Below are 144,179 nucleotides of genomic sequence, written 5' to 3'. Positions count from 1 at the left end.
GGTTTTCCGTAACTTTCCTAAATAGCACCAGGCAAATGCCAGCATGGCTCCTTTGAAAGGGCACGGCCGATTTCCTTCGTCATCCTTAACATAATCCGAGTTTGTGCTCCGTCTCAAATGACCTCGATATCGATTGGACGTCAAACGCAATCTTCCTATCTTCCTTACTAGTCCAGTGTTGCAGCGTTCTGGTTCTGAAGTGACTGTTCGTTTTTCAGTAGTTTTAATTCGTTGAAGTTAAGGCAAAGAGTCTTGTACAAATACTTTCAGCCTTTTCACTATCAATGGTGACCATTTGAAGACGAATTTAGTCTAGTTTGCTTAGCTGAATAATCACATGGAGACATTATGGCTGCTCTTGGTGAAAGTGTGTTGCATATTGCTGTGCAGTGGTGCATAGTATGGCATCTGTACTGGAGGTGGATAAAAAACTTATGTTCTCTCGCTTATCCAACTATCTTATAATGAAATGTGTAGGGTACAACGGTCCTTTATTGCTGTCAATTGAAATGGCTCACAGCTTTGTTCTCAATATGCCGCCGACGGTGAAATTGGTGGAGATGGATTGGACAGAACCTGCGGAATCCCCTTTCATGTTGATGTTATTACTACAATCTAACTGGGCAAATTATTTTCTAAGGCAGACAGGACGCAACAAAATGGATACATTCCTCATGTACATGAAAAGGAGGTATGCTATATAGACTGCTGAAACGCTTTATTGGCATGTTAGGGATCAGAATACAGATTACATGTGTGCAACAACTAGGGAAAACACACATGTGCAGAGCGTACCAGATTACGAAACGATGCTTTGCTACATAAAACATTCAAAATGCCATTTTTCTTACTGTGAGGTACCTTTGCGTTTCTTGCTTTTATGTTTTCGTTTTCTTCAAAGGCAAAGAGAAAAAGTAAGGTGGCAGCCTAGTGTAGGGCCTGCTCCTGCCATCATGTATTTTTGATTTGCAGGTGTTAAAAAAAACATAACATGTTTTTTCTGTTCCTCAGTAAGAGGAAGGACTCGATCTCTGTTAATGAACGAGGGTAGACGCATGTTATTTTAGAACATAAACAGTAGTAGCCATTTTGGGTTGAGAGAATGAGTAAAAAGTCTGTAATTTTGATGTGTATAGAAGAAATAATACAGTCGTATTTCATCAGTGAAAAATTGGGTTATTATTCCAAGTAGTACTGTAATATATAAAAATCCAATAAACCCACCTGTGTACTTCAGAGTTAACACGAAGATCTGAATACAATATCATGGATACAGTCAAGATTTTGCAGGTGGACACGGCAATCAGACGTAGAATTATTAATTGGTAAGCATAGATCTACAACAAGAGGGAGACTGTTTTCTCCATGTAGAACTAATATGAAAAGATTCTTTGCGCATTTACAGGCATAGCCCAGCATTTTGTGCTTGTCCAACACTCCGAAACATCTCATTATCTCCATATATCTAAATATTTTTTATTATATTATAAAGTGGCGACCGTTACAAGTTTTTATTAGAATCTTTATCATTAGCACCTCTTTTTCTTCTGTATTTCTTGGATTTTCTTCTGGTTCTTCAAACGTGCCAATTCACGCTGGTTTCCAGGGGCCTATTTACTTGGTCTCCGACTATCAAGCAGTAATGAAAAAAATCCAAATTAATGGCTGGAGGCCACTGAAGTCAAATGAAATAACTCCCTTTATTTATGGAGACAGTATATTACGTCAGGTGGACTCTAAGGCAACAAGCAGTGCTTTTTAATGTTGACGTGCCACTCATATATTGCTTGTTTTCATGTGATACTCACTTCATTGCCTTACTAACACAAAACATTGATACATAAACACCAAGGATTCAGAAAATATCGTTTTGCGAACAAACACAACTGTCCTTTAAATCACAGGAAGTAATGAATGCTACAGACAGGGCATCCTAAGTTGATTCCATATTTTTAGATTTCCAGAAGCTGGTTGATACCATTCCTCAAGTGGCTTCCAATTAAATTTCTTGCCTATGGATTGTTATCTCATTTACGCGACTGGATTCGTATTTTCCTGTCTTAAAGAACACAGTTACTTATTAACTGATGGGAAATCATCGAGTAAAACAGGTGATATCTGGCGTTCCCGAAGGAAGGACTACAGGCCCTCTGCTGCTGCTAATCCATACAAACGATTTGGCAGACAATGGCAGCAGTTTTGAACCATGCTCTCTTTTGCCGTCTAGTACAGTCATCAGAAGATGAATACGAATTGCATGATGATTTAGACAAGATATCTGTATGGTGCAAAAACTGACTGTTGACCCTGAACATCTAAATATATTAACTCCTCCGTATGAGTACTAAATAGAATCCATTAAGTTTAGGTAACGCAATTAATAACTCACATTTAAAGAGTGTCACTTATAATGAGCCTAGTGTTTTTAAAGCCTTCCAAACTTAGTGTGGAAAGTATGCATGGGTGACTGATATACAAATTCTTATCACTGTTATTAATTTTTAAAACTATACAATAGTCACCCACACCATCAGCTCATTTTTTATCATTTTATTATTATTTTCAGCAAACAGACCATGGAGAAAATTAGATTCAAGGAAAGTAAACTAAGTTTAAACTTTAATGTTTATTTTAAAATTCATCAGCGTTCAATAGATCGGATAACAAGTGCTAAGTCTGTCTCAAAGCTGGTGCCTTGTTTACTATTGTAACTTAATTAAGAAAATTGTTACTCAGAGGTGATTAACCATCACCAATTCTTTCTATTTAGGCAAAGAAATTCCACTCTTCGCGCGGTCGTGTTCCCAATGGATAGCCACAGAATGGTATTGAATGTTTAGACAAAGATCATGTGGTTCGATATAACCACAATCTTACCAAAATGCAGTATAAAAATGTTCCCAGAAATCGTGAAGTAGGGAAAACTGCTCGCGATAACGTTTAATTAAATTTAAATATGCTAAATATTATGCAAAAGAGTGTTTGAGGGCTAGTTTCATTACTACACCACATGTTCCACGAGCACATGAAGATTTATAGAAAATATGTAATTCCTCAACGATTTTAATGAAGAAATCAAATCCAAACACATTAGTTACAAAAGGAACTTCCGAACTGCGTTAGTAACGGCATAGTATTGACCCGATGGCTCAAAAAAATTTTACAAGCACATGCTACTACAAAGCACCCACCACGTAGGTTGAACACAAAGAGAAATTATTAATTTGAAGAATTTCAACAAGAGAAAACACTTATACGCACATTCACACTAAAAACCGATGACTTTAATCAGAATTACGCCTCATGATAACGTGCTTCCACTTCATTGGAGTAGAAACAAAGCAACTACCGCAATACACTCTGAAACCAACACTGAAATCGCACTGAACCCCGATTTAATATAATATATAACACATTTTCAATGTAGATCTGTGAAAAAAGTAATTATTATTTCAGTTAGGCTGAAAACTTAAGAATTTCATAGTCCTACCAACCACGTGCTTACCCGGAGATGTAACCACTTAAGAAACTGCCTGCAGATTGACTTGCGGGGGCCTCGTCCGAGGGTGTCCCACAGATACAATAGGAAGTGGCCAGAGAGGTAGCTTCTTTTACCAACCTGACAAGGGACGGACAGAACCACGCCAAGGAGACAAACTCTTTGTCTTAGAAATCGTATCTACCTACTCAGACGTTGGTCCTACTGTTATCTAGCAGACAGAACTACTCTGCTATCACCGAGTATGCAATACAAATACTCTCACTCATTCATCCTTTCACACCAGAAGGGAAGGAGATGACAATATCTTAAGACATCATGTACACTACGTAAAGGAGGAAAATGTGGGTTTCATAGGAAACTGTATGACAAGAGTTACACATAAAAATGTGTTTGAAAATGTTGTATGACAAATTGTTCGTGTTTGTATGTCAATATAACATATTCCACTGCTCAGTCTCCTCTGATATAAATATAGAAATACAACATAAAATTTAGAGGAGAAAATGTATGACGTAAACAACAATAAATCGAGGAAAATAGCATGAAAGGAATCTAACAGAGACCTTTCTTGGTTCAAATAAATGCCTTAGGCTTACTTTTACGAAAAACGTAAACTGGAACCATTGTACAGAAAACGTTATGGGGAAATCGAACCAAAGACTACGTTTTATTGGCAGAAAAGTGAGAAGATGCAACAGATCTGCTAAACAGGCTGCCTACTCTCTTCTGGCCTGTCCTCTGGTAGAGTGCTTGTGCGACGTAGATGATCCGTACCATATAGGATTGACCGAGGACATTGAAAAAGCACGAAAATGGATATCTCTTTTTGTGTTATCTGGAAATATGGGAGAGAATGTCGCGAATATGATAAGCGATCTGGGATGGGAGGTATTAAAATAAAGCTACTTTACAAAATTTGAATCGCCATTTTTTGAAGGCAGAAACATTCGTTGACATGGATTTACATAGGGAGAAATGACCATCGTAATAAAATAAGGGAAATCGGAGCTCCCACGGAATGATTTAGACTTGCCTTTTTCGCACGAGCTATTCCACAGTGGAACGGTCGAGAAATAGTACGAAATTAGTTATGTGAACTATATGCTACGGAACTGGATGTGAACTGGCGAAGTAGATGTAGCATCATCTGTTTGCCTCATGCCTTCGTGATAGTACTGTGGAACGGTCCGCAATCATACGCAATACTCCAAGGGTGCGTCTGGGCTTGAGGGGTTCAACACGAACGCTTGCTGACTGTGAAACGTCCCCTTAAAGAAATTTATGAATTACTGTGCTGATAAACCTCTACGTTATTTGATTTTCAAACAGCTGAGCAAAACTGAACGTGCTCAGACATTACTCTCTTTACTTATTCTGATCAACACTAAACTGACACACAACATTTTTAGCGCAACGCAATCTGACTTCCAATAATCCCTAAAAAAAAGTGGCCCTGACTAACAATAACTTATACCTTTCATGAATAAACTTACCTCACAAAAATCTTCGTTACTCGATCTACTGCAATACAACGAGCGCCAATACTGCCAGCTAGATAAAAGATTCTAACTACTGAAAGCACTAACTATTGATAGGCATAGTTAACAAATGAAAGATTCTGATGGAGAACAAAGAATGTATTTACCTTAATAAGGTTCAAAAGTCATCATATATATATATCAGTTCATGATATCCAATATTACAAATTTACTCCTTCTGATGGACACACGTCCAGATCGTCCGCTCTCAGAATTCTGCCATCTCTCTCCCCACATCCACCACTGCTGGCGGCTCACCTCCAACTGCGCAACACTATGCGCTGTTCACATCTAACCACCTAACACTAAAACAGCAAATATTTCAACAATGCCAACCAGCCACGGACTGCACACAGCACAGTCAATGATTTTAATACAAAGCGCTACGTGGCGTTACCAACATAAAAACCTAAACAGCCTACTTACATGCTCCCCACAAAAATTTTACAAATTGTTTTGGCCAGTGCCCAATACTGATTCGAAAATTTCTTTCATAGTTACAATAACAAAGATATTAAATGCACACACTTATTGATTACTGTTGATCAAAAGCAAAGATTTTCTCACTGTCCATAAAGACAGGCCTGATCGTTCATCACAGTAAAATTGCAGTGTTTTTCTCAAAGTCTGACCAGTAAAAGAAAATGCACACGTAAGTAGTGGATTTCCATGCAGTCTTGAAGAAGCAGTATTGTCCTTCCAACGGGAAGACAGTTCTGACTCTTGGCATGCAGACAGCTAATGGGCCACAACATATCAAAAGCACAGCAGAGTCAGTCGACGTTGAAGAATATTGGTAGGTAGGTCATCACAGAGCAGACCCACTGTAGTCCCGGTAGAGATTATGGCATTGGTGGGCCACCAGAGGTGCAGACCCACTGAAGTCCTTGTAGAAATAATGGTACTGGTGAGTCATCAAAGGTGTAGACCCACTGCAGTCCTTGTAGAGATGGCCAGCAGCCATCTGTTGCGACTGTGCGGGTGCACAATCACCATTAAAGAGCTTTGCACACAATCTAGCAAGTCTATAAACCACCATTTGTGCACTCACAAACTTTTTGGTATGTCCTTAGAACCAGCTGTTAACCAGTCCCTTGCTGAATTATTAACACACGTGCAAACACTAACAGTCCCTTTTTTCTCATATTGTGCATATTCTACGACCAACAGAAACGTGTGCAGCGAAATTAAACTTAATTTGAAGAACTGGTGTCTATACAGTTATAAATTTACGACATGAGAATACAATTCCAAAGGTACAAACTACATCATTAAAGAACATAACAATACTGATAACATTTGTAGTAATATGGGCTTTACAAAAGAATAGAAATAAACATATACCTCAGTGTTACGGGAATTATGACATAAGTAAATAAGTAAAATAATGAGAATAGTTTTCGAAACATTAATTTCAGACATGAGCATTAAAACAAAACAGGATAAATGACTTCTAAACATCTTTACAAAGTAAATAACATGTTAGTAGAAAAATTCTACAATATAACTCTTATCAGATAAACAAATAAAGGCAGGAAGAACACAAATAGACAAGGGTACACAAACACATAGCGGAATAACACAAAAGGAAAGGACAGGGTTTGTTTTACTGCAGTATTTTGCAAACAAAACTTTCTTTACATCTTGGCGATCTCCCTTCGTTCATCATTGTTCCCAAAAAATCCTATCTATACCTGTTTTCTGTGTTCTATTCATATCCATCTTTCAAAATAATTATTCTTCATTGTACAGTACCTTTTTTTTTTTTTACAAACATTTTTCGTATAGCTTCTCAATGCATTTCTTCCACTTCATCGCAACTCATTCTCGTATATCGCCTACACCATCTGAAGCTAACCTAAATCTACTGAGCTCACATATATATACTAAGAGACGAGGCAATGAAACAGCACAAAACAATTAACTCAAACAGCAATGACAAAAAAATGCAAATTGGCGAAGATAGCAGCAGTAAATCTAAATTAGTAGAGCAGGTGCAACATTGCAACTAATATGAGACAACGTGGAGCAACAAGAAATATAAATCAGTAGTAAAACTAGCTTAACAGAGTAATACAAAGTGAAATTCAGTAGCACTATGCCTGGCAAACAGCAGCAGCAAATGTTATAACCTATACCTAAACATGACAAAGCTCATGCAGAAAAAATATTACAGTAGAGATGGCCATGCCTAATACCTATGTCACATCTTAACACTAGAGTGATGCATCATGATAACTTACTCTAGCAGACAAGTTACCAAATTGTTAAAAAATTATTTATGCAATTACTTACAACTGATGTAGCAATGCTAGCAGATAACTTTTTTAAAACTTTTGTGGTATATAGGAGCGCTGTATGACTATGTGTTTCAGCTGAATACTGTACTGTGTAGAGTTGTATAAAATGAACATAAAAATAAAGCGAGTCTGGATTAATATCTATATAATGCAAGCTACCCAGACGAAATATGATAGTCTTAGCAACAATATCAAAATAGAAAGTGTAACTAAAAGAAGGAAAAAAATTTCTATATTCAGCCATAAACCATGGACAGCATCGACTATGCACGCTCCTAACTTTGCCGTGTGGAGGCTTTAAGCCTGCATGACTCCGACAGCAAGCCGAGGTTCTGCCATTGCGAGCTGTGTGGAGTTGACGGAGCCGATAGTTACAGTTCTCCTCATTTATAACTAAAATCAAGAGTTCATTTTAGCAATAACACGAGTTGTGCTATTGCTGTTACATATTTTGTAGTACAGTTAGCCTAATTTCTTCTAATATTAATGAGATGGCTACCGTTTTTACATGTCGCCAGATGAAACAGATTGACAGTTTTTATTAAAAACAATAGAATCACAGTCAGTAAACATCTGTTTTCATTGCACTGTGAATACTTTAGTTCACTGCTTCCACAGTAATAGAAACAAAATATCGTTTTTCTGACTATTTCACAGCAGTACATGTAAAAACTTTTGTCTCTATAATGCGCGATTTTTACACAAAACTGTTGTTTTCATTTTATGACTTTTCTGTCATCCAGTGGATTCACAGAAATAATATACGTCGTAATATACTAGAAAATTTGATTATAAATATTAACGGTCTGTCATCTTAAAATCACATCTAATCTGAAGCTTTTTTTTTGCTGACCGTAACAAAAACCATAAATGAGTACATGTATTGGGAATGAGTCAATAATTCCAAGAGCCTTAAAAGGAATTCAGCACAATTTATCGCGATCTATTCAACATTACAAGATTGCAATTCTCTTTTGGTGCATAAACACTTTATTCAATTAATGTGCTCTACCTTACAAGATAATCCAGTAGCCTCTGTTTAGCAGGATTATTATCAGTTTCATAGATCTCCACTGACTTCTTTAAGATCCATAATAGGCTGAGAAAGAAAAATGGCGTTCTACGGATCGGAGCGTGGAATGCCAGATCCCTTAATCGGGCATGTAGGTTAGAAAATTTAAAAAGGGAAATGGATAGGTTAAAGTTAGATATAGTGGGAATTAGTGAAGTTCGGTGGCAGGATGACCAAGACTTCTGGTCAGGTGACTACAGGGTTATAAACACAAAATCAAATAGGGGTAATGCAGGAGTAGGTTTAATAATGAATAGGAAAATAGGAATGCGGGTAAGCTACTGCAAACATCATAGTGAACTCATTATTGTGGCCAAGATACATACGAAGCCCACGCCTACTACAGTAGTACGAGTTTATATGCCAACTAGCTCTGCAAATGACGAAGAAATTGAAGAAATGTATAATGAAATAAAAGAAATTATTCAGATAGTGAAGGTTGACGAAAATTTAATACTCATGGGTGACTGGAATTCGGTAGTAGGAAAGGGGAGAGAAGGAAACGTAGTAGGTGAATATGGATTGGGGCTAAGGAATGAAAGAGGAAGCCACCTGGTAGAATTTTGCACAGAGTACAACTTAATCACAGCTAACACCTGGATCAAGAATCATGAAAGAAGGCTGTATACATTGTATAAGCCTGGAGATACTGACAGGTTTCAGATAGATTATATAATGGTAAGACAGAGATTTAGGAACCAGGTTTTAAATTGTAAGACATTTCCAGGGGCAGAAGTGGACTCTGACCACACTCTGTTGGTTATGACCTGTAGATTAAAACTGAAGAAACTGCAAAAAGGTGGGAATTTAAGGGGATGGGACCTGGATAAACTGAAAGAACCAGAGGTTGTATGGAGTTTCAGGAACAGCATAAGGGAACAATTGACAGGAATGGGGGGAAGAAATACAGTAAAAGAAGAATGGATAGCTCTGAGGGATGAAGTAGTGAAGGCAGCAGAGGATCAAGTAGGTAAAATGACGAGGGTTAGAAGAAATCCTTGGGTAGCAGAAGCTATATTGAATTTAATTGATGAATGGAGAAAATATAAAACTTCAGTAAATGAAGCAGGCAAAAAGGAATACAAACGTCTCAAAAATGAGATAGACAGGAAGTGCAAAATGGCTAAGCAGGGATGGCTAGAGGACAAATGTAAGGATGTAGAGGCTTATCTCACTAGGGGTAAGATAGTTACTGCCTACAGGAAAATTAAAGAGACCTTTGGAGATAAGAGAACCACTTGCATGAACATCAAGAGCTCAGATGGAAACCCAGTTCTAAGCAAAGAAGGGAAAGCAGAAAGGTGGAAGGAGTATATAGAAGGTCTATACAAGGGCGATGTACTTGAGGACAATTTTATGGAAATGGAAGAGGATGTAGATGAAGATGAAATGGGAGATACGATATTGCGTGAAGAATTTGACAGAGCACTGAAAGACCTGAGTCGAAACAAGGCTCCCGCGGTAGACAACATTCCAGTGGAATTACTGACGGCCTTGAGAGAGCCAGTCCTGACAAAACTCTACCATCTGGTGAGCAAGATGTATGAAACAGGCGAAATACCCTCAGACTTCAAGAAGAATATAATAATTCCAATCCCAAAGAAAGCAGGTGTTGACAGATGTGAAAATTACCGAACTATCAGTTTAATAAGTCACAGCTGCAAAATACTAACGCGAATTCTTTACAGAAGAATGGAACAACTAGTAGAGGCCGATCTCGGGGAAGATCAGTTTGGACTCCGTATAAATGTTGGAACACGTGAGGCAATACTGACCCTACGACTCATCTTAGAAGCTAGATTAACGAAGGACAAACCTACGTTTCTAGCATTTGTAGACTTAGAGAAAGCTTTTGACAATGTTGACAGGAATATTCTCTTTCAAATTCTGAAGGTGGCAGGGGTAAAATATAGGGAGCAAAAGACTATTTACAATTTGTACAGAATCCAGATGGCAGTTATAAGAATCGCGGGACATGAAAGGGAAGCAGTGGTTGGGAAGGGAGTGAGACAGGACTGTAGCCTATCCCCGATGTTATTCAATCTTCATATCGCGCAAGCAGTGAAGGAAACAAAAGAAAAATTCGGATTAGGTATTATGATCCATCGAGAAGAAATAAAAACTTCGAGGTTCGCCGATGACATTGTAATTCTGTCAGAGACAGCAAAGGACTTGGAAGAGCAGTTGAACGGAATGGATAGTGTCTTGAAAGGAGGATATAAGATGAACATCAACAAAAGCAAAACGAGGATAATGGAATGTAGTCGAATTAAGTCGGGTGATGCTGAGGGAATTAGGAAATGAGACACTTAAAGTAGTAAAGGAGGTTTGCTACTTGGGGAGTAAAATAACTGATGATGGTCGAAGTAGAGAGGATATAAAATGTAGACTGGCAATGGCAAGGAAAGCGTTTCTGAAGAAGAGAAATTTGTTAACATCGAGTATAGATTTAAGTGTCAGGAAGTCATTTCTGAAAGTATTTGTATGGAGTGTAGCCATGTTTGGAAGTGAAACATGGACGATAAATAATTTGGACAAGAAGAGAATGGAAGCATTTGAAATGTGGTGCTACAGAAGAAGGCTGAAGATTAGATGGGTAGATCACATAACTAATGAGGAAGTATTGAATAGGATTGGGGAAAAGAGAAGTTTGTGGCACAACTTGACCAGAAGAAGGGATCGGTTGGTAGGACATGTTCTGAGGCATCAAGGGATCACCAATTTAGTATTGGAGGGCAACGTGGAGGGTAAAAATCGTAGAGGGAGACCAAGAGATGAATACACTAAGGAGATTCAGAAGGATGTAGGTTGCGGTAGGTACTGGGAGATGAAGAGGCTTGTACAGGATGGAGTAGAATGGAGAGCTGCATCAAACCAGTCTCAGGACTGAAGACCACAACAACAACAACAACACATTATGTGTTAGAAGACAGAGGCTGCTGCCTTTCCTGGTAAATAGTGAAAGACGAAAAATATTCTCTGGCGACTGAACTTTATCAAGTAATTGTGTGGTATCAAAGAATTCAACAGATCGCATGGGTCAACAATGAACGAAGGAGAATAAAAGAACGATGGTAATAATACAAACACCTAACATTTCTGTATTGGTATCACAAGAAAACAGTGTTTATGCTAAGTTTAATGTCTTGTGCTATCAAAATTTATTAATGTCCACTTAACACAAAAAATGGTTCCAATGGCTCTGTCCACTATGGGACTTAACATCTATGGTCATTAGTTCCCTAGAACGTAGAACTACTTAAACCTAACTAACCTAAGGGCATCACACAACACCCAGTCATTACGAGGCAGAGAAAATCCCTGACCCCGCCGGGAATCGAACCCAGCAACCCCACTTAACACAAATCAGTTGGAATCAACATTATTCAACCCCATTCATTACTGCTATGGAAAGACTGTATGACGGAGAAAGGGAAAAATAAACCAGTCAACTTAAAAATTATGACAACACAATTTTAAGGTGTAGAAATCTTGGAAAGTAATAATCTGAGTCATGAAATGAAACTAATTTAAGAAATTCACCTTTCTAACTCAATAGCAGTAAAGTTTAAGAAAGGTACAAAGAAAGTTTAGAGAATGGCACTCAACTTTAGTAATTTGTTTCACACCAGCAAACACTAAAAGTATAGTCCAGGTGCAGGTGATCTGTCTTCCGCGACTTGAGGTGTCACCACTTTTTGTCACAAGGAACACGCAGTCACTGGTTTTCAAACAAAACTATTTTTCAACTGAGGACTGTGGTTATCGAAGAGAGGGCTATTTGAAACATGTTCATCAGTTAAACTGCAACATCATGTTCTGCAAAGCTGAGGTATCTAACTTCCTCAAACGATTTTTCACATTTTAAAAATTGACATTTGTCTAATAATTTGGCACAGACAAACATCATCATTGGGTATAATAGACAACCATCTCCATTTTGGAGCATTAGGACATAGGGTGATTTGGCAAAACAGACACTCCACTTTTATTTGTTTATAAGATTTTTGTTTCGTAGTCAAGTAGAAAGTGAAAGGTACTTGTTGAGGTATGTAATCCTAGTCATAAATTATTGCAATGGCAGAGCAGTGACCACTATCAGGTGTACCAACAAGAATTACTACTAAAGATGTCTTGAAAGCACCTTCAAACTATACGAGTGTGGTATTGCACTGGGACACACTTCCAGCTGATCTTGATTCAGTTTATATGTCAGTAAGGAAGTCATTCCTGGTGCAGAACGATTTTAACAGCGATGAACAAAGCTAAAGATGAATACGGACTATTGATTATATCTGTAAAACGAGGTATTTTTGTAGAGTGCACAGCTAACGCTTCCACGGCAGATTATTTGAATACAAATAGCTGCTGTTTTTCTTGTCTTACATATCAGTATCACAGTGTGCGGAAAAAGTCATAAAATATAAACCCTTATAGAAGAATAATAAAATATTTCTCACGTATTGTTGAAAAGTAGATTACCAAGTCCCTGTAAAGTGGAGCAATAAAAGCTTCAGAATGCAGCAAAAATAGCTAAGGCAGCGGGCCCAAATTTCGTCACCTTAAAGGACCTGTAAAAGTTCTAAAATGTTATGGAAAAGGCTAGAAACTGTTATACATACTCCAATTGTAGGAAGACTGCAGTCAAACTGTTGTAACATACTAAAGCCAGTATTTCAGTTAAAAATTAACTCTGCACAAACAGAAATACAAAAAAGCATTGTTAGTTTCATCACCAAAAATAGTCTCTACAGTAAACTTAATTGAATTCTATTTTTGCCTTTCCAGGTAATTTCACTACTATGAACCACTTGAATGTCATGAATGAAGAATTCTTCCAGGTTTCTTCGGCCTTCCAAAGACGTGTACCATATGAATTTGTGTGTCTTTGTAGATAAACAGTATTTGAGTGATAATAGACTAAGCATTCCATGCAAAATCCGCTTCTCTTCCCTTGAGTTTTCCCATATCGAAAATGTAAAATAATTTTTATAAACATCAAGTAACCTCAGTGATTAATGACAGTTCCAGATTTCTTCCGCAGGACGAAAATAGGAACTGTATGGGGGACGAAATTACGAACTTCCACACATTTATTATATTTGTAGCGGCACCGCTGTTTAAGATAGGGAAGAGAGATTCAGTTGAATGTTTCTGAGCACACAAGTTACAGCCAGACGCAGGCCTGTTGACAATAAGTTAGGCTGGCCAGTGGTTGCGAAGTAGAATGGAGGCCACAGGGCCATCGAGCCGCTGAAAGAGAATACGCAGCGGCTTGAATGGCGCAAGGCACAGGCAGAAGGGGCCCACTGACACAATCTGGATTTTATGAGTACGTGACTCGCAGTGGCGCATTAGCAAAACACAGGCGCACAGCCGCATATAAATAGGTGCTGGTTTTCTAACGAAGGGTATTCAAGTGTGGCAGCTCTCTTGGACACAGGGCGTGTCACACCACCGGCTACACACAACAGCAGATGGGACGCCAGCATTCCAGTCCCCGGCGGGTCGCTGGTTTGACCATCTGAGGCCAACTTGCGGTCCGTAGTCAGCAAGTGACGGGTCACTCGACAGCTCGTTACCGCAGTCAGTCTTGTTGGCTCCCAACACACGCTGGAGGCATCCCAAAGCGAGGGCCACAGATTTGGCTGTCAGATCACAGGCGCTTTTAGTCACTGTGATCTTAACCACGACGGCGAAGAAGCACGCATTGGGCCGCCCTTTGGCTCCCAACAAGCGGCGCTGAGGCAACGGGGACAAAGGCCACTGAGTTGGCTGCGCATCCTGACATCATCAAAACTCTGTGGTTGGACATGACCAGCACGCTGCAGTACGTTGCACGGGTCACTGAGGTAGCCGTTCCATGCCAAACTGTTTTGCAGACAGCGAAGTGGCGTGTTCGCCATCACAGGACCCTGTGATGTAGACAGAGAGGACCACGGCACTATAGCTGGGAATAACAAAACACTTGAAGATCACGGCCGAGTTTTAATACGGCGCATCCTGACAGTTTCCATCCACCTCCTACATTCCTCGACCGCACGCCAACATCTACATTTGGCAGTGACAGCTACATATTGGTAGCTACAGCAACACAGGCCCAACACTTGACTATAATGATTATAAACAAGAAACTACAGCACACAGCTGAAATACAGTCCAATGATAGAAGACAAATCAGTGCTCTCACTAGGAATGTTAATTTTGTTGTAGGGTTGGTGGTCGAACCCGAGACTCCAGATGGCGAGCTGAAGCCGAAACCCACCACGCCACATTTCGTCAGGAGACCGAACAAGTTCAAGAGCACTGAGGGGCAGTGCAGAGTGATACAGCAGTATTCGGTAGCATTGCTTTATTCAGCTAATTTACAGTATTCGATGGGTGCAGCATAGTGACGGCGTGCCGCCCGCAGTGCTGCTCCGTGAGTCCAGCCAGGACAGAAACTCCGAATATGCCGACCCTGCTACTGTTGTCATCAAGACTGCTCAGCTGGAAGTCGGCCAAGCTCTGCCTGGTCACCGCCCGCCGATGCATCGCGTCTTGCATCGCGTAGCTGCCTGCTATTCTGGAGTCTGCTACAGCTCCTGGTCCTTGCCACCCTCTGCCCCAATTGGCCTGCTCTATCAGAACAAAGGTGCATGTACTGGTCACCTGTGGCCCTCAGGCCGCTGCTGCTTCCAGGACAGGCCCGGACTCGAAACCACACCCTCCTGGATGCTGTGCCACAACTTGCCACTAGTAGTGCTTGCCGGATGGTAACACCCACGACCATCTATGGCACTGTTGCAGCGCAGCCGCATCTCCCGCAGCGTACGACTCGCCCGAACCCCGGTACGCCAGGTGAGAAGCGAACTTGGCCCATAGGCTGGAGTGGAACCGAGCCCCTCCTGGACCTGCTGCAGACCTCTGTCACTGCCCTCTTCCAGGCAGACTTTGCGATCTCCATGTTCCAGGTTGCCGTTCTGTCCCACTCCGGTTTTGTGTACCTGGAGGCGAAATATAGCCCACACAAATACATAGAAACAAAGTACAAGTTTATGTAGAATATTTATAACATTTCTGCCTGACTGGCCCCTATAAGCATAGACCAGCACAGGTTCGTCCTGACGCTCGACTGACCTGGCACACTCTCTGTCCCAAGTAAAAATTGCTTGTCTATTTATACTGGTTCTTCCCTCGCTTCTGACATAGTGTCAGAGAGAGACAGAAACTATGACAGGGATAAATTCCCACACGTTAGCCACCTACAAATCGCCCTCCTGGCTCTGGCCTAGTGCCCCGCCTCTTACATTGCAATAACTTCAGGCAACGCTGCGTTTTTCTGCCTTGTTGTTGCACCATTCAAAACAAATCATAAGTGCAATACCGCCTTGTTTACCTTGCCTGACCTGCTGGCTGTTGACTGGTACCACACTCTGCCAGCGGCCTCAGATTCCATCGTCCAATCTCGCCTTCATTGGCTTTTGATAAAATTTCCCTTTCCCTCGACTAGGACTGACACTGGCGCAGCAGTTTGAATGCTACACTAACTCACATCACCATAAAACTTGAATCCCTTAGTATAAGCAAGCTATACGTGCTCGATGAAACAGACTCTTTCAACAGTACAATGGACAGAGGTCACGCATGTATACACAGCTAAACATTTGTTACCAACTTTGGAAAACGAAAATTCCTAGAGGGACGAAATTAGGAGTGGGAAGACATTACGGCCCCTTGCCTCATTTGCTGAAGAACCACAATTGTGTTGCTTGTAAAAACAATCATCACTACCTTTAACCTGTTCACATGTAAAAACGATAAGCATTGCATTAATATTAGGAATTTTTGAGAATTTAGATTAATTGTATTACCTTCGTACAAGTGCACTAGCAATGTTGTAAGTCATCAAGTATACGAAAATGCAAGAAACAATAACTGTCAATAGCACTTACAGCACGTAATATCAGAAATTCCACTTGCTGCTCCCAGTAACTTGACTTAGACGTTGTTTTCAATATACTGACGTCATATGCAGTTTATGTTACCTTTGATTTAGGTGATCAGCAAACTAGACAAAGACACAGTAGTGCCGTATCACTATGAAGAACTGCAGAGAAAATATGACTCAAGTTTAAAAGAATAGTTGACCATGCCCTGGACAGATAACTGTATGCAGCCACTAAAACGACTTATGATGTTAGGGGCCCTCCGTGGTATATAGTCACCCAAAGGAATTTTCACGTAGTACTGAGACTACCACACAGTTGTAAAACAAAGCATGGGGCCATAGATAGAGACATGCGGAAGAAAAAGCATTTGGCTGCAGGATGAGTACTTCATGAAACCTGCTGTGGCTACTGCAGCAGAATATTGTTGAAAGAGCTTTCACAAAAGCCAAAGAAATTCCGGTCGTATTTAAAAGCTGATAGTGGCACCAAAGTTTGTCCAGTCACTCACGATCGAAATTGGTACTGAAATTTCATATTAGCAAAAATGCTGAAATACTTAATTCTGTTTACAAATGTTCCTTTGGGAAATAAAATCCTGAAGTAATGCTCCAATTTAATTCTCGTACCACTGTAAAAATGAGTGAAATTGATATTAGTGCTAGTGGCGCTGAGATACAGCTGAAATCAACAAAACTGAAGTCCAGCAGAGCCGGAAGAAACCCTGTCATTTATACACCTAATTTGCGATTGAGCTAGCCCTCTGTTAACTATAACAATCTATCGTATATCCCTCGAAAGCAAAACCATGCCTCCTAGTTGGAAGAAAGCACAGGTCATACTCATGTAAAAGAAGATAACAAAAGTGATCCACCAAACTATACCGTTCAGTATCCTCGACATCCATTTGTTGTGGAATCATGGGATATATTCTGAGAATGACCTCTCCAGGCCCAGTCAACAGGATTTCCGTAAACACTGGGTATGTGAAACCCCACTCGCACTTTTCTCACATGGCATACTGAAAGCCATCGATCAAGGCAGGTACATGCAATATTTTTCGATTTGTGAAAAGTATTTTACCACACCTATGCCTATCATAAAAAATAAGATCGCGCAGGGTGTCAAGAGGAATATGTGAGTAGATTGAAAGTTTTCTCATAGGAACAGCGCGGGCAAGTTACGTCGGATGGACAGCTGTGGACAGATGTAGAAGTAACTTTGTGTGTGCCTCTAGGAAGTATGTTGGCTCCTTGCTGTTCATAGTGCTAACAATTGATGTAGTAACCTTACAAGAAGAACAACTAAGAAGTTAATTAAACGCTGCAAAAAATCGTGTAGCTGTAATATCAGAAACAAATAGGAAAGTACAAGGTTCTAAGGAAAGTATTGGTTATATAATGATATACAGTGGAGTAAGTAGAACTGAACGGACAAGAGGAAGAGTTGCAGTTGGTAACGTTACGCGTATATGGGCGAGTTAGTCGTCCACTTAGTATTGGTACTGGGGAGAGCTGAATCTGCTTGCTGGGGTGTCGGCTGGACGAGGACGTCACGCGGCCGTCACGGATGTGTGCGGGTGCAGAGACAAGCAGCGTCAGCGGAAACGGGTAAATCCCAACGCTGGGAATTTGGACAGCTGTCACTCACATTGGCTTTGTGCAGGAGACAATGCTCCAAGCAGTAGTGGACTACGAGATACACTGGAAGATAGCTTCTTACAGCTCTTCAAGAGTCTATAATAATTCACATCAAATGTCCTTGCAAATCTGAACACATTGGCGAGCTCAGATAAATGAGGTGCTTCCGGTGACACAACAATATTTCAACATCTTGAAAATTACTAAAGTTAATATTTCACAGTGAATGCACATTTACACAATGAACCTCTGAATCGTCAACTTTTAATCAGTTAAAGTGATTTCAAGAATTATTATTTCCACTGATAGCACTGCTTAACAGTAATCATTTCTGAAAGCTACGTATCTGTATCTACTTTATTTCTTGCATTTATACCTGTTTCATTATGTAAATGTTTGTCAGAACATAATATTCTCCACACTTACTCAGCAAGTCAACACAGCATTAATACCACATATTCTGGCATACTTGTGTTTTTATTTACTGATCAGTTCACTATTTTGCCAGTAACTTTAGTCAAATATTCATTGCAAGGGCTATTAAAAGCTGCTAGTTTATAAGTGGTCAGCCACACGTGTTTGCAGACACCACGATTGAAAAGAGTTGAAAAGAGAACCAAACGACGCTCACGAAGGCATAAATAACTGTTGAAACAATAGTTAAGAACAATCTGTTGTCATTTATGATGAGCACACTTGTGAAAGAGAGCTGGCTTATTTATTTATGAACCAACTATTACTTATATTTATTAAGTGATCTGAGTTTAAAACCAAATGTTTATGACGTTTATTTATGTAAACATCGTTGTAATACATTAGTTTTTTGGAAAGTGGTCATCTTGAATCAAATCATGGTTGGTTGTTTTGGAAGAGGGGCCAAACAGCGAGGTCATCGGTTCCATCGGATTAGGGAAGGATGGGAAAGGAAATCGGCTGTGCCCTTTCAAAGGAACCATCCTGGCTCCCGAATGGGAGCCTAGTGATCAAATCACGTCTTCAGAGGTTAAGGGCGATGCATTCTTAGTGGTGATGACCTGCAGCCAGTGGAAAGGCAGATAGTAGCGAAATATTACGGGGACAAGTGGAGACTGCCGAGTTCAGTGGTGTGATTTGGGACAGCTTTAAGTGAGTTCTGAAAGGAGGTAGCCCTATCTGCGGTAATAAATTATATTCGATTGTGGAGGTGATTGATTCTGGGTGGTAACCAGCCACTACCACACTTTAACTTCTGAGAGGACTTATATGTCGAGGGGTTTGAATGTGCTCAAGAGTAGGAGTCTAACATTTACCACTTGATTTACAGAACTGAGAATAGACCAAGTAGGAGTTACTATTCTCCGTATTGTATGAGTTAATTTGTGAATTATCATGGTTCAAATGGCTCTAAGCACTAGGGGACTTAACATCTGTGGTCATCACTCCCCTAGACTTAGAACTACTTAAAACTAACTAACCTAAGGAGATCACACGCATCCAAGCCCGAGGCAGGATTCGAACCTGCGACCGTAGCAGCAGTGCGGTTCCGGACTGAAGCGCCTAGAACGGCTCGGCCACAACGGCCGGCCGTGAATTATCATGTTGACTTGTAAACTGTTTTGAGTTGGTGAATCTTCTGCTTATTGTGATCTCGAAATGTACTTAGTTTCCGCGGGCCTGTGATGACTAATTTGGGTATTTTGCTAACATTCTTGTGTAGCTCTCAATGTAACTTTACTGCATTTGATGAGGGTATTTTCTGTTGACATTTTAACTGAATATCATTATCATTTTTTATATCGTTTATTTGAGGTCCTTTCTTGAATGAACATTATTGAACGTAATTCTGTGTTGTCTATATCAATTAAAGACTTTGGAATAGAATCCTCATTCTTCAATTATTCATTTAATTTTTATTTTGTATTACTGTGTATTTTATTAACTCGCAATTTTAGGCACTGCATCAGTGCACAGACTATCTGACTGCGGGATCACAGCTAAAGGTTGTTATTTGAAGCTAATTAGCTGCGGATCATGAAAGCAGACTTGCTCAGCTCCCTATGATAACATCAAGCTATTCATTTTCAAACAGTCTAGCACAGCCCCTAACGTACGACCAATACCAGGTAAAGTCACGACTGGTTTGTTCGTAAGGGATGCTGCATGGAAGAGCAACTGTTCAGCAGTAACCATTAGGTAATGTCACAAGTTGTGATCAAAAATACCCATAGATAATCGTTGCAGTCATGTAAGGTCATAAATGATACATGTAAGGTTAAAGATGCTGGAGAAGCTGGTGAATATAATCGAAGTACGTGCGCTGGAGGAGGGAATGAGTGCACAGGCGCACGAAACCTATAAATGCATGCAAATGACATTAATGGAATACTTAAAGCAGAATATTTAATAATTTCTGGAGATTTCAGTACGATGATACGCACATCGAAGATGAAAGGAATAATGGGACCACATGCAAAACTTACTGAAAACTGCAATGCAGATCAGTTAAGAGATTTTCTCTCCCTCATAAAGATACTCATAAGTTTACATGGAGTGCGAAAGGTACAAGATCTGTAATAGACTATGTTATTAAAAATGTAAACGTCATCCCATTAATAGAAGTCACCAGAGTGTATAGAAGATATATGTGTGTACTGACCACTTTCTAGTTATACCAAAACTAAAGATCGAACTGTATAGCAATAAAGCACAATCAAAAATCAAACACGAGAAGTTTATAGAATGCTTTTGCTACAAGATTAAAGCATTACATAGTTATTCAGAAAACGTTTAAACGAAGTACTAAAACACGTGCAAGACAAACAGGACATTAATGGGGGTGTGGGGAGGAAACTAAGAGTAAGAACAATAAACACAGGGAAAAGGAAGAAATATAAAAACAAAAGGAGACTCTCAGTCTAGAACTTAAAACTAGCAGGCACCATAAAATGTGAAACACAAGTCTACACAAATATCTGATATAAAAGAGACAAGATGGCTATATCGAGTATAAGCGGCACACAGCAGTGCTGAGAAGAGAGACAAGAAAAATGTAACAACAAACCTGGGAACGTTTTCTGAGTGATAAGGAGCATGATGTACATAGGAAACAAACTAAAGCCTATAAGATGCTGAAGCAGCTTGATAAAGGCGAAGAAGTATGCTTCAGATAAACGCCATTTAAGCAGATGAGTGGCTGGACAGGTGTTCAGGAAAACGTGAAAACTGCAGTTAGTGACGAGCATGTTTATCTTCTGTCTATAGAATAAGTAATGGTTGCATTAAAGACTTCGAAAAACAGAAAATATCCAATAGAAGACAACCTCAGTAAAGAATTATTTTAAACATGCTTCGGAATCATTACTCATAAAACTACTGAATTTTGTAAATACTTATTTGAAATACAGCAATGTACCAGAAGATTGGCAGAGTGCAGCTGTTATCCCATTATTGAGAAAGGGGGATCGAAGAACCTGCGACAGTTGTCGAGGTATTAGTCTTTCGAGCTCTGGATACAAGATATATACGAAACTAATTAGGTACTTGAGGAAATGTATCTTAGGGAAGAACAGAATGGGTTTCGGGTGGGAAGTCTCCCAGATAATTGAAATACTCAGAGAGTATAATCATCCGGCGTACATAGCCTTTATTGACTATCAGAAAGCTTTTGATAAAGTAAACAGAGTTAAATCATGGGAAATTTCAGAAACGAATGGTTTACCCTAGCACCTAATAAGTGTAATTCAAAGTATGTGTATACAGAACAAAATCAAAATACAAAAAGCAAATCCGTTTGTGAGAAACATCTCTCAAGGAGTTCGGAAAGGGTGTCTTTATCCACCCGCCTTATTTAATATGTACATGACGTCATACAGACATGGGAGAATAACGTAGTGCACCTTTATAAACTTAATGATAAATTTGTAAAGATATTTCTCCTTGCAGATGATCAAATAATAGCCGGCCGCTGTGGCCGAGCGGCTCTAGGCGCTTCAGTCCGGAACCTCGCTGCTGCTACGGTTGCAGGTTCGAATCCTGCCTAGGGCATGGATGTGTGTGATGTCCTTAGGTTAGTTAGGTTTAAGTAGTTCTAAGTCTAGGGGACTGATGTCCTCAGATGTTAAGTCCCACAGTGCTCAGAGCCATTTGAGTCATTTGATCAAACAATCTTAGTGGACTCAGAAGATAAATTACAGAGAGCAATTTGGTCCTTGCACAAGGTATAAAACTATTGTAATATGACAATATTTAAAGATAAAACCAAGACAATGGCATCCGATGGTAAGGAGTATTTAAGTGCAGAAATAATAACTAATGATAAACCACTGGAACAAAAAAATACATTTAAATACCTGACATGTGAGATGACAATATTACAGACCATGATCAGTAAAACAAACTGCAAAAATTCGAACAGTTGATAAGTACTATAAACCATTAACTCCTAAAAAAAGTAGAAAAGAGGTAGTACTAAAAGTTTATGTGTTGACTATGTCTGTTCTAATGTATGGGTCAGTCAAATGAGAAGGGCAGAGTTAGCAGAGAGACTCCTAAGACCTGTAGCTGGTTACAAACTCAAACATCGAATAAAACATTGCGAAATACTGAATGAACTGGGTGTCAAAAGCATACATTTGAAAACAGAGGGGAACAAAAATAAATGGCATAAACACATTCAAAGTATGTCAGAAGAACGAAAGCCTAAATTAATATGCAAATATGCACATTAAGAGAAAAGGAATGTTCGGCGTGCTGAAAAGAGATGGAAAGATCAGCTCCATTCCACTTGAAAATGCAACAGGCAAGGAAAGGCGTGCTGCGGCTCGTGTTGGTGCTGTTTGTTGGTTTCCGCTTTCTGTTGGACGCCAGATCGCATCCTTTAGTTGGCATGGTTGCGGTTGTTTGTCTCCTTCTCGTCTTCACTGGCGCAACTCGTTTCGCAAGCGTTGCCTGTCCGCTAGTGACAGCAGCGGCGGTTATTGACATGTAGTAACTGTTGCCACATCTTTGGACCGACGTGGTTGTTTTTCCGTGTCGTGTGAGTGTGGCAGTTCGGTTGGGGACTCAGCAGGAGCCATGTCCGCGCAGTGGAAGAACACGCCGGGACCGCTGGTGGCACGGATGAACTGCCGGATGGAAGGGCTGTGGTCACAAGGGTGCACGATCTCGTCGTAAACCAGATATTGCAGGCTTTAAGATGAGGGAATTTCATTTCAAGTAGAGAAACCTCCACCATTATGATATCTTGCGAGTCTGCAGTGATTTGGGTTTCTGTTGCTGCTGGTAGTGCCGCCGAGGCGCAGGCGAAGAGCAGCGAGAGCAGTGCTTGGGGAAAGCGGATATGATTAGCTTACTGCGTTCAGCTTATTTCAGTTTGTTAAGTTCATCCAGCGGTATTTTTCTTGCCTGGTGGCCGCTAACGCCCCAGTTACCTGCCCTGGTGTTAGTGTATGTAACGGCAGTGTACGTTTCCTCGCCTTGCCGCTGCTATCCGGTAGGGCGTGTAGTTTTGACAGCTTTCTTGATTGTAGGCCGTTTGTGATTCTTCTGCTTTGGCGTGTTGTTCCATTCTTGCATTTGATTTATTGGACGTCAGGTAGCTTCAGCAAGATTATCATTAGTCATTCGCTAGAGTGCCACTAGTCTGAGTTACCAACTTGTGAAGTGAATGCAACTCTTGGCTGCCTATCTCATCGCTCTCGAAAGTGTTTGTTGCCATACCTTCCCAGAGGTCGATTCCTGGAGCACCGTCTGTGATTAGTCCTTGCGTTTTATTATTGTATTATTTATTACCATACCTTGTAATGCCTACATTAAAGGACATGTATGTCTAGTTAATAGTTCCGCTCGCCTTCTGGAATAAATGTAGCAGTGTAAGGGTTGTGTTACAAGTTTGCTTGTTTCTTTTAATTAACCTTTGCTTACCTTTGCTGTTTTACAGCAGGTTTCTAAAATTATTATATAATTGCCTTTCCTGGCGTGTAAGGCCTTCCCGGTGATTGAGGTCATTTGCTTCGAAAAAAAAATTCGGTATCAGTATTTTAGCAGTTAGCCTTAAAATCTTATTTACTGCCGTTCCTGGCGTCTGATACCTTCTGCAGCGTTTGTGGACACTTACGTTTTTAATATTTCAGTACCTGTAAGTTGTAATCGCAGCGAGTTCTTAAGCATTCTTAATTTATTGCCATTCTTGATGTGTAAGGCATTCAGCCGCGATCACAGTGGCTTGTTGTTTTAAACATTATCTGTATCTGTATTTTATGGTGATTTGCTAAATTGTATCGCACTGAAAACACAATTATTTACATAGTTGTTTATGGCTCTGAGCACTATGGGACTTAACATCCATGGTCATCAGTCCCCTAGAACTTAGAACTACTTAAACCTAAGTAACCTAGGAACAGCACACAACACCCAGTCATCACGAGGCAGAGAATATCCCTGACCCCGCCGGGAATCGAACCCGGGAACCCAGGCGCGGGAAGTGAGAACGCTATCGTCATAGTTCTTTATCCCTTCATTAACAACATGTGGTACTTTTTTAATTATTGTTGAGTCTGGAATTACTGTTTTAAAAATAAATGTGTGTATCTGTAAAAAGCAACCGATAGTAACTGATTACGGCCCCGTCCAGAATCGTAACCGAATTCTGCCTCCCCTTGACTACTAGGTTCCGCAAGGGTGTCTAAACCAAAACTGGATATGATGACGATGATTTTAGACTTTTCACAGATGATGCTATTAACTCCCTAATGAAGTACAATCTCAAAGAAGCTGAAGAAAGTTTCAGTCACATTTTGATAATTTCAGAAGTGGTGTAAAGATCGGCAACTTGCTTTGAAGAAGCATAAATGTAAAATTGTGTACTTTAAAAAAGGAAAAAAAATGTAGTGTTAATGTGTCACACACAGTTGGAATCTGTAAATTCATGCAAATACTTGATTGTAACATTTTTTAGGAAATCTAGAATGAAATTTTCACTCTACAGCGGAGTGTGCGCTGATATGAAACTTCCTGGCAGATTAAAACTGTATGCCGGACCGAGACTCGAACTCGGGTCCTTTGCCCGTCCACTTAAGTGTAGCATTACAGCAGCTGAGGCGGCTGCTTTACGTTCACTTAGAATGGATCCTGATATTGTTATTTTACCTGCGGACAAGGGTAACGCCACCGTTTTGTTGAACAAGCACAATTACATTCAAAAGATGCAGTGTCTACTTTCTGATTCGGCGTATCGCAAAATCGGTGCTGACCCTACTACGAGTGTTGAGAGAAAGACAAATAGCCTCCTGAAGAAAAGTTCTTTGTCTCAGGAGACTATCAAGAGTCTTAATTCTTACTGTGCTACGACCTACATTATATGGCCTCCCTAAGGTCCATAAAGAGGCTGTCCCGTTGAGGCCTATTGTTTCTAATATTGGTGCTCCAACATATCGGGTAGCTAAACATCTTGCTAGTTTGTTGAGCCCACTAGTAGGTAGGGGTGAACACCACATTAAGAACTCTGCAGATTTCTTACGTCGATTGCAGGGATTGCGTTTGAATTACTCTGATATTTTAGTCAGTTTTGATGTGGTTTCTCTTTTCACTCGCGTTCATCTCTTTGATTCGTTGCAGCTAATTGAGGTTAAGTTTGGCGTCGAATTAACAAATTTGTTTCGACATGTGCTGATTTCCACTTACTTTTTATTCAATGGTCAGTACTACGAACAGACTGATGGAGTTGCAATGGGAAGCCCGTTGTCACCTATTGTGGCCAATTTGTTTATGGAGGACTTTGAGGAATGTGCATTGGAGTCAGAGACCTTGAAACCTGCGTGTTTTTTCAGATATGTAGATGATATTTTTGTTGTGTGGCCTCATGGTAGTGAGAATTTAAACCGGTTTTTGGAACATCTGAATTCAATCCACCCGAATATTCAGTTCACTATGGAGGTGGAAAAGAATGGATGCCTTCCCTTCCTTGATGTGTTGGTCAAAAGGAAGACTGATGGTACGTTGGGACATTCTGTTTATAGGAAGCCCACCCACACCGTCTTGTATCTGCGAGCTGATAGTTGTCACCATCCAGCTCAGCGTGAAGGAGTACTTCGCACCTTGGTTCACAGGGCCCACGTTATCTCAGACCCTGAAAGTTTGGCAGCTGAGCAAGCACATCTCGAAGTCACCTTTCGTCAGAATGGTTTTAGTGAGAGGCAGATCAAACGTGCGTTGCGCCATCAGCCTTCTGTGCAACGGATGAGTGACGATAGCAACGAAGTGGCACCTAAGTCTACGGCCTTTTTGCCTTACGCAGGAAGGTATACTACAACCCCGAACGTGTCGCCCATGTAGGCGTCGTTAGGAGATTAAGTTAATTGAATCTCGCACGGTCGTAAAAAAAAAAAGTTCTTCCGTGAATGGAATAAGGAAACGCCCTAATAACTGGTACGTTGGGACGTACCCTTTGCCACACATGTCACAGTGTTTTGCAGAGCATGGGTGTGGATATGGAGAGCACTACTAAGAGAGCGCACTAGGAGCTTTAGAGCGATGTAGCTGATGCAGACACGCTGAAGTAAGTCACAGCAGAGAACACCTGGTATTGGACAGCATACCGCAAAACGCCATTTGTCAAACACTGCCAAATGCAGTGGAACCGCCGCCCCCGCAGCCATTGTATCCAGTTTCGTATCAACCAGGTACCGAGAGAAAACTGCGAAGGGAACCACAAGTAATCGGCACCAAACGGGACGGAAACCGCTGCTGTCAACGCATACAGACCACACCAGCCAAGGATGTTCGGAGATCGAACATTGTGAAGGGGACCACGTGCAACAGACATCTTGAATCGGACAATTCGCAGCAAGACACCATTTTCCACGCCCTGACAAACCCAGTCCGTTACAGACATGAGAGGAACCGCTGCCGCCAAGCAATTAACTCGCGAACTCGGGAACTACAGTAAATGGAAATCTTTAGTCTAGTGCCTCGCAACACGCCAATGTTTCAGAGCAGCACATATGCCTGTCTTCAAATGAGACAAGATGCCGAGTATGCCAAGGCTTTTAACCTGCAGTGTGTGAATGGTTAATTCCGTAGGGTGGCGGTTCAGTTACGGTTTTAGGGCTTCGTACCATGTCTTGCGCCCAGTGATTCAGGTAACCGTGAATGTGAACCAGCTTGTTTATGTCAACATTGTCGTTGACGCAGTGTTGTTGTTTCTGTGGTATCGATAGGTGCAAGTTCGTAGGTTGACACTACGACACTGCCACCGACGACAGCGCCCTCTAGCGGGCGCTGTTCAGATCTATGAGCGCCGCTGCAGATTCTACCCATTTGATTCCGAGGAGACGACCTAGCACCATTGTTTATACTTCATAGGGGGGCATTACTGACTTTGTTACTTCTATGATAGTTTGTTCTACTACTAGTGGATATTAACGTTGATGCCTATCCAGTTTCGCACCTACAGGCTCTTCCGTGCAGGGTTACGTATGTCACTGACTAATATTCTCGGTTAAATGTACTTTCACGTAAGAAGCTGTACCGAGAATCTTGCCCCACCTGCTCCTCCTAGCTTGCTACATTCGGCCTACTCTTCAGTTTTCAGGAGCAGAGACCCAAGCGCCACCTTCCAGGTGGGATACAAAATTTTCTGCTATGGCTTCGTTTACACTGCCTTGGACACTCCTAAGATGCCAACTGCCGTGGTCATAGAGATACACGAATACGTTCCTAATTTGGTGAACGCTGAACTACGCTATCGCAATTTTACTGGCCTTCTAGATCACCCGATCGTAATCCTAAGTAAAATAAGGAAAATGTGCGGGCCAACTTAGAACATCGGATGAGAAGTAGCTGTAGATGCTCCAGTCATCAATGACACGACGTACACGAAGAAAGTTGTGGCTCTCTTTCCAGCTGAACTGAGATAGCTATCAAAGCTAGAGGTGATGCTGCACGGTATTAGTCTCGTGTCTCCTGGGAGTGACAAGTTTTTTGTCCAGTATGAGAAATGTGTTTCGACAGTTTGCCTTATTACACCTTGTATAACATGGCCCTACAGTAGGAAAGTCTGACTGAAGACGGATTAAACCCTGAGAAATTAATAGTGTCGTGACAGCTGATTGTTCTCTTGATATTTATAATAACGTGACACGTTATTGATGCTAAGATAGAACTGTGGTAAAGAAGGCGAATGGTAGAGTCCTGTTTATTGGGAGAATTTTAGGAAACAGTTGCTGACCTGTAAAGGAGGCCGCACGCAGGATGCTGGTGCGACCTATTCTTGAGTACTGCTTGAGTGTTTGGGACCCGTACCAGGTCGGACTCAAGGAAGACGTCCCTGGAGGGAAGGCGACATTCTTTTCGAGAAACATTATTCAGAAAACTTAGAAAACCAGCATTTGAAGCTGAATACCGAACGATTCTACCGCCACCAACATACACTGCGCGTAAGGACCACGAAGATAAGATACGAGGAATTAGTGCTCATGCAGAGGCATATAGACAGTCGTCTATATGCGAGCGGAACAGGAAAGGAAATGACAAACAGTGATATAGGGCACCCTCCGCCACACATCGTACGATAGCTTGCGGAGCTTCTATGTAGATGTAAATTATAACAACCCTACCACAACAAAGGTCAAAAATTAATTATGATTGTAGTGTTGCTCACTCTGCTAAATATTGCATTTTCGGGCAACAACAAAGTTATATTACGTGGCAGGTGTCATTAGAGCACAGTCAATAAAGTCATTTCTTGAAATAATGGATAAACTAGGCACTCATATTTTCGTGTTTCCCACGCTGTTCTCGTAGTGAACTCATGGTTCAGTCGTCAAAAATCTAGGTAGTGATGATTCCAAGCTCGGATGAAAAAAGGCCTAGGTGTTACTCTGCGATATTCAAAAGTTTTATAGATGCGCTTCACAAACCATTTTTGAAGATTAAACTTTTGCAAGTTAGGACAATGGTGATGTGAAAAGGTAATCAGCACTCCGAATTTAAGTTACACTTCTTTTTTTTTTGTTACTTTTGTTGCAACATCACTTCACAATATAAAACATACTTGAAAATATCTTCCTCACTGTTAAAGTTCACATTTCATAAACTGACTACAATTTGCGTCTTTTCAACATGACGACCAAGACTTGACTCTCTAATAACCGCTTATGCGACCAAAAATGAGAGTTACAAGTACGACAAAGATCGTAGTGACAAAAAGAAAGAGTGCACATAAGAATAATATCATTGCAATATAAACATATCGATGTATCAAAGTACGTCTACATTAATGAAATCAAATCTGAATGTTGTCACAGAAATATGTTAACTATCTTACAGAAACGCAGTAGAATATTGCTGGTATCGAGAGGTTGAGGTGAGGTGCCGTAATGGTTACGTAATTCAAGTACCATTACAAGATGTAGATGTAAATGTAGATGTAGAAGCGAATATGTCTTTCAGAGAAACACACGTCGCCGCTGGACACAGCTGCACACAGACCACGTTGCCTTAACATTAAGCTCGGCGTCAAATCCCCAATAGGAAGCCGGTGCAGAGCGGAGTGGGCACGTGAAGCGCTCGCGCCGCAGGCAGTAGTGAAGCTCTCAGTTGTCGGATGTGGGAGTAGCGCGGCTTCAGGAGCTGCTCGGCGAAACACGCGCGGTCTGGTGTAATGGCGCGACTGCCAGCGGCCAGGCTACACTAGGCTAGTGTGGTGCGCGCGGTGTGATGTGCAGCTACCGGCCGACCGCACGGCCTGCACCTGCATCAGCCTCTCCCAGTCAGCGTCGAGCTGCGGGCAGTCCGCGAAACTAGGGCCAATAACACCCGACGGCAACCACACGTCGTTTCCGTAGTGTATGATGAATCCGTGATCGGTATACTCTCACATGCTTACGTCAGAGATCGCATGGATTATCCTTCAACTGTCCCAAACAAGATATTGAATTGTACATTTTCGAGTGTTGTAGGTCAACAGGCAACAAAAGTAACAACTACCACGACTCTGCACTTTCATACAGAGAACTCCACTGAGGATGTTACGTACCCGTTGCACCTTGTCTGTTGTTTGACGATTTTGTGAACTGTTCATTGCCTTGGTGCGGTGTTTGAACTGCTTACTGACGTATTGATTCAATATCGGAAATTTCGTAAACATCACTACCCGACAACCTACTCCTGAGGTATGTGTACCAATGTAATAACTTCCAGAAACATGCGCCTATACGACGAATGTACTCTCAGTCTGCTGCTGCCGCGCCTCAATATAAGTATCAGACATTTTGAAGACAGCTTTCCTGGAACAGCTTACTTCTGAGGTAAGAAATTCCATAACCATACACCTGTGTGATACATGCATCTAAATCGGCTACAGCCACTCCTCAATGTTAGTAACTCCGTAAATATACTACTGTAATTGGGATCACGAAATTAAGTTCATGAAAAGGAACCTACGTCGATATGCAGTTGTCTCCGACTACATAAAAAAAACGTAATTGGTATTGTCACTTGAGTTACCCACTGCCCTTTTTGATTTCATTCATTCATCGTAAACAACCGTATACTATTCTGTATTGCGCCATACTACTCATACAATAAATACATTTCGCCCCGTCTTGCGCCATGGTTTGTCAGCTCCATGCGCCGACGACGCAGAAAACTGCCTATACGCATTTACTGCATGTTTCAAAGGTCAAAAGTTCTCCCCCTCCCCTTCCCCACTTCGTCTTGGCTCCAATAGAGATGGGGAACGAGTAAGATTCGATACACTGGAGCATTGCCGATATCTGTAGCTTTACATCGTTCAAATGTGGTTCCGGCAGTCTTAACGATCTCACGGATGTGAGATGTGAAATGGCAGTGGTCAGTATGATAATACAACGAACATGACTCGTCCTATCTTCATAATAAACCACAATTAAGGCTTCATTGCTCCTAAACCAAAGTTATACATTTATCTAGTAATGTACTATTAGTCCGCAGCTCGTGGTCGTGCGGTAGCGTTCTCGCTTCCCACGCCCGGGTTCCCGGGTTCGATTCCCGGCGGGGTCAGGGATTTTCTCTGCCTCGTGATGACTGGGTGTTGTGTGCTGTCCTTAGGTTAGTTAGGTTTAAGTAGTTCTAAGTTCTAGGGGACTGATGACCATAGATGTTAAGTCCCATAGTGCTCAGAGCCATTTGAACCATTTGAATTTTGCTCAGAGCCATTTGAATCATTTTTGTACTATTACCTTGATTATTGATGTTTAGTCCTAATGAAATTCCAAAACTCTTGTGGCATGTGACAGAACGGATTAAGATTTGATTTGAACCTGTAGATGACTAGATCGTTACAGTTGGATGTCCAGCTCGAGATAAATATGAACTGGAAAGGAAATCAGCATGTGTCTTTTTCACAGGCCATAATAACAAAACCATATTCTCCTGCTTTATCTTCTTCTCCTTCAATCACTAGACCATTTGGTCTGTTCCGAGTTCTTGATCCACCCATCCATCTTTTCTTTAGTCTGTAGATGTTCTTCTTCCTTTGAGGATGGAGTGTAGCAGTTGTGACTGCTACGGTCGCAGGTTCGAATCCTGCCTCGGGCATGGATGTGTGTGATGTCCTTAGGTTAGTTAGGTTTAAGTAGTTCTAAGTTCTAGGGGACTGATGACCACAGAAGTTAAGTCCCATAGTGCTCAGAGCCATTTGAACCATTTTTTTGTAGCAGTTGTTCTGGAATACGTTCATCAGCCATTTGTTCTGTATGTTCTTTTCATCCTTTCCTGTATCACTGAATCGTTTTATTTAGTTGTAAATTCATTTAAGTTGAAATTTTTCCAAATGGTTTCATTTTTTAAATCTGTCTTTTCTCGTTACTCGCCGCACTCAAAAAACACGTCTCCGCTGCTTTGAATTTAATAAGTGCTCTAGAGTTCATAGTCCACAGTGAATCCGTATAGCTTCATAAAATTTTATAATTTTTGTGCTTTCGACCTGAATTTCATGCATCATTTTCACAAGTATCCAAAGTTTATGTCAAATACGATACTGTCTCGAATGTAAATTTCGTCTCACAGGAGTGGACACAATATGAAATGTAACGTAATGGTGTAGCTACAGTATATCCACATCTGCCTCGTCATCACTACATGCCATCTCTCTCTCTCTCTCTCTCTCTCTTTCTGTGCTTCATACTCCATTACATCTTTGTCTCATCAATAATTTCACCTCTGTCTGACTTATACACCTTAGAAAGATATTTATGTAAAATACCGTACTTCCTCAGAAAATTTCATCTTTCCCTGTCAATGATTACTTGAATGTGAAATCAACAGCATAGAATATTACAGAATGGGAATAGAAAAAGAGCAAGCAAAATTACACTAGATATAAATTTTGTTAAAAAAAGATAATATTCCACAGAAAAGTTAGATGCACTATCAGCTGTCTATACACAATTTTAGCGAGTCAGTGTATCATGCCTAGTGGCGAGAATGAGTTTATAAAATTTCCCAAATTTAGTAATAAGTCGAAGTTGCATTTTACAATTTATGCTAATGAGCGATCCATGTTAGAACATGTTAGAACATTTACAGCTGTGGTACTGAATCTGGTTCATATTCTGATCAAGGACATTTACATGCACCATCCTGTATATATAACTACACATACGGTATCTATGATGAGGGACATTCAGAGTTTAAATTCTACAATATTTTTACATTTTTACACATGCTCTAAAATCACTTACAAATGATGTGCAACGTTCTGTGTTTTTATGCGGTAATGATTCCAAGATAAGGCATTCCTTCAGTCCATTTCAACTCATGGTATTCACATCAGTTACAAATCACATTTAATGTTTTTACATCTTCAGCTATCATCAATATTACCATAATCTTTCAGGTAATAGTAACTCCAAGCTGAGATATTCTCACTTATCTGGAAGGAAACTTTTATCATCTTATGCCGAGAAACATGGCTTGTGCTGTTTAGCAGTAGAAACTGCATCGCAGTTTCATTGAATTAAATGCTGCATGGTTGTTGCAGTTTTAATGTTCAAGGAATTTTGCTGGTAATCATATAGATTTCGCTTCTTAACAGCAGACTGTTTCACACAGTTTTGTTCTATGTATTATGTGTCCTTGCTCAGTCCTTAGAGCAGAAATATTGGCTCATAGACTGACAAATATGGTAATAGGTTTAGTTACCATTCAACTCCTCTTTCACTAATCCACTATACTTTTTATTTATAAGCAATTATTTACCAGTGGAATGCTTAATTTATTATTTACAGGGAACTCTGAAGTATCAAACGATTTATATACATCTCTCTTGACATCGTCGTAAATATCTAAAGTTTTAATATGATAAATACAGCTATCGGTAAATCTATCAGATAGTTTTACAAGCTTTTCTGGAAATTTGTGTAATACGTATCCATAATGAAAGTTATAAGATGTGTCTGTGAAATATCCAAAACAGACATTCCTATTCCTATGTGTTTAGCAAACACTAAATAAAACCTCTTTAATTAAATTCCAGCAAAATTATCGTTAAAAATAGCACTACTTGAAAATTAAGATTTGTCAGCCAATGAAGCCACTCCATATCTATATTCGGAGGATGTTTCTAGTTTTGTGTCTCTTATCTTTGCACATTTATCATGGTGTTATCAGACACAATGACTCATCTGCTTGAAAAATTTTCAATGCTTGCTTTCATACATTTCTAAACTTTAATCACGATTTGTGGTTTTATGTAGGGAGCTTGCCGAAACGATAAAATTCTATAAATCTCTAGATACTAATATATTACGCAAATACTGCTTTATATTTTTGCATTAAGTAATTAAATAAGAAGAGCTACAAAAAAAAACAATAAATAAGAAGAGCTACAACATTCAAAAGAAGATTAAAGTTTTCCTTGCTATATAAAGTAGAGATTAATTTCATTTGTTTGTTACCTACAAGTAGTAAGTCCAACTTTTAAAACTGAATCCTATGTCAAAATTGTCTGTTATGTATTCCGTGGTCTATGGGTAGCGTCTATGAATGTAATCTGTCCTGGTTTCGAACTCAGCCATCATTTCAGTTTTGTGAAGCTGCCTCCATACTTCCCTGTCAACTGCCTCCCATGAGGCTCACAGGTAAGTGACGACGAATATTGTAGCTGTCGCTGCACTTATAACAACATGGAACTTTGCGTTGCACCTATTGTCGTAGTCATAACTTATTTTTACACTTGCAGTACAGCACTACCACTAATACACACTGAACAGTTATTTTTATTATGCACGTCGCACTTTAGTGTGCATCTTCACACAGCATTCGTGCTCAGTTCCTTCGTCGATAGCGTTCATTTCGAAAACAATCAATTTTGCAGGTTTCCTCCATTGGTACATAAAGTCTTAAATTCAACTCTTTAAAAAAAAGATCACTTACGATCTAATATTTACAATTAATGGTCACTCCTTTGGTTAAGTCCAGTGAACAACTGCTTTATGAATGGACTCTTTATGTCTTAACGCTTACTTGTGAACCTAAAAATATTCTTTCAAACTTTCTTTTAAGGGCTCATCTCCTCATTATGAAAACTACAGATTTCGCAACACTCGTTGCATTTATTCTTCAGTAAACCCAAGATCATGTTCTACTGCCACGCAGCATATATACTACTTAACGAATACGCATTTAACCCTGAACCCTTTTTTTGTGCTTTCCTTTGTGCTTGCCAATTTTTTTTTTTTTATATTTGAGGGCAGACTGGCTAACAATTGGTCTCCCTCTTCGCTTCATGTACTCAGCAATCGTTCTCTGTTAAAAAAATAGGGTAACGCGTGTCTACTATTTTTTGCGTGAATGGAATTACCCACATTTCACTGGGTTTACGTAACCTGTCCATAACAAACATTACCAAAGCTAGCGAAGTTCATCGCGCCACTTGTCTCTTTTCTCATAAGCACTGCTTTGCCTCGAAGCACACGTGCCTTTTACAAGTCGACCCTTGGTCTGGGTTAATGAACCAGGATCAAAAGGAACGGGTTGGTTGGTTGGTTGGTTGTTTTGGGGAAGACCAGACAGCGAGGTCATCGGTCTCGTCGGATTAGGGAAGGACAGGGAAGGAAGTCGGCCGTGCCCTTTGAAAGGAACCATCCAGGCATTTGCCTGCAGCGATTTAGGGAAATCACGGAAAACCTAAATCAGGATGGCCGGACGCGGGATTGAACCGTCGTCCTCCCGAATGCGAGTCCAGTTTCGAACCACTGCGCCACCTCGCTCGGTAAAGGAACGGGCACAAGGGAAATGGATTTCATAAGAAGAGTGTCTTAGGAGACATTTTTACAATAAAATCTGCATGTAAATAAAATTATCATTATAAACATAGGCTCATATATAAATTTCAACCTATTTCATTACAGCATGCTTTGCTACTTCTACGTCTTACTCTGGTTATAGTCAGTATTAAGTTTAAATATCACTGCATTGCTTGTTCTTTAGATTAGCCATCAATCAAGGTATTGAATAGTCGCTAGATTACACTACAAAACTTCTGAAGATCTTTACTTGGAGTTATTTATAATACAGGGGGCTTGCTGTGTGGTTATTTAGTACCTTGATTCTACTGATATTAATTCGCCAGCTAACATTCCTCATATACTCTTTAGATTGGTCTCAGATTACAAGGAAACAGTTTACTTTCATGGCAATTAATGGTCTCGTGGAGTACTTACGCTACATTATTGATGCTTCATGGTTTGCCTCTATTTGTACTGTATTTCACCTAACTTAGTTTGCTACAGCTTATTGTCTGCTTGCGTGAACGCATGTGGGTTACCACTTGTTTTCTCATTTAACAGTACGCTTTAACTGAACTTTAAGCTAAGATATTTTCTCCACTCCTGTTCACTGTCTGGACGTTTTGAACATGTATTTTTTTTTCTTTTTAGTAGGTAATTTGGGCTTTTACAACAGAACTTCAAGTACTTACATTACTAAAAATAAATCTATAAATCTTCTTGTACCTTGAGAGAAGTGCTTATTTACCCATCCTCCTCTATTTCTCGCCTTTACATATTTATATAGCTCCGGGAAATCGCCTCGCAAGCACTTTCTTTTAATACTAACTTAAAGTTAAATTGAAATTCTTGCTGCAATCCCAATTTCCTGCTTCAGCTTGTTGAAGAAATATCAGTTCAATGTCCATCACTATAAACAATATTTCTATACTTAACATTTAATACTTAAAGTTTACATGTAGTAGCCGTTACCATGTAGTCAGTGCGCTGTTCAACACAATACTTATCATTAACAGTTCACACAAGGAAATTTACAGTACGCAAGAAATAAGAAACCAAAACAGATTCTATCTGCAGTTGAAGCTGCATCTGTAAACTAACTCTTTGTTTCAGTGGACCAATTGCTCCAGATATGGAGAACCCTGAATCGGCAATGATAAAACTTTTGAACCAGAAGACGCCTGTCTGAAGAGACATGATGACATGACATTGATGTATGCTCCTGTATCAACAATGGCTGTGACAGGAATGTTGGCAATAGAAATCTTAATCGAAGTCTGGCCTGTTTATCATAAATGTCATTAATGTCTTGAGCTTCTCTGTCAGGTGCAAGGTCATCTCGTAAGTCGGTCTCATGGTCGTACCGTATAGCATTAACATACTCAGAATCAGAGTATTCGTTAGTACCCCCACTGGAACCGTCAGCGACCTCTAGGAGGCTGAAAGGCGCTGCCTCTAATTTTCCGCAGGATGTTTAGTCTGTTTGTCATTCATGGTACAAATGCCGGTGTAAAGTGGTAAAATCCACTGGGTGGATTCACTTGTGAATAGAATACTTGAGGCGGCTGCTGTCGCCCAACCTTTTGGTTGCCAGCAGAACCATTTCCCTGTGAAGGAAATTTCGCATTTGGTGCCGTTTGAAACTTGTTCCGTGGTCCTCTATCCTGTGAAAAGTTGTTCTGATGTTGTGCTGGGTGGACTCCGCTATGCCCATGCCACTTGCTATTTTTCCACCTATAACTTTGATTGTACACTTGTCCGTTTGAAAAATTACCAATCGTTTGTGGAGAATTTCCATACCGCTCAGGCGCAGAATTAAATGGTGGGTTTCCGTACTGATGTTGTACCTGGTGGTTGTAAATTGGGTGGTATCTCTGCTGATTACTGTAATTGGTTTTCTGCTTCCGTTTAAAGTTATTGCCGTTTGTGTTTTCATAATGGCTGGCATGTTGGTACTCGCGATCGCAGTAGCGCACTCTCTCCTTCGGCGCATTGTTGTCCGCGTGCGATGCATTCTGCTGGCTGCCAGGGAAAAATTTGCCGCTGCCAACCTTGGAACACACATCCTCGCTAATTAAATCTAAGGAATCCAGCACAGAAAGGCATACATCTGTGTCTTCTTCGGACACATTTACTAGTTTCTCTCTACGAGTAATAGACACCGTGAGTTTGCTTTTGAGAATCATAATTACGTTCTTGGAAGATATCGGAGAATCCCAGAATTTAATTTTTGCTAGATACTTTTCAAAGTATCGCCGGAGACTTCCGTGCTTCTCAATGAAAATTTCCGCACCATGCACCTCCTTCCTTAATCTTTGCTGTACCCCATTACTCCAAAATTTTGCCAAGAACATTTTCTCAACCTCTTCATAATTCCTACACGTGTCTACCATTTCCGTTCCCCATAATGCTGCATCACCGGAAACAAAGCCAGTGACGAACTGAATACGCTGTCTGTCTGTCCAGCTCCTGGGAAATATGCCGGAAAAATTCTTTAGGAACACGATGGGGTGTATTTCTCGCTTCTGTGGATGAAAAACAGGAAAAGTGCGATGCTTAATCAAACTTTCCTCTTGCATTAAACTCACAATTGTGAGCGGATCATTAATTTTCCCCACTCGAGGCTCAACAGAACCGTTGTTTTGCATGTAATCAGACAGTGAACCATAAGGAGTTGACTGACATTCGTCACCGTCTGTAGAGTTGTTCCCTATAGTTTGCGTATGCGTGTGCGGATTTTCTACCCAGTTTCTCAGCATTCTGACCTCGTCCACTACTTGCTGCTTCCACTCAGGAAGATCCCCTGTAAGTGTCCTCCCAATCTGTCCCAATTCAGAAACCACTGTGTCACCCGACTTACCAGGAGCAGCTAAGATTTCATATGTTACATCCTTGACAGTCTCCCTATGCTCCTCCCTGACCTTCTTTTCGATAAAAATATCTTTACCCTTTATCCATTCACCGTAGTGTTCCGACAATGCCTTCGCGTGTGCTTTCACGGTGCTCTGAACCTGTTCTTCGATATTGATTGAGTCTATCTGCCTTGACATATCCTCTACTACACCTTCAATGTCAGATACTGCATTTTTAACTGAGCTTATTTCTTTGGCAGCTGCCAAAATTTTTGTGTTTAATGTTCCAGATATTTCAGCTATTTCACTTTTCACCTGTTTCTGCATTTTCTGAATTTGATCACTGATCTTAGTTTGCACCTCACGGAAATGGGTATTTAATTCAGCCGTAATTTCTTTATGCAGATCTGTTTTGATTGTGCCTAGCTGTGTTTTTACTGATTCGCTTACAGCATCTAATCTGGCGTTAACAGCCTCATTTTGTGTTTTTATAGTTTCATTTACTGCGTCAAACTGTTGTTTCACCATTTCCATTAACGCACCGAGGTCATTTGTAGCTGCAGCGGGAAGAGTATGGACTTTAGGGTCACTTTCCCCTGTTACAGACATGGTTAGTTCAGTTTCCACACGGGAACCTACCGTTCGCGATCGTAAATGGTATGGAATACTGTTAACGTCTTCACTCCCGTCTCCTGTTGTCACCTGTCTCTGTTTACTATCTGCCATTTTCGTCAGTAAATCACGTGCTACGCAAGGCTTTCGTCGCCTGTCAGTGACGTGGTGAGTCCGCTAAGAGCACCGCTCTCGCGTGAGCAACAAATGAAATTCTATCTGGCGAGAAGACAAGATGGAACATAAACGTTTCAGACAAATGAATGAAGAGGCTCTTCACTGCAAATTTCACAAAATATTCACCATGTTGAAAATGTAATACAGCTATACTAACAATGGAAAAAAAAATTTTGTTATCAGACTACGAAGAATTTTACTTTGAAAGATAAAATAAAGCAGATTTTCTATGGCGGGAAGGAGATAGAAAGGATGTGAATCGACTTGGAAAAGCAACGTTGCTACTGAAGCACTACACTGCGTATGCAAAATTCTGACTTACTTTTTGATGGCTTGGTTACCGCTATGTTGTCTCAGCAAATTCGCATCTCTTTTCTTTTCCTTTCTCTCGATAATTAAACTGTGTTATTGACCAGCGTATTTTCCGTCATTCTCACAGAGAGATGATGTGTACATGAAACGACAGAACATTTATTAACACAAGCACATAAAAAAATTTCCAAGAATTTGAAATAATTTTTGATCAGGTCCCTGTTCGGGCGCCAAGTGTGATGTTGCAAAATAAAAGTGATGCTGTTATTCAGTGGAAAAGTTGGAAATTGAGATTTTGCTTACTGTTTTATCAATCACAATTGGCGTAAGAATCATGGATTGACCATTGTCATAAAATATTGCATTATGAAATGTGAATAGTTTTTACTTGCAGTTTCGCGTGGCTTGAGGCAGTCACAACTAGCGTGCTATTGATTAAGAAATTGCGTTATCGTCTTTCTAATTACTTCATGATCGTAGATACGATCATACCCGGCCGTGAAGTTATTGTTATGACAAAACAACTTCCTAAGGGACCAGAAAGTTCCTAAGGGCGCAAAAACAACTGTAACATCACAGCCGGCCGCGGTGGCCGTGCGGTTCTAGGCGCTCCAATCCGGAGCCGCGCTGCTGCTACGGTCGCAGGTTCGAATCCTGCCTCGGACATGGGTGTGTGTGATTTCGTTAGGTTAGTTATGTTTAAGTAGTTCTCAGTTCTAGGGGACTGATGACCACAGCAGTTGAGTCCCATAGTGCTCAGAGCCATTTGAACCATTTTTGTAACGTCACACAAAAGGGAAATTCAATATTAAAACTGATGCAAGATGACGATAAAACAGTTTTCATTTTATCAATGTAACACGCACATTGGACTGCTGATCTTGGCGTCTGTAATATTAGCAAAATGCATAATTAAAATGAAAATAATACTGAGGAGATGATAGGAATGAGCACTGCTAAATGATTCAGTATTCCCAGAACAAATATTTATTATAACTAAAACATATATCGTACCTTAAGCTTCGTACTACAATGACGGTAGATTTTTATGTCCGTATCATGTCCATTGAGCCCTCTTTTATATAGTCATTGTCCTTTTGAGCCACCCGTGCGTCGTCACGTTATGTTATAACAGTTCTTCTTACACTTCACTCAAACTTAGACGGAACACGTTTTTATTTATTTGGTAAAAAAATTAGATCAGACCGCCACAAATCTGCGTCCGTCTTACTTAAGAAAAAAACAGTACAAGTCTTTAGCGCTCAAGGCTTCATTTGTTCTCCAGCGAACAAAATAGTGAAGGATCGCATATCTATCCGTATTTTTCTGTTTATATTGCCGCCCAAAGACGACGAATTACATTACTTAGAAAATTCCACCGTCGCTATGCGACGCCTTATTATACATTAATCATTATTTATAAACAAGTATTTGGTTTCTGGCTGAAAGTATTAACTACTCGTATTTGCTGTTATAATGAAGTCAAAAATAGCGAATATCGCAAGGTACATCTCTTCGTTCAGCATGGGTAAGGGAAAGTAGCAGATGACTGAAAAATTGATTTTAAACTATTAGTTAATTTGACACACGCTGTTCCCAAAGACAAAGGACAGGCATTCAAGGAGTGTTAACATACTTGAAGTCAAACTGGTTAGCTATAGCACCTGTACATTTTCGACCCTTACAAGGTCAGTTGGATTCAATTTAACAAGCTTTGGAGAGTTTGTTCACTATTACAGACTAATATAATAATGCTTCTATGTCAGTACTTCAATAAAGAGTAGACTACGTCCGACATTTTCCGTCTACCAAGACTGAACAGTGGTCTGTAGTTTTCAACCGAAACCTTGATCACGTATTAAATGATACCTGCTGCTTTCTCTCTTCTCCTAATTGCTTGCTTATTCTGCAACGTTTTTAATGCGAGAAAGCAAGTAGTCAACAGGTGAAAGACGTAAATTTCTTAATTGCAGTGTACAACAGACTTACATTTTTTGGAGAGTTGTGCGTTTCTAATGGCTCTGAATTTTGCAAAGTTTTGGTATTTATTTTTCATAGGAGATGAGAGCCACTGCTCCCTCTCTATGCTATGGTTTGTAGGTCTTGCAACAATGAATAAAGAATCCACCCCTGAGTCACAACAAATGTTCTTTGAGTGCAAGATGTAAGCCTTTTGATAGTAAAATGTATGTCAGACTTACATTTTTGTTGAGTGTGTGCCCAAGAAGAAGAAAAGCATTCTACAACGAGTATGAAACACACTCTCAAATCAGTGTGTCACCTCTTCATCTCTAAACTGCTGGCTTTCTAGCAATAATTGTAATTTCATAGTGAAAATAACAGGGTATGACAACACTAGTGATAAGCAAGTGTTCTGAGGTGTGATAACAGGGTCATATCACCTCCCCACACGCAGCCAGGCACCCACTACCCCTGCCTGCCGAGAAAGTGCTCAGTGCACATAGAATATCCTATTTAATCGCATTCATATCTTCTTTCCGTTTCCGGTACGTTCATTGCTTCCCTATACTCGTGGACTTCGTGACTGTGTCAATACCAGCAATGTATGATTAGCTTTTCCGTGCTTCAGTGTGATGCTGCGTAGCTATAAATCACTCATCGGAGTAATTGAATTTGTGTGTGTGTGTGTGTGTGTGTGTCATCAATGACTGTGTGTTTTCCTGTTGCCTGTAGTGTCTGCAGAGTGTTATGTGTAAGATGTGCATTCTTAGCAGACTGTGTACGGTAAACTGCCATCCAAACGTTTCAAAACATCAATATTATTTGCAAACAATACTTAGAAGACAATATTTTCAACATTTTATCTCACACGTTGTGTCATTTCCATTCTAAATAATCAGTAAAAGAATTGTATTTTGTTCGTCCATTAGAGCTAATTTTTTCATTAATTTGTGATCATATTTTTGCCCAGTGTAGGGCAATCAATATCGAAGAACAGGTTCAGAGCACCGTGAAAGCACACGCTAAGGCATTATCGGAACACTACGGTGAATGGATAAAGGGTAAAGATATTTTTATCTTTCCATTTCCAGGTATTGTAAACTCTAAAACATTTTTGTCATTCAGATTTGTTTCCTCTTTTGTCGGAGAACTTTCATAGGAAACTATATGCCTGTCCTTACCGCTCGTTCGTAATGTGTTACCAAAACACAAAAACATGATATCCTTTACTACAACATGATTGAATGTGGCAAGAATAGGTCAACATTCGATGTTAGAAGACAATGCCACTTTCTCTAGTCACCCACGCACCCTTCCTTTCCACAAAGCAAACAAAGAACTATTTCCCTCAGAAACTTCGAAATTCCATGAACGCGTGAAACCGTTGTTTGAAATGCGTTTGGAAGTTTTTAACATTTCGATCCGTTCCGTTTTAATGCTATGCGCATGCCGCCACTTGAAAAGCATTGTGAAAGTTCTTTACATTCCGATCCATTCCAATCGGCGCCCTGTGGAATTTTTTTGATGTTCTGATCCCTTCCTTTTTGACAGTGTGTGTGAATACCGCCGTTCGAAATGCATTGTGGAATACGATACTTTGGCATCCAAAATAAATAATGTAGACACATTGGCAATTTTGTGACATCTATACTTTCATAAACGGGAGGTTTACAGGTCAATACTGTACAGGCAAATAAAGTACCTGAAATATATTCGAAGTTGTGAATAGGAACAACCATGAGTTATATAAGGGAACAGCGATAATAAAAACATGTGCCGGACCGGGACTCGAACATGGATTTGCCGCTTTATTGAGCTGTCGCCTTCACCTCTTTTCCAATCCATGCCCCACTCACGGTCACCCCCAGACCTCCATATGTCGTCGTCCCTGCTTCACAACTTGCACTCTTACACACATTATGTAATTCGCACACAGGGGGGAGGTAAGCTCTGTGGGATCAAACTGCTAAGGTCATCGGTCCCTAGGCTTACATACTACTTAATCTAAGTTAAACTATCTTAAAGCTAACGACAAAACACACACCCCCATGTCCAAGGCAGGACTCGAACCTCAGACGGGGAGCCGCGTGAACCGTGGTAAGGCACCCTAGACGGCACAGCTACCCCGCGCGGCACACAGAGCAGGACGCTATAATAGTAATTATTATAATATTATAATAATATATAATATATAACGCTTCCTGGTATCGGCGGATAAATCCAATTATGCATCTTTTTCTTAACACCACAGGCACTGAAATAAAATAACCCTGAAGGGTAACAGATTGCACTGCTTCAGTCGTAGACTCCATAGTAGCTAAAGTGAAAGAACAAATAAATGTGTAACTAGCATCTTACACTTGGCAACAAATCACAAAAAATTGTAAATTTCTTCAGAATACACACACAAAGGTAATAATAATGAGATTCTCTACATTCAATAAAAGAGACGTCTACTGACAAATTTCAATGATATTTTAAATTGCTTCTGATAGCTCGTGCATATCGTTTGTATCAGTATTTACCTGGAAATATGTCAACAACAACGCAGATGACGAGGATATCCAGAGGTGTCTTCCAACTGATTCCATTCCCTCGTGGTACCCCTCTTCGCCTTCAAGCTTTCATTCAGTGCCGCGCGATTCTGTAACGGGTTTGTTTTCTCAACAGTGCAGTTGGTATATTAATAGTGATGCACAGCCACTTGGATAGGTTTCCCAACGAAGAGTTGATCAACACGCATCTCGTATCCGGCTTCACTGAATGCAGAACAAAAGGAGCACAGCCGCGCTGTGTTGAGCTGTTTTCGACGCAGTGGCATGAGTTGTCATAATCGTGCAGACAGGTTTTATTTCTTTTATTCTTTCCAAACACGATGAATGTAATTTGAGGCATGTCTTCAGCGGTTGTGTTAACCCTGATATGACATTTAATGCTTTCCGTGAAATATGGAAACGAGCACACACTAAGACTGAATACAGTTTTATAGTTACTAGTGATTTCAATAACAGTCGTTATTGGAATAACAGAGTAATAGAAAGGTAAGACTGAAAATGAAATCTGGTGACATTATTGAAAACGCCAAATAGCAGCATCATACAGCAACAATCGATGTCTACAAAATTAACTAAAAGTGGCAATTCATTAGCATAAAAACTTAAAAATGTGCACAAAGTTACACTAACCCCTTGAATATAATGTATAATTAAACCCTCTTACCAAATTAGGTGTTCGTAACTTCGTTAAAATATCGGATCCCAATTTCTTTTCAAACATCGATGAATTGCTAATGACTTTCGATTTATTGCTTCCAAGAGCACAAAATTTTGGCTTGGGGGTATTTTCACAACGTAAAAACGAATCCAGAATGAAAATGATGGGACATCATAGAACGTATTTTTCAACACATGGCGGATACCTCCTCTATACAGAGGCGCTGATGACCTCGACGTTGAGCGCCCATAAGCCCCAACACACACACACACACACACACACACACACACACACTCTATACAGAGGCGCAGCAGTGTCTGTAATGCAGAAGTGGCCACGGACTTCTGTCTCACTCATCTAGCTAGCAACAGCTGTAATCAAGGTTGGATAAGTGTGCGTAATATGCTTCTCGGATGTGTGTGTGTGTGTGTGTGTGTGTGTGTGTGTGTGTGTGTTTGTGTGTGTGTGCGCGTGTGCTTAGATTTTTTTCGTGAAAATACTGTAGGTATTTTCCTTTTATGAACCATGAACCCTGCCGTTGTGTGTCACAGCGATACAGACAGCCGCACTGTAGGTGCAACCACAATGGAGGGATATCTATTGAGAGGTCAGACGAACGTGTAATTCCTGAAAAGAAGCAGCAACCTTTTCAGTAGCTGCAGAGGCAACCGTTTGGATGATTGACTGACTGGCTTTTCAATATCAATCAAAACGGATTTGCTGTGCTGGTCCTGCGAACGACTGAAACCAAAGGGAAGCTATACCTCTAATTTTTCTCGAAGGTATGCTGTTCCACTGTTCACTTTATGGTTAAATTATGATGGCGTCCTCTTGGATAAAATATTCCGGAGGTAAAATAGTACCCCATTACCATCTCCTGACGGGTACTCAGGGGGATGTCGTTATCAAGACAAACAAAACGGATCGGAGGGAGCGTGGAATGTTAGATACCATAATCGGGAGGTAGAATAGGAAACTTAAAAAGTAAGATGGATAGGTTAATGTTCGATATCGTAGGAGTTAGTGGAGTTGGTGGCAAGAGGAACAGGACTTCTAGTCAGGTTAATATAGGTATAATCCAGGAGCATGTTTTACAACTAATAAGAAAACAGGAGCGCGGGTAAGCTAATATGAACTGCGTAGTGAACGCAATATTGGAGCCAAGATAGACACTAAGCCCGCATCCACCATAGTAGTACAAGTTTATATGCTAGGTAGCTCTACAGACGATGAAGAGATTGAAGAAATGTACGATGAGATAAAAGAAACTATTCAAATAGTTAAGGGAGATGAAAATTTAATAATCATCGTGGACTGGAATGTGACAATAGCAACAAGAAGACGAGGAAAAACCGAAGGTGAATATGGACAGGGGGAAAGGAATGAAAGACGAAGCAGCCAGAAAGAATTTTGCACACAACATAATATAATCATCGCCATCACTTTGTTTAGCAATCGTGAAAGAAGATTGTATTCGTGGAAGAGACCTGGAGAAACTGGAAGTTTTCAGATTTATTATATAATAGTAAGACAGAGATTTCGGAACCTGATTTTAAATTGTAAGACTTTACCAGAGGCAGACGTGAACTCTGGACACAATTTATTGGTTATGAACTGTAGCTTAAAATTGAAGAAATTACAAAAAGGTAGAAACTGAAGGTAATGGGACCTGGACAAACTGAAAGGAACAGAGGTTGTCGAGAGTTTCAGTGGGACCATTATGACATGATTGGCAAGAACAGCAACAAGGTAAAAGTGGAATGGTTAGGTTTGAGAGAGGATATATTGAAGGCAGCAGAGAATCAAATAGTTAAAAAGACGAGGGCTAGTAGGAATCCGTAGGTAACATAAGAGATACTGAATTTAACTGATGAGAGCAGAAAATATAAAAGTGCAGTAAATGAAGCAGGAGAAAGGGAATACAAACGTCTAAAAAGTGAGACTAACAGTAAGTGCGAAATGGCCAATCAGGAATGGCTGCACGACAAATGTAAGGCTTTGGAAGCATAGATGCTGCGTGTAGGAAAATTAAAGAGACCGTTGGAGGAAAGAGAATCACCTGCACAAATATCAAGAGCTCCAACATGAAACCGATTCTAAGCCAAGAACGGAAACCAGAAAGGTGGAAGGAGTGTATAGAGGGTCTGTATAATGTAGATGTACTTGAGAGCAACGTTATGCAAGTGGAAGAAGACATAGGCGAAAATGAGATAGGAGATGAGATACTACGTGAAGAATATGACAGAGATCTGAAAGACATAAGTCGAAACAAGACCCCAGGAGTAGACAACATTCCGTTAGAACTACGGATAGCCTTTCGAGAGCCAACCACGACAAAACTCTTCCATCTGGTGAACAAGCTGTATGACAAAGGCAAAATACCCTCTGACTTCCAAAAAAAAGAAGGTGTTCACAGGTGTGATAATTACCGAAATATCAGATTAATAAGTCGTAGTTGCGAAATACTAACACGAATTCTTTACAGAAGAATGAGGAAACTGGTAGAAGCCGACCTCGGGAAGATCAGTTTGCATTTCTCCGAAATGCAGGAACACGTGCGGCAATACTGATCTTAAGGCTTCTCTTGGGAGATAAGTTAAGGAAAGGCAAATCTGTGTTCGTAGCGTTTGTAGACCTAGAGGAAGATTTCTCATTGTTAAGTAGGATACTGTTTTTTTCTATTCTGAAGGTGGCAGGGTAAAATACAGACGCCGATAGATTATTTACAACTTGTACAGAAACCAGAAGGCAGTTATGAGAGTCGATCGGTATGAAATGGAAAGAATGATTGAGAAGGGAGTGAGGGGGTTGTAGCCTATCCCTGATTTTATTCAGTTTGTACACTGAGCAAGCAGTAAAGGAAACAAAAGAAAAATTTGCAGTAGGGAGGAGAAATAAAAACTTGCCGATGACATAGTAATTCGGTCAGAGACAGAAAAGGACTACGAAGAGCAACCGAACGAATTGAACAGTGTCTTCAAAGGAGGATATAGGATGAACATCAAGAAAAGCGAAACGAAGATAATGGAATGTAGTCGAATTAAATCACGTGATGCAGAGGAAATTAGATTAGGTTCAAATGGTTCAAATGGCTCTGAGCACTATGGGACTTAACATCTATGGTCATCAGTCCCCTAGAACTTAGAACTACTTAAACCTAACTAACCTAAGGACATCACACACGTACATGCTCGAGGCAGGATTCGAATCTGCGACCGTAGCAGTCGCGCGGCTCCGGACTGAGTGCCTAGAGCCGCTAGACCACCGCGGCCGGCAATTAGATTAGGAAATGAGACAATGAATGTAGTAGATACGTTTTGCTACTTGGGCAGTAAAATAACAATGAAGGCCGAAGTAAGGAGGAGGATATAAAATGAAGACTGCCAAAGGCAAGAAAAGTTTCTCTAAAGAAGAGAAATTCGTAAACCTTGTGTATACATTTAAGTGCCATGTCTTCTGAAATTATTGTATGGAGCGTAGCCATGTATGGAAATGGAACGTGGATGATAAACAGCTTAGACGAGAAGAGAATAGAAGCTTTTGAAATGTGACACTACATAAAAGTGTTAGAGATAAGATGAGTTCATCGCTTTACTAATGAGGTGGTCCTGAAGAACATTGGGGAGAAAGAAATTTGTGGTACTACCTGATTAGAAGGAGGCTTCGTTTGGTAGAACACATTCTGACCCATCAAGGGATTACTAATTCAGTACTGGAGGGAAGCGTTTGTGTGGTGGGTGGAGGGGGGAGGTGTAAAAGTCGTAGGTGGATACCAAGAGATGAATACAGTAGGCAGATTCAGAAGGATGAAGGTTGCAGTAGTTACGCGGATATGATGAGGCTTCCACAAACAGAATAGCTTGGCGAGCTGAGTCAAACCTGTCTTCGGACTGAAGACCACAGCAACAATAACATACCAGTACACTTTTTTAAAATGGTGCAGAAAAGTCAAATCGTTCAGATACTTTTGAACACGAACCAAATGCACAGTTTCTTAGGCGAAATTTACGTATTTTGGTAAATAAAACAAGTCATTCCATTATTTGTGTGTGTGTGTGTGTGTGTGTATACTCGCGCTTGTGAGCGCCCGTTTCCTCGCGCTTGTGCGTGTGTGTGTGTGTGTGTGTGTGTGTGTGTGTGTGTGTGTGTGTTTTGATGACGATGAAGCTCATGTCTTCTACGCGTGGAAATAATATCTGTTATGCCCTTTATGCACATTTTTGATAAATATTTGAAGTTGTTCGCTCATTTTGAACATCTCGTAAATTTCACATCGTCCAGGTACTTTCGAATATGACACCATAATGGCTGCTAGCAGAAGTGAACCTGCTTTACCATTTTGAGCTTCTTTTTCTTCTAGAAATTTTTTTTTTTTTTTTTTTTTTTTTTTGTTAGCCTCTTGTACAATTTGGTTAGTTACACCATATTGCGTTTTTTAATTTCCTGCCAACGCCCTCTGCATATTTCACTTTCGCGTTGTGTTCTCGACTGCAGCGTCGTAGCAGCATATGCTTGAACTATGCCTCAATTTCGCTTTAGTCATACTACTCATTATCTTCTAATAAGTTAGTTTTCCACACGTTTACTTTGTAATTTTCTTTCTGTATGCTTCTCTTTCTCCGTTTATTGTTATTTTCCCTGTTACTAGGACATGTTCGGAGTTTATATCGATTCATCTAGTATTCTCACGTGCTGGGAGAATTTTCCCATTTACATTTCCTATCCAGTAATCTATTATCAGTCTACATCCGCGGAACACATAGGTAAATTTGTAGATCTCTCCACATTTCAAAACAACATCTGCTATTCCCAATGAAATAAAGTTCACAAAGACTTGCAAAATTTTTCCATTTTGATTAACTGCTGCGTCTTCATTTATTCCAATTACGTCTTCAGTGGACTGTCATGCTATTTCAGCATTCACATAGCTTCCAGTGACAACATAGTAACTGTTGTTTGTGAAATCAAAACACATGTGTGCTTTCATAGAATTTATCAGTTTCACTCTATCTTCATTTTTCAGGGGGGTACACTGATATAATGCTCATGTATCCTCTAGCTATATGGAAGCTGCGTGTTACAATTCTGTCATTTACCCAACTTTAAGATGTTCACCTATTCAATTCTGATTGACTTGAGTAGCTGCTCCTGCTGCTGCACTATTTTCAGTAGTTAAACCACCATAAATTAATGTACAATTTTCAAGATCACATATTGTTTCCTTCTGCTCCTTCTTAGTCTCCGACAAGTCACACTTAGCATTCTTAGCTTCTCTCAGATATCGTATTCCTTATGGGCAAGGCCAAGAATTTTTCAGGTTCTTATATTTATATGTTCTGATAAGTCGTTTTCCTTTTTACACAGGGGTATCAGTACTATTTCACCCCCGGTTTCTGAGGCTAATTTCAGGTTTACCAACAATATAAACTTTCCCCTTCAAGTTACAAGCTGTGCGCATGGGGTATTCCAGTAGCGGGGTTCACTCCCTCAGGTAGTGTGCCTTCACTACACATCTAGAGCCCTCCTTGCCCAATGCTGTGGGACACACTTTTTCTGTATTCTACGTCAATGTTTGTCCGCCGGGTGTTGCTCTATCAGTTGTCACACTACGGCCTCCATAGCTCTCGACTTCAGCGAAGCAACTTTCTGCCCAGCACTGAGGGAGTTATTTCGGTAAGGTGGTGTCCCATGGAAGAGAAGAAGCCACGTGAAACCAAAATTTTGGTAACTGCCCGGAAATTTATACCTCTACCTCGTTTCTCCCGAATACGAGTTCAGTGGGTGTCCTCGCCAAAGTTCACCAAAACTCCACCTCACTCGGCCACACCTTAACCCGGCCACTCTCTTACATTAAGAAAAGGTTTTTCTTCCCGAGAGAGACAACGATCGAGCACATTTATGAATGTGATCACTTTAGGTTTTAGGTAATCAATCATTTATTACAAATGGGTACAACTGCATCGTATCAGTCCCACAGATCTCGGCAGGTTTTAATCTGAATGACGTGAATAACAGTTTCTTCGAAATGAATGTACACACGTTCAAATGCTTGGGGCACTCTAATTAGGGTTTCACTTCTACGTACAATAACCATTCACAGACGGTTCGTGGCAGCAATAGCAGTGGAGGATAGCTAAAGCGTATGAAGAGGACGCGGAAAAGAGTACAGTTGTTGTATTGCAGAAATTGATCGATTTATCTGACGTCCAAGAGGACACGATCGTTTCTTTCGGGCAAAGGGTGGAATCATTTCCGAAGTGGCCACGTCTGTAAACTGTTTGCGTGCCGCCGTGGTTAAAGTTTACCGTGGATTGCAAAATGGTGCTATCCAAAACCGGCACCAAGGCAACTGTGGTGCACCACAGGCCGTGGATGACACAAGTGGATGACAGCTGCAGAGATGTTATGGGTAAATAGATGTGCAATTGTTGAGCAACAGACCACCCAGATGAATTAAGGAGCTACCAACATTTGTAAGGTGCCAAAACATGGGCGCTTACACGTTAGCCTACCAACATTTGTATTAATAATAAAGGGACTGGCAAGGGCATCAGATCATGACTCTATTGAATTATGATAAATATGAGGCACTCTCGAGCAGTACTCCCTGCATGTCTGCAGGATTGAGCCACTAACTTAGAGCATTGGTGAAAAGTATCGGAAGTTGAGGATTGTGCAATGTAAAGTCTGCAGATGGCCGTAGCTCGCCGGGCCGCCGTGGGCGGCAGGTAGCGGTCACCGGAAACGCGGGACAATATGGAGCTTTTGGGGACACCCCGGCATCCGGAGTCACCTGTACTGGACAACACGTGGCTAAAACGGGAATTTCGTTTGCCTAGGGGCGATATGACCTACTCGATCATTGGATAGTTCTCAGTGGAGGGATTTCGGCGATGACTGAGCGTTCGACAGTGGCCGAAACTAAGTTTTCTTCCGCGGCGTTTTCGTACGCGTGGGAGACGAGAGAACTGTGGAGGAGGACTTCGCCTTCAGCCATCGAGCGGTACGGACTTGGAGACGGCGTCTTGGCCATCGTCTTCGAAGGGAGATATACGGTCTGTATCGCACCATTGCACCAACGCGTGTTCCGTGCAGAGTTCTGCGGTTAGAGCTCTTTGTGTGCTCAGAAGCGAGATTTTCACCAACGCCTAACCACTTCCAACAACTTACCTAATATTCTCGATCTAGAAGTTATCCTTGCGAGGTGCCGAGTATTTATCAACGCAGCTGCCGGGAGTAGGGACGCGTAATTGCAAATTGTTAATGTGCCATTCTCAGGTGTGTGTGGGTGGACAAAGAGATTCACATTATTTTTGTAAATTTTGTCAGTTGTAGGGAATATCAAATTAAAATGCCAATATTACGATAGAATTATCGACTTCATTGTAGCTAGCATTTACCCAGTCCCAGTAAGCTTTACATGTATTCTAGTCACTGTACAACTTGCGCAGACGGGAAGGAAAGAAGGTTTTCAGTCTTCTATGTCAGCGACGGACTGTTAAGCTTACACATGGCGACCGCTGCCAGGATTGTTCATAAATAGAAATTTTTTGTGACGTAGTCGGATTTTCTAAATTTTTGTTGAAGGCGACCCTAATTTCAGCTATTGGTTCTGGTGTTGGAAACTCTCGCTACTGAGTAAGGCCGAAGGTTTGACGCAGAAATTGTGCGATATGAGATAAATGATTTCTTGTGTTGTTGCTGAATCGCTTTGATTTTTTTTGTTTTGTTTTACAGGATATTTTATATATTATGTAGTTTGTATGTTCTAGTATATTCTTTTTGTGATTTGATTTGTGTTTTATGTGCTGCATTTTGTTTATTTAATTGTTTTTGGGCGTAATAATCATTAGTACATGAGGACGCGAAGACAGGCCAAGGCGGAAAGGCGAACACAGGATCGTGAGATAAATATGGAAGGTCATAATGAGGAAAACACAATGTTGGTAGCCGCAAAAGTTCACGAAGTTCCGTTTGAGCATGAGCAAATGCAGGCAGAACGATCCAACACTGGTAACTTGGGTAGTAGAGGTTATGGTTATACTAGTGGTGAAGGAGACAACTCCGAATCTGAAGTTGAATTCGAGTACCGTAGTAGTAAAATTAATTTGAACCGGCAGGAGAATTATAGTCCGATACCAACCAGACGTTGTTACAGTGGGCCCTCGGCGTTTGGGGCAAGTCGGGCTAGCACCACAAGAAGACCAACCGGACACGAATCTAACCATAACGATCACCGGATAGAGAAAGCTAGGCACTCGCGGAGTCCGCGAAGTCCTGGAGGAACTGCGACGATAGATGAGTGGTTGCTCGCGCAATTGATAAGGAAGATGGATGAAATCAACAATGATATGAAGGAAAATTTAGACGCACAAAGCAGAAAGACCGATGAGAAATTAGATAGGATGCGTACAGGTTTAGAAACAAAAATGCTTTCCTTCGCGCAAGAAATTAAGAAAGAGTTAGGTGAAGTTAAAAAGGACGCAGTTCTGGCGAGACGAGACGCAGGCGGTGCGAAACAGATTGCCCAAGAGGGTCGTGAGCAAACTAAGACAGCGACCTCCGTCGAAAATTAGGAACTGACAAAACTGAAACATCGCCTGGACAAACTGGCGAAAGTTGCGGGAAAGTCATTACAGATTAATGTCGAGGAAGTAGTTGAAGAGAAAGTGGCGCAGATGGAAAAGTTCATCGACGAAAGGGTCGCGCAGATCGTGCAGCAAGAACGCGAAAATCTTCGCACGCAGATAACTGGGGACGCGGTGCAATCACAAGAGAGTGCAGGAAATGTAACACCGCTAACTGGGGACACAGAGTTTCTGAACGGTGGCAGTGCAAATAGCACGGGACAGAAGCAGTCAGATCCTCCACCTCCCACTTACGAACCAAGTCCCATTCAAGCAGCCAGACAGGACGTGATGGGGAAAGATACGGTGGTCCTCATGGTTGCAGAGCCGAGGTCGGTACGATCAGCCATGAGAGCTGTTTACCCCTGCAACGGTGCAACTCGCAGAGCGGAGACTCCGGTAGTACGGAAACACAAATCAGTACGAACGGAGGAGACAGTACACCGCTGACACACTACAATATACAGCAGGGTCATGGAAATGAACGTACTCCAAGATACGAGGAGCAGTTCGACCATGAAAAGTACTTAAGCATACGAAGATTCCAACACTATCGAGAGGACAATAATGTTATGCACCCACGGACTTTTATCTCCCAATTCACAGAAGCATTGCCACCGCATTGGCCAGAGCGGAAACAGATCGACTTTGTATGTGCACATTTAGAAGGGTTGGTGGCAGAAACGATGCTTAAGTATGGGAAGTCTTGCGAGTCGTTCGAAGAATTTCGGTCAATATTTCTCAATCGATACTGGTCACAGAGTACTCAGACAAGAATAAAACACGAAATGATGATGGCTAAATACATGGAAAGGGCAGGCTTCAAAAGCTCAGTGAAATTCCTTGACCAGATGGTCAAGAAAATTGAATTCCCAGACAACCCGTATACGCATAACGAGATTATCCGCATTTGCTACATGAAGCTGCCGACACGTTACCAACAAAATCTGATAGGTAAATGTGGAGACGATGTGGAGGGCTTCATAAATATACTGAAAGAAGTCGAATTCGTCCTGAACGAGGAGCTGGCGCGTAACAGTAAAAGAGATAGAGAAACGAAAGTCGTGTCACAAAATTTCTACGCACAAGCAGATCAAAAACGGGTGAACCAATGGCGTAGTAGTAACAGCTGGCAAAAGCATAACGGTGAACAGAAAGCAAAAACGAATAACGGTAATAAATTGACGAAAGAAAAGTGGGGTAACAACCAGCCATGGCAGCAAGGACGCCTACAACCGAACTTTGCATCTCACAAAAGACGAGAAAACAGTCCGCAGACAATAGATATTAGGGGGCCAAATCCTGGGTGTGCTCAGATAGGAGAGGTGCACGATCAGCCATGACTAGCCATCGTTGCGGGGACGGTGGCACAAAAACCCGCACCACGTATCGGAAACCGCCACAGCTACATGTTCATGTATGAGGATATTTAGGGAATCGCTCTTAGAAGAGCGGGAGGAAGGTGTTACGCGAGATCTGCACCCGGTCGTTAACATTAAACTAGGTGACATAACGGCTGAGGCTATACTAGATAGAGGGAGCGAAATTTCAGCGATCTCGGAAACCCTATTTGACAGATGCAACATGTTGAAACCTCCGACACTAAAGGTCCAGAAGATTAAAATCCGAGGTGCCGTCAGAGGGAAACCCACTGAAATTAAGCATCAGACAAGACTGGAGTTTAGTTGTCAGGGGTATGTACTACACGGAAAATTTTTCATCGTTCCACACCTCGCGGCTCAGATGATCATTTATGACCCAACACAAGGCTATAATCAATATGGGCCTAGGCACACTGACGTTAGGAGAAAAGGGCGAAACGTGCATTAAGTTTGCAGAACAAATGACGAAAGATGAACTAGCAGTGGATTGTATGAATCTAAGGATTACTGGAGACCTGAGTCAGGGTGTGCGACCGCACTCTGCACGGGACCAATTACAAACGAGCTGTCAGGATGGAGACGAAACACTGACAGAAATCCATGAGGCAATACAAGCAAAAGTGGCGGTACTGGAAGGCATAGCCGCTGCAGAGAGAATAGAATTAGAGACAGTGCTCAGAAGAAACGCGGAGGTATTTCTTCCGAAACCGGAAGCCATAAAAGGGTTTCAATATAGGTTTAGGGTAAGGACGCATGTTCCCTTCCGTGTATCTCCCTATCTCATTCCTCTGGTATATCGGAAACAAGTGGCGCTCGAGCTTCAGGAAAAGCTAAGAGACGGAGTAATAGAAGAGGCTACGTCCACGTACAACAGCCCGTTGCGTGTAGTAGAGAAAAAGAACGGAAAACTCCGCCTGGTCCTAGACTCCCGTCAAATTAACACCATACTCATTTCAGAACCGGGTAGACCGGAGACGCTAGAAGAGCTGTTGCAGAAGTTTGACGGCGTATCGATCTTTTCTTCAATCGATTTGCGAAGTAGTTTTTGGAAAATAGAGTTAGCGCCAGAGTGTCGCAAATATACAGCCTTTCTAGCATTCGGCCGATGTTACCAGTTCCGATGTTTACCTTTCGGGCTAAATGTATCTTCAGCTGCATTCATTAGCGGTCTGGGAACGATACTGAATGATACGTTGAAGGAGCGCTTCACGTACTATGTAGATGACATTTTGATAGGGGAAAGTTCGTGGGGACGGAAAAAGAAGTGTTAGGGATGTTGTTGGACAAACTGCGCGAGCATGGCGTCACGGCAAACATCGTGTGTCGGAACCAAGGAAGTGGACTTCCTAGGGCACGATATTTCGGCAGAAGGGATCACCCCGAATCCTGAGAAATTGGAAGCAATAGCCCAGTTTGCTGCTCCAAACTCTCGGAAGAGTTTACGTAGGTTCCTCGGAGTAATCAGCTTTTTTAAACGATTCATACACATAGAGAAGTTAGGTACACCCCGGCTCTGTGCATTGAGAGGGAAGAACACACCTTTTGTGCGGGACGAGGTAGCCGATGGAGAATTTAGAAGTCTGAAGCAGGCACTCCTTGAGGTTCCTATGCTCGCCCACTCGCCCATCCCAATCTTGAAAACGACTTCTGCATGGCCACTGACTCCGCGAAGACGGGTCTTGGAGTCATGATCTTTCAATACTATGAGCAGGATGATCAGAGGATACACAAAACCATAGCTTTCGGAAGTCGTGTGTTCAGCAAGAGCGAGCAGAACTATTCCGCAACGGAACTGGAAGCTTTGGCGATAGTTTGGGGACTCCAAAAATTTCGGTACTTCTTGTTTGGCCGTAGAACCCGCGTGTATACGGACCATCGAGCGCTCGAATTCCTCCAAACAACAAAGCTCACGCTTGGACGACTGGCCCGGTGGATTTTGTTGTTACAAGAATTTAACTTTACAACCATTTATGTACCGGGGTCATCAAACGTCATCGCTGACATGTTGTCACGATCGCCAATTGGTGGAAATGACACCCAGCTACGGGAGAGAGACGACGAACCTTTTTCTCTCTACTACATGAAGAAGGTGGCGTTTGAGAACTACGTGGCTGTTTCGATGAAAGATATTCAGAAAGAACAGGATAAGGTACCGCACCACTTGGCACTCAAACAAAAATACCGAGGTAAGACACAAGCAGAGATTAGGCACGACTACTTGACGCGCAAGAGTGTGCTTTTCTATTGGAGGAACGTCGACAACTCCCTATGGGTAGTATGTGTGCCGGAAGAGCTGATCAAGAAGGTCATCTGGTACACACATTTTAGCTATGCCCACTTCGGCGCTCGGAAGTGTTTCTTGAAGTTGCGGTGCGTATGTCACTTCCGTAACATGGAGAGGAGAATACGGGCGGTGCTACGTTACTGTAAGGTTTGCCAGAAAGGAAAAACTAGCACGGCCACCATGCAGGCACCTCTGTATCCAATTGTCCCTACAAAGCTACAAGAGACTGCGGCGTCGGACTTAATGGGCCCCCTAAAAATGGTTCAAATGGCTCTGAGCACTATGGGACTCAACTGCTGACGTCATAAGTCCCCTAGAACTTAGAACTACTTAAACCTAACTAACCTAAGGACATCACACACATCCATGCCCGAGGCAGGATTCGAACCTGCGAACGTAGCGGTCGCGCGGTTCAAGACTGTAGCGCCTAGAACCTCTCGGCCACTCCGGCCGGCTGGGCCCCCTAAACAGGACAAGGAGAGGCTACTGCTACATACTGGTAGTTATTGAGTTGACGTCGAGTTGTGTAACGCTGACACCTTTGAAAAGGGCTGTGGGTCTCAGTGTCAGTAAAGCTTTGCAGCGAGATATTTTAAAGCAATTTGGGCGCGTCGACCGTATTATATCTGACAAAGGTCCCCAGTACAGGTCAGAACAGTGGCAGGCAACCCTTCGCGAATACAATATTAAGCCTATTTACATCTCTAGGTACAGACCAAGTTGTAACCCCGCCGAACGAACGGTGAAGGATTTGGGAGCGATGTGCCGCATGTACTGTTCGAGACGACATCAAACATGGGACGTCTTTCTTAAAGACTTTGAGGAGGCCATCAATGAAATGCCCCATAGCACCACACTTCTTCCCCCGGTGACAGTGCTTAAGAACACCTATCCGCCGGACAGAATTCGGGAGCTTGTAGATTTTCCCCCACGCTCAAGATTAAGACACAGGGAGATTGTACGCCAGGCGTTGCAAAACATTCAGGTGGCTGCACATTCGCGTAAGGTGAGATCGGACAAGTCGGCAGTAGTGAGGACATTTTCGGTCAATGACAAAGTGTTGGTGAAATCTCACCGCTTGTCTAATAAACAGAAGAATGTGTGCAAAAAGTTCTTCGCTCTGTATCATGGTCCTATGCGGGTGCGGCGAATTCCCCATCGCAATGCTGTGGAGCTAGAGAGCTAAAAAACCGGAGAGTCCTTGGAAGTGCTCCATATCACACATGTGAAGCCCTATGTGGGATAGGATGAGGCCACGTTGTTCTGTTTTTGTAAATCATGTTAATGTTAGTTAGATGTTAGAAATATAATTTTTATGGTATGTTCTTGTGTGTATGTTGTTGTTTAGTAGCTAAGGGGTACATTTGGACAAACATGGCCTACAGTTCTGTTCATAAGAAGTTGGAAATTTGTGGTTCAAGCGACGTTGTAATCGTCAGTAAATGTGCAGAATGTTGGGCAAACAATGGAGATATTAGCGGTTACAGTAAAGCAGAAAAATGACTAGGTAGCTGAGTCTGTGGCGAACATATTGACGAGCGAGCTCGTTGAAACAGACGAGAAAAACGGAACAAGCGTTGGTTCAAGGGGTTACCCAACAGATTTTTCATGAAACTATAGCGAGTTTTTTATGCATTTGGTACCTACCAGCAGAGTCAGAGTGACCTGCAAAATTAGGTGAAGAAGTTCATCGTCAGGGTGACGAGAACAGGGGAAATATGTGTTGAGAGGGCTCTATGCAGTTGCTAGAGTGGTGTTTTATGTGTGGTTGATGGAATAAGGCTCTGCGGGGTTGCGAGAGCGGAGATCAACCCTAAAGAAGGGTACAGGATGCTAAGCTATGTAGAATAGTCTTTTGAAAAAAATCATAAGGGATCCATGACATGACGTGGTGTTGCGTAGGAAGGGAGTTCCGAACATTTGGGCTTTCGAAAATAAACAAGGTATGTCAGCAGAGAAAAGCAGTCTAATTAAAGTAAATATTGTACGGTTAATCGCTCTTTATGTTCATCAGGCCCAACCAGGAACAATTACACAAACAAATTTATGTGAAACCACACTGGCTTCCAGCTGAAGAGGAAATTTGGAAGGAGAAGTAGATCACAAAAAAAGAAAGGTTTTTGAAGTGAGAGCAAGGAAAAAGGGTAACAATCACGACCGGCAAGAAATCAGAATAACCAAAATAGTAATCAAGGAATCAGGCACATGCGAGAGCTGGTGTCTGTGTTTGATTTTTTTGTTCACAGGAGGACCTTGGCGACATATCTTCATGTGCACGAAGATCTTATACCCTCATTCCCCTTCCTGCATAATAATAACTTTGGATTCTTTTTAAATATATGTATATATGAAATATATTTTTAACTGTTCAGGTGCTGAACAACATAGAATGAACATACTACAGACATGAGACACCTGACGAAAAAAAGGGTTTATTATTTACAATTTTGTAAAAAAATTGCTTGTTCATTCAATTACGTATGTAAAGCTGATTAATTATGATGTCTGTTAAGTTAGAAGAATCACTTAAGTATAGCTTTAGGCATTCCTGTAGACTTAGTTCACCCACATTGTGAAGTCAAAAGGGTGCCATTTAGGTTAAGACAAGGTAAAATAAATCTATGTTGTATGTACCGATTGCAGATGAGGTGTGACTACCCAAGGAGGCACGGTATGCAGAGAAGCACTAGTGACGAGACAGCTATGAGCACAGACAGCCTTTGACCTAATGGGTTCAAATGGTTCAAATGGCTCTGAGCACTATGGGACTTAACATCTACGGTCATCAGTCCCCTAGAACTTAGAACTACTTAAACCTAAATAACCTAAGGACATCACACAACACCCAGTCATCATGACCTAATGGAAAGCTGAACGGCAAACAGAGCAAGGGCAGTGTCAGACCACAGTCAGCAGCTGTGTGGCACCGAGACCGGTTCTGCCGAACGACACGGCCCGTACAAGTATATGCGAGAGCTGGGCGCTCCATGGAGATGAGGCCGGCAGGTTCCCATTGTTCGGCTGTGGCAGCGGCGTCCGATATTGGCTAACAAGCGGCCAACGACTTGTAATCTGGTTAGAAGGACACGCGCGGATCACCCGAGGTGGGGCCAACTGCAGGGAAAGTTAAATGGTTTCACTTGGTGAGAACAGTTGCATAAATCCACCTCTCGTCCCCAACTATTATCGGATCAGGCTGACTCCGTAATTATAGCGGTACCGTGAAGACGGGACTTAAGAAGAGGAGGGCTTTGCAGGAGCGGAGGTTTCCAGAAGAGTTAGAGATAGGGAACAAAGAAGACGAGGTGCCGCTATAGAGTCAGTCAAGAAGACGACGAGTAATTTATAGTTACCGTAGGACGAGAATGCAAGATGTACGAGGGCGCCAACAGAGAAACGATAACCGTGCCTTTCCTCCTATGAGCCCTGCCGTGTGTCCCAGCTAGCCAGAGCGCACAGGTTAGCCGATAAACGCCACTGACGCCATTGCCGACACATACACTACGCTGCGCCGACGAGCGCGACACGCCGCCGAACGTCTACGGCGGAGGTGCATGCCACTTACGTGCATTACAGCGGACGTAGACGACACGGATGACGCCCCAGAACCTCGCCAACGCCCGTAAAGGCAGTAGCTCTCTGCTAGATCGAGCGACTGCCACATCAACAAACTGCAGCGTCCCATAAACAAATCATTGCCACTAACTCACAAATTAACTAGTGCCATTGCTTCTCTTGTGCAAAACCCCAAGAACAGTCAGTGTCATTCCCCTGAAGAACTCTCTCAACAGAGACAATGTTTTTTTGTGTTTTAAAAAAATGGTGAACCAAAGGGCTTGCGTTGAATTTTAATTGATCTTAAATTTGCTTAATGATTCACTATTGAATCTCGGCGGTTCAAGTAACGTCATGTCTGTTCATTTAGATTTTTTTTACATGAATCCTTCTTCTATTATACAGTTCTGGTGCAAATTAATATGTTTGTTTTTGTTTTGTGTATTATATATTCATGTGTTCATATTTAATGTTTTGTGTTGATGATATATGTTCGTGATTTTTGTACAACTAGGTTGAGGCACACCCTTATTCATTGTTGCCATACTATTGCTTGTAAATTAACAAGAAGTACAGTAAATGCAGTGACCACAATAACCGTAAGTTGTCTTGTTTAAGCCAACTGTGTAGGGACAGTGACTATTGATAAAGTTTTCGTAGCTAAATAATTATGCTAATGAAAAATAAGGTCACATTTGTTTAGTTTCTTTTTTATATTAATATCAGACGACAAAATAGTTTGTCAAGACAGGGAATTCACTTCCAGTTTGAGTGGTACTGCCAATTTGCTTCAAATAATAATTTCATAACAGTTTCACATTACTTATTTCATTTTATTTTGTATTTTCAACTTCAATAATGGGCCTAGAGCCGTACTGTTTATAAGTAAAATCGTTAATAAAAGTATGGTAACTTACTAAGACCAATTTTAGAATTAATATGATTTTATAATGTTTTGCGGAACGTATCTGTTGATTGTGGTAATTGGGGATTCTCTCAGGGGTACATCAGCGTATCCCAAGGGTAGGTGAGACATGTTGCTATCGAACAGATTGAAATATTATCACGCTGGGACTGTATTGCTGTAGTTCCATGCAGGCTAAGCATTAGTGAATTTGTAACACGGCACGGGAACAAGCTCCCTTCAAGCAGTGTCGGTGAAACTAATGACATTCAGTCCTTCTCTTCAGAGATTTCCAAGTAATTCATGTCCCACAAAGATTGTATGAGCGTGTGAATAAGGAGGATGGCAGATGGATAATATGTAGTCTCGGGACACCTGAAAAAATTTTCTGTTCGATCACCATAACCACTGGTTATTCTGATACTAACAAAAATTTTATTACGAAGGGGGTGGGGGCTGTGTAAGGTGCCAAGACATGGGCGCTTACACGTTAGCCTACCAACATTTGTATTAATAATAAAGGGACTGGCAAGGGCATCAGATCATGACTCTATTGAATTATGATAAATATGAGGCACTCTCGAGCAGTACTCCCTGCATGTCTGCAGGACTGAGCCACTAACTTAGAGCGTTGGTGAAAAGTATCGGAAGTTGAGGATTGTGCAATGAAAAGTCTGCAGATGGCCGTAGCTCGCCGGGCCGCCGTGGGCGGCAGGTAGCGGTCACCGGAAACGCGGGACAATATGGAGCTTTTGGGGATAGCCCGGCATCCGGAGCCACCTGTACTGGACAACACGTGGCGAAGACGGGAATTCGGTTGCTTAGGGGCGATATGACCTACTCGATCATTGGGTAGTTCTCAGTGGAGGGATTTCGGCGATGATTGAGCGTTCGACATTGGCCGAAACTGAGTATTCTTCCGCGGCGTTTTCGTACGCGTGGTAGACGAGAGAATTGTGGAGGAGGACTTCGCCTTCAGCCATCGAGCGGTACGGACTTGGAGACGGCGTCTTGGCCATCGTCTTCGAAGGGAGATATACGGTCCGTATCGCAGCATTACACCAACGCGTGTTCCGTGCAGAGTTCTGCGGTTAGAGCTCTTTGTGTGCTCAGAAGCGAGATTTTCACCAACGCCTAACCACTTCCAACAACTTACCTAATATTCTCGATCTAGAAGTTATCCTTGCGAGGTGCCGAGTATTTATCAACGCAGCTGCCGGGAATAGGGACACGTAATTGCAAATTGTTAATGTGCCATTCTCAGGAGTGTGTGGGTGGACAAAGAGATTCACATTATTTTTGTAAATTTCGTCAGTTGTATGGAATATCAAATTAAAATGCCAATATTACGATAGAATTATCGACTTCATTGTAGCTAGCATTTACCCTGTCCCAGTAAGCTTTACATGTATTCTAGTCACTGTACAACTTGCGCAGACGGGAAGGAAAGAAGGTTTGCAGTCTTCTATGTCAGCGACGGACTGATAAGCTTACACGTTGTCTCCTCAACGATGGTTCAGTGAAAGTTGTTGCGTATGGTCTTCTGCAGCCGGCGCCAGGTTCATGCACCCATGCCGACTGCTATGCATCGGCGACAAAGGGTGGAATTTACACGCCGGTGCTGCAACTGGACTCCCACTGAGCAGCGACAGGTGGCCTTTTCAGGTGAACCACGTTTTAGCTACATCGGACAGATGGCCGTTGACGTTTAAGGTGTGAAATGTCTGAAGCCATAAAACCCTGGAACTATTTACGGAGGGGTCCAGGCATTCTCCGTGTATGTCGTCTTTCTGGAAGACACAATGAATCAACAGAAGTATCCATATATTCTTCGGGACCATGTTAACCCTTTCATCCAGTTTGTTTTTCCTCAGCACGATGGCATCCAACAGCAGGCCAATTCAACGTGTCACACAGCGCAGGATACGTGAGTGTTTCAAATCGAGGATGAATTTACCGTACTCCCCTGGTCAAAAAACTCTCCAAACCCAGGCGACAATTCGTGAGACCACCTCGATCGGAATGTTCACACCATAGATCTTCAGTCGAGAAACCTATCACAGTTGGCCCATGGCACTGGAATAATCATGGCTCCACAGCCCTGTCGATACCTACCTGAACCCTACTGACTCTCTTCTTGCTCGTCGCTTCGATGTCCGCACAGCAAAAGATGGTTATCCAGGTTACAAATGGTCACATTAATGTGACTGCTCAGCGTATGTTGTCCGCCTCCATACCTCTGTGGTCAGCGTGGTTAACCACCAGGCGAAAGATCATGCTCGAATTCTGGTACCGCAAAGAACGGAATAAAATGCAATTACTCAGCCTTGTGAGACCGTCTAAGGAACTACTCCACCGAGAAGTAGTAGCTTCACGGACTATGACAACACAGCCGTGTGCTGAATCTATGCCCTTCCATTCCACATCCAAATTATGCTACATGTTAGAGGATAACACGACGGCTGGTTGGCATGTCATGGTTCTCCGGGACTGATCATGAAACTCATTTCCCTTTTTAAAATGAAACAGGGTATTAAAGTAAATTACGCGCCAGATGGGGTGCCCGGTTTTATAGAAATCTCTTTAATCTTGAAAGTTGACTGTGTTTCATGCCCTTACAACAGTGGACATGCATCACTCTAACTTTCATCATGGTTCTAGTGCTTCAAGCGTTGAGCAGACGAAGTGCCTGCTGAGGCAGGGATACCCTGTGTTGATTACTCTTGTCGCTCACTTTATCCACTAAAATTAAAGCCAAATTCTGAACGTATTATAGTCGCAGAATTTCGATTACTTGTTTTTCGAAAATCTTTGCGTGTAATGATGACCAGTGTTCTGAGTCACATTTATGTTCTTGCTTCCGCTATTAATTCCTTATATTTTCTTATATATTCATAATTATAATCATCGCAAGAGCTTATGGGACTTGTATTTTCGGTAAAAAGTTGTCACCTAATGTGCACCTTTAGTACTTGGCCACGTGTGAGTTTACATTATAATTGCAACTCCCATTAAGCTTTTTTTGTCTTAATACATATTTATTCGAAATTGTAGATAACTGCGCATGGTGGCAGCCAGTCAAGGAATATTTTAGGGAATTGGTTTAAAAAATTTATTTCAAAGGCCCTGTCAAATGTTTCCAAGTTCACTCCTAGAGCAACTTACGCTGTGCCTATGTGACACAAGTTGCTCGTCTTTCAAAACCGAGGCAGTTCTGTCCAGTTAAAGCTGCTGACAAGAGACGCCCTGAGGCCTCTGCTGAAACTGCTAGCGTATTCACGCCATCGGTTTTAGCCAATAGCATCCGTGGGATACAGGTCACGTGTGTGGAAGCTGGAGTGTTCTGCGGTGCGGAACACAGTTGCCTCTCTCTCTTGTAATCCAGACCTCGAACAGAACAGACGTCATCTTGGAAGGCAGAGTCTCCGGCTCTGCTTTTCACGACTGGCCACCAACGTTAAGATAACATGAACCGACCCTACGCGCGCCCCTTGTACACCGTACGTTGAAATATATCCTCTTTATTGTACCTAATTTCCTATTTTATCATTTAACGGCAGCCCTGGATGCCCACTCTCAAATCCTGACCGCTCGACCTCGTGCAGACTGTCATCACGAGGCATACGTAACAACTTCCTCCCGCCTTCCCTGCCCGTAAACATTAACATTGGTGACCCGAAGTGGGACCATAGACATTAACATAATTGATTTTACAAACCCTCCGCATAATAGTTTTCATAATTCATTATGTTTCTTTCTCACGCTCATAATTTCACTTCTTTACAGTAGACTGAACTCTCTTTCTCTCTCTCTCTCTCGCTCTCTCTATTCGTTTAGCCGATTCCGACACTCTGTGACCAATTCAATTTCTTCTGTGCTGTACTCTCTCCCGCAGTCTTTCCAGGGGTTGGAAACGATTACTTCTGTGATGCCATCGATCATCTCATCCTTAGTCGTCGCCTTCCTTCTACCTTTGATTTTACACAGAATTAAGATCTTTTACAGCGAATCGTGTCTTCTCATGATGTGAGGAAAATAGTTAAATTTTTATATGGGAATTGAAGGGAATCACTGCTTTCAGCTGCAGGCGGGACATTACGCGGAATCAGCGGCGAGAGCGAAAATGTTTACCGTACCGTGATTTGAACCCGGGATCTCATGCTTACGAAGCAGGTGCGTAACCGCTGCGCCATACGGAACACAGCGTTGTTGCAACTGCATGGACTATCTCTGCACTCTCATAGCCCATCCTCATTCCCACCGTGCGCCACCTACCCGCGGCCTCTCTCCATTTCACTCACTGACCGCTACTCTGAGATTCCCACAGGATGTCGGACGTGTTTGCGCATCAACACTGAAGAAACTGGATCCTTTGCCCAGCGAGACATATCATATACAATATATAAGGTCAGTTTTTGTTTCAGTATCAAACTTACCAAGCAACAATTTAGTTCTGTTTTCAGTTCTCTTTGCAGTCTTTCTTCTATAAGAAGAAAAATAAGAACTTTAGATTGTAAGTAAGCCATATAGTCCTTGCTAAATAATTGTTTTCACATTCTCCTCCTGCGTTCAGCAATCTCGTATACCTTTTCCTGACTGATCAATACAGAGCTCTCCGTATTTTGGAAAATTATCATACACTGAATGGCAATTATTTCAGCATTAAAAATTCAGTAAGTTGACACCAGTAAAATACACTTACTTCGTAATAATAACAAAATATAATACTAAAAGTGGACCTTTCTGTGGCCGGAATTCAAATAAGTAACACTGGCAATGCGTCGAAAATGACAGCCTTATTGTACTTCAGAACTCAAATTTTATATGTATTTCAACATGCCGTACTTCCACCAAAGAATTATCCTTAGTGCAATCAGTCATTAGTTAAGAGCAGAAATCTTTAAAAATTAGCTCAGAAGTATTTAATCCTTTTTAAAACTGACATTTGCTATTAAATATTCACTTTTAAATTACTTTGATAAAGAAGAAGGGAAGTAAAATGCGGGACTGATGACCTTCGCTGTTTAGTCCCCCTTAAACATCCCCCCCCAACAAGTAAAATGCTTACGTAAACTGTTTATAACTAGTTACACTCATGTTCAGGCAAAACAGAACATCTTGAACTACTAGAGACAGGATGTTAATATTCACAGGACATGTGCATTAGTATGTTCTGCAGAATTGATTAGTATTTCGGTCACCTTGTTTCAGCATGTGTCCTGCTGCATCGTAGGCACAGGCCCCCCATGGGCCCCGATAACTTGCTCCATGCGTGGTTTCATTGAGTGAATAAAGCGCGAATGGCATCCTGTGGTACAGCCATCCATGCTGCACTGATCTGGCTCCATAGTTAATCTGATTGGCATAGGGTCACAGCACAGCACCCGTCGTTTCCCCTTATGCCCCACATTTCCGATTGGCGACAAGTTTGGTTATCTGGCGGGGCGGGGCAGAAGGCTGACATCCTGTGACACCAAAAAGGCAACATATGGTCGTGCATTGTCTTGCTGAAAAATGGCATCTGGCGTATTGTCCATAAAAGGTATTCCTACATGTCGCAGGATGTCATTCACGTGTGTCACACTGGTTACAGTGCCCCGGACACTAACGATCTGTTATTTGTGTGGCTGTACACAATAGCACCTCATAACATAAGGCCTTGAGTTATATGTCTTGAGCGAATTCAGTCACTGCGATGTCGCTCTCCATGTTTGCGGCGAACCGAATGCTGCCATCATTTTCAAATAAACAGAACCTGAATTCGTCAGAAAACACTATCCTGATGCCTTTCCCCTCCCCACTGGCATAGTTCCGTACACCATTGTCGTCTGCCACGTTTCTGCACATTCGTTAAAGGTAGGCGGGGAAGTGGACGATGGAGAAGTGGACGACGTGCAAGTAACCCACGCCGTAATAAACAGCGACGGAGAGTCACGCCTGATAGTGCACGATGTGTTACACTATTCCACTGTCACACCAAAGCCGAGGAGAACGCAGATCTGCCCTCCAGTGTCATTCGGATGAGTTGTCGATCTTTTCGGGGGGTGGTCTGTGTTGTGGCGTAACAAGCTAGTTACGCCACATTGAGAAGGGAGCCGAAAAAAAGGCACGCGTACACACACACCGACTGGCGTCAATTCTGGAACAGGATACGTTATGACTGCTATAAAGAAAATACGTAGCTTTGGAATATACTTAACTTTTAATCTTTGTTGGTTTACAACGTTCTTCTTGAGACATTTATACGATAACTCTCAAACTAGGTAAAGCTAATGGCGCCTTGCTAGGTCGTAGCCATGGACTTAGCAGAACGCTATTCTAACTGTCTCTCGGCAAATGAGAGGAAGGCTTCGTCCGTATTGTCGCTAGCAATGTCGTCCGTACAACTGGGCGTGTGCTCGTCCGTATCTCGAGACCTGCCTTGTGGTGGCGCTCGGTCTGCGATCACACAGTGGCGACACGCGGGTCCGACATGTACTAAATGGACCGCGGCCGATTTAAGCTACCACCTAGCAAGTGTGGTGTCTGGCGCTGACACCACAGTCTGCGTGGTGCAACCTGACGCATCTCGTCGTGTTCTACGGCCTTCCATGAACCATTCTGCAGACACCCGTTGCGGTGCCTAAACACTTCCTCCCATGCGTTCAGCATTATTACGGATGGATGTATGACTTTTCTCATGCCAATAATGCGCCCCCTGTCAAATTCACTGGTTTGAAATTACGGTTCGCGCATGCGTCTGCGAGGGATCCTGCACGTCTACTCGTTACCCTTACCCATTACCTTCACATTAAAGCTACAACGAGAGCCGCTGACACTTTTACCGATAAGTGGTGTTGCGCAGCAATATTGACGTTGACCTTGAAACCGGGGCCGACGTAGTACAAATGCTAATAATTAGGCAAAAATGGTTCAAATGGCTCTGAGCACTATGCGACTTAACATCGGAGGCCATCAGTCCCCTAAAACTTAGAACTACTTAAACCTAACTAACCTAAGGAAATCACGCACATCCATGCCCGAGGCAGGATTCGAACCTGCAACCGTAGCGGTCGCTCGGTTCCGGACTAAAGCGCCTAGAACCGCTCGGTCACCGCGGCCGGCTAATCATTTCTGCACAACATACTAATGTGGATCTCTTGTAAATATGAACAATTTATCTCTAGTCACTCAAGGCGTTCTACTTTTTCTGAACATGAGAGGACATCTATAAAATTTGTTGAGTCAGAATTAATTCATTTTGAAACCATAAATGCTGACAACTTCAGTTTTTTAGTTAAGTCCGAAAAACATAGTAATCTATAGACACTGTTTCTGATTCGTTATGCAGAATGAATTTTGATGGATAACAAAGGCACTGCTGGCATCACAAGATTAGCCAGTGGCATCATTTGAATAGTGTATGATCAAATGAACTGTTTGGTAATTGATTTTCAGACAGCTTAGGTTAAAATGACAATACAGTCATCGGAGTCGACGTCCGAAGTATTGACGTCTTAGAACATAATCCCCTTACTGACGGTCAGTTAAATCAGAACAGCATACAAATTTTACATAGAAGGACGCAACGAATGTGTGTTACTAGTCCACAAATGAGTCACCATGATAACCAAATTCCTGTTGTGTGTGTATTTCAGTGTATGTACTCTTTGTTTCGGAGGCAGACATTTCACAGAGACTGAAAGAATCTGGGCCTGAACAATCGATATTCATTCAGCAAATGGGGGCACATCCTGCCTACAGTGCTGACACAGCACAGAAAAAAGGGACGCAGAATACTTCTCGCTCAAGCTACGCGCGGGTGGTTATCGTTGCTGCTCCAGTGCCATTAATTATGGACAAATCATTTATTTTTCTCATTTTAGTCCATATATTTCTGTGCCGCTCCCGAATGAAACAACTTCAGCGCTGTTATACGCGCGACTGAGCATTGGCGCGCACTGATTGGTCGGAACTGTTGGACCGGCGCCAGCCATTGTTCGGTGCATGCCTCAGTGACAGCGACGCGTTTGACTACGTGCGCCGTTTGTCCATCGCCGCGCCGTTACAAAGACCTATGCAAAATAACGACCGCCATTACCTTGTCACGATTCGTGCGACGGCAAAGACAGCCTGATCTGTAACGAAGCGTTGGATTTTGTTGAACAGTTACCCTAGCGCACCATCACAATTGAAGCCATTGAAGAGGAGCGCTGTTAGCAACACAACATAAGATAAATGAAAATATTTTCTGATATAAATTGTTTCTTAAATTAGCAAGATTGGTCTGACAATATTGTAGTAATTTTATCTAGCAAATTCTTCAATTGTATGGCCATATTGTCCGTAGTTGCGTTACAATTCTTGTACGTATTTTCGTTACTTCGTTACAACAACAAGAAAATGAGTCAAAGACAATCTAGTGGCAATGTTATGTTGGAAACAGTACAAAACACAATACACACTAGATGTGTACAAAGAAAACAGTAAACAGTGTTGTGCTGTGCTGTGAAAAACGTAAGAACTACGTATTGTATTTCTGCAGAGCAACGAAATTAGACTACAAGCATTAGTGACAAATTAAGTAAGGCAACAAAGACGTGCTGGCAGACGGAATTTCCTTCTGTGGGCGAGAAACCAAGCAGAAATCACTATAAGTAAAAACCAACAAATTGTTAACGATCTGCTTTTCGATCTTAAAACCAAATCAGATTGTAAGTATCTGTAATTTCTGACCACTGATGAGGCTTTACGTCAATCAAGCGAAACACATCTAGCGAGAAAAACACGCATTTCTTGTAATTGTAACGACGGAACGAAAATACACTCAGGAGTTATTTTGCAAAGTTTAGATTTCTTCATTCGCAGTGAAAAACGCAAGAGTTTCTTTTTAAGTTCGAGACACATTAACAAGACCAACAAAAATGGAAACAAATATTATTTAAATAATGTAGACATGCATTACTGTTCATGACTAAAGCCCTGCGCAAAACTGCCTCTTCCAAAGAAGCTGCGCTGCCATGCGCATCTTTCGTTTATATCAGGGGCGATCAAAAGGTTTTCATTTGAGGGCGTTGCTGTAGCTTATACGCAACGCAGCGCGACTCCGATGTGGGTATATAGGCATCGACATGTAGGCAAGGGCTAGTGAGGCATTCCGCAATGCGTGCATGGTAATGCGGGATAGCTATGGAGACGTTATTACCAAATGAGTCCAAACAGGACGAACGTGCTTTCATTCTTTTCTTGGCTGCCGAAGGAAAAATACCATTAGACACCCATCGGAGAATGCGAATGGGGCAGCTTGTCTGTGGAAAACCATGTCCCCATATAGCAAATGTCGTAACGCACAAGTTACGTCAACTCCAGTGAGAGACACCTGAGCATCCGCCCGATAGTTCTGATCTCTCCCCTGCTATTACCACGGCCTTTGGCCCCTTTAAAGAAGTTTTGAAGAACAGACGATTCGTGTCGGACGAGGATGTGCACCAGGCAGTCCCGGACTTCACGGCGTTTCACCAAACGGGTTTTTTCTACCACGTGCGTTGCTGGGATGATTGCCTTCACGTTCACTGCGGTTTTGCCTCACTGGCATGCCGATTCAGGACTGTACTCCCTTCGAACGGAAACTTTTTGATCACCCCTTGTGTTCTGCTGTTTTTTGAGCGTAGAAGATGACTGACTGGATAGCCAATGTGGTTGCCATGTTGTCGGATCGTCTATATAGTACCAATTGGAGTGGAGAGCCGTTGACAACTTTAAGGTTGGTTAAGGATTTAAATAGAGATTTTTCTGTTATTCTGCTTCTACAAAGTTCTGGCAGGGTCGTGTGAGTGCTCCAACGCCCATTGTAACAATATATATTGTTACTCGGTGAAGTTATAGGTCCTTCATCTTATTTTAAAATCTATCCTTGCTACAGTTAATTATACAGTAATATGTATTATCAGGCTGTGTTTGGAGAAGACAAGAAAATAATACTGAATCTGTGAAAGACAATCTTTCTTCAATGCTGTTACAAGAATGTCTGATGCTCAATTATAACGACAGAACCATTTTTTCTTCTTTAGCTGTGTTTTGACATGTTGGTTTTACATGCTATTGATTTAGAAATTGTATATATTCCTCTTTAGCAGCCATGGAATGACGAAAAATAAGATAGAGATCAGTCAATTTGTGCTGGGATATACTGTCATGATCTGCATGCACCAACATTACTTCAAAAACAGTCATCCTAACCATGAAACACCGGGATAACCGTCATATAAATGGTCTGTACCGAAATGGTGACAAAGACCAAAATGAAGATATGATGTGAAGAAACTTTATTGTTAAGAACACTGAGACAATAAATATCAATTACTCAATTAATTATCAAGAAATGACAATATGTTTAGAAAAATTATACAATAACCCAAGGTTTATTATTACAATAATAATAATAATAAGTAACCTATTTCTAGCATTTGAATTTTCTTCTCTAAGTGCTGATCAAAGGCAGAACAGTAACTCAAATTTCTCGCGTTGCGTGGGATGAGGTACTCCAGCACAACGTTCTCATTTAATCAGCTCCTCGTATGAGCTCTGACGGGCCATTAAATATCGACCGCCACCATGTCATCTTCTGCTAATGGCATCATTTCGTTTGCGGCATGTAGTTCACCCCTCTCGCAGCCGTTTTCGATTTTCAAGACCTCCCATGTTCATGTGTGCGTGTAATAATGCATATGATCTAAAATTTAATGTAGAAGGATAAAACGACGTATAGGGATACGCATCTCATGTTTAATTTCGATTGAGCAGAATGTAAGTCCCACATAATATTATTTTGGGTACCATCCAGTCTTTGATTTAAGTATGTCGATAAAAACCGGGTATTAATGTTTAACGATAACGAGCACATAGTAACGCAGTATTCACGCAGTGTCTGCTTATCTCCAAACAAGACAAAATTTCTGATGAATATCTGCGTATTCAGCAGTTGTGAAACTTACATGGAAAATAAGAGCGCAGTGCATTCGTAAGCTGCACGTACCAGCTAGTGCGAAGACTGCAGTTCTGTTGTAAACAACACATCTACGGCACATTCTTCCTTAACTCTTTCTCCCTTATCTCGTTTGCAGCTTAGGCCTTATGTGACACGAGATTGTTCACTCCCTCGCGTGAAAATGTGCGATTCGGAAGGTCCTACGACGTTTTTATGCTATGCAGTGATTCTTGCACATCTAGTAATACAATAGGTGACCAGAGCAGACTTGAACATTTGTTTGTTACGTATGACATCAGCGGCAGTATAAAATATGTAAATTTTTGAGGATTCTTGTTGTCATTCTGAGAAGATGTGGATTTTCTTTATCTTGTGAAATTCGCGCTATAAAATTTCTAAATACTGTAGCTTCTCAGTAATGTTTTTGACGGTTAATGTGTTTCCATATTTGGCAAACAAATAGTTCATGTCTTCTGCACACACTTGATGACCCTTATCAGTACAGTATTAGCAGCAACAAGGACTGATCGCGAAATGTGGTCCCAAGAAGAATTCATTAAACGCAGCATGTTCGTGACGGAACAAATTCGGCAAATGTAGAGGTAATTTCGAGGGATACCCAAAGGAAGTGTTGCTCGTATAAGGCTGTTATTGTTTACGCTATACAGGGTGATCGGAAATTCCCGTTGCAAATTTCTAGGACATGTAGAGGCTAGTGAGTACAGAACATTTTAAACAGGAACCCATGTCCGGAATAGTATCGTTTCCGTTCTACGACAGTTTCAACTCAGATGTGTACCTAGTCAACGTCTGCTTGGGGCAAGAGAAACGTCTCAGAGTTCCCTGTCCTGGTATGCAACAGGGTAGACACGATGATGTGTACTACTTCAAACAATCCCCAGATGTAACTTACTGTCCGCTTTGCTGTGAGACCGAGCATCACCGATAGAGGAAACATGGTGCAGTAAACGTTTGGGGAATACACAGACACACTCCTTGTGTATGGCGAAACTGGGGGTAACGGAAGAGCTACTAGTCGGCTGTATCACGAACACCGTCACGAACACCATCACACTCCATCGCACGAACTGTTTGCCCAAGTTCCACAACGGCTACGGGAAACGGGTACCTTCACCGTGAGGAGGCAGGACTGTGGTGCTCCACGGCGACGTCGCACTCCCGAATTTGAAGAAGGTGAACTGCGTCGCATTGAAGATAGCCCGTCAACGAGTTCGCGAACAATTGCGCGTGCAATGGCTGTTTGTCACAGTACCGTCTTGGACGTCCTGGATGAGCAACAATTACATCCGTACCACTTACAAAGGGTACACGCTATGGGTCCAGCAGACTTTCCACAACGCGTCGCCTTCTGCATATGCTTCCTGCACCGTTGCATCGACGCGCCCCTCTTTCCATATCGAGTTCTCTTCACAGATGAATGTAGCTTCACAAGGGATTGTGTTCTGAATTCTCGAAATAGCCATGTCAGGGCGGACGAAAACTCTCATGCCACGCATGTTCAGGGATTTCAAGACAGGTTTGGAATGAACGTGTGGGCACGTATTCTGGACGGTCATGTGACTGGACCATACCTCCTTCCATCCAAGCTCACAGGTCCCGCATACTTCGTCTTCGTACGACACGTAATGGACCCGTTCTTGGAAACTGTGCCATTGAATTTCCTTCAGGAAATTTGGTTTCAGCATGATGGAGCACCAGATCACTTTTCCTGGCAATCCGGAGACATCTCAATAGACGGTATGGTGAAAGATGGATAGGCCGTGGTGATCCAACCGCGTGGCCGCCACGATCTCCGGATTTAACCCCTATGGACTATTCCTTGTGGGTTCGTATGAAGAGCCTAATTTATGAGACACCTGCAGAGACAGAGGAAGATCTGCTGGCACGAGTTCTGGCCGCTGCAAAAGACACTGAAGAGACACCAGGTGGGATGGAGAGAGTCTGCGAGAACATGCTTCGGAGGTCCAATGTGTGTAACAACGTTGGTGGTCGCCACATCGATCCGCTGTAGTATTGCAACGGTACGTTGCGGCTGGTGATGCTGGGATCTTGTTGTTGTCGACTAACGTAAACCATAAGGTGTAAGTTGTAAGGGAAATGCGTAAGTAACAACGGAACGAGTCAGTATTCTTTTCAAATGGATTGCAACAATTGTACTGGGTCACGCCTAAGCACATTCTTCACGTGTGTGTGGGGGAGATAATTATCTGAATTGAAATTGTCGTAGAACGGAAATGATAAGTTTCCGGACATGGGTTCCTGTTCAAAATGTTATGCACTCACTACCGTCTACATGTCCTATAAGTTTGTAAAGGGGAATTTCCGACCACCCTGTATACGCAAGTGGCGTACTTGATAATGCAGCATACTCCTTGGCACTGTTCGTGAAGGAAGCTCTTGTCTACGCAAAGCGTGATCCAGGAAGACTTGCAGAGGATTCACGACAGGTGCACGGGCTGCCAGCAGACTCAGACCATTATAAAATTTCGTGCATTGTCTATTACTGCTTGAATACACTGTTGGCAACAATTTACTTCTTGACATGCAAAGACAGCTTCACTGCAAATTTAAACGTAACCAAAGCCTCACAGGCCAACGAAATCTGAAGCCAAAATCAGCTTAAGGAGAGACATGTGTGAAGCACTCAATGAATTCTAAAGTAACATTATATCTACAGGGTTGAAGAAAATTTCAAGAAGTTTGGGACTTCTTTAAATCAGTAAACGAATCTAAGCCACCTGTCTAGACACTTTGTGACTACAACGGCATTGAAACGGAGAGTGACAGAGAGAAGGCTGAAATACTAGACCTCGTTTCTCACAAGCTGCGACATTGTCGCGAATAAAACAGTGACCCATATATACAATAAGATTCCTTTAATTTACGTCTATGGTCACAAATGGTTTGTTAACAGATTACCGGTTTCGGTCTGTAATGACCATCATTAATTTTTTTTTATAAAACACATCTGATGATGGTGATTATAGACCGAAACCGGTTATCTGTTAACAAAAAGTTTGTGACCTCACAGGTGCATTAAAGGAATCTTATACTAAACCTCTTTTTCCAGAACTGTCTTACTGAGGAAGTTTTACTGTAGTTCCTCCTTTAACCCGTCGCACGAATCTCAAAATGTCAGATATTGAAATAAGGGACCATGGGATATAAAAACAGAAATCGAACAACAGAGGAAAGACCACTAGATGGGATACCAAAAATTATTAGATTCTACGTAGAACATGCGAAAGTACTGGTAGTACTGGAAAGTAGGTCGTTGGAGGAGCGAGGCGCTCCTACTGTTTGGGAAAAGGTGCAGATCATTCTCGATTGAAGACGGGTCGATGATCAGAAGCATAAAACTTTAGGCGTAAGTCCATGACATCTTTCTACTGCTGAGATTGGAAAATGTTTTATGTTCGCATAATGTGTCATTTCTAGAAACCGAATATCTTCCCTGTAGGAATCAATACTGGTTCCGAAAGCATCGGTCGTGTAAAACTCGGCTCTGTGTTCGTCCATGAGCCTCAGGTAGCAGTAAATGTTCAAATGACTGTGAAATCTTATGGGACTTAACTGCTATGGTCATCAGTCCCTAAGCTTACACACTACTTAACCTAAATTATCCTAAGGGCAAACACACACACCCAAGCTCGAGGGAGGGCTCGAACCTCCGCCGGGACCAGCCGCACAGTCCATGGCTGAACACCCAAGACCGCTCGGCTAATCCTGCGCGGCAAGCAGTAAATAAAGGCGTCGCAGTTGATACAGTGTCCGTTGACTTCCATAATAGGGGGGGGGGGGGGGGCTCTGAGCACAATGGGACTTAACTTCTTAGGTCATCAGACCCCTAGAACTTAGAACTACTTAAACCTAACTAACCTAAGGACATCACACACATCCATGCCCGAGGCAGGATTCGAACCTGCGACCGTAGCGGTCGCGCGGTTCCAGACTTTAGCGGCTAGAACCGCTCGGCCACCCCGTCCGGCCCTCAATAATGCTTTCGACACAATTCCGCACTGCTGCCTGCTGTGAAAAATAAAGCATCTCGTTGTGTGAGACGTACACAGAAGCGGAGAAAGGTGTCAAGGTAGCCAAGAACAATGGAACTTTATTACTACCGAAACACCCAGCAAATTGAGCAACAGATACAGTTTCCTATAATTATGTCTGCCTAAGTTGAGCTCTGACAGTTGCATGGTATGGGCATGGTAGCTTCGCGGGCATACCTCAACAAATAAGACAACGGGATTTTATAAAAGTCTCTATGCCAACACCTCAAAGTTGCTGCAGCTTTATAGGCGCCTACTGTATTCGTCTGCAGCCGGTACCAAATCGTAATTTAAAGCCGGCAACACCGGTACGAGCTCTCAGAGATCTACCTACTCCGTCTCCTCTGTAGGGAAGGCAGTGTAAAAATCTTGGTGAACTATTGAAAGTTACTAATACGACACAGTACCCTCAGACTTCAAGAAGAATATAATAATTCCAATCCCAAAGAAAGCAGGTGTTGACAGATGTGAAAATTACCGAACAATCAGTCTAATAAGCCACAGCTGCAAAATACTAACACGAATTCTTTACAGACGAATGGAAAAACTAGTAGAAGCTGACCTCGGGGATGATCAGTTTGGATTCCGTAGAAATGTTGGAACACGTGAGGCAATACTGACCTTACGACTTATCTTAGAAGAGAGATTAAGGAAAGGCAAACCCACGTTTCTAGCATTTGTAGACTTAGAGAAAGCTTTTGACAATGTTGACTGGAATACTCTCTTTCAAATTCTAAAGGTGGCAGGGGTAAAATACAGGGAGCGAAAGGCTATTTACAATTTGTACAGAAACCAGATGGCAGTTATAAGAGTCGATGGACATGAAAGGGAAGCAGTGGTTGGGAAGGGAGTAAGACAGGGTTGTAGCCTATCCCCGATGTTATTCAATCTGTATATTGAGCAAGCAGTAAAGGAAACAAAAGAAAAATTCGGAGTAGGTATTAAAATCCATGGAGAGGAAATAAAAACTTTGAGGTTCGCCGATGACATTGTAATTCTATCAGAGACAGCAAAGGACTTGGAAGAGCAGTTGAACGGAATGGATGGTGTCTTGAAGGGAGGATATAAGATGAACATCAACAAAAGCTAAACGAGGATAATGGAATGTAGTCGAATTAAGTCGGGTGATGTTGAGGGTATTAGATTAGGAAATGAGACACTTAAAGTAGTAAAGGAGTTTTGCTATTTGGGGAGCAAAATAACTGATGATGGTCGAAGTAGAGAGGATATAAAATGTAGACTGGCAATGGCAAGGAAAGCGTTTCTGAAGAAGAGAAATTTGCTAACATCGAGTATAGATTTAAGTGTCAGGAAGTCGTTTCTGAAAGTATTTGTATGGAGTGTAGCCATGTATGGAAGTGAAACATGGACGGTAAATAGTTTGGACAAGAAGAGAATAGAAGCTTTCGAAATGTGGTGCTACAGAAGAATGCTGAAGATTAGATGGGTAGACCACAAAACTAATGAGGAAGTATTGAATAGGATTGGGGAGAAGAGAAGTTTGTGGCACAACTTGACCAGAAGAAGGGATCGGTTGGTAGGACATGTTCTGAGGCATCAAGGGATCACCAATTTAGTATTGGAGGACTGCGTGGAGGGTAAAAGTCGTAGGGGGAGACCAAGAGATGAATACACTAAGCAGATTCAGAAGGAGGTAGGTTGCAGTAGGTACTGGGAGATGAAGAATCTTGCACAAGATAGAATAGCATGGAGAGCTGCATCAAACCAGTCTCAGGACTGAAGACCACAACAACAACAACTACCCGCAGGTTCAAGGTGAGCACTCAGTCTGTAGCGATCGGGGAACACTGCGATAGGCTCGGTCAGTGTAGCTGTACTGAAGATGCCCAAGTTTCTGAAGTCGTACTCTGCACTCGGAGAGATGTACTCGAACGTCGATGTCCTGGCTGGGACACACACAGGCTGGCAAGCATCTGGGTGGTGTCGTATGAAGCTTAATGTAACTATTGCTAACACTTGTATTAAGAAACATGAAAGAAGGGGTTTTATATGGATGAAACATGAAGACATAGAAAGCTTTATGATTGATTATGTACAGGTAAGACAGATATTTCGGAACTAGACTTTAAATTGTAAGACATTTCCGGGAGCAAATGTGGACTAAGAGTACCATTTATAGGTTATGAACTGCATATTAAAACTAAACAGTTCGTAAAAAGATAGAAAATTAAGAGACCTGTGTAAGTTGAAAGAACCACAGGATTATGAGAATTTCAGAGGGAGCATTAGGTCACTGACTAGAACAAGGGAATGGAATACAGTAGAAAAAGAATGGGTTTCAATGAGAGCTGAAATAGTGGTGGCAGCCGATGAATTAAATAGGTAAAAAGACGACGCCTAGTAAAAATCCATGAATGAAAGAGACAAAACCGAATCTGAAAAATGAAAGGAAAATATATAAGAATGCAGCAAATGATGCAGGTGAAAGGGAATAGAAACGTCTAAAAATGAGATTGACAAGAAATTGCAAAATGAATAAGTAGGAATAGTTAGAGGACAGATGTAAGCATTTAGAAGCCTATTTAACGAGGGGAACAATATATACCGCTCAGTGGAACATTAAAGAGTCCTTTGGATAAAGGGGTAGCAGCTGTATGAATATGAAGAGCTCAGATGGAAAATCAGTTCTAAACGTAAGAAGATGGACGAGTGTGTAGAGGGTCCATGCAATTGAGATGAACTTGGAGGCAATATTATAGAAATAGCAGAGGGCGTAGATGAAGATAAGATGGGAGATATGATACTACGAGAAGAATTTGGCAGAGCACTGAAAGACTTAAGTCGTATCAAAGCCCCGTGGGTAGATGACATTCCATCAGAACTACTGACAGCCTTTGGAGAGCAAGCCATGACTAAAGTCTTCCATCTAGTGTGCAAGATGTATGAGGCAGGCGAAATACGATCAGACTTCCAGAAGAATCTAATAGTTACAATAACGAGAAAGAAAGGAGATGCTGACAGTTGTGAATATTACCGAACTAATAGATCAATAAATCACTTCTCATAATACTAAGCTGAATTGTTTACAGAAAAATGGTAAAACTGCTAGACGTCGACTTCGGGGAAGATCAGTTTGGGTTCCGGAGAAATTTTGGAACACGGGAAGCTATATTACGTCTACAACTTACCGTATAAGATAGTTAAGGAACTGCATACCTACGATTATAGCATTTGTAGGTTAGTGAAAGCTTTTGACAATGTTGACTGGAGCAATCTCTTTCAAATTTTGAAGGTAGCGGGGTAAAATACAGGAAGCGAAAGACTATTTACAACTTACAGAAACGAGATGATAGTTGCTGCGTCGAGGGGCATGAAACGTAAGCAGTGGTTGAGAAGAGAGTGACATAGCGTTGTGGCCTATCCCTGATGTCGTCCACTCTGTACATTGATCAAGCAGTGAAGGAAACTAATGAAAAATTTGGAGGAAGAACCAAAGTTCAGGTAGAAGAAATAAGAATCTTGAGGTTTGTCGATGACGTTTTAATTCTGTCTGAGACAGCCGAGGACTTGAAAGAGCTGTTGAACGGTATGGACAGTGTCTTGAAAGGAGTGTATAAGATGAATATCAACAGTAGCAAACCAAGACGGATGCGGCTGTTTTAATTTTCGTTTCGTATTGAAACTCCGAATTCCTTGTAACCATATGTTACAGAGACAGACATACAAAGATAATTTGGCAAAGTCATGGCACGTTTCACCATGATGAAGGCTGCCTGCAACAGCGATATTCTTATTGCTATATTGGCATTGGTGAAAGCACGTTAAGAAGGACGTAAAAATGTAGGTATTTCAGATCACTAGCCACTGTAACATAGTTTAGGTCTGTATACGGGATTCATGAATATGCAGTTACACGAGAGGCAAAACACGCCCTTGAAGACGGTAATTTGCAGATGAAAATTTCTGTGTAACGATCACCCTCTAAATTTCTAGGTCAGTTGCGTACATGCTGAAGCAAAATTTGAGAATTTCAGTTGTGAAAAGTGTTTTCCTTCTTTGCATCAGCTTTTACATTTTGTATACGTCCCTGTGTAATATAAAAATGTTTTTCCCTATTACAAATGTTATGTTCGTCGTCGTTCTGTGTTGCGCCTACTTGGGGTGTGTAACTGGCAGCATTATTCTACATCTACAGCTACATGTCTGCTATGCAATTTACACTTAAGAACCTGGCAGAGGGTTCATCGAAACACTTTCAGCCTGTTTCTCCGTCTTTCCATTCCGAACAGTGTGTGGGAAAGTGACCACTTAAACATTTTGGTGCGAGATCCTATTTCTCTTACTTTAACAACATAATCATTTCTCCCTATGTAGTCTGAAATATTTTCGCATTCAGAGGAGGAAGCTGGTGATTGAAATTTCGTGAAAAACTACGGCCGCAAAGAAAAACGCCTCCTTTTTAATGTTTGTCGGTGTAACTCGTGAATCATATCTGTGGCACTGTCTCACCTATTTCGCTGTAATAGGAAACGAGCCATCCTTGGCCGGCCGTGGTGGCCGAGCGGTTCTAGGCGCTTCAGTCGGGAACCGCGTGACTGCTACGGTCGCAGGTTCGAATCCTGCCTCGGGCGTGGATGTGTGTGATGTCCTTAGGTTAATTAGGTTTAAGTAGTTCTAAGTTCTAGGTGAATTATGACCTCAGATGTTAAGTACCATAGTGCTCAGAGCCATTTGAACCATTTTTGAGCTATTCTTCTTTGAACTTCTTCGATATCCTCCGTCAGTCCTATCTGGTAAGGATCCCATAAAGCACAGAAGTACTCTAGAAGTAAGCGTAGTGTAAGCAGTCTCTTTACTAGACCAGTTGCATTTTCTAGGTGTTATGCCAATAAAACGTAGTCTTTGTTTTGTCTTCCCCACAACATTTTCAATGTGATCGTGCCAGTTTAAATTTTTCGTAACCGTAATACCTAGATATTTAGTTGAACTGACGGCCTTTAGAATTATGTGATTTATCGTGCAACCGAAATTTAACAAATTCCTTTCAGGACTTATGTGGATGGCTTCACACTTTTCATTATTTAGAGTCAATTGACGCTTTACGCACCACACATATATCTCATCTAAATCATTCGGCGACAGGTGTTGGTCTTTTGATCGCTTTACAAGACGGTAAATGCCAGCATCATCTGAAAGCAATCTAACAGGAATGCTCAGATTGTCTGCTCTCATTTATGTAGATTAGGGTCAGCAGAGGGCCTATAACACTTCCCTAGGGAACACCAGATATCACTTCTGATTCAGTCGATTACTATGGACTGCGACCTTTCTGACACGAAATTTCGAATACCGTCGCATAGTTGAGATGATACTCTATTGACATGTCATTTGATTAAGTCGCTTGTGTCAAAAGCCTTCTGGGAATCTAGAAATATGGAATCAAGCTGAGATCCCTTGAAGATACCATTCATTACTTCATGTGAATAAAAAGTTAGTTGCGCTTCACAAGAATGATATTTTTTGAATAAATGTTGACTATGTGTAAATAAATCGTTCTCTTGGGGGTAATTCATAATGTTCGAATATAGTATATGCTCAAAAATGCTGCAGCAGAATGCCGTCAGAGATATACGTCTGTAATTCAGCGGATGAATTGTATTTCCGTTCTTAAGTATTGGCGTCGCCTGTGCAACTTTCCAGTCTTAAGGTTCAGATCACTCGTGGAGCGAACTGCTGTATGTGATTGCTAAGTATGAGACTATTATAGTAGCACACTCTGAAAGGATCTTCACTGATATGTTGTTTGGACCGGAAAACTTGCCTTAATGGATTTAAGCTGCTTCACTATACCTAGGATATCTACTTCTGACTTACTCGTGTTTTCCGTTGTTCTTAATTATAATTGCGGAGTATTTTTGTCTTGTTTGGTGAAGAATTTGTGGAAACCCGTTTTTAGTAACTCCGCTTTAGTGACGCGGTCCTCAGTAACATTACCACTGCTATTGCTCCATGAAGGCACTGATTATGTCTTGTCAATGGTGTGCGTTATAAACGACCAGAATCGCTTTGATTTTCTGCCAGACTTCACGACAGAGTTTTGCAGGCCACTTCTGCTCTACGCTTACCTAGTTTGGAAGGAGCGGAGACCGTCTCTTAGGAAGGCGTCTAGGCAGTTATATTTGCTTTTTTAAGTAGATAGAGTTTGCGTTTATCTTTGGGAGATTTGGATGTTATGTTATTCAGTATCGTCACTCGCTTGTGATCACTAATCCCTCTTGATGCTCCATTCTTTCTAAGGATAACTTGTTGCTAAGAGGTCAGACATGTTTTCGCAAACATTTACACATAGAGTCAGGTCCTGAACTAATTGTACAAAATGATTTTCAGAGAAAGCATTTAACACAAATACATACGATGTTTTGAGCCAAATACCGACTTCAGACACGTTTTTTCGCCAAGATATCGAGGGTAGATTGAAGTCAATACCAAATATAATTGTATTAGTGAGGTACCTATTTGAAATGACAGTCAAGTTTTCTTTAACCTGTTCAGCAACTTTATCAACTGAGACTGTGTGGGAAGTCTGTAGAAGGACCCCATTATTAATTTTTTCTGGTTGTCGGGTACAGCATCTACCCAGAATAGCTTACTAGAACTGTCTCTTTCAAATTCGCAACCAGATAAACTGCTACTAAAAGCAACATATACGCAACCGCCAACTAATTTAATTCACGCTTTCTGAAGACCATCACTTCCTTTATAAGGAGTTCGATCGAACTCATCTCCAGCCTTCCATACCAATGACGATTTCAGCTTCAGTGCACACTATTAGCGTTTGGAGTTTCGGTTATCTTCCAATAGAATACCACTTGTTACAGTATTTCACCAGTTTTGGAGCAAATCACGTCGATGTTAATGAATTATGAATCACCTGCGGACATCCATAAATGGTCTACGGGGGAAATAACTGATATTTGACAGTGCATTTCTGTACGTAAATATCGGACAACACGGTTACAGTTCGTTGACGAAGATTATCTGTTCACCACACGTGTCATATTGAATAGAGTATCCTGTCTGATCCGTTCGCAGCAGCGAAACGGAAAATACTGCATTAAGCGCTAACATTTGTGTCATTCAGCGTAGAGCGTGGTTTATTCCAACCTTTGTCTTTCCTGCAGAGTTGTTGCTTTTGTTTAGTATTCCATTGCCCTAAATTTTTAAAATATCGTGATTAAATTTGGTTACACATACAATTTGCTTCGGCAATTGAACAAGCTGATTAATTATGGTGGTTGCTCCTGTCATGTCCCGCCGGTAGCGAACATATCGTCCAGCGGGCATCAGTAAATGAACACGAGGAAAACCGAAAATACTTGAGTACTTATCCTGTTGTATAAAGTGACAACCTAAATCGTTGTGATGCCTTTTAGGAACGGAAGACATAAATCTGTATAACGACTAATGAGTTTAATCTTGCGTCTACGTTCTACGAAACTGGTAAAAGATTTTTTTATGTAATTTCTCAAGATCTTTCTTGAGAATGTAACATGTTCCAATACCAGGAACTTTTAAGAACATTAATGGCTATAAATCTGACGTTATTCCGCAGCACATGTGTGAAAAGCTGTTCTTATAATGGGGAAGTGTATTTTCGCTATGATAAGGGAAGGCTTCGCAAGGAGGGTACACACAGCTTGAAGGAAATCATAGAGTTTCCGTGATAAAGTTAAATAAGTCATTAAAGACATTTCCGCGAGGAGTGGTGAAATGTAAGGCCTCTGAATTTTTTACGTGAAAACTCTTAAAGCTTTCTAAAAAATTAACCTTCTACATCTGTGTTCTTCATGTCTACGTATTTGTAACAGTCTGCGGCAGGAGCGCCCTGAATTTTATATCAGTGCATGAGAAACAGCGTGCTGTAATCGAGTTTCGAATTCGAAGAGTTCACCCACTCATGTGGCACCTTTTCCATCAGCATGGTAACGCCAAACCACACAGAAGAGCAGCGACATTTGCAACAGTCCGAAGCCTTGGGTTCACTGTCATGGATTATCCTCCATACAGTCCAGGCTTGGCCCCATCCGATTTTCATCTGTTCCCAAAACGAAACACCTTCGAGTACTTCACTTTGAAGTAGAGGTGAGGTTGTGGCTGCAACAAAGTCAAACACCTTGTTGGGAGAAGTGGGTTCGTCGCACTGGTGACTGTGTTGAGAAATAAATATGTAAACGTGTCGAATAAAGATATAGAATGTTAATAACGTCTGTTTTATTTAACCCTGCTGTTCTCCTAAAAACAATTCACACACTAGATACTTTGGGTCATAATGACGCAATGGGTAAAACTCTAGGAAGTACTATTACAATAAATTTAATATATTCGTTGCAGTTAAAAGATCCTTCTTTTAACCATAACTAATATTTCGGAAAAATATAAGCAAATACCAATGTATTCTTTTCTTTATAGAATGGTTCAAAATACAATAAATGAGTAATGGATAAATTTATTATCTACAACGAGTATCCAAATGCAAATAAATGAGAATATATTTCTTCTAATAATTTCCGGGTATGCAGCCGGATCCCGTCGACATTCTGCCACGATATTTCGGCCCAGAGACGTCCGGCCATCATCAGGTGAGTACACAACTTCTGAAGAGCCCAGGTGAAGTCGCAGTATTTATGCCGAATCTCGCGCATGCGAAATGTACTGGCATCCTACAGCGCATGCGTCAGGTGTTGACATGCACGGCATAGCCGAGTTGTACGTGCTGCCCTCAGTGGTGAAAGTAAAAGATCATCTAGTCATTGAGTATCGAATGACGCTGTCGATTCCGCTGTGATTATACAATTTTAACAACAGGATTCCAATATTTATCAAGCTGAAAGCCGTTGTCACGATTTATAAGATTATTGGCAAGACGTATTTCCACTGATTCTTTGATTACGGTATCCCAAAATCCAGAAACCGAAACTAAAATTTTTGTTCCATTGTATTCCACTGAATGTCCCAAAGAAATACAGCGCTCTGCTAATGCCGATTTTGACGGTTTCGGCAGACGGGTGTATCTTTCATGTTCTGTACATTGTTTATGGACAGTTCTTGTCGTCTGGCCAATATAAGCAGAGCCACATTCACAGAGAATTTTGTAGACGCCTGCTTTCTTCAGTTGTAAATCGTCTTTAACGGATCCAACCAGGGCCCGGTTCTTTGTTGGTGGACGGAAGATAACCTTGGTTTTATTTTTCTTCAGTAATCGGCCTATTTTCGACGACACATTCCCAGTTGATTCAAAGTCGTCATCAGCGTCCTAAGTGCGTTGCTTCTTGTTATGACAGTTGCGCATGGCCTTCCTTATTTGGCGTGAAGTGTAGCCATTCTTTTTAAAAACCTTCTCCAAGTGTTCTAATTCTGCGTGGAGATTTTCATCATCTGATATTACATTATTAAAAGAAGAAATACGCCGGGAAAATTTCAGAAGTCACGACAATATATTTATTTATTTATTTTGTAAAATATTGATCAACATGCAAAATTTCTTTTGAACACAAAACTTTGAACAAAATATAAGGAAGTGATAATGGATAGATTAGTTTTGAACACAGAACATCCTTCAGAATACAGACAATATATATATATATATATATATATATATATATATATATATGTGTGTGTGTGTGTGTGTGTGTGTGTGTGTGTGTGGGTGGGTGGGTGGGTGTGTGTGTGTGTGTGTGTGTGTGTGTGTGTGTGTGTGTGTGTGTGTATGCGTGTGTGTGTGTCTTTTTGTACTGTTACCAAATTATCTGTTTTTTTAGTGCAAACCATTCATCAAAGTACAAGTAAATCACGGCCGACATGCTGGTTTTGGACGCAGAACGCTGATAACATATTAAATCTTACAGTTTGGGCAATAAAATACAGCGTCACCTTTACAAACATGTTTCTCACAATTTCAACACATGACAAGAGTCTTATTGTCACAACTAGAGTGACAAAATTGATGCTTGAAACGTTTGCAGATTTTGGAGCCGTTGCAGCTAGACTGGTCCTATGTTTGCATCTTGGTCTTCATGTAGATTGGTCTATGTTTGCATCTTTTTCACAATAACAATGACTGTTGTTGCATTTCGTGACAACCATTTCTTGGCCTCAGTGTATGGAGTAACAAGAAATCTACCTAAGTTCTCAACGAATGTTATTCTTGCGTGAAGAATATTTGAGTATTTCTTTTCCTTTCTGGATTGATTCCTTCCCATAGTACAAAATCGTTGTAGGCAATAGTGTCAAGCCTATAGTAAAATACAATTATAGGCGAGCGACTGAGTTTCCTCTTGTACGTGCATGTGGCAATATGCTGGTCGAGCGTGCTAACTGCATCTTTTGTGGCAATGTAGTCTAATATCATTTTGGGCATTTTATTTTCTCTGTTACTTACTTCCTTATCATTACGCATTGCGCTTATCAATAAAGCGTTCCATTTATTCTTTGGATTGTGGGATACTACTGTGGTATGTTTCGAGAAATGCAATTCAGAACTGTGGACGTCTTTGCATGATAACTTAGCCAGATGTCTTTCGCTTTTTCTAACTGTGCTCAACATCGTAACCTTCCTTTTGAGAAGTGCTTGGCCCAACATGTAGGATGCAAACACAAAATTATCACTTCTGACATTGTGTCCTCTTAACTCAAGTGTCACATCCAGGACAACATGCAAACCTTCGTTTTTCTCACGTGCTACGCTAGGCGGTTTTCCTATGTAGATTTGTGTTTTCAGAACACGCAAACTTGCCACTAGTCCAACAGTGTCCATACCTTTACCATATCTTTATCTCGTACTTGGTGGGTTTGTTTGAGATGTATTTTTTGAATGGACAGTGACCTCATAACACACCAGCTGCTCGTCAATAGCTATATTCGAGCCACAATTATATAACTATGCAAGTATTTGCTCGTACTGTTCCTGTAAGTCTTTTATAGGTGCTAGTTCGTCGTTTGTTCTTCCCACCTGTCAATCAAACCTATCATCAAAAAGTAACACTTTAGAGAAGTGAAGAAACATCTTTAGCGACATTGGAACAGAAAAATTTTCTCTATCTGATTCTGGATCGCGTTAGCAACTTGTTCATTAACCATACGATGTATAAACACCAGCAAGCCAAAAAAACATCAGTCCATGCTTCAAATTTAACTAAGCTAAATATTCCCATTTGTAACTATATACCCTTCCGCCTTCAACATTAGTCATTTCCTACACAAAGTTATGTTGATAATTACTTGAAAAGTAGATATAGCGTATCTGGCTGGACCAGGTATGTGCCGGCCGTCTGGCCGAGCGGTTCTAGGCGCTTCAGTCCCAAACCGCGCGACTGCTACGGTCGCAGGTTCGAAACCTGCCTCAAGCATGTGTTGTGTGATGTCCTTAGGTTAGTTAGGTTTAAGTAGTTCTAAGTTCTAGGGGACTGATGACCTCAGATGTTAAGTCCCATAGTGCTCAGAGCAATTTGAACCATTTGAACAACGCAGGTCCCTGCTTGCTTTTGTAACAATAGATGCTATATTGTTGAAGATAAAATTGTTTCATCGTAAGAAATCAGTTACGTTTGATTGACTTCTGAAATCCGTTACATTTTTAGCGCTTGCTGTATTATTATCGTGGCAAAATGTAGCCAATCTAAAAGTGAATTGGAAGCAGTAGGTAATGCATCTGATAGTTGGTAGAATATTTCACCCAACGCTTCAATCGGAAGACGGTGCTTCAGGCAACGGGATTAGCAGAGACAACCTGCAAACTATAGATGTAGTTCAGTCGAAAGATAAGTGCGTCAGTTGGAGTTTCATATCCATTCCACAACGTGGAGGAGCATCCAGTACAAACATAATGAAAGACAGACCTGGTTCAAATGGTTCAAATGAATGTTCCAACATTTCTACGGAATCCAAACTGATCTTCCGCGAGGTCCGCTTCTACCAGTTTTTCCATTCGTCTGTAAAGAATTCGCGTTAGTATTTTGCAGCTGTGACTTATTAAACTGATAGTTCGGTAATTTTCACATCTGTCAACACCTGCTTTCTTTGGGATTGGAATTATTATATTCTTCTTGAAGTCTGAGGGTATTTCGCCTGTTTCATACATCTTGCTCACCAGATGGTAGAGTTTTGTCAGGACTGGCTCTCCCAAGGCCGTCAGTAGTTCCAATGGAATGTTGTCTACTCCGGGGGCCTTGTTTCGACTCAGGACTTTCAGTGCCCTGTCAAACTCTTCATGCAGTATCTTATCTCCCATTTCGTCCTCATCTACATCCTCTTCCATTTCCATAATATTGTCCTCAAGTACATTACCCTTGTATAAACCCTCTACATACTCCTTCCACCTTTCTGCCTTCCCTTCTTTGCTTAGAACTGGGTTGCCATCTGAGCTCTTGATATTCATACAACTGGTTCTCTTCTCTCCAAAGGTCTCTTTAATTTTCCTGTAGGCAGTATCTATCTTACCCCTAGTGAGACAAGCCTCTACATCCTTACATTTGTCCTCTAGCCATCCCTGCTTAGCCATTTTGCACTTCCTGTCGATCTCATTTTTGAGACCTTTGTATTCCTTTTTGCCTCCTTCATTTACTGCATTTTTATATTTTCTCCTTTCATCAATTAAATTCAATATTTCTTCTGTTACCCAAGGATTTCTACTAGCCCTCGTCTTTTTACCTACTTGATCCTCTGCTTTTCAATCTATACATCGAAAAGGCAAAAGCAAGAGTACATTTTTTTTGTCCTACTGTCAAATATAATGCATCGGAAATCGTCGACCTAAATTTAAATAATGTAAATGATCGACCCTATATGTTACACTGAATTACTTAACTGTGTTAGTTAACGGTGATTCATTCTACACCTCGAATTCTCAGACGAAGTAATGATGTTAAATTTACTGTGCAGCTCAAAAGCAGTGAAACTGTTCTCATGTAATCGCCTTCTACATTTCCTGAACTTGCAAAAAACATAGTGTGGTGTCACCGCCAGACACCACACTTGCTAGGTGGTAGCCTTTACGGCCGCGGTCCGTTAGTATACGTCGGACCCGCGTGTCGCCACTTTCAGTGATTGCAGACCGAGCGCCGCCACATGGCAGGTCTAGAGAGACTTCCTAGCACTCGCCCCAGTTGTACAACCGACTTTGCTAGCGAAGGTTCACTGACAAAATACGCTCTCATTTGCCGAGACGATAGTTAGCATAGCCTTCAGCTACGTCATTTGCTACGACCTAGCAAGGCGCCATTATCAGTTGCTATTGATCTTGTGATGCATGTACCGTCAGACCGACGTTCACCATTAACGGATTAAAGTTAAGTATTCCACCAGCTACGTCTGTTTTTCTAAATTCTAATTTCCTTGTGCTGTTCCAGACCTCACGCCAGACTGCGTGAGCTAAAACGCGTGCCTTTCGGCTTCCTCTATTATTAAGGTGTTGGCTCTCCTGCCAACCCACAACACATGTAGTTGTTGTTGTGGTCTTCAGTCCTGAGACTGGTTTGATGCAGCTCTCCATGCTACTCTATCCTGTGCAAGCTTTTTCATCTCCCAGTACCTACTGCAACCTACATCCTTCTGAATCTGCTTAGTGTATTCACCTCTTGGTCTCCCTCTACGATTTTTACCCTCCACGCTGCCCTCCAATACTAAATTGGTGATCCCATGATGCCTCAGAACATGTCCTACCAACCGATCCCGTCTTCTGGTCAAGTTGTGCCACAAACTTCTCTTCTCCCCAATCCTATTCAATACTTCCTCATTAGTTATGTGATCTACCCATTTAATCTTCAGCATTCTTCTGTAGCACCACATTTCGAAAGCTTCTATTCTCTTCTTGTCTAAACTGTTTATCGTCCACGTTTCACTTCCATACATGGCTACACTCCATACGAATACTTTCAGAAATGACTTTCTGACACTTAAATCAATACTGGATGTTAACAAATTTCTCTTCTTCAGAAACGCTTTCCTTGCCATTGCCAGCCTACATTTTATATCCTCTCTACTTCGACCATCATCAGTTATTTTGCTCCCCAAATAGCAAAACTCCTTTACTACTTTAAGTGCCTCATTTCCTAATCTAATTCCCTCAGCATCACCCGACTTAATTAGACTACATTCCATTACCCTTGTTTTGCTTTTGTTGATGTTCATCTTATATCCTCCTTTGAAGACACTGTCCATTCCATTCAACTGCTCTTCCAAGTCCTTTGCTAACGCTGACAGAATTACAATGTCATCGGCGAACCTGAAAGTTTTTATGTCTTCTCCATGAATTTTAATACCTACTCCGAATTTTTCTTTTGTTTCCTTTACTTCTTGCTCAATATACAGATTGAACAACATCGGGGAGAGGCTACAACCCTGTCTTACTCCCTTCCCAACCACTGCTTCCCTTTCATGTCCCTCAACTCTTATAACTGCCATCTGGTTTCTGTACAAATTGTAAATAGCCTTTCGTTCCATGTGCTCCCTGCCGCCGTTGGATAAGCAGCTGAGCAGCAAGTCGTATACTCCTAGCTCACTCATTTGTTACATAGTTTAATTCTTAATTTCTTTGCGTGTTTTTGGTACTTGCATTGTTTAGTTCATAAATTTCGGGCGTATTATAGTATTTGAGAGTGTAGCATCGTGTTTTAGTATCTGAATAGTGTAATTTCGCTTAGTCTCCTTCCGCCGCCGAGCAGTGTCAGCAGTGCGCAAGTAGCAGCATTACTGCATTTACTAGGCAATCTTGTATTTTAATAACCGTTTAAATTTTGTCGATTTGTTTGCGCTCTCTGTAGATTAGTTCAGACGTTCTTAGCAAAACAGTTTTTAGCATGGATAGGAACTGCAACTGCTGTGTTCGGATGCAGGCTGAGTTGGCATCCCTTCGCTCCCAGCTTCAGGCAGTGTTGGCTTCGGTCACACAGCTTGAGGCTGTTGCCAATGGGCATCACTGTGGGGGTCGGGATGGGGGTTTGTCGGGGACGGCCAGCTCGTCCCACGCATCCCCTGATCGGACTACGACTGTGGTTGCCCGGGATACTGCCCGCATTGAGGCTGATCCCTCACCTGTGGTAGAGTGGGAGGTCGTTTCAAGGTGTGGCAGGGGGCGAAAGACATTCCGGAGGGCTGAACGGAAAGCCTCTCCAGTTTGTCTGACGAACCGGTTTCAGGCTCTGTCTCAGGCTGATACTGATCTTCGGCCTGACATGGCTGCTTGTCCTGTTCCAGAGGTTGCCCCTCAGTCTGCAAGATCCGGGCAGTCGCAGAGGGTGGGCTTACTGGTAGTTGGGAGCTCCAACGTCAGGCGCGTAATGGGTCCCCTTAGGGAAATGGCAGCAAGAGAGGGGAAGAAAACCAATGTGCACTCCGTGTGCATACCGGGGGGAGTCATTCCAGATGTGGAAAGGGTCCTTCCGGATGCCATGAATGGTACAGGGTGCACCCATCTGCAGGTGGTCGCTCATGTCGGCACCAATGATGTGTGTCGCTATGGATCGGAGGAAATCCTCTCTGGCTTCCGGCGGCTATCTGATTTGGTGAAGACTGCCAGTCTCGCTAGCGGGATGAAAGCAGAGCTCACCATCTGCAGCATCGTCGACAGGACTGACTGCGGACCTTTGGTACAGAGCCGAGTGGAGGGTCTGAATCAGAGGCTGAGACGGTTCTGCGACCGTGTGGGCTGCAGATTCCTCGACTTGCGCCATAGGGTGGTGGGGTTTCGGGTTCCGCTGGATAGGTCAGGAGTCCACTACACGCAACAAGCGGCTACACGGGTAGCAGGGGTTGTGTGGCGTGGGCTGGGCGGTTTTTTAGGTTAGATGGCCTTGGGCAAGTACAGAAAGGGCAACAGCCTCAACGGGTGCGGGGCAAAGTCAGGACATGCGGGGACCGAGCAGCAATCGGTATCGTAATTGTCAACTGTCGAAGCTGCGTTGGTAAAGTACCGGAACTTCAAGCGCTGATAGAAGGCACCGAAGCTGAAATCGTTATAGGTACAGAAAGCTGGCTTAAGCCAGAGATAGATTCTGCCGAAATTTTTACAAAGGTACAGACGGTGTTTAGAAAGGATAGATTGCATGCAACCGGTGGTGGAGTGTTCATCGCTGTTAGTAGTAGTTTATCCTGTAGTGAAGTAGAAGTGGATAGTTCCTGTGAATTATTATGGGTGGAGGTTACACTAAACAACCGAACTAGGTTAATAATTGGCTCCTTTTACCGACCTCCCGACTCAGCAGCATTAGTGGCAGAACAACTGAGAGAAAATTTGGAATACATTTCACATAAATTTTCTCAGCATGTTATAGTCTAAGGTGGAGATTTCAATTTACCAGATATAGACTGGGACACTCAGATGTTTAGCACGGGTGGTAGGGACAGAGCATCGAGTGACATTATACTGAGTGCACTATCCGAAAATTACCTCGAGCAATTAAACAGAGAACCGACTCGTGGAGATAACATATTGGACCTACTGATAACAAACAGACCCGAACTTTTCGAATCTGTATGTACAGAACAGGGAATCAGTGATCATAAGGCCGTTGCAGCATCCCTGAATATGGAAGTTAATAGGAATATAAAAAAAGGGAGGAAGGTTTATCTGTTTAGCAAGAGTAATAGAAGGCAGATTTCAGACTACCTAACAGATCAAAACGAAAATTTCTGTTCCGACGCTGACAATGTTGAGTGTTTATGGAAAAAGTTCAAGGCAATCGTAAAATGCGTTTTAGACAGGTACGTGCCGAGTAAAACTGTGAGGGACGGGAAAAACCCACCGTGGTACAACAACAAAGTTAGGAAACTACTGCGAAAGCAAAGAGAGCTTCACTCCAAGTTTAAACGCAGCCAAAACCTCTCAGACAAACAGAAGCTAAACGATGTCAAAGTTAGCGTAAGGAGGGCTATGCGTGAAGCGTTCATTGAATTCGAAAGTAAAATTCTATGTACCGACTTGACAGAAAATCCTAGGAAGTTCTGGTCTTACGTTAAATCAGTAAGTGGCTCGAAACAGCATATCCAGACACTACGGGATGATGATGGCATTGAAACAGAGGATGACACGCGTAAAGCTGAAATACTAAACACCTTTTTCCAAAGCTGTTTCACAGAGGAAGACCGCACTGCAGTTCCTTCTCTAAATCCTCGCACAAACGAAAAAATGGCTGACATCGAAATAAGTGTCCAAGGAATAGAAAAGCAACTGGAATCACTCAATAGAGGAAAGTCCACTGGACCTGACGGGATACCAATTCGATTCTACACAGAGTACGCGAAAGAACTTGCCCCCCTTCTAACAGCCGTGTACCGCAAGTCTCTAGAGGAACGGAGGGTTCCAAATGATTGGAAAAGAGCACAGATAGTCCCAGTCTTCAAGAAGGGTCGTCGAGCAGATGCGCAAAACTATAGACCTATATCTCTTACGTCGATCTCTTGTAGAATTTTAGAACATGTTTTTTGCTCGCGTATCATGTCATTTCTGGAAACCCAGAATCTACTATGTAGGAATCAACATGGATTCCGGAAACAGCGATCGTGTGAGACCCAACTCGCCTTATTTGTTCATGAGACCCAGAAAATATTAGATACAGGCTCCCAGGTAGATGCTATTTTTCTTGACTTCCGGAAGGCGTTCGATACAGTTCCGCACTGTCGCCTGATAAGCAAAGTAAGAGCCTACGGAATATCAGACCAGCTGTGTGGCTGGATTGAGGAGTTTTTGGCAAACAGAACACAGCATGTTGTTATCAATGGAGAGACGTCTACAGACGTTAAAGTAACCTCTGGCGTGCCACAGGGGAGTGTTATGGGACCATTGCTTTTCACAATATACACTCCTGGAAATTGAAATAAGAACACCGTGAATTCATTGTCCCAGGAAGGGGAAACTTTATTGACACATTCCTGGGGTCAGATACATCACATGATCACACTGACAGAACCACAGGCACATAGACACAGGCAACAGAGCATGCACAATGTCGGCACTAGTACAGTGTATATCCACCTTTCGCAGCAATGCAGGCTGCTATTCTCCCATGGAGACGATCGTAGAGACGCTGGATGTAGTCCTGTGAAACGGCTTGCCATGCCATTTCCACCTGGCGCCTCAGTTGGACCAGCGTTCGTGCTGGACGTGCAGACCGCGTGAGACGACGCTTCATCCAGTCCCAAACATGCTCAATGGGGGACAGATCCGGAGATCTTGCTGGCCAGGGTAGTTGACTTACACCTTCTAGAGCACGTTGGATGGCACGGGATACATGCGGACGTGCATTGTCCTGTTGGAACAGCAAGTTCCCTCACCGGTCTAGGAATGGTAGAACGATGGGTTCGATGACGGTTTGGATGTACCGTGCACTATTCAGTGTCCCCTCGACGATCACCAGTGGTGTACGGCCAGTGTAGGAGATCGCTCCCCACACCATGATGCCGGGTGTTGGCCCTGTGTGCCTCGGTCGTATGCAGTCCTGATTGTGGCGCTCACCTGCACGGCGCCAAACACGCATACGACCATCATTGGCACCAAGGCAGAAGCGACTCTCATCGCTGAAGACGACACGTCTCCATTCGTCCCTCCATTCACGCCTGTCGCGACACCACTAGAGGCGGGCTGCACGATGTTGGGGCGTGAGCGGAAGACGGCCTAACGGTGTGCGGGACCGTAGCCCAGCTTCATGGAGACGGTTGCGAATGGTCCTCGCCGATACCCCAGGAGCAACAGTGTCCCTAATTTGCTGGGAAATGGCGGTGCGGTCCCCTACGGCACTGCGTAGGATCCTACGGTCTTGACGTGCATCCGTGTGCCGCTGCGGTCCGGTCCCAGGTCGACGGGCACGTGCACCTTCCGCCGACCACTGGCGACAACATCGATGTACTGTGGAGACCTCACGCCCCACGTGTTGAGCAATTCGGCGGTACATCCACCCGGCCTCCCGCATGCCCACTATACGCCCTCGCTCAAAGTCCGTCAACTGCACATACGGTTCACGTCCACGCTGTCGCGGCATGCTACCAGTGTTAAAGACTGCGATGGAGCTCCGTATGCCACGGCAAACTGGCTGACACTGACGGCGGCGGTGCACAAATGCTGCGCAGCTAGCGCCATTCGACGGCCAACACCGCGGTTCCTGGTGTGTCCGCTGTGCCGTGCGTGTGATCATTGCTTGTACAGCCCTCTCGCAGTGTCCGGAGCAAGTATGGTGGGTCTGACACACCGGTGTCAATGTGTTCTTTTTTCCATTTCCAGGAGTGTATATAAATGACTTAGTAGATAGTGTCGGAAGTTCCATGCGGCTTTTCGCGGATGATGCTGTAGTATACAGAGAAGTTGCTGCATTAGAAAATTGTAGCGAAATACAGGAAGATCTGCAGCGGATAGGCACTTGGTGCAGGGAGTGGCAACTGACCCTTAACATAGACAAATGTAATGTATTGCGAATACATAGAAAGAAGGATCCTTTATTGTATGATTATATGATAGCGGAACAAACACTGGTAGCAGTTACTTCAGTAAAATATCTGGGAGTATGCGTACGGAACGATTTGAAGTGGAATGATCATATAAAACTAATTGTTGGTAAGGCGGGTACCAGGTTGAGATTCATTGGGAGAGTGCTTAGAAAATGTAGTCCATCAACAAAGGAGGTGGCTTACAAAACACTCGTTCGACCTATACTTGAGTATTGCTCATCAGTGTGGGATCCGTACCAGGTCGGGTTGACGGAGGAGATAGAGAAGATCCAAAGAAGAGCGGCGCGTTTCGTCACTGGGTTATTTGGTAACCGTGATAGCGTTACGGAGATGTTTAATAAACTCAAGTGGCAGACTCTGCAAGAGAGGCGCTCTGCATCGCGGTGTAGCTTGCTCGCCAGGTTTCGAGAGGATTCGTTTCTGGATGAGGTATCGAATATATTGCTTCCCCCTACTTATACTTCCCGAGGAGATCACGAATGTAAAATTAGAGAGATTAGAGCGCGCACGGAGGCTTTCAGACAGTCGTTCTTCCCGCGAACCATACGCGACTGGAACAGGAAAGGGAGGTAATGACAGTGGCACGGAAGGTGCCCTCCGCCACACACCGTTGGGTGGCTTGCGGAGTATCAATGTAGATGTAGATGTATTTTACCCCTGCCACCTTTAGAATTTGAAAGAGAGTATTCCAGTCAACATTGTCAAAAGCTTTCTCTAAGTCTACAAATGCTAGAAACGTAGGTTTGCCTTTCCTTAATCTTTCTTCTAAGATAAGTCGTAAGGTCAGTATTGCCTCACGTGTTCCAGTGTTTCTACGGAATCCAAACTGATCTTCCCCGAGGTCAGCTTCTACTAGTTTTTCCATTCGTCTGTAAAGAATTCGTGTTAGTATTTTGCAGCTGTGACTTTTTAAACTGATAGTTCGGTAATTTTCACATCTGTCCACTCCTGCTTTCTTTGGGATTGGAATTATTATATTCTTCTTGAAGTCTGAGGGTATTTCGCCTGTTTCATACATCTTGCTCACCAGATGGTAGAGTTTTATCAGGACTGGCTCTCCCAAGGCCGTCAGTAGTTCCAACGGAATGTTGTCTACTCCGGGGGCCTTGTTTCGACTCAGGTCTTTCAGCGCTCTGTCAAACTCTTCACGCAGTATCATATCTCCCATTTCATCTTCATCTACATCCTCTTCCATTTCCATAATATTGTCCTCAAGTACATCGCCCTTGTATAGACCCTCTATATACTCCTTCCACCTTTCTGCTTTCCCTTCTTTGCTTAGAACTGGGTTTCCATCTGAGCTCTTGATATTCATACAAGTCGTTCTCTTATCTCCAAAGGTCTCTTTAATTTTCCTGTAGGCGGTATCTATCTTACCCCTAGTGAGATAGGCCTCTACATCCTTACATTTGTCCTCTAGCCATCCCTGCTTAGCCATTTTGCACTTCCTGTCTATCTCATTTTTGAGACGTTTGTATTCCTTTTTGCCTCCTTCATTTACTGCATTTTTATATTTTCTCCTTTCATCAATTAAATTCAATATTTCTTCTGTTACCCAAGGATTTCTACTAGCCCTCGTCTTTTTACCTACTTGATCCTCTGCTGCCTTCACTACTTCATCCCTCAAACCTACCCATTCTTCTTCTACTGTATTTATTTCCCCTATTCCTGTCAATTGCTCCCTTATGCTCTCCCTGAATCTCTGTACAGCCTCTGGTTCTTTTAGTTTATCCAGGTCCCATCTCCTTAAATTCCCACCTTTTTGCAGTTTCTTCAGTTTTAATCTACAGGTCATAACCAACAGATTGCGGTCAGAGTCCACATCTGCCCCTGGAAATGTCTTACAATTTAAAACCTGGTTCCTAAATCTCTGTCTTACCATTATATAATCTATCTGATACCTTTTAGTATCTCCAGGGTTCTTCCATGTATACAACCTTCTTTCATGATCCTTAAACCAAGTGTTAGTTATGGTTATGTTGTGCTCTGTGCAAAATTCTACCAGGCGGCTTCCTCTTTCATTTCTTAGCCCCAATCCATATTCACCTACTATGTTTCCTTCTCTCCCTTTTCCTACACTTGAATTCCAGTCACCCATAACTATTAAATTTTCGTCTCCCTTCACAATCTGAATAATTTCTTTTATTTCATCGTACATTTCTTCAATTTCTTCGTCATCTGCAGAGCTAGTTGGCATATAAACGTGTACTACTGTAGTAGGTGTGGGCTTCGTATCTATCTTGGCCACAATAATGCGTTCACTGTGCTGTTTGTAGTAGCTAATCCGCATTCCTATTTTCCTATTCATTATTAAACCTACTCCTGCATTACCCCTACTTGATTTTGTGTTTATAACCCTGTAGTCACCTGACCAGAAGTCTTGTTCCTCCTGCCACCGAACTTCACTAATTCCCACTATATCTAACTTTAACCTATCCATTTCTCTTTTTAAATTTTCTAACCTACCTGCCCGATTAAGGGATCTGACATTCCACGCTCCGATCCGTAGAACGCCAGTTTTCTTTCTCCTGATAACAACATCCTCTTGAGTAGTCCCCGCCCGGAGATCCGAATGGGGGACTATTTTACCTCCGGAATATTTTACCCAAGAGGACGCCATCATCATGTAATCATACAGTAAAGCTGCATGCCCTCGGGAAAAATTACGGCTGTAGTTTCCCCTTGCTTTCAGCCGTTCGCAGTACCAGCACAGCAAGGCCGTTTTGGTTATTGTTACAAGGCCAGATCAGTCAATCATCCAGACTGTTGCCCTTGCAACTACTGAAAAGGCTGCTGCCCCTCTTCAGGAACCACACGTTTGTCTGGCCTCTCAACAGATACCCCTCCGTTGTGGTTGCACCTACGGTACGGCTATCTGTATCGCTGAGGCACGCAAGCCTCCCCACCAACGGCAAGGTCCATGGTTCATTGGGGGGGGGGGGGGGGGGGGGCACAACACATAGAATCAACAAATTTAAATAAACACCATTTTCTGATATTCAGTATAGTTGTCAGAAGTATGTAGTACCAATGTTGTAGAATAGAGACTATAATGAATGAATGTATACGTTCCCAACGTGTACTGCTGATTAAATCTTCTCGGGCCTCCACACAGCCCGTGACTGTTTCGATGAGTGTCACTATCATCGTCTCCTAGAGTCTCGCTCATCCAAACACCGCAGAATGTCGCGAATGACCCAAATAGAGATCCAAGAACATTTCATCAGTAAGTGTACATGTACCCCGAAATGCTTCCTGTTACTCGAAATATACTGATGCGCACAACCTACGCAGTTCGCTTAATATTGTAGCAAACCAGACGCAAACACGTGTGCGCCAGCCGCCAAAAGTCTAATATCGCGCGGGCTGCGTTCTCGAACATCTGTAGCAAAGCTAAATTACAATGGGCTCGTGCACATGTTGTATAGTGACGGGTAGTAGATCTGTTCATTTGCACAGTCATTTATCTATTATGTGAGCAAACGAATTATTCGAAGCTTGGCAGGTACATTGAATGAATAGGACTAGGTGTAGCTGTTATTTTGCTAAATAGTACAAAAATTGTAGGAAAGAAGATAGACCGAACACTACATTTTTTGGGCACTGTCAAAATACAGTTACGATAATTCTTACTTTTTCGTCTCTCCTGCACATTTTTAATTAGGTTATATGATTCGATCACTGTGTATTATCTTCAGGTATAAGTGGCTGCTTCAGCAGTCCGTCCTGTCTACCGAGAATCACATGTCAGAGTTCTGAATGCACAAGCCGGGTTGCTTACGCAACTACTTAGATCTGAAGATTATCCAGAGTGATCGGCACATGTAATCTACCAAAAAAAAAATGTGCTACATAGACGACACAATGAATGACAATTATCGTAATTATCTCAACAGTTACTGAAACTCTCAACACGATTACATCGTCTATAGGTAAAATGACAATGTTGTCGTAGACTGAGTAATTACAATCTTAAGACTGAAACAAGATTTTATTTTAACGAGAAAACAGGTATTACATTATTTTTAAAACTGACAGCATGGCCGCATTTAACAGTATTTCTAAAAAACACCCAAGCTGTATGCGCCTCACCTACTCGCAAGTTTCTGAAATAGGGTGGTGACGATGACGCATGATGTGGATATTTGGTGATTCTGGATTTAAAACGATGTCTCCAGATCCGTTACACAGATCCAAAAGTCTAACATTTGAAAATGAACACGGAATAATGTAGACAGAGAGGTAAAAACTACCACATAAGCCCGAAATGACGTGGCTTTCTATTGAAACCAAACAACTAGTGCAAAACTGGCCAATAAATAGCTACACGTCGGTGACACCGCTTGAGAATCGCATATAAAAGAGAGGGAGTCAGATCATTACTACCTGGCTGATAAACACCTGCAGGAAGGTATTTTCTGTTTAATGGAGAGTACCTTCAACATATGGATGAAGTTACAGTGCATAGCTCACTCTCATATTGCGTCGCGAGACTGTATATGGAGCTCCTTGACCAAGAAGTTATACGGATGCAAAGCAACCTCATCTATTCGCGTAATGTTCAAGAGAAAAGCAGACGACTCCCTGGGCCACAGTATATATCGCATTGACCAGTACCTCCATGCAAACAGCTGCCTCGAACCTAAGCAAAGAAATGGGGCGCTCAAAATGCTAGTAAACTGGTTGGGCCCAATCTCAGAGGCAGGGTGTCTGTCCTAGGAACTGCTACACCTCAGAAAGGTTCAAGAAAGGTGATTATTTGAAATAGCACATTAGGAGCGTCTTGCGTCCCACCATTGCAGCACATCCTGTGGAGGCGGACAATGTTACAGAGAAATAGACGGCCACATCCTGTATATCGAACACCTGCATGAAGTCGGGAAACATCGGGGGCACAGTAAAAAAACCTACCGTGTAAAAACCGTGTTCTTCGTACCCGGTGTGACACGGGGATTACTGGGGAGTGAAGATGACCTCTATTTACGAAAGGCTTGTCTGTGCCACATTCCCTAACAATGTGACAACACATATATTGGACAAGCAGTGCGTATTGTAGACGATCGTTGCAGAGACACCGGCGGCATACTTGACTGGAATAGCCATACAAATCGCCGGTCTTGGAACACACTTTCTACGAGAATCATGCGATAGAATGCGAATGCATCACGATTTTAGCGCATACGTTAAAATACTGGGACCGTAACCTAGAAAGGCCATATAAATACGCATCAAAGGCAATCTCACTGAGGAGGACTGCTGCTATAGTCTCAGCAACACAGGGAACTTACATCGCGTGTTTTTAGTGAGAAACTCAGCAAACATAATGAGCTGGCAGGAGGGGCGGGATCAGTGCCTTCATCCACACTGCAGCAACTGGGGTGCCCTGCTGGGCGTCTCTGGCCACAGACACAGTTGCTTCTTCCGCAGCTTTCTCTCGCCGTCGGGCGTGGACCGCGTACGGAGCACCCACAGGGAGAGGGAATATATATATATATATATATATATATATATATATATATATATATATATATATATATATGTGTGTGTGTGTGTGTGTGTATGTATATATGTATATATATCCACCGCGCACCCCCAGGAGGTCAGTTCGTCAGTGCACCTGTCGATAATAATACGTCTGATCGCTGAAATGTTGTGTCCACTGGACATTATCGACCAGAAGTGGACACGTAGGCAGTTCGATCAGTTAGCATGCTGGGGGAAACTAAAGAATCACACTGTTAATAATCCTGTTGTTACTAGTTGCGGCAGTCAAACCATGGTGGAAATTTGTAATTACGATCTCACCTGGACTCTGACCCTTCCATGCCGCAACCAGTATGACAGGTCCTACTAAGATGCGTTATCGTTAAACGCTCTGTCTCTTTCTCGCCCTCAGGTACATGTTTTACTTCATTTTGGATGTGTCCTGTGATTATGGTTCTTCTTAGTTAACCAGGTGCTGTCTGCTAGTCCAGTATTAACACTCTGGTTCCTAGGCACAACTGACACCAATTCCAGCCCTTTTTTTTACCTTGTTGAAACGTATGAGCTTCATTATTAATCTACGTGTGGGTCTTTTTTTAGAATATACACTGAAAAACAAAATTAAAACAGCAGTTATTCGAAAAACCATAATTATATGCCACTGAGACGCAATTTGTCTCCAAGGTGGCTACAAACTTCCTTTGAAGTGATGCAGAAGTTTGGCACCATGCAGCTTCGACCTCAGGTCTGACGACGCTTCTAACAACAAGATATCGACACCACTGAAAAGAAGGCAGGAACTCAAAAGTTCATGTGACATGAAGGATGTATAATCATATGACATTGCCACAAGATTTCACCACGATTGTGACCAATGCCACCGTGGACGTATCACACGATGGGAAAGTCTTATCCACATTTCTCTTCTTCTTTTGACGAGGCCTGAACTGCGCCACCAAATGTTGAAATCACTCGGTTTTCTTACCGATGGCCGAGAAAAAGATTTCAGACACTCCGCCCCCTCAGAATTGGCACCAGAAGACCTCACAGGATGACGTAAGTGGTTGGAATGAAACCACGTCTCTCCTTGCAGCGTTGACTCCTACGCATTCCGCTGTCGTAAACGTAATTTCTCAGCGCGATGAGCTACAGGACGAAGTTTTCGACAACCTCAGACACTGCTGACTCCCACAGACGTTTCAATGTAAGAAAATTGTCCCCGTTGAACATTATCGCATTTCGATGGGAAGGTTAGCTCTCGTGCAAAGATTGGAACCACTAGGGACCGTTCAAAACGGTTCGACGAAATTTGAACGCGGTCAGAAGCAGCAAAAGGTGCTTATGCTTTTCCATCTCTCCTGCTACACGCCATTCTGTGGCGTGATCGTGGACGGGTGCAACATTCACATATGCATCAATACAGTGGGAAAGACCCCTCTAAGACCCCCTCCCCCTCCAAGTTTGGAAGGACCCTCGGTGGCACACGTCAACACCTGCAAGCACCTCTCCGATACCAGTTGCCTGCCTGCGGGCTATATTGCCGGTTTTCTCCGTAAAGGCAAATTTTTAAAATAGTCAATGAATGTGGTCGGTTGCCGCCGTGAGTATTGCCGGAACTGGGGAGTCTTTGCCGGGCCCTTTGCAGGTGCATACAAGCATGTGTGAATGTCGTACTCATTCATTTTCACGCCGCAGGAGTGCGTGAAACAGGAGAGCTGAAAAAGCATATGCACCCTTTGCTGCTTTCGATCTCGTTCAAATTTTGTCGAGTTGTTTTGAACTCTCCATAATCGTTACAACCTATGCACGAGAGCAAGAAAGGAGGTCGTGCAGCGCTCCAGTAGGGTTATATCGAATGTAATGGCGATGCAGCCCCAGAATGTAAGGGTTGAAACGTCAGATGGTGTCAGTTGTGTCAAATGTTGTCAAGAACGTCTGCCTTTTGCTCTTCACACTGCGATCCCAGGGAAAAGAGTGGATTGATTGATGCCCTTTCCGTCACCCCCTAAGGCTTTTTCCTGCCGTTTCGAGCGGCGGTATGGCCATTGATGAGAAAACTGCGTGGTTTCAACGCCTGGCGTAGCGGTTCTGGCCCCCATCGGAAAGACGTCAAAAGAAGGGAAGGAATGAGGGTAATAGAGGCTGTGATGATCTTCCCGATGTATGACACGGCCACGGTGGCGTTGGGCAAATTTGTGGTGAAGTTTGGTGCCAATATGACGTCATTAACCCACCTCACACGTCACACGAACTTCTGAGCTGTGGCCTTTCTATCGCATGTGTGTGCACCTTGCTGTCTGGAGGGTCGCCGAGCCTTAGGGTGACGTCGAAAGGCGACCGGCATTTGCACCATTACAGAGAAACGTTGTAGTCGCGCTTGGGCCAAAGTTTACTGTACTGGGGCAAAAATTAACCAGCGCACGTAGGATTAATGTATACGATCCTTGACTCTATGTTTAGTTTTATCTGTGGTTGACTTATTAGTTAGTTGTGCAGCAATCGGACATTCATATTTCAAGCATAGTAGCGTGCAGTTCCGTTTTTCAGAGAAGTAGGTCTGTTATTCATGAATCTGGGAAAAACTGTCTGGAATACTTCACTATTGGGGTAAAAACACATTTACAATATTTCGAAGGAATTTTAGAGCTATGTTTGTAATTTTTGTAATGGCTCTAAGCACTATGGGACTTAACATCTGAGGTCATCAGTCCCCTAGACTTAGAACTACTTAAACCTAACTAACCTAAGGACTTCACACACATCCATGCCCGAGGCAGGATTAGAACCTGCGACCGTAGTACCAACGCGGTTCCGGACTTAAGTGCCTAGAACCGCTCGACCACAGCGGCCGGCTAATTTTTGTAATGAGAGAATTTTATATTCACAAATGCTATAAACGTATGCTAGCTTTTCCTTAACTTATGTTCTATGAGAAGTCTTAGGCGTTCAGAAAAACGAAAACAAAAATTAGATTTCAAATGAAAAGTGCAGTTAGTTGTAGGCTACGCGACCAAGTTGGCAACAATAGCAACAAATATTTGGAATCTGGTGTCTATAAGATCAGCTGCCAAGACTGTGACAAGTTTTATATCGGTCGGACAGGAAGTAATTTCAGTACTCTTTTTAGAGAGCATGCGTATAATCAAAATAAGAGGACTTTCAGTACGTATTTGGACAGAGAAAAACTTTCGGTTGGAAACAGAGAATAATATGAAACTGTTGCGTAGGGCGCCAAAGTGACAGCTACTGAACCTACTCGAGATAATGGAGGTTTGTATACACAGAAAACGGCAACCGGAATTACTGCTGAATGAACAGAATGAGTTTAACCTAACTGCTTATTTTAATGTATTCAGAAACCTACCAGTTTGAACAGCGTCAAGCGTCGTGTGAGCCGGCCCCTGGAGACGACGAGACTGGGCGTTCAAAAATACACTCCTGGAAATGGAAAAAAGAACACATTGACACCGGTGTGTCAGACCCACCATACTTGCTCCGGACACTGCGAGAGGGCTGTACAAGCAATGATCACACGCACGGCACAGCGGACACACCAGGAACCGCGGTGTTAGCCGTCGAATGGCGCTAGCAGCGCAGCATTTGTGCACCGCCGCCGTCAGTGTCAGCCAGTTTGCCGTGGCATACGGAGCTCCATCGCAGTCTTTAACACTGGTAGCATGCCGCGACAGCGTGGACGTGAACCATATGTGCAGTTGACGGACTTTGAGCGAGGGCGTATAGTGGGCATGCGGGAGGCCGGGTGGACGTACTGCCGAATTGCTCAACACGTGGGGCGTGAGGTCTCCACAGTACATCGATGTTGTCGCCAGTGATCGGCGGAAGGTGCACGTGCCCGTCGATCTGGGACCGGACCGCAGCGACGCACGGATGCACGCCAAGACCGTAGGATCTTATGCAGTGCCGTAGGGGACCGCACCGCCACTTCCCAGCAAATTAGGGACACTGTTGCCCCTGGGGTATCGGCGAGGACCATTCGCAACCGTCTCCATGAAGCTGGGCTACGGTCCCGCACACCGTTAGGCCGTCTTCCGCTCACGCCCCAACATCGTGCAGCCCGCCTCCAGTGGTGTCGCGACAGGCGTGAATGGAGGGACGAATGGAGACGTGTCGTCTTCAGCGATGAGAGTCGCTTCTGCCTTGGTGCCAATGATGGTCGTATGTGTGTTTGGCGCCGTGCAGGTGAGCGCCACAATCAGGACTGCTGACGACCGAGGCACACAGGGCCAACACCCGGCATCATGGTGTGGGGAGCGATCTCCTACACTGGCCGCACACCACTGGTGATCGTCGAGGGGACACTGAATAGTGCACGGTACATCCAAACCGTCATCGAACCCATCGTTCTACCATTCCTAAACCGGCAAGGGAACTTGCTGTTCCAACAGGACAATGCACGTCCGCATGTATCCCGTGCCACCCAACGTGCTCTAGAAGGTGTAAGTCAACTACCCTGGCCAGCAAGATCTCCGGATCTGTCCCCCATTGAGCATGTTTGGGACTGGATGAAGCGTCTCACGCGGTCTGCACGTCCAGCACGAACGCTGGTCCAACTGAGGCGCCAGGTGGAAATGGCATGGCAAGCCGTTCCACAGGACTATGTCCAGCATCTCTACGATCGTCTCCATGGGAGAATAGCAGCCTGCATTGCTGCGAAAGGTGGATATACACTGTACTAGTGCCGACATTGTGCATGCTCTGTTGCCTGTGTCTATGTGGCTGTGGTTCTGTCAGTGTGATCATGTGATGTATCTGACCCCAGGAATGTGTCAATAAAGTTTCCCCTTCCTGGGACAATGAATTCACGGTGTTCTTATTTCAATTTCCAGGAATGTAGTTCAAATGGCTGTAAGCACTGTGGAACTTAACATCTGAGGTCATCAGTCCCCTAGAACTTAGATCAACTTAAACCTAACCAACCCAAAGACATCACACACATCCGTGTCCGAGGCAGGATTCGAACCTGCAACCGTAGCAGTCGCGTGGTTCCAGACTGAAGCGCCTAGAACCGCTCGGCCTCAACGACGGGCACTGAGCCTTCCTTCGCAAGTTCTGCCGCAGGAAAACAAGAACGTGCCGCTATTGAGACCACACTCCGGATGTATTATCGACTACCGATTTTTAATCTTTAAGTAATAGTCATTGTTTCGTCAATTACTTTAAAATTACGTTTACATTAACTAACCTGTCAGGCTGGAAGTTTTCATTTTATAGATGTGTTTTTAATTTTATGCCTTTTATACTGGCTACTGGCTTTCATTCAATTGTATGTTTTACCTTGCCAGGCTAGGAGCTTCACATTATTAGTATTTGCACTTCCTGTGTGGATTTTAAGTATGGATCTAAGTCCGCGTATAGTATGTCAGTACATGTTTTATTATCAGACGATCGTTTTGACATGTGAAGTAATTTTAATTAATGACTACGCATAGTAATTTTAATTAATGACTACGCATATTGCGTTTTAACCATTACATTTGCGATACTGGTTAGTCATGTACCCTAGCTCTAGTGCCGTCTGCTGGCCTCAGTCTCTTTGGATAAATATCAGACACATTCTGATCATCACCAGTGCTTACTATGTACATACATGTTTAGTTTGACGTTGATTCTACATCAAAATACTTTAAGGTCTGTGTGGCTGGTATACATGGCTGTCAATCATGTAAACACTTTTTATCTTTCTTATGGCCTTTCATACACTCCTGGAAATTGAATAAGAACACCGTGAATTCATTGTCCCAGGAAGGGGAAACTTTATTGACACATTCCTGGGGTCAGATACATCACATGATCACACTGACAGAACCACAGCCACATAGACACAGGCAACAGAGCATGCACAATGTCGGCACTAGTACAGTGTATATCCACCTTTCGCAGCAATGCAAGCTGCTATTCTCCCATGGAGACGATCGTAGAGATGCTGGATGTAGTCCTGTGGAACGGCTTGCCATGCCATTTCCACCTGGCGCCTCAGTTGGACCAGCGTTCGTGCTGGACGTGCAGACCGCGTGAGACGCTTCATCCAGTCCCAAACATGCTCAATGGGGGACAGATCCGGAGATCTAGCTGGCCAGGGTAGTTGACTTACACCTTCTAGAGCACGTTGGGTGGCACGGGATACATGCGGACGTGCATTGTCCTGTTGGGACAGCAAGTTCCCTTGCCGGTCTAGGAACGGTAGAACGATGGGTTCGATGACGGTTTGGATGTACCGTGCACTATTCGGTGTCCCCTCGACGATCACCAGTGGTGTACGGCCAGTGTAGGAGATCGCTCCCCACACCATGATGCCGGGTGTTGGCCCTGTGTGCCTCGGTCGTATGCAGTCCTGATTGTGGCGCTCACCTGCACGGCGCCAAACACGCATACGACCATCATTGGCACCAAGGCAGAAGCGACTCTCATCGCTGAAGACGACACGTCTCCATTCGTCCCTCCATTCACGTCTGTCGCGACACCACTGGAGGCGGGCTGCACGATGTTGGGGCGTGAGCGGAAGACGGCCTAACGGTGTGCGGGACCGTAGCCCAGCTTCATGGAGACGGTTGCGAATGGTCCTCACCGATACCCCAGGAGCAACAGTGTCCCTAATTTGCTGGGAAGTGGCGGTGCGGTCCCCTACGGCACTGCGTAGGATCCTACGGTCTTGGCGTGCATCCGTGCGTCGCTGCGGTCCGGTCCCAGGTCGACGGGCACGTGCACCTTCCGCCGACCACTGGCGACAACATCGATGTACTGTGGAGACCTCACGCCCCACGTGTTGAGCAATTCGGCGGTACGTCCACCCGGCCTCCCGCATGCCCACTATACGCCCTCGCTCAAAGTCCGTCAACTGCACATACGGTTCACGTCCACGCTGTCGCGGCATGCTACCAGTGTTATAGACTGCGATGGAGCTCCGTATGCCACGGCAAACTGGCTGACACTGACGGCGGCGGTGCACAAATGCTGCGCAGCTAGCGCCATTCGACGGCCAACACCGCGGTTCCTGGTGTGTCCGCTGTGCCGTGCGTGTGATCATTGCTTGTACAGCCCTCTCGCAGTGTCCGGAGCAAGTATGGTGGGTCTGACACACCGGTGTCAATGTGTTCTTTTTTCCATTTCCAGGAGTGTAGATTTAGCGTAAGCAAGCTGAACTTCGTTGGTTTCACACTTGTTTTGTTTGTAAGAGATCTGAGGATGGCAGTAGCCGAAACCGGTAACACTGAAATTTAAAAGTTTGTGTGATCAAGACGGGCCTGTAAAATAAAGTATATGCTTGTCTATATTGAAGGAGTGAAGATTTCGGTTAGCTGCCTGACTGTTTAGCGGAAATTCGTGCATTTGTAAAAAGATCGATGTCCAAGCCACACATACTTTCCACCGTCATCCTTAGTGTAATATCTTGCGAAGACTCCGATAAATTGCTATCCCTGGGTAAAATCGCTAAGCGAGTATACCGCTTCAACCTGGTCGTCGATCAGTCTGGTACGGCAATGGAAGACTGCATAAGAAAAGCTGAAGTTTTAAATTTCGTATTTAAGAAAGCTTCCAAGCAGGTGGATCATAAAGACATAATGTCATTTGACCGTCCCATGCGTAGGAGATGGTAACAGGCATCCCTGGCGTAAAGAAGTAACTGAAAGAGTAAAATGGTAGAGCCGCTACAGGTTGCATGTAACTTTTTCTTTGTTTTACATGTTTCACTCGAGCAACGCGAGCCTCTTCAGAAACTACGTAGCCAAGGGCCACACGTTACATATATCGTCTGCGTGTAGCACCGTCGTCATACTGAAAAACTGAAAGAGTTGAAAATAAAAAAGTCGTCAGGTCCAGATGGAATTCCAGTTGGGTATTGCTGACAGTTGTCTACGGCACTTGCTCCTTACTTAGCTTGCATTTATAGCGAATATCAGCGCAAAGTCCCAAGCGACTGGGGAAAAGCTCAAGTGATTCTTTTATATTAGAAGAGTGCATAAAATACCTGCAAAAAATACACTCAATGTCATTAACAATGATTTGATGCGGAATTATTGAACATATTCTGAGTCTAAATATAATAAAGTTCCTTGAGACAGAAAAGTATGTCGACATAAAAGTTTTCTGGGTATGGGACCGCGTCATAATGCATAAAACTACTGCTGCTGGAGAAAAACCAACGTTTCGGCCACGGTTGCAGCGGCCTTCTTCTGGGTCTACCACTGCAACCGTGGCCGAAACGTTGGCTTTTCCCCAGCAACTGTAGTTTTATGCATTATGACGCGGTACCCAGAAAGCTTTCATGTCGACTGTCTCTGGCCGCGGAAGACTACACAATTATATTAGAAAAGTATCTGTCCACAAATTAACACAGACTTCGAAAGCTCTTGCAGAATTCAGCTTGATCTTTTCTCACATGATTTTCTGTGAACCGTGGATGAAGGGCAACACACAGATTGCGTATTCCGAGATTTTCGGAAAGCGTTTCGGTGCACTATCGTAGACTGTTAATGAAACTGCGAACACGCGGAATAGGTTCCCAGACATGTGAGTGACTCGAAAAATATTGGAAACCAGTGTGTTGTCTGAACACCGAGTGTTCATCAGAGACAAGAGCATCATCACGAGTGCTCCACAGCAGTGTGGTACTACCGCTCTTGTTGCCTGTATCGCACTATCGGAAAGAAGCGCAACACCCTCAAGAGCTGTGATCCGTGTCACCAGCGTATTCTATGTGCTTACTGAGGCACTTCGTGTTAGTGATTCATTTGTGACGGTCATTATCGGTCAAATTGCACTCAGAAGTCCTGTCTGTGCACCGTTTTGACTCTGCGGGCACAACTGTACTTACGTTAGAGGTGGATGACGTTTGTTAATACCCACCGAGGAGTACGTACTCCTGCTGAACACCTTCAGCAATTGGAGCGTGGTCGAGTTGAGGATCTGTGTGAAGCAGGACGAACGTATAGGTTGACTGCACATGCTGGGCACAGTGTATCTGTGGTGTGTCGCTGTTTTCAATAGTGACCTGTGGGAATTCCCACACCCTTAGACGAGGCCCTTGACGTCCGCGTATTATAGACGTACTTCAAGCTCGACACATTGTGTGAACAGCAGTTGTCTATCGAACACGTCCAGGGACGAAATACGGTCACACGTTGCATCCGCTGAGTCACTATCGTCCTCTGGAAACCGTATGCTAGCAATAGGATTAAGATCACGCGTGCAGCTCGCCAGGCAACCATTGAGAACTTAACATATCCCGGCATGGGTACTCTGATGTGAAAGAGATAACTGGAAAGTGGAATGCTGCTCCGTTTTCTCCATTCACGAGAGGAGGTTCTGTCTCTATACGATTGATCGACGAACACGTGTATAGCGTAGACCTGGCAAATTGCCTATTGAGACTGCATTCGCCCAGGGACACAGGTCTGGCTTCATGGTGTGGAGGACCATGAGTTGCAAATCGCGGTCACATTTTGTGTTTCTGCAAGATAAAGTAACCAGTGCCGCTACATTGCACTGCCGTGCTATTCCCATTTCTTCTAAAGAAATGTGACGTGTGTTTCCTCAAGGATAATGCACGCCTATATACGGCTGCTGCAACAGATCGTGCTCTTCGTGGTGTAAAACTGCATTGTGCCGCAATATATCATCTCCCCCCACCCCACCCCCTAACCGAACACGTATGGAACATGATGAAGTGAAATTGAAATTTACTCGTTCTCCAGAATCGGCGAGAACCATTGCGAATTTCAACAAAAGTTGCAAGATGTTTGGAAAAATCTATCACAGGATACCACTCGGCACCTTTATGATCGTTTGCATGCGAGAATACACGCCAACGTTGCCGCTAGAGAGCGCAGGTGCACCGTGCACTGGTGCTACTGTTTGTGCGTGAGCGCTGGCACCCTTTAATGTCGCATGTTTGTTTCATTTAACCTGAATCTGTTGTCGTACGCACCTACAATGCTGAAGTACCCGTCACCCCAGTTGTCAATATAATGATATTATCGTTGAGGGTGTAGCATTTTTTTTTTCAAAATGGTACAAATGGCTCTAAACACCATGGGACTTAACATCTAAGGTCATCAGTCCCCTAGAACTTAGAACTACTTGAACCTAACTAACCTAAGGACATCACACACCTCCATGCCCGAGGCAGGATTCGAACCTGATACCGTAGCAACAGCTCGGTTCCGATTGAAGCGCCTAGAACCGCTCGCACACTGCGGCCGGCTTTTTTTTTTTTTTCATCTGTTTGCATAAATGATCCGTCGGATAGGGAGAGCAGCAGTCTGTGAGTATTTGCTGATGACGCTATAGGTAGACTGCAGGGGGATACAGGATGAGTTACACAGAATTTCTATTTGCTGTGACCAATTGGCTAATGGAGATGGACAGGAAAAACAATCCTATAATATTCGAATATAATATTAGTGGTAACGGTAGCACCGAAGGCGAACTACCGATTTCTGTTTCTTCGGAGAATTCTAGGAAACTGTAGCTCATCTACAAAGGAGGGTTCATACTGTGTGATCTTAGGGTGTGACAGCGAAGCAATTCAGACGCTTACGGCAATATTTATTACATTTAGTTTCGATCAATGCGCCAGTATTACGGACATGCTTCGTGAACTTAAATAGAAATCCGAGCAGGTAAGACAACATTACTTTCGGCAAAAATTACTGAGAAATTTTACAGAATCGGTGATTGCACCTGACTGCAAAAGGGAGTGGAAGAGGGACTGAAACGACTAGTAGTGGTACACGCTATTGAAATGCCCTCTTGTTAGAGAAATGTACACAAAGGAAAATCCTCCAGTTAAACGATTTTTAAAGATGCGAATAATTTAAAACGTTCGCGTATGTTATGAAATGCATTCGTAAGTTACGAATACGATTGTACAATGTCAATACGATTTACACGTATGACAATTTGTGCTGGACTGGGACTCGAAACCGGACTTCCTGCTTTAAGCGAGCGTCCGCCTTAACCGCTTCGGCCATCCGAACACACCTCAGGAACCCACTAAAACTGTCATATGTGCTAGTGTCTAAGTATCACAGCGCTCGCATAAAAATCTTATTGTTTTACTGATTACCTTGCTTTGGCGTGAAATACATTACGGCAGTGTCTGTATTTTACAATGTCTGTATAGTTCGACGCAAAGTCGTTCGGCCAAGCATGTCCCAAGGAACACTGAACTGGACTATACAGACGCTGTACAATGCAGACACTAACCTACTGTATTCGTTTATGCATTGAGCCATGTCAAGATAGGCACATTCCAGCAGCGATGGGAGCGTTTCTTGTTCTTTCAGTTTTCTAAGTAGTTCCTGCAATGAAAATTGAATTAATTGGATCAGATATTTTAATTGACATATTCCCATCGCTTTTTATCTGCATTTGATCGATTTACAGGCCAATGAATTGTATAAGGCTTCCGTCATTCTTCAGTGACTATTGATCGTGGATCTTCAATGAAATTGTTACACCGTAAAAATGATTTGTTAAGCTATTTCGATTTTGACAGTGACGAAAATAAGCTCTTTCTGTAAGCGATAATGAATACCGACATAGACGACGTTAAGCTCAAATGGTTTCGTCATTGAACAATGCGTTTGCGATCCTATTAAAGAAGAAGTCCTGTAAATCATAAATATAAGCTTCTTATTAATTAATGACGTGAAAAAAGGTAGCTCCGTTGTTGAAATTATTTTTCTTTGCTTAATAGGTAGGATGTGTAAGCGAACTTACATCATGCATCTTCACAGTACAGGAAGAGACAAGAGAGTGAGTATTAAATTTGAATAGACACGTGAAGAGCGTTTTCTTGTTATAAATAAGTGAAAGATGGAATAAGCTATTTCACAGTATGTGCAGGAAGTATTTGCTTATACAATTACTTTTATGCACTTTGGACATGTGAACTAAAAGTCCGTTTCCCGAATTAAGAAATGTAATGCTATACTACCGTCCGCCATACATCATACACTGAAGCACCAAAGAAACCGGTGTAGGCACGCGTATTCAAATACGGAGATATGTAAACAGGCAGAATACGGCGCTGCCGTCGGCAACCCCTATATAAGACAGCAAGTGTCTGGCGCCCGGCGCAGTTGTTAGATCGGTTGCTGCTATTACAATGGCAGGTTATCAAGATTTAAGTGAGTTTGAATGTGGTGTTACAGTCGGCGCATGAGCGATGGGACACAGCATCTCCGAGATAGCGATGAAGTGGTGATTTTCCCGCACGACCATTTCACGAGTGTACAGTGAATATCAGTTATCCGGTAAAATATCAAATCTCCGACATCGCTGCGGCCGGGAAAAAATGCTGCAAGATCGGGACCAACGACGACTGAAGATAATCGTTGAACGTGACGGGAGTGCAACCCTTCCGCAAACTGCTGCAGATTTCACTGCTGGGCCATCAACAAGTGTCAGCGGGTGAACCATTTAACGAAACATCATTGATGTGGGCTGTTGGAGGCGAAAACCTACTCGTGTACCCTTGATGACTACACGACACAAAGCTTTACGCCTCGCCCGGGCCCGTCAACACCGACATTGGACTGTTGGTGACTCGATAGTTGTTACCTTGTCGGACGAGTCTCGTTTCAGATTGTATCGAGCGGATGAATGTGTCGCCAAAGCTGTACCGACTGCCGAAATTCCGGAAAATGCCACTAGACTCCTTGTGGAAGACGACATTTTAAAACCCGGAGCACCCCACGTGATGAACTCCGATTAAGGAACCCTATTCCAGACAAGAATGGTATCAGAGTTAATTTCACTTCGTGACATCAACCACGCGGTGACAGCTGCCTTCCTTCCACTCGTAAGTAGCTTCACAGAATGCTTTAGTAAGACGTGTCGAGGTACGTTGATGTCTAACATTGATAATAGGACACAATATGTCACGACTTTCGTGTGTAACACAGCGTGGGAAAAAGACATGACATGGTAGGACCTGTCTTTCTGCTACACAATCTCGAGGCTGAAACGATAACGGATACACTATTTCCATTTCAGCCAGATTCATGATTACATTAAAAACCTCATCAGCAGGACCGAAGAACCGAAGCAGTTGTCTCGAAACAGACCCTAGACGCCCAGGAGAAAGATCGAGAGTGCCATAGCGCCAAGCACGGACTGGTGAGGTACAGCCCGGGGGAATTTACATGAATTTTTACCTACGTGCGGAAAGCGTAGCTATCGGAAAAGTCATTAAAGCGCTGGGCTATATCGCATCCTTCGTGTCTCGTCGGACGTTATATATCAAGTCGAGAAATCATGACACTTCATCAAGAACACAAAAGCACAGATATGTCGCCAGTGACCTCCATATGAAGCGCTACTGCAGTCCAGAGGCGCAGATCGACGATGGGAAGTTAAAGCAAAGCACTCAATATTACTCATACTGAAGAGGTTATAACAACACGACCGGAATGCGAGGACCACCATCACCGTCAGAGGACCATTGATCAGATCTCGATCCAGGGTGATGTCCTGCAATGAGGACTTTTGAAACAGCAGGCCGTTGTTTCTCTGGGAGAACAACGCCGCGAGACGTAGCGCATATGCGTTGAGGTCGCCACAAGGAATTATTTGTAAGTTATTGGGTGTACGACTTTCTTTTGAGATAGGTGGTAGTAGCAGCAAGTGGTGGTGCACGTGATGCGTCCTAAGTGTGACAAAATAAGCTTAGGTATTTGTAAACATAACGCCATCAAATTGCGTCATAAAATTATACTCGATTGAATATATCAACTTACCAACCGAGACATTATCATTTGACGGAAGTTTTGATTTAATGCTTTAACATGATGCACTGCTGAGGCTAATAAAATGCTGGGTAAGACTTATGGTGAGGCACCTATTAGTAAAAGAATGTGCGTAGAATGATTTCAACGTTTCAAGAACGCTGATTTTGACGCCGAAGACCGGCATGGCAGTGTAAAAGAGAAGGTTTTCGATACTGAAACAGACGGAAACAATCACAGGAGATGGTAATAGGAAGCAGTTGATGCTTTTGAGCCGAGACAAACGGCCACAATACAGCGATAGACATGAAAAGCTGATATGTCAGCATGACAATGTTTCACCCCATATCGCAAAACTCGTCATACTTGGAAACGTTGAAGCGTCCTATACGACCCACCATATTCTCCAAACATTACTCCGTCAGACTTTTCATATCAACGGTACTCGACCTAGCTGACAGTCACTTCCAGTTATATGAACAAGTGCATAACTGGAGCGAGTCCAAAGCCTCCTCAAAAGACGCCCAGTTATTCCGCCAGGAGAGTCGTATGCTGCTCGGAAACTCAGTGAAAGTAGTGGCCACCGATGTAAATGTTTTGTAAGGTGTTCACATTAAAGCCTGGACCTTCGAGAAAAAACAGCGGAAGCAGTGTTGTAGACCTAATAGTAATACAGTTTAGAACACCTATAGTGCCACATGGTCATGTTTGTCGCTTAGCTTTCGCAAGTGTAAAAGCAATGGAAGGGTCACATAATTCTCAAGTGCAGCGCAATTGGCGAAAGGACAGTGCTCCCATCAGTCATCTTATTACTGACACTGGGTTCAGATCAAAGCAAGGGGTACAGCCACGAGTTCTTCTGTTACCTCATCTGAGGAAGGGAGGGTCAACTTAGATTGATAAGCTGGAGGCAATGCAGCAGCGTCAGTAGTGATAAAAGTAGAGAATGAGCGTTACACTTTCAGTCGTGCTACTTTCCAACAGTTAATAATGAATCCACCACTGCACTTCATCGTTGTCTAAACCCTGAGACGCTACCCCCTCTCACTTCCATTACTACAGCATTCTTGAGTCTGAAACATCAAGATACAGGTTCGGATGGGAAAAGAAACATATGAAAGAGTGGGTCTACAGTTCTTGCATCATTTGTCCTTTGAATGATCATAAATATATTTACAGTGCACATGACAGCACAAAATAAAATGCAATAATCACCAAATAAATTTCGAATTAAGAGTTTGTTAAATGAAAATCAGCTTTTATTAAATGTCAGCACAGACTGGCATGACTAAACTTTCAATTATTGCTGCCCCGAAGAATCAGTGCCAGCAAGAAATAAGAAAATGCACTCCTGGAAATTGAAATAAGAACACCGTGAATTCATTGTCCCAGGAAGGGGAAACTTTATTGACACATTCCTGGGGTCAGATACATCACATGATCACACTGACAGAACCACAGGCACATAGACACAGGCAACAGAGCATGCACAATGTCGGCACTAGTACAGTGTATATCCACCTTTCGTAGCAATGCAGGCTGCTATTCTCCCATGGAGACGATCGTAGAGATGCTGGATGTAGTCCTGTGGAACGGCTTGCCATGCCATTTCCACCTGGCGCCTCAGTTGGACCAACGTTCGTGCTGGACGTGCAGACCGCGTGAGACGACGCTTCATCCAGTCCCAAACATGCTCAATGGGGGACAGATCCGGAGATCTTGCTGGCCAGGGTAGTTGACTTACACCTTCTAGAGCACGTTGGGTGGCACGGGATACATGCGGACGTGCATTGTCCTGTTGGAACAGCAAGTTCCCTTGCCGGTCTAGGAATGGTAGAACGATGGGTTCGATGACGGTTTGGATGTACCGTGCACTATTCAGTGTCCCCTCGACGATCACCAGTGGTGTACGGCCAGTGTAGGAGATCGCTCCCCACACCATGATGCCGGGTGTTGGCCCTGTGTGCCTCGGTCGTATGCAGTCCTGATTGTGGCGCTCACCTGCACGGCGCCAAACACGCATACGACCATCATTGGCACCAAGGCAGAAGCGACTCTCATCGCTGAAGACGACAGGAGTGTACATCATAATAAAACCTCTCTTAAATAATAAGTAATTAAAAGGTCATTCTTGCACAATCTTCTTAAACAGTCACAGTTATTAAGTTACAAACTCATAATTTAGGATAAACGTCAGAGAATGGCATAGATGACAAATTTTCTTAGATGCATAGAACGGATACAATGACAAATTAAACTAAAACAAAGAAAAGTGATTTGTAATTAAAAATAGAAATCTAAAGAGAAGGCTATCACAACGCAAATTACAATGAAATTTTGTTTAGCACACCAATCATATACGCATATATTTAACCAGGCAGAGGAACTGCTTCAAAATTTAACTAGAACATCGCTCACATACAGGCCGTTAGCTAGGATTTTTAGAAGTTAAAGCAAGTACATCAGAGCCTTAAGAAGTGAAAGGCGAAACTTAAAGAAGGCTACAGCCAATGTGAGCAGTTCTACTATATCAATAGCAGAGACTCCTCCAACACAGCCGGAAGGCAAGTGCAGGGGCGCAACAGCAACTAGCCCTTGCGACCAGCATCGGCCGAAATGTCGGACTCGCGCTTCGAGGCTAAGTGGCACTCTCCAAGGAATACGTAGTGATTACGTATTACAAGCTGTGTTTCCTTGAATCAATCCTCAGGCTTGACAACTATCAAGAACACAAGAGGTGAAAGTTAAGTTTCACAAGTAAACTACTGAACTTGAATGTTCTGGACGGCTTATGACCTTGGTAATCCACAGCAAGTAAAGATCTTTGTGGTACACTTTATCGCCAAGGTAGAGACAATCGCTAATTTACATCCAAAATCTCAACCAGTGAAATGAATGGAAAGATAAAACACGGTTGTGGCCAAGATTAATTACAATAAACCAAAATGTTACAGTGATCCATAGGGCACCAACAGCAGAGGCACAGATATGAGAGCTCGAGCAGTGCTGACTGCAAAATTTTCCATTAATGGTCCTTGCGTACCCGGTATCGCCATGCCAAAGAAGTGTCGAAGTACTTCCGGTCGAACAATATCTTTCACTCTCCTTGGCCACCTGTGCTCATGTAAATCAGCTCAGTACTTATATCTGCAACCGCAGGTGTCTCCTGTACTATGGGACGGAAGTGCATGGGAAAATTGTGAACTGTGGAAACGCCCAGAGCCTGTCTCACACAATGCTTCAGATGAGTGGAACTGATCATCGTCGTCCACCGGTAACAATGACAACAAATAGCGTTGCGACTTGAGCATTGAGCACACTTATGGCTGGCGACTAAAGCACTTTGGGCAAGTCTTTTCTGTGTTTTTCTGTCTGCCTGCGTTCTTCCGGTGCGCTATGGCACTGTTTGTCTCTGTACGTGACATCGCCCGCTGTGTCACACGAACAGGGCAGGCACGGGAATTTTTACGTTCTACAGCAGTCATACTGTCACTACGCAGATCGTTAATAATTGACATTTGCACCTCTCACTTAGCTAAACGATAAGTGTCCTCAGCCACAATTAACTGTAGCACTGTATCTAAAGAAGGATCAGGTTGTTTCAAAATAGAAACATGTATTCTATCGTCACAAATATTTCGAGTTTTAGCGTCACGCGCCATGACAACACTGTCTGATTGTCCTCAACGACACAAAAAATTTGCAATGCCTGGTTTTAACCTTGTAATTCAGTTATCCACTGTTTACGAGTTTGACCTCCTGCCTACTGAAGGCAGAAAAAATTTAACTTCGCAGCAGCCATGAGTGCTTATTCATCAAAGTAATGGTTAATTTGCCTCCGCTCGGCGGATCTGTGTCGAGGTCCGGCGAAATGGCCAGTCTGTGGATGGTTTTTAGGCGGATTTGGATCTGCCTCGGCGAATGCGGGCTGGTTCCCCTTTATCCGCCTCAGTTACATTATGTCGGCGATTGCTGCACTGCTACGGTCGCAGGTTCGAATCCTGCCTCGGGCATGGATGTGTGTGATGTCCTTAGGTTAGTTACGTTTAAGTAGTTCTAAGTTCTAGGCGACTGATGACCACAGATGTTAAGTCACATAGTGCTCAGAGCCATTTGAACCATTTGATTGCTGCGCAAAAAAGTTCTCCACGTACGCGCACAGCACCATTCAAATGGCTCTGAGCACTATGGGACTTAACATCTGAGGTCATCAGTCCCCTAGAACTTAGAACTACTTAAACCTAACTAACCTAAGGACATCACACACATCCAAGCCCGAGGCAGGATTCGAACCTGCGACTGTAGCGGTCGCGCGGTTCCAGACTGAGGCGCCTAGAACCGCTCGGCCACACTGGCCGGCACAGCACCATTACTCTACCACGCAAACATAGATGCTACACTCGTCTGGTGTGAGACGTTCCCTGGGGGGTCCACTGGGGGCCGAAACGCACGATAAAGCTGGGTTCGGTATGGGGCGGCGGAGGGGTGAAGTGGACTGCGGTAGTCGTCGTGGGGTTGTGGACCACTGCGACTGCGGCGGGGACGGAGCATCTCCGTCGTTTCTAGGTCCCCCGTTAACATACAATACAATAAAATGGTTAAATTGCTAACTAAAGTCTCAAACTCTAACAGTTCTGGTTGTCAGAAAACAGTTTCACTACGAGCCTGTACACTTCTGTGCTCACAACAAAAAGAAAAATATGCTTTGCTCTCCATACCTCGCAATTAGTGTGCCCCCGTACGATTCATCAGTAGAGATGAGTATTCCCACCAGTCGTTATGCTCTTTGTTGATACTGTGGAATGGTGGAATGACTGTTGGAGAACTGAGGCTGCAGTGCTGCTTGCAGATTCTAGTGTTGTTGTGTTAGCTGCGCCACGGCTTGCAGCAACTGTTGGATTTGCTCCCTCTATAACTGAATAATCCGCACCAGAGAATCGTCCTGTGACGCAGGAGCCATCAATTTCTATAAGGGATTTCGATTATCCGTCGCTCACAAAATAACACAGTCGCCTCAGTAGTAGCGTCTGTCCTGAGTCAAAAGTCCACACACTAATGTACTAGACATATAAAATTAAATAGGAAGTAATAAATAACAAATAATAAGGGTGAGTGCTCAAAAACTAAAATTAGTTTTGTAACTTGCGCAGATTCTTTTCCTCCTCGGCGCCGGCTGTTGTATCGTACTTTTGATGCAACCAAAGAAGGAGATATTACTCCTTCGCACCCTCAACTGTTTATAATGAGCTGAGTAAAACACTATGAGAGGAGAACACAGAAACATTGATAATGATTAGTGACAAGAAGACACACATTTATTGACGAGTACTCAAATTTTTACAAATAGGATGAGGCAGCAGATCCTGAAGTTCAGCTACGTACTATCGCAGAAGGTAAGGCTGGATCGTTAACAGTTCCCGTCTAATTAAAATATTCACTGACAGGCTGGTGTGGCCTTGCCAGATGCAGACAATAAGGGCGCGAAGAACACAAGCAGAAGGCGGTTCTCTCGGTGGTCGAGCTGGCTTGGAACTGCCCACTCTGCTGCAGCGCCGGCGCGTATCACCGTTCTGGCTGCGCCACCACTGCGACTTCCTGATGTGGCAATTGCTGGGCCATAGGCCGTCTCTGGAGTGGGTTGTCGACTTGTCGACCCCCGTGGTGCTGCCTGGTGGTGCGTGCTGTGCCCACGACAACACAAGAACGGAATAAAAAATTCTGAGGCATTACTTATCAGCATGACTTCGTATGACTTGCAAGAAATCTGAGCCGTGACAGCTTCAGTTCATTTTATCTCTGACCTCCCTGTGCCTTTTTTGACTGGCGCCCTACTATGCACCTCGAATTTAACTTACGGTTTCGTACATGAGTGCTGGGTCAGAGAGTTTCAAATAGCATTGTAAGGTGAGAATTGGCAGGAGGGGTGCAGCAATATATATATATATATATATATATATATATATATATATATATATATATATATATATAGAATTAACGACGGGGACCCCATTCGAATGTGGATTTGACCCAAAAAGATCAGCACGAATATCACGCATGCATTTTCGCTCGCAGCGGTTCCTTCGGCCGTTAGTTCTGTTTATGCCAAGTTCGACTAGTGATTCCTTTGGGCAGCGGCAATCACACTGCTGTACCGACTGTGTCCTCCTACGCCCTTCACTGGATTTCCACTTCCATGTTAATCCGTGCTGTGCGGACCTGGAGCCTACAGCTTTGCCTTCATCATTTCCGCGTATTCAAGGACCATGAATAGAAAATTTTGCAGTCAGCGTTCTTCGCGCTCTGTTATCTGTACCTCTGATGTTGGTGCGTTAGAGATCACTGGAACATTTTGATTTATTATGATTAATCTTGGCCACAACCGTGTTGACCTTTGCATTTATTACACTGGTAGAAATTTTGGGTGTAAGTTAGTGACTGTCCCTGCATTGACAATATAGTTTACCACTAAGACATTTACTTGCTGTTGGTTACCAAGCCCATATGCCCTGCAGATATTTCAAATTCAGTGGTTTACTCATGAAACTTACCCTTTACCCCGTGTCTTTTTCATGGTTGTCAAGACGGAGGACTGATTCAAGGAAACACCGTTTGTAGCGCCTCGTCACTAACTATTCCCTTGGATGGCGCCTTTCAGCCTAGTAAAGCATGAGGCTGATATTTCGGCGGCTGCTGGTCGAGAGGATATGTTGCTGTTGTGCTCCTGCACGTGTCTTCCGGCTGTGTCGGAGGAGTGTCTGGTATTGCTACAAGGAAACTTCACCCTGGCGACTTCCCTTTTTAAGTTAAGTGTTGCCTTTCCCTTCTTAAGGCTCTGATGTACTGCCTTCTAATATTTCTGCATAAAACTCTATATGCGAGAGATTTTGTAATTGAATTTTGAGATAATTTCTCTACCAGCAAATATTTGCTTATATACTTGGCGTGCTGAGCAATATTTTAATATTATTTCCGCTCTGATAGCCATCTCCTCAGACTTATATTTTTAATTATAACTCACTATTCTTTGCATGGGCTTAGTTTGTCATTGTATCCTTTCTATGGATATAACAAAATTTGGCAGATTTGCGCATGGCTTCATCGACCGCCGGCATCGCACCATGCTTCATCTGCAGCCCCATTCAGCGGGGTACTGGTCTGCACAAAGATGCGAATTTCCTGATTCAAGACACAGTACTCTTTAAGACCTTCCACCCCAGACAGTGATGGCAACAGGGAACCGTATCACATATTCTTGGATCATCCTGTCCTTGTTTTCTTGATTTCTTCCCTTACAGTGCTGCTACTCAAAAGACACCAGAACCAGCTTCGCCCTCTGACGTTCTGTGATCCTGCTGCCGCGTTTTACTAGATTCAGCACGCATCCACAAACCAGGGTCGCAGCCATCCACCCCGGACCAGATAGCATCTCAGCCCGAAGCCCTTCCCATGAAGGTGGACGTCCTCTCATCCCTCATGCCATCATCACAGTAGCCCATGTCGCCGTGTGCAACGCCTCTCCACCCTGCCGTCTTCATCTGCGGAGAGTCCAGAGTTCCAAACTGCGGCCCTGGATGTTGCCGAAAGCCTTCCCTGCGGTTTGAAAGGCGTTCTCGTGGGGACTCAGGGTGAAAGCCAGGCCGGACCTGGCACCAGGTTCAGTCCCGGTTCATCTACATCTACATCCATACTCCGCAAGCCACCTGACGGTGTGTGGCGGAGGGTACCTTGAGTACATCTATCGGCTCTCCCTTCTATTCCAGTCTCGTATTGTTCGTGGAAAGAAGGATTGTCGGTATGCCTCTGTGTGGGCTCTAATCTCTCTGATTTTATCCTCATGGTCTCTTCACGAGATATACGTAGGAGGGAGCAATATACTGCTTGACTCTTCGGTGAGGGTATGTTCTCGAAACTTTGACAAAAGCCCGTACCGAGCTACTGAGCGTCTCTCCTGCAGAGTCTTCCACTGGAGTTTATCTATCATCTCCGTAACGCTTTCGCGATTACTAAATAATCCTGTAACGAAGCGCGCTGCTCTCCGTTGGATCTTCTCTATATCTTCTATCAACCCTACCTGGTACGGATCCCACACTGCTGAGCAGTCCCATCTGCGCTCCTGCACACACAGTCCTCCCCTCGCCATCGGCTCGCACCGCAGTCACATGCGATCAAGGCCAGGAGATTTTTGGGATGGGGACGGGGTGAGAAGTGTGGTGTCATAAGCACAGCACGCACCACCAGGCAACACCACAAGCTTCGATAGATCAACAACACACTCACAGATGACGTATAACACAGAACTGCCGCACCAAGAAGTCGCAGTGGTGCTGCTGCTAGAAAGTAAAACGTGGGGCAGTTCCACGTCAGCCCGGCTACCGAGGAGATCGCCTTCTACTTGTACGGAGTGGATTGTCGACCTATCGACGCCTGTGGTGTTGCATGGTTGTGCGTGCTTTGCTTACAACATCACACACTTCCCTCCCCTCCCCCTATCCCCTGCATCTCCTGGCCTTGAGCACATCTGGTTGCGGTGCGAACCGATGGCGAAGGGAGGTCTGGGTGCAGGAGCTTTCTTTATTTCATGCTGCAGAGTCAGTTTCCTGTGAGTCCACACCTGCCCGTCTTCAGTGAGGTTGCTAATGGGACTAGAACTCTTTACTGTCCAGCCTTAGCTTCTGAAATATTAGTGAACTTCAGGATCTGCTTCCTGAGTCGATTTGTACAAAGTTGAGTATTGATCAAAAAGTGTTTGAGTTCTTGGCACTAATCATTCTCAGCCTTTCAGTGTTCTCCTTGTTCTCCTCTCTTAGTGTTTCCCGCAGCGTACTATAAATAGTTGACGGTGGCGACGAGTAAAATCTTCTTTTGTGATTGTATCAAGAGTACAATACAACACTTCTCAGTATCGCTTGAGTCATTATAAATGGTGCATATTACTCGATGGACTTTCCCACTTCGCTGATACAGGTTGCAACCATCGGCCAAAAGAGGGTTCCGCATTGTTAGGTGTAACATTGCGGTGTGTAATGTAACCATGTTGGTGAGAGAGAAACAGCGTGCTTTAATCGAGTTTCTAACCACAGAAAGCATCTCCAATTGAAATCCGTACGAGAATGAAAGTTGTGTACGGCGATGATTGTATCGACATCACTAATGTGTGACGTTGGGTTGTTAGTGGTCGTAATTAAGGAAACCGTGGTGTCAACCTCAACGATGTGTGTGTGTCAGTGCTGAGAGTGGACGTCTGCGTACGGAAAGCGACGAGACTCATCCGAATCCGATTGGAGAATTCATCAGAGGAAGTCGTAGGGTAACACAGACTCAGCTTTCAGGTAAGTGCGTACAAGTCATCATTACAGAACTGTGGTACACACAAATGTGTAAGAATATTCTATAGCTCAGATCACATAAATATTTCTTTATTTAAAACAACCGGTTTCGACGGACTTTGCTGTCACCCTCCTGGTCTTAAGAAAACTTTTTGTTATGAAGTGTGTTCATTTTGAGTTGGATCTCACGTCATGTTGTCTTGTGGACATAAAACGGCACATACAACTTCTCGTGAGGTCCAACTTAAAGTGAAAACGTTTCATAACAACAAGATTTTTTAACACCTGAAGATGGCAGCAAAGTCTGTCAAAACCGGTTGTTTCAAATAAAGAAATATTTGTACGATTTTGGCTTTAGAATGTTCTTAGCAAATTAAACAGACCGCTCCTTCTGTCTTCCCAAAATGAGAAAATTCAAGACAAATGTGTGCATGCCCACACTTGCCATAAAATAGGAGACTGACATTTGTCAAAATTTTCTTTCCCGTTTTAAGCGTGAGGACGATGAATTCCTCAACAACGTTATGACAGTTGATGAAAGGTGAGTTCACGATTTTGACGCTGAAAGCAAGAGAGCGTTAGTGGAATTCCGCCACAAGTGGTGACGACGTCAGGAACGTTCAAGATCATGCCATCAGTAGGGAAAGACATGTTGACATTGGGGACATTCAGTGTGTGGTTCATTTGGAATTCATGCCTAACGGCACCACCAGACACTCTGCAAGGTACTGCATGGTACTCAGCGGAACTAAAGGCACGAAGTACGCTCTCCTGCAATATGTCAAATGCCAGGCAACACACGAACGCTGTGACATCTGCAACAACCTTTGATTCCCTGTTTTCGATTATCCTCCATACTGTCCCGCCTTGACCCCAAGCGATGTCCCTCTGTACCTAATATGTTCAAGGACTTCACTCTGATAGTGATGAAGTGGTACAAGCAAAGGTGAGATTGTGGCTCCGTCAACAAAGTCATACATCCTAAAGTGACGGTATCAACAATTGTAGTGGGACGAAATTAAGCGTCACCCATCCACCAATGTCAGCCCAGTTTGCAGGTGACTATTAGTTTAATTTAGTTTGTTTATGTATTTTTCGTAATATTTGTAATAGCTGTGAATTATCTAAAAGTTTTGTATTTTTTTATGTGTTTCATGTACGGAGAGGGCGGCGCAACGAACGGAGACAGCATCTTCGTTGCCGCGACCAGAGAGGAAATTGCTGGCCGCTATACGTCGCGGGTCGACAGCCAAGGAGCAACAGAAGATCCTGGAACCGAGTTGTTGCGTCGTGCTTCTAAAAATTAAAAATGAATTTTTTATACTCTTTTTGTACAACAATGACGCCATATAGAGCTTAATCTTATTGAAAAGTCAGTCACTGTGTGTCAACGGTCAAGTTCACAGCTGTATGTGTAGGAAGCTAATAAAATAGTGTATGCTACTAAAGTTGAAACACGTGTTCTGAGGATTTATTTATGAAGAATTATGTGAACGGATTAATAATTTATTTGACCAGATTATTGATTCTGACAGCGTTCATCGAAACTTTGAATCTCAAAAGTTTATTTAATGTGTGATTCTGATATCGATTAGATCAAGATAACGTGTCTCAATATAATTTCTGAGGAGAAACAAACGAAATTTAAATCGAAAAAGTTACAAAAAACCAATTGGCCCAAGTGATTAATTCTTTGCATACGATTCAACTGATGTTTTACAGTTTCGTTCAAGAACCATTCTATGACAATTTAAGAAGAATATAAATCATTTTGAAGTGGGTTGTAACTGACGTAGGTGACGAAGTCTGCACATGGTCATATGTCAAACAAAAATTGGTTATAAACAAAAACTTACGTCGTTACACTACACAATCTGGTCTGTCGTTAGTAGAAATGTATTCGTCGCTAGGTTGACTATTTTAAATACATAGTTAGACATGAATAATAAAGATTGAGATTTTCACTCTGCAACGGAGTGTGCGCTGATATGAAACTTCCTGGCAGATTAAAACTGTGTGCCAGACCGAGACTCGAACTCGTGACCTTTGCCTTTTGCGGGCAAGTGCTCTACCAACTTTTTTTTTATTTTTTGTGTAGTGTTTACACCTCTTCCACTTCAGGAGTTGGCCCTTATCAACCATACTACCCCCAGAAACCTATTTGGCTTAGTGCCACCGCCACTTTCACTCTAAAGCTAACTAGGACGGTCGTGCGCCGCCACTTCAAGCTCCGCCCAAGAACTAAAACTAAATACGCCTCTGAATATTTTATTAAAAAAAGAAAAGGATAAAGGAAGGCGTACAATGCTTTATTATATTTTATTTGTTGTTCATTTTGTTCACGTGTTTTTATTGGTAATTCTTTTTTTTGTTCTACCTTTTTTTCTCAGGGGTGTCCACAGCAGCCAGATGGCGGGATGTCCTGGCCGTCTTCTCGTTCAATGAGGGTGAAACACCCTATAATTACCGTTTATGTCTCTCATCATTCCATCATGTGCGACATCTCAGTTTCTTCTCACACCTGGTACACCCCAGTGGTCTGGAGGAAGCGTAAACAACGACTCCAAGTAATTGCCAAAGACCGTACCATACGACGCTTTGCGCCGTAAAATCGTGTAGTTACTCGTTAAATAATTCCAGTAATCTAACAACCCTGCAACACTCTCATTAAGGAAGTATGACAATGCCCTACCCTTAACCCACACCGTGTCGTTATGACGAGTAGCAGGGAAGTAAGTGACGTCGGGATGGTTCAGTTCGGTGGACTCTACGGACTGAGGCGTCCGTCGCAGCAACAATGCCAACATCCGCCGCGTGAGGAGCCAGCAGTCGATAGCCGTACCACAAATGAAACTGTACATGTCGGTGTCAACAGCGGCGCATCTGGGGCAGAGAGGATCCTCGGCAAGATGTATCATGTGTAAACGTTGTCGGGTGGGGATTTTTTCAGTCGTTATCACATACCACAGGGCCCTGACCGTGGTGGGAAGGAAAGGCGAGTATATGTTACTCCACACCCGCCTCCAGCCAAGTGCCGCATGTCGGCGTTCAACGACATTATCAGGTAGTGTCCGTTGAAAGTAGTGGTAGAAGTCCTTGGTGCTAGGTTCCCGCGTAGTCTGAGATACCCAAGCACGATTCACGACCCGCCTTCACAGGTATGTTGGAAGGTAGGAGGCGAGGTAGTGGCAGAGCTGAAGCTGTGAAGGGGGGTCGTGAGCCATGCTTGGATATTTCAGTTGCCCGCAAAAGGTAAAGGTCCCGAGTTCGAGTCTCGGTCCTCCATAAGATTCAAGAATAATAAAGATGTAGAATGTTAATAAAGTCGGTTTTAGTTAAAAAACTTCAAGAGTTATCACATTAAAATTTGGAGGCATTAATTTTCAGCATGTCGCCATACAGTTCCCAGAAATTAACTCTGAAACAGATGGTGGCACTGTAGCTGTTATATCTCTAAGAACACTGCTTCTCCTTGAAACAAGGAAAATACTAAAATTTGGTAACATGTTGAATCTGAATTATATATATATCCAATTTCACTAGAGATTCAGAACGTTAAAATTACTGCACAAAGTTCTTGCTCAACTATATAGATTTGTCTTAACAAATTTGATAGCCAAGAATGACTTTGTACACAGGAAAAGTATGACCATTTGTATTAAACTTAATTATATGCCAGCATAAAGGCATTTCTAGAAGAACAGTTCGAAAGTGAACTATCAGGAGCCAGTTACCAAAATTATTAGTTGTATGCAAGTTCTTTCTCATTGAGTAAGCAAGTTACCTGAAGCACAGTTCACTGATTACCTTATGTCCCACTGTATGGAATCAAACAATGAGTCAGCTCACTGGGCAAAGATATAGTTATGGAGGTTTTTTTTACTATTAAAAGTTGGAGTCTTAGGGAAAACATACCTTCTATTAAGTGTTGGATGCTCCAACATCGTTTCATAAATGCGTTGAAAAATGCAGTAGATGGCAATTCACTTAATGACAGCATGATACAGTACAGCTGGTATAGGGAACTATTTGTTAGAGTAGCTAAAATTAGCAGAATTTTTCACGATTTCCTTCAGGAGCAACTAACAGTGGCGCACGATATGTACCCATATGTTTTAAATTCCTTTAAACATTTGTAGTTCTTCCATGTAACTGACTTCGAGTGTGAACTGCTACAGTCATATTCAGCGTGCCTTTTCATCTACTGTGTAACTTACTACAAAACAAATGCCAACACGAAAAAAACGATAGATTCTGTTGTATTCAGTCGTCAGCAGTGGAAATTCATACGCTTAGCGCTAGACCATACCACTTTCGGATCTGTTCTATCTGCGATAACTGAAGCAGATAGTGAGAGACTAGAACCGACACAAAGTGTCCTTATCTGGTTTTGCCAGACTGCCAACAGAAAAAACATTCCTTCTCCGAAGGACTGTTAACGAGGGAAAGAAACAGCAGAAACAAGAAGATAATAGAAGCGTTTAAAATATGGTGCTACAATCGTGACGGTCAGATGGATATACAGGGTGTTACAAAAAGGTATGGCCAAACTTTCAGGAAACATTCCTCACACACAAATAAAGAAAAGATGTTATGTGGACATGTGTCCGGCAACGCTTAATTTCCATGTTAGAGCTCATTTTAGTATCGTCAGTGTGTACTGTACTTCCTCGATTCACCGCCAGTTGGCCCAATTGAAGGAAGGTAATGGTGACTTCTGTGCTTGTGTTGACATGCGACTCATTGTTTGGGAAGGCATTGTTTTTGATATCTTGATTGGGCCCCATGTTCTTCCGCCTACGCTCAATGGAGCACGTTATCATGATTTCATACGGGATACTCTACCTGTGCTGCTAGAACATGTGCCTTCACAAGTACAACACAACATGTGGTTCATGCACGATGGAGCTCCTGCACATTTCAGTCGAAGTGTTCGTACGCTTCTCAACAACAGATTTGGTGACCGACGGATTGGTAGAGGCGGACCAATTCCATGGCCTCCACGCTCTCCTGACCTCAACCCTCTTGACTTTCATTTATGGGGGCATTTGAAAGCTCTTGTCTACGCAACCCCGGTACCAAATGTAGAGACTCTTCGTGCTCGTATTGTAGACGGCTGTGATACAATACGTCATTCTCCAGGGCTGCATCAGCGCATCAGGGATTCCATGCGACGGAGGGTGGATGCGTGTATCCTCGCTAACGGAGGACATTTTGAACATTTCCTGTAACAAAGTGTTTGAAGTCACGCTGGTACGTTCTGTTGCTGTGTGTTTCCATTCCATGATTAATGTGATTTGAAGAGAAGTAATAAAATGAACTGTAACACGGAAAGTAAGCGTTTCCGGACACATGTCCACATAACATATTTTCTTTCTTTGTGTGTGAGGAATGTTTCCTGAAAGTTTGGCTGTACATTTTTGTTACACCCTGTATAAAATTACTAATGGGGAGCTACTGAACCGATTAGTGGACACAAACGGACTAAAGGGCTGACATCAAGAGATGGTCAGTTTATTAACGGAGGGAACTGTGTGGATGTGTGTCGGAGGTGGGGCAGCTCTGAACATTGTGGAGAGAGACCAGGGTAGGACTTCAGTTAGCTGGTCTAGCTGTAAACGGCAACACTTATGTAGAGACGCTTGCACAGGATAGGCTAGTATGGAATGCTGCGCCAAATCAGAATATTATGACTCAACAACAACAAAACGTGGGATTCATTCGATCCTTATGTATTAAACCTGCAAAACCGAGAGCACGGCGGCAGAAAGGAAATGCCTGGCCGTCGTCTCTCGGCGTTGCGGTCGCGGTGCGGCTGGCGCCAGCATCGCCGCCGGCGGGAATGAGGCGTGCCGCCCCTCTGGGAAGCATTAGGGCCGCCCCGGTTAGCCGAGGGCGGCGTCGTTTAGCTGATGCGCCTGCCGAGGAAACCCCGTCACGTACCACGACGCTCACTAAGTGAAAACGCTCCCTGCGCTCTAAAAGCACTTTACATTTCACTAGGAGCACTGTGCGCAGTTCCTGAACGCATTCATCATCCATAATTTTAAACAAATGCCGCCATAGTATGATTCTTCGAATTGGATAAGTAACAGAAAAATTAAAGTTTACTGCCGCCAGCGGAAAAATGATCCTATCGGAGCATAAAAAAGGTGGATATACTCCTCTTTACGCCGGCTGGGGTGGCCGAGCGGTTCTAGGCGCTACAGTCTGGAACCGCGCGACCGCTACGGTCGCAGGTTCGAATCCTGCCTGGGGCATGGATGTGTGTGATGTCCTTAGGTTAGTTAGGTTTAAGTAGCTCTAAGTTCTAGGGGACTCATGACCTCAGACGTTAAGCCCCATAGTGCTGAGAGCCATTTTTGAGCTCCTGTTTATTTCAGAGACTCTGTCTAACATGTTGGGTAGCAGCTGGCTCATTTTACCTTCCTCAACACGTTTAAAATTTTTCCCAAAATTTTGGCATGCGAACGTATTCGCTCTCCTTTTAACATGCAACTCACCTCTCACACCCGCAAGCTGCATTAACTGTAACTCTCTCACAACCGCTAGTCCATCACTGTGTCTCCTTTTTACTCTCTCTTACTGCTATTTTCTCATTCATTCCTTCTCACCGCTCTTGTCTGTTTTCACTGTCACTATCTCTGTCTTCTTCGTTATCAATGTCACAGATTCTGTCTTTTTCCCATTTCCACGTTCTCCTTCTCGCTATTCCCCTTCCTCTGGCACTGCCTCTTTTAGTCTTTCCTACCACTGTTCTGACACTGTCCACTATGTTCCACTGCCTCTATATCCCTCTCTTTCTGCCTCAATGCCATTACCTCCCTCGTTCTTTCAGTACCAAAACAACTGCCTACTTCCAGCATATATTACTTTTCCGTCTCTTTCCCGCTGCCACTGTCCCCTACTCTCTCAGCATGAAATCGCTAGTATGTTCACATAGCAAAATTTTTTGAAAAAATTTTAAAAATGCTCAGGAAGGTAAAATGAGGCAACTAGTACCACACTTTTCAGCCAGAGTCTATTAAATAAACAACAGCTAATTCGCCTTTTCGTGTTCCGATAGGAGGATTCCTCCGCTAGTTCCCTTGTTTTCCCTGCTACAGCAGGACATGTAGCCCATACGAAAAAACTTTATTGGTTAGTAAAACGTTGCTAGGTTAGTTATGAGGAATTGAGAGCGCGCAAAACTAAGCTTGCATTTAAGACCGGATTTTACCTGCATAAAAATTTTGCTTGTTCTTCAGTATTGCAACGTGATGATAACGGATATACTTTACAACATATTTCACCGTGCAACATCACTTCATAAATTACGTTCTCGCCTTACACAAGATTTTAAGTGCGTATTTTACCTGTCTAGCTAGCTTTAATTTGAACGAGTAAACATATTAAACTAATTTTCAGGTTTGATCGAGATCGGAATCTTATATATGTATTAGAAATTACAGCCATTTGCTATTTATAGCCGTCTTGGTATCCGCAAATGACGTTTTTGGAGTTTTTCTCCATAATGGATAAAGGTTTTTGAAAACAGGAAGACGGAACTTCTAGAATGGCTCAAATGGCTCTGAACAGTATGGGACTCAACATCTGAGGGCATCAATCCCTTATAACTTAGAACTACTTAAACCTAACTAACCTAAAGACATCACACACTTCCATGCCCGAGGCAGGATTCGAAACGGCGACCTTAGCAGTCACCCGGTTCCGGACTGAAGCACCTACAACCGCTCGGCCACCGCGACCGACTCCAAAGGGTTATTCTCTCTCTATTTTTCAGTATGCCTAACTGAGCAGACAGACACAATCACCCTAAGGACAGAGAATATTCCTGTATCAGCAGAGCCGCTGCTCGACCTCATGCTCCAGGTTGCCTCCGAAGGTCAGAATCATTCAGCTTTGACAAAATACATGCAAATAATGTACGAGAACAAGCACGAACGTGTTTCGATTACTTGCAGACAAGCAATAATTGTGTCGCTCACGTAAAACACCCAAAACACCTAGACAAAAAATGATAATCTTACTACATAATAGAAAAAAACAGTGCTACAGTTAAAGCGGAAATGCAGAAAATAGCAAAAGCCTTTCAAGCAGACATCATGTCCTTACAAGAACCTTGTAATAGAAATGGGCAACTGATATGCCTACAAAAACATCCTACCATAATAACAGGCAGAAATGACTGTAAAGCAGCAGTGGTAATTTTAAGTAGACTTATTACATAATTAAGGTGACACAGCTATGCAATCAACATTTAGTTACCATAGAGATAACCAACAGGAACATCATATGGACATTTTGCATCCATATACACTCAATACAGCCACCAAATAGAACCTTAGGGAGACCAATTCAGAGACCTAGCAAAATATGCCAGACGCAAAAAATTAGTGATAAGTGCCGACATTAATTCAAGACCCATCCTTTGGAACTCAGAACAGATGACAGAGCATGTATAGTTACCAACCTGGTACAAGAAACACAACTGCAAGTAATGAACACAAAAGTAACAAACTGAACCGCACACGACAATATAATCAGTAGTGACCACAATATCATAATACACACACTGTCTCACACTCCAAACTATCACACATAACACACAAACTGTTCCACAAAGCAGGCTGAAAAAAATTAATATAAATTATATAAATTAAATAACAACATCACCTAGAAAACATAAATGAAAGTATGAATTACAGAGCACACAAACTAACACGAATATTACAAGATGCACCAAACACATTATTACCGACGGCAAAGAACACGAGACGCAATCGAAAATTATATATACTAGACAGGAACAGACGCATAAGACTTGAGGCATACAGGCATACACAAGAAATATGTAGACAGATCCTACACAACACGCGTAAACAACAATGGGAACAAAACAAACACAGCAACGTATGCGGGAGCACAATACAGAATACCGACAGAGAAGATAAAAACCCCGCTATTGCCGGGAACGCTAAGGCAGGAGGACGGCACGATGGAGAAATACAGCGGAATTTCTACTGTATAAACTGCTCCCCGACGACGTCATTGATACAGACATACAATATCGTACAACACTAACAGAAGACCCAAACCCTCTGCACAACACTGTAGCTTACCTGTCCTTTCGCTCAAGAAAATGTTGCGCTAGTAATCTCAGAGCTCAAAAACAGAAAATCACCTAGATCAGAAACTAGCACCGCAAATCAGCCCGTTCCTATCAACGTTACCGGACGATGCCTCATGCCTCACGGATGGACAGGGTACCTACAGCATGGAAAACTTCCAAAGTGGTCACCATTAAGAAATCAGTTGCCTGATAAACACCTTACCAAAGATTCAGGAAAAGTTACTGCTTGCAGACCAAAAGAGTTCTCAAGGACATGAGGCAACATCAATTCGGCTTCAGAACCACGCCGGCCGCTGTGACCGAGCGGTTCTAGGCGCTTCAGTCCGGAACCGCGCTGCTGCTACAGTCGCAGGTTCGAATCCTGCCTCGGGCATGGATGTGTGTCCTTAGGTTGGTTAGGTTTAAGTAGTTAAAAGTCTAGGGGACTGGTGACCTAAAATGTTAAGTCGCATAGTGCTTAGAGCCATTTGAACCATTCAGAACCAACAAGTCAATAGGTGATAGCATCAGCCATACCCTAGACATAGTTAATACCACAACACAGATATATGCCATGGCAATAATGATTAACATCCCAAGAGCATTCGATAACCTATTGTGGCCCGCAATTTTTCAAAGGTTATGACATCTGGAGGTACCTGAACACCTTCCTAGACTACTGTGAACACCGAATAGCCGAATGACAGATAGACAGCAGGAAAGTAATTAAATGAATTGCCAATCATTGTCATCAATGGTCAATCTGCGGTCCCATCTTCTGGAACATAACAATCAATACGATCATACAACTTCTAGATGGTTATGGCAGGTCAAACGGAGCTGTCGCCTATGCAGATGGCCTATTAGTTGTAGTCACTGCAAACAACAGAGCGCAGCTAGAAGAGAAAGCCAGTGGAACACTACAAACAATTACGCTATGGTTTTACAACAAAAAACTGTGGATAATCAAAAACAAAAGAAATACACACTACTGAAAAGATCACTTCAAATGAACGCTTCAGTTAAAATAGTCTACACAAATGTCAAACGAGCACATGTTACGCGCTGTCTTGGGGAACACGTAAATGAGAAGTTGATTTTCCATGAACACATAAGGCTATCAACAGACAAAGCAGAAAAAAACATTAACTGGTGAGGCTAAATTAAAAACAGTATAGACTGCCTCTACCAGTCATACGAACCTACCACTATGCACTCTTCGAATTAGTACTCAGCTTCGCAGCTAGCACGTGGGCACATAGACTGAAACTGGTCACCAAAAAGCATCAGTCAGACCAGAGCATAGTATTGTCCTGCTTAGGCTATCTGGAGCCTTCGCCACCACCTCAGTATATGCACAGTGTGTGTGGTTCTCGGAATATTCCCCATAAGTATCACGATCAAATACAGAGCTGCAACGTGCTGGTTAAAATGGGAAGACCAGAAAAGATACACACAATAACTGGTGCACCGATACAGGAGACACGTCATCGTAAAAGTTGGCGTTTGGATATATGGTAACTTGAGTGAAAAGGGACATAGACTGCACGACTTCCTCCCTGACTTAAGGAAGCGGTTGAAAGTGAAACATGTCGATGCCAGCCGCGGTATGGTACATTTCGTAATTAGACACGGACCTTATCCCACCTACTTACAGCGCGTGAGTCTTAGACACGTACATGCACATGCGAAGAAGACGGTTCCCCAGAACACATTGTCCTCTTCTGTGGGCAATACGCGAAAAATAGTCTTACACTACATTTAGACTGCACAGAAACAAACATACATACATACGCACAGCGTAAGAGACGAAAATCAAAGGGCCCAAATAAGTGCATTGACAAATAATATTTCAAAAACGACAAATGAAGAGCAGCTGCGAACACGACACAACAGACATGCATATATGCAACGTGATAACAATCTCCAGAGGGTGGACAGTGACACTCACAGTGACAGCGAAAACAGTGACACTGAAGATGAACAGGAGGAGGGAGACGAGATGTAACGGTAAAACAGTGTAAGGTGCTGGCGATGTAGTCCAGAACGCACCAAATGTTGTGCACGGATGAGTAGCTAATGTTAACGCCGTAGGGTTAGTAATACTACTTCTCTACTACTAACCAAACATTTTTTGTTGTGACTGTCGGTCAACAGCTCCATTCCGAGAAATTCACCGCCAGTCAGAATCGGTGATGGCGCTAACAAATCTCGCCTCTAGCCATCAACTTTTTACATTCTTCTTAAAACAACAAAATTTTATTCACACCTCCACCTCAAATTATTGTTATTTTAAAAAAAGTATTATTTTTGTCAGAACAGAAAAATTACAAAAAAGGTAAAAAACGAAAAGTATAAGACGTGCGACCTGTTTTAAAACATGAGGTAACAGATCTTTAATTTTACAATGAATAAATATATTTTCCTAAGCTGGAGCAAGTGTGTAATATTCAAAAAGTAACACTGTCTCTGAGGTTCAGTTACAGCAAGAGGATCCTTTTGTTCTTTATATAAATGGTCTCTAGCCCAAGGAAAGTACAAAACACACTACCCTATCTTTCTGACACCAACAGATCCCAACGTAAGAGCCCCAGAAAACTCCCTTTTTTATGCGCGGAGTTTTAGAACTTACTGGTAATGGATGCCGTCGCACGCGCACGACTATTGCTGCAATTGGTTGTATCATACTTTGAAAGTGGTTCATCCTGAAATAACCACACCGGAAAAAGTCATCCCCAAGGCGTCGATAATGGTGGGTGAGGGGAGGGGGGGGGGGAGAGAGGCAAGTTCCTTCAAGCGTAACATAGCCTTTCGGCAGGCTAACCGAGTTTTCTTCATACCAAGAATGTTTGCTAGTAACCCTGTAAACACACTGGAAGACGGGAATGTGCACAGCATAATCCCGAAGATTCAGATGAAACGGCAACTCTTGGTCGCCGGGAATTATGAAATAAAATTCCGGTTTATGTTCACGGCAACCAGAACAAGTGTGCCCTACTCATGATACGAAGAACATCCAAAACACATCATATAACCACCTGTGGCCTGAACTGCACTCTCCACGCATTGTCGGTCAAAAGCTCCTAGAGCCGTCAGTGCAGCGGACTTTTTGCACTGTTTTCAAAGAGACACAGTCGTTACACAGGAGCAAAACCGGTTTCGCGACCTCAAATCAGATGTTCATCTGCACTTAAGTCAAACGTATAAGTGCTAATGCGGAAAGGAGGGGGACTCAACTTTCTCTAAATAAAATACTGTTACCCGCAAAAATCACTACGCTATAATTCTAACCGATCAGTAGAAAACTGACGTGTCAGAAGCGCATTTACCAGGAAGCGGCGGACAGCGACCCTCCAACAGCCTCGGCGAGCAGGACCGCTTCTTGGTAAACACGCACTGTCGACGTGTCAGTTTTCAACTGGTCAGTTTGAAGTACACCGAAGAGCCAAAGAAACTGCTACACCTGCCTAATATCATGTAAGGCCCCCATGAGCACGCAGAAGTGCCGCAACACGATCTGGCATGAGCTCGGCTAATGTCTGAAGTAGTGGTGGAGGGAACTGACACCATGAATCCTGCAGGGCTGTTCATAAATCCGTAAGAGTACGAAGGGGTGTAGATCTCTGCAAGGCATCCCAGATATGCTCAATAATGTTCATATCTGCGAAGTTTGCTGGCCAGCGGAAGTTTTTAATCTCAGAGGAGCGTTCCTGGAGCCTCCCTGTAGCAATTCAGGACGTATGGAGTGTCGCATTGTGCTGCTGGAATTGCCCAAATCCGTCGGAATGCACAATGGACATGAATGGATGCAGGTGATCAGACAGGATGCTTACGTACGTGTCACCTTTCAGAGTCGTATGCAAATGTGTCAGGGGTCCCATATCACTCCAACTGTACTCGCCCTATACCTTTACAGAGCCTCCACCAGCTTGAACAGTCTCCTGCTGACGTGCAGGGTCCATGGATCCACGAGGTTGTCTCCATACCCATACATGTCCAACCACTCGATACAATTTGAAACGAGAGTCGCCCGACAAGGCAACATGTTTCGAGTCATCAACAGTCCAATATCAGTGTTGACAGGCCTAGGCAAGGCGTCATCAAGGGTAACGAGTGGGTTTTCGGCTCGGAAAGCCTATATCGATGTCGTTTCGTTAAATGGTTCGCACGCTGACACTTGTTGATTGTTCAAATGGCTCTAAGCACTATGGGACTTAACATCTGAAGTCATCAGTCCCCTAGACTTAGAACTACTTAAGCCTAAGTAACCTAAGGACATCACACACAGCCATACCCGAGGCAGGATTCGAACCTGCGACCGTAGCAGCAGCGCGGTTCCGGACTGAAGCGCCTAGAACCGCTTGGCCACAGTGACCGGCCACTTGTTGATGGTCCAGCATTGAAATCTGCAGCAATTTGCGGAAGGTGTTGCACTTCTGTCATGTTGAACTATTCTTTTCAGTCGTCGTTGGTCCCGTTCTTGCAGGATCTTTTTCCAGTTGCAGCGACGTCGTGGATTTCATATTTTACTGGATTTCTAATATACCACGGTACACTCGCGAAATGGTCGTACGGGGAAATCCCCACCTCATCGCGATCTGGGAGATGCTGTGTCCGATCGCTCGTGCGCCGACTGTAACACTGTGTTCAAACCACTTAAATCCCTATAACCTGCCATTGTAGTAGCAGTAACCGATCTAACAACTGCGCCGAAACTATTCATCGTGTGAATGAAAAGTAAAAATTTGGAACTTCATTTGGTTTTTCGTTCTACTGATCCACAGAAGTTGCTGATCCAAGCTACTCCAGCATGCTAGAAGTTCGTACGAAATTATTATTCGTTTTACTTCACGACTGGCCACAGCGCCTCAGCACCGCACACATCGTCAGCATGCGTCACCTTCAAATTGTAGATAAGTTAGCCAGTGTGACAGCGAAAAAATTCTTGAAGGAAAAGGGTGAGGAGGAAGCGGAGATGATTTCGTAACAGCGGAATTCAGCGTACAATCCACCACACACCGTTAGGTGGCTTGCAGATTGAATATTTAGACATAGGTTCACGTTCTGGATCGACGAAGTGCCAACATTAGTGTGGGTACACATATAGCGCACTGTCTCTGGTGTTACACATTCGTCATTTTCGTGGAAAGTGTCCCACAAATGTTGCGACAAACTGCGAGAGGTTTTAGAGGGTATGTTGAGAAACGAATCGATGATAGGAGCTGTTCGCTTATTTCCATGATGAGCTGTTACATAGTAGCGCATCAATTGGTCTTCGCGCACCGTGGTACTCGCTGTTCACCTCATGCCGCAGTTTCCACTTCTGTTGTTCAGAGCGACCCCATTAGAACACTACGTTCCACTCTCAAGATAGATTCAGACGAATGCTTCACAAACAGGCTTGTTTTCTCTACACCTTAAGCGCTCTATCTATCTGTTCTTAGAGGGTTCAACAACACGCGACGGTTAAGCCACCTAGTCTTGCAACCTCAAATGTTATTACTATGAAAATAGTGGGTTAAGCTCTGTAATAATCGTTACCATGCCAGTAATTAATCTCTTAGTGCCGCTAACACGCTAAAATCGGTAAAAATTGCAATACTCATCAAGAATGGACTTGTTAATACGAAATCGGAAATTATGTAGTGTTGCGAGCCCTCGATATACTTCCGGAGGCGTCTCTCTTATGCAATATAATAGGGTTCTGTGACACCAAGCTCAGAGGTTGATGAGTCGTCAAACGAAATGTAAATACGAAAAACAGTGTCACAGTATCTCGTGTTTGTCAAAGGGCATAGAGTGAGTGTAATCTAATGGTGTATACTGATCGGGCACCAGAACTCGGATAACTGCGACATTTCAGTCCTTTGAATTGCAGGCGCATATGGGACTTTAAACTAAGAGGTAACAAATTTCTTCTCCTATGACGAAACTCGTGTATTGCTGTGAAAATACGCAAAAAAGTAAGAGAGCACTTTTTGTTTCTAACTACAAGGTATTAGAGGTTTTCTTTTTTCCTTTTCTCCTTTCCCAGGCGTTGTTGAACTTTTTGGTGCCAGAAAATTCTTTATGGACATCACGGAACTGGAGTATCAGTCAAAAAATACTTTTAAGATAACGAACGTTCAGTTCTAAAACCAGTGTAGTCGATACAGGACTGACAGTTATCTATCGTCTTCCCAATTGAAATTCTAACGTTGTGTATGTGTCCAACATTTTTAGATTATTTTGTGTATGACATATTTGTTCTCCCCTAAATTTTTTTATGAACGTATATTATCCTAAAAGGTTCGAAGTACCATTTTCTGTACATGATCTCGTAACGAAGATTTGGGACGTCCTATTTACTAGTAAGGGACGTCCGAAATATCTACAACTACATCTACATGGATACTCTGCAAATCACATTTAAGTGCCTGGCAGAGGGTTCATCCAACCATCTTCACAATTCTCTATTATTCCAATTTCGTTATAGCGCGAGGAAAGAATGAACATCTATATCTTTCCGTACGAGCTCTCATTTCCCTTATTTTATCATGGTTATCTTTTCTCCCTATGTAGGTCGGTGTCAACAAAATATTTTCGCATTCGGAGGAGAAAGTTGGTGATTGGAATTTCGTGAGAGTATTCCGTCGCAACGAAAATCGCCTTTCTTTTAATGATTTCCAGCCCAAATCCTGCATCATTTCTGTGACACTCTCTCCCATATTTCGCGATAATACAAAACGTGCTGCCTTTGTTTGAACTTTTTCGATGTACTCCGTCAGTCCTACCCGCTAAGGATCCCTCACCGCCCAGTAGTATTCTAAAAAGAGGGCGGACAAGCGTAGTGTAGGCAGTCTCCTTAGTAGGTCTGTTGCATTTTCTAAGTGCCCTGCCAATAAAACGCAGCCTTTGGTTAGCCTTCCCCACAACATTTTCTATGTGTTCATTCCAATTTAAGTTGTTCGTAATTGTAATACCTAGGTATTTAGTTGAATTTACGGCTTTTAGATTAGACTGATTTATCGTGTAACCGAAGTTTAACGAGTTCCTTGAAGCACTCATGTGGATGACCTCACACTTTTCGTTATTTAGGGTCAACTGCCACTTTTCGCACCATTCAGATATTTTTTCAAAATTGTTTGGCAGTTTGTTTTGATTTTCTGATGACTTTATTAGTCGATAAACGACAGCGTCATCTGCAAACAACCGAAGGCGGCTGCTCAGATTGTCTCCCAAATCGTTTATATAGGTAAGGAACAGCAAAGGATCTATAACACTACCTTGGTTAACGCCATAAATCACTTCTGTTTTACTCGATGACTTTCCGTCAATTACTACGAACAGTGACCTCTCTGATAGGAAATCACAAATCCAGTCACGTAACTGAGACGATATTCCATAAGCACGCAATTTCACTACGAGCCGCTTGTGTGGTACGTGTCAAAAGCCTTCCTGAAATCCAGAAATACGGAATCGATCTGAAATCCCTTGTCAATAGCACTCAGCACTTCATGTGAATAAAGAGCTAGTTGTGTTTTACAGGAACGATGTTTTCTACACCCATGTTGACTGTATGTCAATAGACCGTTTCCTTCGAGGTTATTCATAATGTTTGAACACAATATATGTTCTAAAATTCTGCTACATATCGACGTTAACGATATTGGCCTGTAATTTAGTGGATTACTCCTACTACCTTTCTTGAATATTGGTGTGACCTGTGCAACTTTCCAGTCTTTGGGTACGGATCTTTCGTCGAGCGAACGGTTGTATATGATTGCTAAGTTTGGAGCTAATGCATCAGCATACTCCGGAAGGAACCTAATTGGTATACAGTCTGGACCATAAGACTTGCTTTTATTAAGTGATTTGAGTTGCTTCACTACTCCGAGGATACTTACTTCTACGTTACTCATGTTGGCAGCTGTTCTCGATTCGAATTCTGGAATACTTACTTCGTCTTGTTTTGTGAAGGTATTTCGGAAGGCTGTGTTTAGTAAATCTGCTTTCGCAGCACTGTCTTCGATAGTATCTCCACTTCTGTCACTCAATGTGGCTGGTGAACCAATAAGAAAGCCACAAACATTTTGCACTTTCAGCACCTGGGCCTTGTGTACTGTAGTTCAGAAATGAAGAGAAATCTCATGCATCATCATGCGATAAGTGTGGACAACATTCTCTAAGATGATGTCCAAATAACATAATATACAATAAAGAACGTAATCATTATACGTAACATTCATGTGTCAATAGTGGTGTGTCGAATAGACTGATAGTAAATAGACTAACCTTCACTGATATGTGATTTTATAAATTCAAGACCATTGACTATTTTTAAGTGTTTTCGGGTATTCAGTCGCGTGACGACGTCCAGTTGGTCACTATCTGGACAGACGGACTTGTTGCCATCTCCAGATGTTTCTGATAACTAATATTCGTCTGCTAGTCGTCGCAGTGTAGACCCCCTCTCGACCCTACTGCTGTCGATTACGGTCCGGCAGATTCAGGGTCCGAAAATTTCTGTCCACGACAATTTAGCATAGAAGTTGCAGCAACTGCGCACACTTTTTAAGACTGAAGAACTGGGACCACACCACATCACTCCAGTATCAACATGACCTCGGTGGCGTCGCACCCCCAGACAAAAGACTTGTTGGGCGAAGCCATTCGGTGGAACACGCTTAACTAGATGAGTAATTACTGCCTGCTTTCGATGAAAGATGGCTAAACGGAGTCAGGAAAATATTTATAAGCTGTTAGAGAAGTTACGAAACGTATATCATCAGGCACCAAAACCTCTGCGATTTCGCTTAAATTAATCAAATGCCTCACAAGTGATCACTCAAAACTATCCTGTAAATGGTTGCAGAGATAAATATAGTTTGCATTTTCAGTTTACAGTCTTTCGTCCCCATATTAAAAAGATACCATAAGTTTCAAGATAAAGAGAAAAGACGTAAGAGTAACCTTCCTCAACAGGCCAGGCCAGTCTGTAATCCGTGTCAATTGTTGAGAGAAGATACCAGTGAGCAGTTGGAAGCATTGTTTAAGCATGGTTAGAGCTCAGTTACTGAGCGAATTGGTGTTCGTGGGCCGGAAACGTTTGAAACATATTTGAAATTCTTTTATTTTCATGACTCTGTGTTTAGTTTTAAATAATTTCTCAGGGATCTCCCGAAAAATGGAATCCTAAGTTACTTTTATAAGCACTACTTTAGATGCACACGCTTTTAGTTTAGATGTGATAATGGCCATATTGCTTAAGTGTTTTGGTGTAAATATGGGCCGGCCGCGGTAGCCGAGCTGTTCTGGGTGCTCAGTCCGGAACAGCGCGACTGCCTCGGGCATGGACGTGTATGGTGTCCTTAGGTTAGTTAGGTTTAAGTAGTTCTAAGTTCTAGGGTACTGATGACCTCAGATGTTGAGTCCCATAGTGCTCAGAGCCATTTGAACCATTTTTTGACGAAAAGTTCTCTCAAAACACTCGAAGATATCTGTGGGTTAAATGTGTTATGTGCCAAATCTGGGCACCCTTAGGTTGGTCCGGGCTGTAGGAGCAGTCTACGTTTGCGATCTCAGTAAATAGTTTCAGAATTGATGTTAATTTGAAATGCTTAAGTACATACATCAAAAAAAGTTTTGCATCACCCTAGTTCCGAGAACTCCTAAAGATGGACGTTGACTTTGGATATAGTATCACACAGTCCCTTTTACCGTTCAGAGATGTCACTAAACCCGCCCAAAGATGTTAACAACCATGAATGAGAAGCGTCTATTACACGGAGGGGGTCCGACATCCGATCAGTTCCAGTTATTCCACCAGGAAGGAGGTACACGACTCGTGTTCTCTGTAGTTCAACCATGCCTAGATGGTCAATACAGCGGTTCGATCGCGTCCGCATTGTTACACTACTGGCCATTAAAATTGCTACACCACGAAGATGACGTGCTGCAGACGCGAAATTTAACCGAAAGAAAGAAGATGCTGTGACATGCAAATGATTAGCTTTTCAGAGCATTCAAACAAGGTTGGCGCCGGTGGCGACACCTACAACGTGCTGACATGAGGAAAGTTTCCAATTAATTTCTCATACACAAACAGCAATTGACCGGCGTTGCCTGGTGAAACGTTGTTGTGATACCTCATGTAAGGAGGAGAAATGCGTACCATCACGTTTCCGACTTTGATAAAGGTCGGATTGTAGCCTATCGCGATTGCGGTTTATCGTATCGCGACATTGCTGCTCGCGTTGGTCGAGATCCAATGACTGTTAGCAGAATATGGAATCGGAGGATTCAGAAGGGTAATTCGGAACGCCGTGCTAGATCCAAACGGCCTCGTATCACTAGCGGTCGAGATGACAGGCATCTTATCCGCATGGCTGTAACGGGTCGTGCAGCCACGTCTCGATCCCTGTGTCAGCAGATGGGGACGTTTACAAGACAACAACCATCTGCACGAACAGTTCGACGATGTTTGCAGCAGCATGGACTATCAGCTCGGAGACCATGGCTGCGGTTACCCTTGACGCTGCATGACAGACAGGAGCGCCTGCGATGGTGTACTCAACGACGAACCTGGGTGCACGAATGGCAAAACGTCATTTTTCGGATGAATCCCGGTTCTGTTTTCAGCATCATGATGATCGCATCCGTGTTTGGCGACATCGCGGTGTCCGCACATTGGAAGCGTGTATTCGTCATCACCATACTGGCGTATCACCCGGCGTGATGGTATGGGGTGCCATTGGTTGTATGTCTCGGTCACCTCTTGTTCGCACTGACGGCTCTTTGAACAGCGGACGTTGCATTTCAGATGTGTTACGACCCGTGGCTCTACCCTTCATTCGATGCCTGCGAAACCCTACATTTCAGCAGGATAATACACGACCGCATGTTGCAGGTCCTGTACGGGCATTTCTGG

The sequence above is a fragment of the Schistocerca americana genome, chromosome 2 (assembly GCF_021461395.2).
Source record: "Schistocerca americana isolate TAMUIC-IGC-003095 chromosome 2, iqSchAmer2.1, whole genome shotgun sequence".
Lineage (NCBI taxonomy): Eukaryota > Metazoa > Arthropoda > Insecta > Orthoptera > Acrididae > Schistocerca > Schistocerca americana.
The sequence above is the reverse complement of the archived record's forward strand: the minus strand, read 5'-3'. Positions refer to the sequence as shown.